This window comes from Lepisma saccharinum, chromosome 27 (genome assembly GCF_977018435.1).
Source record: "Lepisma saccharinum chromosome 27, izLepSacc3.1, whole genome shotgun sequence".
In the NCBI taxonomy this organism is placed as follows: Eukaryota; Metazoa; Arthropoda; class Insecta; order Zygentoma; family Lepismatidae; genus Lepisma; species Lepisma saccharinum.
The window spans coordinates 21577844-21722022 of NC_139255.1; the positions used below are offsets into that span (position 1 = coordinate 21577844).

The 144179-nt window shown below is 38.7% G+C and overlaps 1 protein-coding gene across 3 annotated transcripts; it reads right to left on the reverse strand.

The window, feature by feature from the left end:
- Positions 1 to 13348: 13348 nt before the first annotated feature.
- On the reverse strand, positions 13349 to 111194 carry LOC145980466 (uncharacterized). 3 transcript variants are annotated; one of them, XM_083113558.1, is made up of 5 exons: positions 111123 to 111194; positions 105402 to 105554; positions 88740 to 88935; positions 74346 to 74831; positions 13349 to 14293 (listed from the first exon to the last, which is right to left on the reverse strand). In XM_083113558.1, the coding sequence occupies exons 3-5, from the start codon at positions 88868 to 88870 to the stop codon at positions 14110 to 14112; spliced, it is 801 nt and encodes a 266-aa protein (XP_082969684.1). In that variant the 5' UTR covers positions 88871 to 88935; positions 105402 to 105554; positions 111123 to 111194; the 3' UTR covers positions 13349 to 14109. The 3 variants fall into 3 exon arrangements, with proteins under 3 accessions (XP_082969684.1, XP_082969683.1, XP_082969685.1); XM_083113557.1 differs by having other exon boundaries at positions 13350 to 14293; positions 88740 to 88914; XM_083113559.1 differs by lacking the exon at positions 13349 to 14293 and adding an exon at positions 71364 to 72245 and having other exon boundaries at positions 88740 to 88914.
- Between the last annotated feature and the right edge of the window lie 32985 nt (positions 111195 to 144179).

The following is a 144179-nucleotide window of genomic DNA, read 5'->3' on the forward strand; positions in this document are numbered from 1 at the left end:
GAACACAATGCAAACACGTGAAGAGCTTTGCTATCAAATTCTACCCAAAAATGTAAAAATTCCGACAGTAAAATTTCTACATCTCGAATTTAAAATTATCCCGATTGCGGATATTTTTGCCCATCCCTAGTGTGAATCCGTGGTGGTTAGAACAAGATCTAAGGTAGTCAAGGGACGATCGCCCTTCCACAATTACGACATACTTAATACCTGGCATTAACTGTTCAATTAACACAACAATAAAGTGTAATCTTCAATGTAGCAAAGCACTATTGGACGCTACAGTTCATAGTGAAATGTAGTTTGCATAAAGTAGTGGTTTCTGGCATGCGGGTTTTATTTTACTTTAGCAGCCCGATAAAACCTTTAATGAAATAAATTAAAACAATGCTTTCGAGTGACTGAAACAGATTAGATGTGACTATAGAGACAATGTTGCTCGCAGTATTGCAGGAGTATCCCGGTGTCAGACTGGTGCAAAATGATGTTCAACCAAGTAGACGAATAGCGGTGTTCAAGTTCAGAAGATTCAACAAATGGCTGTCTGCTGCTTTAAACGTTCATTTGATTAGCTGGCATGTACCACGTGACCATACACCAGAACGTAGTGCAAACGGTACAGACACCAAGTACACTACTCGACAAGAATTCAGTGTTGTACCGTGTAACCAACTTGTCGCGTCACTGCGGAGAGAGCCAAACAGTGAAGCGAACTGGACAGGGCTAAGTAAATAAGTGTCCAATCCTCTTTCAAGATACAGTAAAACTTCTAACGGACACCTTTGCTGAGGGCAGCCAAAATTCGAAAACACACACCATCTTTGGAACTTGCAAAATATATCCCAAATGAACACATTCCGGAAATTCAGCACCACCAAAAGTATCCCAGTATGTTTATTAAGGACAAAATTATCTGTCTTACCATTGCAAAGGAGCAGTCCAGCTCCAGTGATCCACCGCCTGAAAAAGACTCGAGAAATCAGCTTTACAATATCCATGTGGTTCCCGGGCTTATGATGTAGAGTGTTTCTTTTGACATAAAAGTACACCAAGCGACAGAACACAAGTAAAATTTTAATACAGTTTTAGGAATTGTATGCTGATGTGAAGACAAAAATTGCAGTTCCTTGAAAATGGGAAGAGGACCCAATCATCCTTTTGAATGTCCTACTTAGACATGATGGGAGATCTTGCTAGGCCTCATCCAAGCATTTACAGAGGGACATAGGATGCTACATTGATCATACCTTTGAGCAATGATACCATGCATATGGCAGACTGTGCTACTGTACAGATGTATCAGCTGGCCACTACACACCTATATGATGTACACTCAGAAATAATGCAAGGCTTTTGAGTTCAACTCAGCCTACCAGCACATTTGGTCGAATTCCTGTTGATCAAACAATTGAGGAAAGTATGAAGAAAGATACCCAGATATCAGGAGGGACAAAGGAGTTTAGTTTGAAGGATGGTGCAGCGACCAAGTAGTACTACCTTGGAACTGAGACACATGATAGGTGAAAACAGGTTCAAATTGTCCTATCAAGATCTAGAAAGTCCAAGGATCAGGAAAGGCAAAGCAGACGTGAAATCCCTCATCGATCTTACGAAAAGCTGGCTGAATCCCGTGTCTCCTCATGACAGTAACTTGGTTAGTCTGTCCACTGGCAGCATGGCTCCACCAGATGTAGACCAGGATCATCTGAGGACTCTTGAGGTCAGAAAGGAAGCCTACCAAGCATTTAAGCGAACACTGTTAGGTGAAGATCCACCTTCCGTGAAATTTTACGATGAGATGAATAAACAAAATGTGAACACCTTCTCCAATGACTGCACAAAGAAAACCAAAAGATCAAAAAGAGAAGAGGTGGTTCTAAAGGCAGACCTTTACTCATAGAATGCTAGTGACTGAACATGAAAGAGGCCCTCCATGACCCACTGGGCCTATTACCATGAGATCTGGCAAATGTTTCACTTAGCAAGACAAACAAGGCCGGATCTGCCAGAGAGCTCGAAGAGAATCTTGCCTTAGTTGCATCTATTCCAGCATCTTCAATCTACATCACTGATGGGACGAACCTTGTGCAAAAATGATGGGAAACAACAAAACCTTCGCACAACTGGCATTGTTGGCTTTGAACAGGACCCTCCATATTACCAGGAGTACAGAGTGAAAGACAGATATTTCTGATGTCTACCGCCAGCGTTCAATCAAAGGTGCTGAAAGATTAAAGAGGGGTTAAGCTGCGATGCTCAAGTATAGCATCAATGAAGGAGCACATGGCATCCAGCAGTGGAAAAGTATATAGTGTAGTTCTCTCGGTAAAATCAGGTTTTTTAGGTTCCTAATAGAAGAATGGAAATCCCTGTGATGCAGAAAGACGATGAATGACAATGTTCTGTATGTGACCTGCAAGAACATCTGCTACAAAATAAGGGAGAGTAAGTGGGAAGAAATGGGAGAGATGCAGTCCACACAAGAGGAGCTTACACTACACTGTTTCTACATGCCTTCCATGCTGCAAATTCTGGGTCATAGTCAATCGTGATTGCAGCTGAAGATACCGATGTCATGGTTCATTGTCTGGGGTTTCCTGTCTCATTTACTAGATGTATGGTCCTCAGAATAGAACACATTTTGTTCACATCAACAAGCTAGCAAATTCAATCGGTAAACCATATGTGACAGTCTAATTGGCTTAAATGCCTTTAAAGGGACAGTGCCATTGCCGGTTGTGGGAAGCTCATAGCTCTGAAGATAGATGTAGTCAGCTTGGCCAGTCAGGATGAAGTCAGTGATGAAGTCTTTCAGAAGATGGAGCAGTTTACCTCCTGCATGTATGTTGCTGTTTCCAACACTGACGAGTAATTGAACTGTGTTATTAGCTATTCTGTACACTTCTGTTCACCAAAAGTGGCACACTCGTTAGATGAAGTCCAGCTTCATAGGCGACCATGTCTGGCAGTACAGCCAAAATAAGTGTATAGAAAGCAGCAGTGTTGCTTACAATCGAACATTTTACCCACATCAGGAAACTTTTTGTTTCTCAGACTCAAAGAAAAGGGCTAATAGAAAGATTGCAGTGTAAATATTAATTAACTGGACTGTCCACGGCTACTATAAAAGTTATGTAAATGGAAAAAATCATGAAAAATATATTTAAAAAAACACATTTTTGACGTTCGTGAAGAATGCGAGGACCCCTGGTTCGAATTTGGCCTGAGCATGGGTGTTCTTTTTGAGTTTCTCTTAATCGTTGTGAGTAGCCGAAAATGGAAGAAAAGCAACACTAAATAACGAAAAGGAACAAAAACGCAATTAGAATAAGCAAGGCGGAAAAAGTGGTTGTAATTCCTGAAATTATGGGGAAAAAAAAAACAACTTATTTTGGAAAAAGTTTTATCCCAGCCCGGGAGATGGCTTGAAGTATATATAAACTCCTTCCCCATCCACTTTGGCAAACAGAATCACAACATCGGCACTGAATATGCGATGGGAAAAATAATAGAAATCTCAAAGCAAGAAGAGTTTATGTCACAGCGAGGGAGGCACATGAGAGGAGGTAACCACCCCCCCCCCCCCCACCACACACACACATCAGTCATCAAGGCTATTAACAATAAGAAAATGGTTTTTCTCTCATTTAACTTTAATACTAAACGGAATTTTTGTAAAAACACTTGCACGTTGGTTTGTAATGGAGTACATAAATAGAATGTTCACTCTCGTATAATCCATACCGGCTGAATGAATGTCTAAATAGATTCCAGAATAATGACTCTTACTTTTGAAATAAATAGTTTAAAAATAATATAATATATATGCTGTTGGTTTCCTCACCATGGTTTGTGGCTATGTCGGTTAAAGCTCGGCTTTGAAAGCTGAAATCATAGGTTCGATTCCCCACATGGTCGCTTTTTTTTTACCAACTTGTAGCACATTAATTATTTCATTGTCTATGTATTTTAGTGTTTTAGAGTGGGATGAGAACCACTATGTCCCTTGACTGAATATCAAACACAGTACCTCCTGATTCCTCAACAGTGGAAAGAATCCATAATTGTTCCTGTGTTAAAAAAAGGTGATAAAATGAACTGCAGTAATTACCGTGGAATTTCTCTACTCTCAACAACATACAAAATATTGTCTAACATTCTTTTAACAAGACTAACCCCATATGCTAATGAAATTATAGGTGATTATCAATGTGGATTTAAACGTAACCTATCAACTACAGATCAAATTTTTCATATCAGACAGACACTTGAAAAAGTGGGAATATAATCAAAATGTCCATCAGCTATTCATTGATTTCAAAAAGCATATGATTCGGTCAAAAGAGATAAATTATATAATATATTAGTAGAGTTTGGAATACCTAAGAAGCTTGTTAGTATGATAAAAATATGCACCAGTGAAACAGAAAGTAAAATTCGTGTGGGTATTAATATGTCTGAAAAATTTACAATTCATGATGGGTTAAAACAAGGAGATGCATTTTCTCCATTGCTCTTTAATTTTGCCTTAGAATATGCTGTAAGGAAGGTAAAAGAAACTAAAGGAGGACTAAAATTAAATGGTGTGACTCAGTTGTTAGCATATGCAGATGATGTAGACTTACTGGGGGATGATGTGAATAGAATTAAGAATAATGCTAAAATATTTTTCAAAACTGCTAAAGAGATAGGTTTGGAAATTAACAAAGAGAAAACTAAACATATGCTTACAGGCTGAAACCAAGTGTTAGGTAATAATCAAAATCTAATTAATGATAACAACTCGTTTGAACCAGTTTCCAAATTCAAATACTTAGGAGTAATATTAACAAATGAAAATTATATTAAAGAGGAAATAAAAAGTAGGCTTAATTCAGGAAATGCATGTTACTTCTCTCTTCATAAACTTTTGTCTTCTCATTTAATATCTAAGAAACTAAAAGTTGAAATATACAAAACAGTAATTTTGCCTGTAGTATTGTATGGGTGTGAAACTTGGTCCTTACATTGAAGGAGGAACATAAATTGAGAGTATTTGAAAATAAGATCCTTAGGAAAATATTTGGACCTAAAAGAGATGAGGAGACAGGTGAGTGGAGAAGGTTACATAATTTAGAACTACATAATTTGTACTCATGTCCAGATATTATTAGAATAATTAAATCAAGAAGACTTAGGTGGGCAGGCCATGTGGCACGAATGGGAGAGGAAAGAGGAGTTTTGAGGATTCTTGTTGGGAAACCAGATGGTAAGAGACCTGTAGGAAGGCCAAGACGAAGATGGAGGGACAACGTTGAGATGGACCTAAAGGAAATCGGTAGGGATGGAAAAGAGTATATAGATCTTGCTCAAGATAAAGACAGATGGAAGGCCAGTGTTAATGCAGCCATGAACCTTCGGGTTTAAGAAGGTTAGAGAGTTAGTTAGTTAGTACCTCCTGATTCCAAGTCGTCACACCAATTGTAGCATTATATTTTGTTATTGCTCGTGTGGCAAGATGAAAAAAAATGACACCCACAGATCTTTTGACAGTTTAGATAATTTTGAGTGTAAAGTGTGTTTTATTTGCTTCACCGTGTTGCGGCTAAAACTTCCTGCTTACAATAATAATAATCAATACTAAAAACATGTTGCGAAATACAACTGAATTTGAATTTGAATCTAAAATTTTGGGTGTGTCAGCACTAGGCTATTTTGCACCTGTCACATTATACGGGGGTCAGCCCCTTATCATTACAAATTACATCTCTAATGCTGCATAACTAAAAATCTTAAAATTTTCTGACTTCTGTTAAAAGCTGAGGCTGTAAACGGGCACTCAGCACACACAAGGACAAAAAACAGGACAACACAAAAAATTATACTGGCCATAGTGCCAGTCGCCAGAGCCTCGTTAGTCTTCAGTCCAGGGTGTACTATGTGGAAGTGAGGTTGACTTTTGGGTGCCTATGTGGAAGGTACCCCTTACACCCAGAAATACAACTGAAGATGAAGCGTTCAATAATCTTTGAAAGAAGAGTCACTGAAATTAACTGCAAAATTGTTAGTTACATAGAAATATTTTGTCATACATATGCATGTTTCTTTGAGTTTGGCGTTGAAGTCCACTTTATTCACAGCAAAGATAATCAGAACTGAACCTACAGTTTAAAATGGGATCCGAATTACATTTTCCTCCGCCAGCAGTAGAACCCAAAAGTACACACAAACATAATAATAATACTCCTTGGGACGACAGCCCTGTAAAGTCCTTGTCCTATCTCCTGACTGCCAGTCTCCCTCCCATAATCTTACCTAGAGGTGTGGAGTTCTTCAACTGCTAATGGGGTTACGTGGGGTCAGCATGTAAAAGTGCTTGAAATATTTATTCTCGTTGAGCATTTGATAATTAAGAGGATATCAAGCTCTAAAATTATTGCATTATAATTAAGGTATTTAAACTAAAATGGGACTTTCCTTTATTACTGTTAAAAAGGAAGGTGAGGAAAGAATAAAATATGTTAATTTCATGAACTAAGATTGTAAATGCAAACTTTCTATATAATGACTTCAGTATCCGAAATTTACCCTGTGTTCAAAACTATTCATGTAATGTGACATCGTTAGATCCCATTACGAATTTGCACATTTTTGGTTTTAAACAACTAGCAGGAGGCTGTTGTGTGGCACAATGATATGCATATTGTATCAACTGCATTACTTTAACTCTATTTTAAATGGTAAAAGTGAAAGTCATTTCCTATCTGCTGCAAACGTTTGGAAATGCAATCGGACAAACGTAAATTACACACACATATTGAAACTTCTAATCCAGTTTATGGCATTTCATTCTCCTGCATGAAAAAAAAAAACTGATCCTACCAGGGTTAGAACTTAGAAATGGAGTTTATCTGTTCCTTTCACAAAAGTGAAGCAGCACGACACATGCGCTCTACATAGAGACCATTGCTCGCAGTTCGGTCCCTGTTTTGCGAGGCTCGCTGATGGACATGCGTCACGTGGTTTGTGTTTATCGGCGGTCTAATAGCCAATTAATAGAGGCATGCAAATCATGATCTATTGGCTGCCTGTGGTCCGCCCGCCATAATGGGAAGAACCAATCAGTTGTTCTTCAATCAAACACATGATTTTTAACGCTGAATCTACTTATGTAGGTTTCATTGGGAACTCTGAACTGTCTCCTCAGTGATCATCAAATGATTGCCTTAGCGCTGTATCAAGAATAACCATACCGTCTGCCAGCTTAAAGTCTGGGATGAACTGCGAATACCCACTCCAGCATGGGTGTGAGTCATGAGTCCATGACCGCAGTTGGAAGCACGTGGATCTTGCCCAGCAAAGAAACAAGCAGGGATGACGTCAGCCCGTACATCGAAAGCTTGGGTAACGACATGTGGCAGGTCAGATAAGTGGGCATTCCTTGTTGCATTGAGTCATGCCTGCCCATGCACATGTCTATCAATTAGGCCTAGTGTTTGGACAAGAAGCGACAACGTTAAAAATTTTCCTTCCCAAAGCCGCGAATAGGGAAACAGGAATGTCAACAATCGTTCTACGCTGTGATTGCACACCGGTTGCTACGCTGTCCAGGTGCCGGGAATAGTTGTGATAAAAAATTTGGTTTCACAATCTGGAGCAAAGTAACACTAAAAGTGAGGTAGACACTGAAGAAAACATACATCAGCTACAAAGGGGGTAAAATTCAATTTTTACAAAAAAAAAAAAGTTTTTATGAAGTCACTAGTGTTCGAATAGGGTAATTGTAACTGGGCGTAATGTTTAAAATGGGATCCGTACATAGGAGCATTGAATCTGGAATTCCTTGATTACCAGACAACGGCATTGCCAGTAGGCCATTGGGTAAGCATGCATATACACGTTTGCAAGGCAAATCAAAATTAGTAATTAGAAGCAAAGCCAATATCTCTCCCCCATCTGCTACATCATGAAATATTATCTAGCTAGCTGCAAAATATGGCATTCAGAACAGAAACGGCAAGAGAAAGAGGCCAGCCACAACTAGCAAAAAGTCAACATTTCTGTGTCTTAAAAATAAAAAAATAAAGAAAGATGTTCACATTTTAGTTACTTGTCATAGCATGCGCACTGAAAAAAAAGGAGAAGTTGCCTTGGCAAATAACGGGAATTCATTTTATAGTGAGGAATATGTTGTTCTTACTTATTATATTGAGACAAGTAAAACCAGTCATCAGAAAATGGATCTGTTGAAGCAGTATCAAAGGCTGCAATTAAGGAATTGTAGTTTGATACCCGGTGGAGGCACATGACATAGTGGTTAGATTCTCACTTCAAACTGTAGGTCCAGTACGGATTATCCTTGCTGTGCATAAAGTGGACTTCAATGCCAAACTCAAACAAACAGCATATGTATGATGAAACAATATTTCTATTTAACTCAAAATTTTGCAGTTAATTTCAGTGGCTCTTCTTCAAGGAATATTTAACGTTTCATCTTCAGTTGCATTTCAAAATGCATTTTTAGTTTTGATTATTGTAAGCAGCAAGTTTTAGCTGCAACACAATGAAGAAAATAAAACGTGCTTTAAACACAAAAATATCTACACTGTCAGAAGATCTGTGGGTGTCCTCTCTTTCCCTCTCGCTTTCTCTCAATTTTCTTTATTTTCATCTTGCCACACGAACAATAACAAAATATAATGCTACAATTGGTGTGACGACTTGTAATCAGGAGGTCCCATGTCCGATACTTGTTCAAGTCACATAGTGGATCGCATCACATTTAAAACACATAAATACATAGGCAATGAAATAATAAATGTGTTACAGGTTGGTAAAAAAAAAAGCGACCACTAGGAGAATCGAAACTAGGATTTCAGCACTTACAAAGCTGAGCTTCAACCGACATGGCCACAAACCACAGTGAGGAAACTGAGCTATTCAGGTAGTTTCTACATAAGACATTATCTTTTCCTGTCCAGCTCGAAACTTTTGATGTCGCTTCTCATTCATTACATTCATTTGATAGCAATACGCTTCATCAGATAGTGTTTGTATGCTGTGCACATTGCTGACAGAATACAAGTCAAGCTTGTGCATGAAAATGAATAAAGATGTTGGGAAGTCATGCTTTTGTGAAAGTTAGTGTTTCGAACCCTAAATAATCATCGACATCTAACTTCCGCCAACATAGCAGATTCTGCTATGCAACGACGAATCTTATTAACCAATGGCACATATATTGTATTATTTTTAAACTATTTATTTAAAAAATAAGTGTCATTATTCTGGAATCTACGGAGACATTCATTTAGCCAGTATGGATTATACGAGAGTGAACATTCTATTTATGTGGAAAGCCCACGAATTTTACAAAAATTCCGTTTAGTGCTAAATTTAAATGAGAGGAAAACCACCGACTTATTTCTAATAGCCTTGATGACTGATGTGTGTGTGTGGGGGGGGGGGGGGGTCATCTCCTCTCATGTGCCTCCCTGGCTGTGACAAAAACTTCTTGTTTTCGGATTTCAATATTATTCACATCGCATATTCAGTCCAACTTTACAATTCTGTTTGCCAAAGTGGATGGGGAAGGAGTTTATATATATACTTCAATTCATCTCCTAGGCTAGGATAAAACTTTTTCCAAAAGAGAAAATATTTTCTTTTCTGCATCATTATCAGGAATTACAACAGCACTATTTCCACCTAGATTATTCTAATTACGTTTTGGTTTATTTTCGTTATTTAGTGTTGCATTTCTTCCATTTTCCGCTACTCGCAACGATCAAGAGAAACTCAAAAAACACCAATGCTCAGGCTAAATTCGAACCTGGGGACGACTCATTCTAACGCATTGTTATAACTACTTCTTTATGAACGTCAAAAATGCATTTTTTTAAATATATTTTTCACGAATATTTCTCATTTACATTACATTCATAGTAGACGTGGACAGTCCAGTTAATTAATATTTACGCTGCAATCTTTCCATTAACCCTTTTCTTTGAGTCTGAGATACACACAATTCAATTGATTTGGCTAAAATATTTGATAGCAAGCAACACTGCTGCTTTCCGTACACTTACTTCGGCTGTACTGCCAGACACGATCGCCTACGAAGCTGAACTTCAACTCAAATAATTGTGCCACTTTTTATGAACAGGAGAGTACCAATAAGTGAAATTTTGACCCCAATATCATGCACTATAAGGGGAGATGATTTGCAGACTTTGGCATCTTTGAGTTTGGAGTGTTTCAAACACATGTTGCAATGCTGCTGCACATAGGTGTTTGTTCTGGTAATTTCTATTACATATTGCATACAAACAAGGTTCCTGTTTGTACGCATCGATAAGACATGTTAGGTGTTCTATAGACCACCATGATTTTCTTGTAACAGCAAACAAAAAAAATAGCAAAACCAACATTCAAAATTCAAAGACAAAAATTGCTTTTCTTTTCTAAACTAAACTTACAAATTATATTCACATAAACAAATGTTTGCTCTGACAGGTTGATGGCATACATCTAGCAGAGAACAAAGTTGAAATAAAAACATGCTCTATTTGCCACATCCAGACTAGCAGCCATAATTTCTAGCCTGGTCAGTAGTTCAATGCCAGCAGACATTTCTATAAGAATCTATTTCTGTGTGATATGTAATGCTCAAAAGCATTTCATTCTCTTTTCAGTGAAAGCATTATGTATGAAGAGAATTTATATAGACGATTCCCATGTGAATTTGCACCAAAATTTTGAATAAATGTATCATTCTTTACATCGAGTACCATCACATGAGTAAATTCCTCCATGAAATTCTTAATTTTTTCTCAATGTTTCACAATCAATAATTAATTATTACTATCACGAATATCATGGTGAATGTTTCAAGAATGAGATTAGACTTAGAAGATAAAATTTTTTAAAAAAAATTAATTAGCATGGCAAATTTCCTCAAAACACTAAATGGTTCATTAAGTGCATCTATAAGGGAGTAGTAGTTTTTTACACTGCCTGCATTTATAAGTTGAACATCAAAGTAAATGTGCATATATATTTTCAAGTTACTATTAAAATATTTTCACATTTTACAACAAATTGCTTTTGTAATCTCAAATGAATTTTCCAGCTTCCCTCAATGTTTCACTTTGTGTAAATCTTTAGTTGCAATGATGGTATTAATGTGGAAGAATTCCCTCATGGATTCTCAAATGGATTTTCAAGTTTCCACTTTAAATAAATCTCTTTTAGCACTGAGGGCACTCACATGGACGAATATCATTATGGCAGTTCCAATGGCTCTCCATGCATCTACTTTGAGTAAATATTTGTTTGCATTGAGAGCATTCATCTGGACAAATTCCCTCGTGAATTCTCAAATAGGATTTTAATTTTACACTTTGTGAAAATATATTTTTGCACTAAGGGCATCCACACTGACGAACTCCATCGTGGATTCTCAAATGCCTTTTCAAGTTTCCACATGGAATAAATATCATCTTGCAGCGAGGGAACTAATTTGGACAAATTACATCATGGATTTTCAAATGTCCTTTCCCTTCTGCAATTCGAGTAAATCTCTTCATGCACTGTGGCCACTCATGTGGACGAATTCCATCATGGATTATCAAATGCATTTTCAACTTTTTACTTCGGGAAACTCTTTTGGCACTGAGGGCACTCACGTGGATGAATTCCGCCATTGATTCTCAAAAGTATTTTCAGGTGTCCACTTAGAGTAAATCTCTTCTTGCATTGAGGGCACTCATGTGGATGGATTTAATCATGGATTCTCAATTGCCTCTTAAGTGTCCACTTAAAGTGAATCTCCTTTTGCACTGAGGGCGTTCATGTGGACGATTGATTGATTGAGTTAGTTTATTTTACTTCGCATTTTGTGCCTCTTGGCTAATTTGCGAAGATGGGGATGAGTGATGAAATTGATGAATGGACATTCACAAACAACCAAGCCCGACCGGGATTCGAACCCAGGACCCTTGGCGTCGCAGCACGATGTACTAACCACTCGACCACAGGCTCATGTGGACGAATTCCGTAATTGATTCTCAAACGTATTTTCAAGTGTCCACTTAGAGTATATCTCTTCTTGCATTGAGGGCACTCATGTGGACGAATTCCATCATGGATTCTCAAATGCGTTTTCAAGCTTCCACTTAAAGTGAATCTCTTTTTACAAAGAGGCTGTTCATGTGGACGAATTCCGCCATTGATTCACAAAAGTATTTTCAAGTGTCCACTTAGAGTATATCTCTTCTTGCATTGAGGGCACTCATGTGGACGAATTCAAACATGGATTCTCAAGTGCATTTTCAAGTTTACACTACTAGTAAATCTCCTCTTGCATTGAGGGCACTCATGTGGACGAATTCAATCATGGATTCTCAAATGCCTTTTCAAGTCTCCACTACTAGTAAATCTCTTCTTGCACTGAGGGCACTCATGTGGACGAATTAGATCATGGATTCTCCTCAAGTGCCTTTTCAAGCATCCACTTTGAGTAAACCTCTTCTTGCACCGAGGGCACTCATGTGGACGAATTCCATCATGGATTCTCAAATGCCTTTTCAAGCTTCCACTACTAGTAAATCTCTTCTTGCACCGGGGGCACTCATGTGGACGAATTCCATCATGAATTCTCAAATGCCTTTTCAATTCTCCACTACTAGTAAATCTCTTCTTGCACTGAGGGCACTCATGTGGACGAATTCCATCATGAATTCTCAAATGCCTTTTCAATTCTCCACTACTAGTAAATCTCTTCTTGCACTGAGGGCACTCATGTGGACGAATTCCATCATGGATTCTCAAATGCCTTTTCAAGCTTCCACTACTAGTAAATCTCTTCTTGCACCGGGGGCACTCATGTGGACGAATTCCATCATGAATTCTCAAATGCCTTTTCAATTCTCCACTACTAGTAAATCTCTTCTTGCACTGAGGGCACTCATGTGGACGAATTCCATCATGAATTCTCAAATGCCTTTTCAAGCTTCCACTACTAGTAAATCTCTTCTTGCACCGGGGGCACTCATGTGGACGAATTCCATCATGAATTCTCAAATGCCTTTTCAATTCTCCACTACTAGTAAATCTCTTCTTGCACTGAGGGCACTCATGTGGACGAATTCCATCATGAATTCTCAAATGCCTTTTCAATTCTCCACTACTAGTAAATCTCTTCTTGCACTGAGGGCACTCATGTGGACGAATTCCATCATGAATTCTCAAATGCCTTTTCAAGCTTCCACTACTAGTAAATCTCTTCTTGCACCGGGGGCACTCATGTGGACGAATTCCATCATGAATTCTCAAATGCCTTTTCAATTCTCCACTACTAGTAAATCTCTTCTTGCACTGAGGGCACTCATGTGGACGAATTCCATCATGAATTCTCAAATGCCTTTTCAATTCTCCACTACTAGTAAATCTCTTCTTGCACTGAGGGCACTCATGTGGACGAATTCCATCATGGATTCTCCTCAAGTGCATTTTCAAGCATCCACTTTGAGTAAACCTCTTCTTGCACCGAGGGCACTCATGTGGACGAATTCCATCATGGATTCTCAAATGCCTTTTCAAGCTTCCACTACTAGTAAATCTCTTCTTGCACCGGGGGCACTCATGTGGACGAATTCCATCATGAATTCTCAAATGCCTTTTCAATTCTCCACTACTAGTAAATCTCTTCTTGCACTGAGGGCACTCATGTGGACGAATTCCATCATGAATTCTCAAATGCCTTTTCAATTCTCCACTACTAGTAAATCTCTTCTTGCACTGAGGGCACTCATGTGGACGAATTCCATCATGGATTCTCCTCAAGTGCATTTTCAAGCTTCCACTTTGAGTAAACCTCTTCTTGCACCGAGGACACTCATGTGGACGAATTCCATCATGGAATCTCAAGTGCATTTTCAAGTCTCCACTACTAGTAAATCTCTTCTTGCACTGAGAGCACTCATGTGGACGAATTCCATCATGGATTCTCAAGTGCATTTCGAAGTTTCCACTACTAGTAAATCTCTTCTTGCACCTAGGGCACTCATGTGGACATATTCCATCATGGATTCTCACATGAATTTTCAAGTCTCCACTTCTAGTATACCTCTATTTGCACTGAGGGCACTCATGTGGACGAATTCCGACTGATTTCTCGATTGAATTTTTATTACATCTTACTGATTTGGATTCAATGGTTTCATGATTTTCAATATCTTCAATACACACGATACCTGACAGTTTCCCACAATTTTTGATAAAATCAGATGACATTAAATTTCCTTCTTTGTTCCTGAAACAAAACGTTGTAATATGCTGAATTAATTACAAGAAAATATCATGTAACAAAGGCTATACCCTAAATTTTATGTTTGCACAAACATGTGTAAATGTATCTCACATTAGCATGTAAAATCATTTACACCCACAGACATTACTTTTTCTATCCTATTATGCTTCACAGCAATTACTTACTTTACCATTCCCCAGCAACAGTGTATACTCTGGGACATCTAGGTAATTTAAGGTGAACCACTAGTGAAGAATTTTTAGTTATTCCAGCACATGAATGATAAAGAAGTTCTCCAATATTGCGACTCATCTCTCAGGAAAGGAAGCCCTGGTTGCTTTGTCACAGAAAACAGGGAATATTGCTTCTCTGGGATGCTCATTCAAAGGCCTCTTTCCGAAGCGACTCAGCTGTAGAACAAAGTTTTAGCCTAGTTTTCGCCACTTTCTTTTCTTCAGAAAAACCCACAAAAGTAGTAAAAAATTGGGTTTTTGAGAACACTGAATATTATTGCTTCAAGTTCTTCTGGGGTTTTATAATAGTCAACAGTTTGAGAAAAATTGTAAAATAAAGGCTTAGCAGGGTTTAAAATACTCAAAATAATTAATGTAGTACAAGCCAGTTGATTTTTTCAAAGAACATAGTATATCCAAGAAGCATAAAAGAAAGGATAAAACGTCTGCATTGATTGTTGCAGTATAGTTGAACAGTTTATAATTTTGAAATGTAGTAGCACATTGGTTATCAGATACTTCCTATGTGGAGAAAACATAGTGACACATCATAGTTTCACCTGTGGCGATCAACTGATACAAAACATTACAAGAGAGAATCCAGTACATTTTATTGAAATATCATGAAAGGAGAATAAAGTTAATTGTGATATAATTAAAATGAAATACTTTTAAAATTAATTTTTTCATTTCCCAAAATATAGTACACCTGGCAGCAAATGTAATGGTAGGAAAAAATTTTGCGCAGCCGAAAATATGTTGGCAATGCTGCACACACCGAGGCATTCGTGGTAAGACGCATGAGGAACATCAAGCAAAGTTTTCACAATGCACAACTTAAGTACCGAAGGTCATGCTACATGTCGATTGACAACTTTCGGGAGCATGTTGTCTGTCTACACAGTTCTCCTCAAATACCTGCTTGAGAATGATTTTGTGTTCACGTTTTCTCTTTACAATGTAGTTCTGACATTGCAGTAATCTTACATTATTTTATTCTTAATTTTCTTTGCCTACACGATTAAAATTTATCGCAACTATGAGGATGGATGATAATTAGATTAAATTGATAAAGAAACACTACAGAGATAGAACTCCATGCCGAGACCAGGATTCGAACTCGGAAACAAAAGCGGGGAAGTTTAGTCACATTATCCTAACTCTCGGATACGAGATAGCTTATAATTATATGTAATTGCTAAGGAGTATTTTATCTTATATTCATGCGTAATAGCTGTTTCTGGACACTTGATTTATGGGTGGTATTAGATCAAAAATTAGTTCTTCGGGGACAATCCTCTTTCTGCTTGACAGGTACTAGGGGGAGGCACATCTCGTTCATAACAGAGAAACAATCAAAGCATACAATCGAAGCGTGACGTGCAAAACACTATTTTTATTATACTTACAGAGATGAGTTGGATATAGCAATTGTGACATGCAAGTTTCTTTTCCTCATTATATCTAAATTGTATCCTAATTGATAATCTCGAAACAACGAGATTGCGCAAATTCATAATGATTAAACTAAACAGGACATACATTTTTTAAATATTAAATCTGGGTGATGGATTTTCTGCCTCAACAGGAAACAAAAATATATATACAATACTCATTCACTACCTTGTGGCAGCTGTAAATTAGCTAAACTTGAAATAAAAAGGTAATATTCATATTCATGATAAGAGAGAGTGGTAGGAGGTGCATTAGGTAAACCAAATATGTAAGGAAAATGTGTAATTTTCTACTGTATGTGAAAATTTTCCACCTCCATAGAGGTATGGTTAGCACAGCGCAGTACGACGACAGAGATTCCGGGTTCGAATACCGGTCTGGGCTTTGTTTTTTGTTTGTTCATCTATCATATCATCACTCATCTTCATCGTCATGATTGCTCAAAGTGGCATAAAAACGACAGTAAATACCAAATATTAAAATGTATTTCAAAATTAGAAGCTCCTATTACACATCTATTATCCGGAGATTATGCAACAGGGCAACTTACGATCAGTAACTGACTATCACAAATTTTGAAGAAGTAATTATTTCAAGTCCACTTTGTGCATACATAGGTAAATCGGGTTTAGAACTACTTTTAAGTGGAATCTGAACCATTATGTGCCACCACCGGGCATCGAACCATGAACTCGTTGATTGCAATGAGGCGACGTTTTGACTGCACCATTGTGGAGGCTCTCTAATCAGTTACATCTGCATAGATTAGCACAAATTGATTTCAAACATATTTCACACACTAAATAGAATTAATTATCACCACAGACGGGAAATTAGTTTCAGGGAAAATCGGAAATACGAGTAATATCTGTAACCCTTTTCGTGTTGCTATTGCTTATAAAATAAGAAGCATTTCATATCCCTGCCACAGTCTATTGTTGCTATTGACTGAAAAAACAACAATGCTTCAAACTCGGAAACCAACACCGAAGGTTCTTTTTCTGTCATTTCAAGTTACTGTTCTACCACTCTCGGTTAATTGCCATGATAAAGGTTAAAGATGTGATAGATGGAAGTGGAATGAAGACAATGACACATCCATATTTTCTGGTCCAGGATCAACCTCTCGACTTCGAAGGGCATGCCATAACCAATTAGCCACGGGTTGGCCATTTCATGATTGTCAGTTCACCAAATTAATCTATTTGCCATTCAACATCCAGAGATAGAACAGCAGCGGAGGATAAAAAAACAAAAGAAACATTCACTTATCATCAACCAGCAATTTCATGCTGACCAAATCAACACACCAACTTCTTATGGCATTCGTATTGCAGATTGGTTCAATTCGAGGCAATTCAAAGCTCCTTGAAGCATGCAGGGTTTCCAATTGATCATAGTCAAAGATCTGCGACAATATTACTACTACTACTACTACTAATAATAATAATAAAAATTATAATAATTTGAATTGTTATTTCCATTCAGCATGGAGAAAAGCACAGCATTCCAAACACACTCGTCATTCAGAGTGAATGCCTTCAAAATAAACATGAATTCCTGATAATAAAATATTAGGGCACCTTTGATTTAAAAGAGAAAAAAGTTGTTTTGTATTTCAACTGCATCAAATGTTCAATGCACATTTTGTGTGTGTGTGTGTGTGTGTGTGTATGTGTGTGTGTGTGTGTGTGTGTGCGTGTGCGTGCGTGTGTGTGGGTGTGTGAACAATGAGCAATAACTAAAGGAAGTTCTTTGTTCATTGTAAGTGGGTAATGTATAGTTAGTAATGGCGGCAGCTAGCTAGACGGGCAAATTATACTGTCCCAGCACTTTCTATAAAGGAGAAGGAAAAAACTGCAGTCGTTTGTAGCAACTTACTGGTGTGAAACAATATCTGTAGGATCAGCATCGTGTACGAAAATAAGATTTAACTTTATATAGTGTGCTCTCTTCTATTTAACTTTCGTGTGCGTGTGAATTGGAACGCAGTGTTGTGCATTCAATATGGCACCTTCGAAGAAGCAGGCATCGGCAGGCAGCCTGCCCCTTGCCGTCAAGGAATGCTTTCCCCCGAACTTGCTGAAACAAGTGACGGAAAAGGTGAAGTCAGTGGTGCAATCCCCTGATATTGTCCCTCTTTGAGGAACAGCTAGCAGTGAAATTGGAGCCATCGGAAATATGCAGGAGCCACAGGATAGGGGCCGAATCTGAAGGTAAGATCAGACCAATCACTGTTAAATTTACAAACTATCATTCCTGGGCCAGAGTTTTTATCTCCAAGAAAAAACTCAAAGGTAGTAGAATATCCATCAAAGAAGACTTGTGCTTCTCCAGATTGCAGCTCTACAGGCAGGCAATCGAGAAATTTGGTATGAAGTGTGTTTGGACATTCGATGGCCGCATTGTGGTTAAAAGAAACAATGTCAGGCACTACGTCACAACTTTTGATGAACTTGGTCGCCTCTAACACAAATCACAGTGATCATTTGCTGGGAACATTGCTATTCAACCGCCTTTTAGTTTGTGTCATTCTCGAGTGTTTTTTTTATTTTTTTCATTTTTCATTTTTTTCTTAAATTTAAATTTTCATTGTAAAAATTGGAAGTGTCTTTAAGTAGCTATTTATTCTATCATATCATCTACCTCATATATGGAAATGTCTAAATTTCACCCTCAGATTCTCAAATTTTTAACACCGCTTACTTTTACCAACTCACCCCACAAGTCCCTACTTATCTTCCTCGGTCCCCCCAGATGCACTGAACAAATATCACGAAGACAGTTTACGAATGGCGCCATAGCTGATACTGAGTTTGCAACACTTGTAGTCACAGCCAGGTCATTCACATCTGCAACAAATGGCTGATTCTCCACACCAAGTAGCTAGCCTCGAAGGGCCCGACAGCTTTGAAGCAAGTGCTTTTGAGGTTGTATCCTACCCTGCCGAACGTCCAGCTCACGGAGGGGGAAGGCCACTTTCACGTCTGCTACCTGAACGTTCAGTCCCTCGACAACAAATTCATGGAATTCTCCGCATCCGAAATCACAAAATTCGATGTTATCGCATTGAGCAAAACGTGGCTCAGTCATCTATTCCTGACCATCTATACTGCATTCCTAATTTCCATCTCTTTAGAAACGAAAGAGACACCCGGGGAGGTGGTATCGCTATTTTCGTTAAGAACAACCTTCTTGCCTCTAACATAATTTTGGTCAATGAAACTGACCTTGAAGGACTATGGGTGCGAATCTCGTGTCCAAAAACAAATAAAAGTGTTATAGTAGGTTGCGTATATAGATCTCCTAGCGGATCGGTTGGAAAAGCATGCAAAATCTTGCAAAGGATGATCAGTAGCTTACCACCGAGCCATCTATCAATATTCCTTGGAGATATGAACGTAAATTTGCTGAAAGATGACAAAGACTCAGATACATTATTGGAAACGTTATCACTCCTAGGACACAAACAACTCGTTGCTCTGCCTACAAGAATTATGTAGACATCGGAATCGTTAATCGACCACATATATTTCTCGAACCCTCACTTACACACAGGTAAACGAACAATCTGTGAGGACATGAGTGACCATTTTCTTGTTTACACCATACTCAAAATTAATGTCACGTGCACGCCAAGGAAGCTAATTACTACCCGTAAAATAAAATACACGAACCAAATTTTTTCACGTTCACGTCCTCTCTTCTGTTCTACGCAAGTACATCTCCCGACTTAACCATAGATGACAAGGTCAGTCATCTGCAATCTCTCATTTCGACTGCACTCGACGAATTTGCTCCCTTGAAAACTCTCGGGGTGAGAGAAAGCAGGAAGCCCTGGATTACCCCTCAAATTATTAAATTAATATCACAGAAGAACTGTTTGTTCAAGAAAGTGGTGGATCCTTCCTGTGACTATACGTGGGAGCAATACAAATCTTTTAGAATTCATTGCACAACAATTACTAGGCAGGCAAAAGTAAATTACTACAGAGATATGGTGAACCAGACCACTAGTAATAACAACTGCAAATGGAAGGTTATCAATGAGATCACGGGTACAGATTCAAAAACTACAATTAATCATTTACTAGTCAACAATGTCCTCCTAACGAGCCCATCCAACATAGCTTATTATTTAAATATTTATTTTTCTAATATCTGCAAAGCATCGGGGCACGTTAATCCTCGCAATTCGAACATAAACATTCTAAAAGAAGACCCCAATTCAGCTGTTGTCCAACAAATTGAAGAATTCACATTAAAATCTGTTAAGGTCGATGAAGTTTTGGCAATTCTTAATAAATTAAATGTAAAAAAGGCAGGAGGTTCGGATGGCATTCCCAACAGTGTTCTGGTGGTGTTGGCCCCACTTATAGCAGAGTAGGAGATGGAAGCACTCTATAATAATTCCAATTCACAAATCTGGATCTCCTACACTAGTGTGTAACTACAGGCAGATTTCCTTAACCCCAACATTAAGCCGAGTTATGGAAAAAGTATTAGAGAACCAACTGACAACTTTCCTGGAAGTCAACAATCTGATGTCTGATCGACAGTATGGATTCAGGAAGGATGTATCCTCGGAATTATTATTACTTAGTGTAATTAATGAATGGCACGAGACACTGGACAAAAAAAAAAAAAACAGTTTGCTAGTTGGATTAATTTCCCTGGACGTATGCAAGCCTTCGATACTGTTGATCACAAGTTGCTAATAGAAAAATTAAAGTACAGATTTGGTTTCAATAGCAAAACAAATCTCTGGATGGAAAGTTTTCTCGCTAATAGAAAAATCTCAATGAAAGTAGGATGTTCACTTTCCACTGAGCAGTCAGTATCCTCAAGCATTCCACAAGGTTCTATACTTGGCCCAAAATTATTCAACCTATTTATTGACGATATCACACTAATAAATTCAGATTTGTCGATTACTCTGTATGCAGATGACTGCCTTCTCATCCATGTTGGAGAAACGTACCAGGATGTAAAGGAGAAAATGGAAAACTCATTCCCCAAAGTACTAAATTGGTACATAATCAACAACCTGAAGCTTAACATTGCAAAGGTGAGGGCTATGGTGCTTCACACCGGTAAGGGAATCCCAGCCAACACGATAGATATTACCCTTAATGATTCCAGAGTACCTTTGAGCAATCATTTGAAGCATCTAGGAGTCATTATAGAAGCCCAGCTAAATTTTAATCTCCAAATAAATAACTACAGAGGTTGATCGGGTTATATCCGACCGATATGTAAAGTGTACTTACCCTATTAAAAGCCATGTCGCCACCACCGGTTGTGTTCTATGGGACCACCAGCATTATGGACTATTGCCCGACATCACAATTTCCACTGCAACAAACTACGTTTGAGCACAGGCATAGGAATTGCTTGCCATTCCTCCTTACAGGTTTTCCATAGGCCTGTGAGTGTGTGGGGGTGGCGGTGGCGAAATACGCAGAAATCTATTGGACTGGCATCAGGGCTTTTCACAGAAATGTCATGAAAGGAAATAACACGGATTCCTGTTTCCTGCTCCATGTCCTGATAAAACCGGAGGGATGATCTAGCACTGTGGCTGAACCCTTTGTCCACGTGGATCCACACCTGGTTCTTGTTGTCTCTGCACAAACGAGGGATGTTTGTCGGTTAGATTGGGGCCATAATGGATTCCTGGAAGTAGGCAGCATTCACGTTTATGTTTTTCTCCACTTTACGTACCTTCAACTTCCCCTCCTAACCCTATCCGGCGACAATCATGATTCCCTGTGGAAAACTTTCTCGGCACTGGCGGTAAAACTCGGTACATTCCTTGCCAGAGGTGTCACAGTACGTAAGTGCCCTAATATTACCATTACGTGAGAGATAAATGTAGGCCTCATCCAATGTGACAACTGTCTTCCATTTTGACCCTGCCGAGTGTCTTCGTACAGTTTGCGGCAGTTGGTCTTTCGTTCTGCAATGTGGTGCGGAAAGAGGTTGTGAATCCAGCCCTTACGTACGCACCGCAGGCCAAGGCGATGACGAATGATGTCGCTGACAGTGGACTGGGCCATGTAATGTTGGGGTGGTGGATTCTCCTGGACTTCAATTCCCCGATTTCCACGAAGCACCTCTGCCGACACTTTCGCTGGTAACTTCGAACGGGCTCCTTTTTTGGCGAATGTTTCTCCATGAGCACCATTTGTGTTTGCCTGGCCACAATATCTTTAGCTGTGGTCACTCTAATGGTTAAACCATTTTCCTGACACTGTTTCACTATTCGGTTGTAAGAAAAATGTGCATGGAAAAGAGCCATGATGTACCCTTCCCAATAATGGTTAATTTTCGGCAGCATTTCACTAGCACGAACACGATGCTCTGGCAACTGCGACCTCAGACACAACAACTTGTTTCATGGCCGATTTCAAGTTTCTGGCGCAACTACACACGTGGCAGCAGCATTGCTAAATCGGTCGGATATAGCCCGATCAGCCTCTGTATATTCGTAAAATCTATCACCATGTTTACATATTTCGAAAAATTCGTAAATATCTCAATAGAAATCTTAGTAGACATTTTTGCCCGTATTCGAGTATGGTGCTAGTCTTATTTATGGCGGATACTTAACTCATATGAAGAAACTTTGAAACAATCCAAAACAATTGCTTAGGAACTATTCACATGCACCCCCAAGAACATAATTCTCAACAATTGCACAAGATTTACAACATACCCACAGTCACTTCGAGAATATATTACATCTACCTGAATAAGGTATTCATTCCATAGTATACATAACAAATCATCTCCATTGCATAATAGGATTAAGCTCCGCTCCGAGTTCAGTACCTGAAACACCAGATCGTCCTTACATAGAGACCTAGTAATCCACAAACCTAACAAAACCAGATTTGGCCAGAATCCTTCTCGTAGCTAGCAGCGGTAACCTGGAATTCACTCCCGACGAAGGTCAAACTCAGTACCAGCAAAGTTGAAGTTGTGCGTTGAGAAAACTTTGTTTGAGGCTCCTCAAGCGTCTTATCACGAATGTCTCGGTGTGCGCAGCATTGCCAACTTATTTTCGGCTGTGCAAATTCTTTTTCTACCATTACATTTGCGGTCGGGTGTACATGTGTAAATGCTTTCATGTTCTGTTTTCTTTCCAATTGGCATGGACTGAGACAGTGACCCTACCTCTCTCTACTCCTTTCCCATGGTAGATTCATTTTCATTGATTCAATATAGTGGGTTGTTTGCCTATGTAGGAAAAATATTATTTATGGTTAGGAGCTCTAAAACCACATAATTCATGGGTACATGTTGAGTCAATTTTTAAGGCTACCTGCCAAATTTGCTTCCTCGAATCATGTGATTTTAGTTCGATTCCACACCCACTTCCCATCGCGTGCTGTGCCGTATTTTCCCTGCAAAACCAAGGCTAATTCCAGTCAATCGGCCTGATTTTCAGAGCCACTCAACTCATCCCACCTCTCAAGATGAGGTTCGTAGTCCTTTACAACCAAAAAAAATGTGATTTGCTCTCTTCTACGATGCTGCTTGATGTTTGATTGCTTTTGCCTACATTATTACAAGCAAGGCAATGCATTTTATGCAAAAAATCGGCACTATTTTTGGTTGCGAAGATGGCCAAACCCAAGTAAACAAATCGCTGGGGTATATCATAGATAGGGATGTTTTGTTTCAACCCCTCTTCAACTCGGTAGCAAGAAAGGGTTTGTTTAGAAAATAGTATTCGATGGCGTATGCTAACCTTAGCCCCCAAGCTCGAAATGGTAATGCTTAGCAGAGAGAAGGCTATTTGCCCAAGTCTTATAGTTAATTCGCCTGAACTGAAGGGGTGAAGTCCTTCTGAACCCCCACCCCCACCATAATCTATTTATTCAATAAGAAATGAAAATGTTTAATTTAGCTTGCATTAGATTGTGCGAAGGCTAAAACTGACATGACGTGTTTCCTCTTCTTATTGTTGACACACATTAGATACATTTAAGATTATAGCAGTATACACATCGCCAAACAAGGACATAAATATATTTGTAAATGGTTTGGACAACATGCTAATTTATCTGACAAAAAAAAATAACAAAATATTAAGAGTTGGAGATATAAACATAGATCTTCTAAAACAAGGCACAAACAGTGCTCATTACTTGGATACCTTGAAGTCAAAAAACCTAACTCAAATAATCCAAGAACCAACTCGAATAACAGAAAGTACAGAAACCCTAATTGACCATACAATCAAATCACATTAAAGCTTGAAGTCCTACATATGCTTATCTCTGACCATCTATCTCTCAAAAAATTACAATATAAGGAAAAAGGTTAGAATATTTAAAAAGTTACACAATACAATGTCGGGATACATGTGAGCAAAATATAGAATATCTTAAATACATCTTACATCAGGAAAATTGGGGACCTTTACCAACTAACTGACACGAATGATATCTGGAAATTGCTAATACGCCACTTAACATATTATTTAAATGCAGCTTGTCCCAAAACAACAAAAATAATATACGAGTCATTCCATGTCAAATCAACACAGATACAAAGGCTGTCGCAGAGAAGGTGAGACTAATTCTTGTATAGGAAAACAGCGACCTTCATTGGCTAGCAAATGTACTAGGGTGAAAATTTAGTTCATTAGCTGCCGATTGAGACCAAAATGAGTGCAGTAGGTCAAAAAGTCGTGACTGCGTACAGGTAGCGAACTGAAGAAAACTTGCGCTCCAGTGATCAGTCATGAAATGACGACCACGTAAAGCGGCCTTAAAAAGTGGAAATAGCCAAAAGTCTCAGGGTGCAAGATCCGAGATGTATGCTGGATGCAGGAAAAATTTCTATTTTCTCCTTGTCGCGTAATCCTGAAAAGCCCGCGCGGTATGCAGGCGTGCGTTATCGTGGTGCAATCTGACGGAGTTCTTCAAATGCAGCCTCTTTTTTGCTACATGCTGGCGCAGAGTCTCAATGACTCCTTGGTAATACCGTGGCTCTACTCAGTCTGTCTTGATCGGCATATGCCTGTTGAAACATTGCATATGTTTGCGCAGCACTTTTCCCTAGACGCCAACAAAATTTTATGGCATGTCGCTGTTCATCTTGAATACTCATCGCGAAAAGCAATGTTATGCACAAAAACCTGGAGGGGTAAACGAAACACGTTCTGCATAAATCAACACAGCTGCCCACTAACGTGGTTTCGCAATATGTGACAACTTGCTACGGAAACAGAATGAGTCATCCTACACGACGCGACTAGTGCCGAAACCATAGGCAGTGTTGCCAAGCCAGGAAAAAATCTGTCTCACCTTCTCTGCGACAGCCTTTGTATGTGCAATTTCCAACTTGACCATCTCCGATTTTCATGAAATTTGGGGAGATGAAACTATGTATGGAACATAGTAACTATGAAAATTTTTAGTTTCGTTTGTCTTGTAATTGTTAAATTATTCAAGGTCAAAGTTTGCGTAAATTGCCCTTTTTCAGCCCATTTAGCTGTACTAAATGTGCTGTAACTCCGCCCCTATTTCACCTAGAATAAAGCTTATTGTAAAGGCAATTGAACAAGCTTTCCAGTTATAAATAACAAGCCTACCTTTGGATAAAAATATAATTTTGTCAAGTGACCTTGACATTTGACCTTGAATATCTCAAAACATGTCATTACCAAAAATGGTGAAAAAAATATATTTGGTACCTCGAGCCATACTCTAAAACATATCAAAAAATCATTCTGGAACTGCAATGTGATCAGAAGATACAAAATAATATGTGTAACTATGTGACTGATAAAAGCCTTATTACATGAACTATGAAGAGTCAAAAATTCCTTAACACCTCCTACAAAATGTAAAGGAGATATCCTGGTCATGAGAGAATTAGGATAGGCACAAGGAGATCCCTAGCTGTGTGTGTCTAGCGTAGGTCCGGTATATTGTTTACCACCATATTGAATTCAACGCAAAAATTTCAAAGGAAAGGAGGTGATGTGATATCTCAAATCAGGCTAGAATTTCCCGAGAAATGAAGTGACGAAGGTGTTTCCAACGTATCGTTACCCAGCAAAATGTTATTACTGCATGCTTGTAACCATTTTCTCCTTTCTGAGGTGTTAAAAACAAAGCATTAGAATGCTCCTAACGTGTTAGGAACTCATCAAGATCACACTTACATCTCGGGAGAGAAAGAAGTATACACACCATTGCATATGATTTTAATCAGCAACATTCAGTATTGGGAAAAGTACCTCAAACAATTACGTGACACTTCCTTTAAAATGAAAAATTCTTCAATGGCAAGACTAATTTTTATGTTCACGGTGAAGGTAATAAAAATAATATGCAATACCTGTGATTTGATACACTGGTCAACAAATTTGAACTTTTTTCTTGCTTCGGAAATAAAAAGTACATTTCCTTATGGAATTGAGGAAGCTGAATACGAAAATAATAATAAAAATGCTGAATTGGTTCGAGTTTATGTGTAATCGAAAGGAATATGTGTTATGTGGTGTTAATAGGAAATTAACGTGTACAAAATGGAAGTTATATGTTACATGGATATTACAAACGGTGCCTCTTTGCCTGTCGCTTGTATTGTGGTACTGATACATCTCTGGCGATTGTCCAATAATAATCAGCAAGCATAGACTTGCTCCAGTGGCCCTGATATCGTTTCTCCATTGTAGATATAACTTGGTGGAAATGTTGCCATGTTCATCGCTGACTGCTCCGCAATTTCCTGGGAAGAAGTTTATGTGGGAATGTAACATATGTATTTTTAGTGACATATGACACCCCATTGCTTGGTAGGAAGATATTAGGTGCTCCACTAGTTCCTTATAATTCTGAGTCCACACGTTTCCCAAAAAATTTGTCACCATGTTTCGGAAAGACTCAGTCCCATGGAATCTTCTCCTTATCTTCTAACAGTGCATCAAATTTAGGATCGTTGAGGAGTTCTCGAGTCTGAGGGCCAATAAATATTCCTTCCTGATTTTAGTTTTATTAATTCATGGAAATTTACGCAGAATATACTTGAATGCATCACTAGCTTGGTTAACACATTTAATGAAGTTCTTGATTAAACCTAGTTTAATATGTAAAGGAGGAAGTATAACCCTGCTGGGAGCTAACAAAGGAACATGTTGAACGTTCTTTGTTTCTGGCTTCAAAGATTTACGGAGTGGCCAGTCTTTCCTTAAGTAGTGGGAAGCCTTATCACGGCTATCCCACTCGCATAAAAAACAGCAGTATTTTGTGTAGCCGAGCTGCAGGCCAAGAAGTATGGCTAGAACTTTGAAGTCGCCACAAATATTCCAATCGTATTCGTTATAATTTATGGCTTTCAGCAGTTTTTCCATGTTGGCATATGTCTCCTGCAGGTGCACTGCATAACCGATTGGGACTGATGGCAACACATTTCCATTGTTCAATGAACAGCCGCCATTAATCGGGATTATGTTCTATGTTAAGTTTACTCATAAGACCAGTCACATTTTTACAACACTATGTCACCTTCCACTGAAAAATACTCTTCCAGGGATTTCTGACGTGTCCAAAACATGGATACTTTAACATCTTCAGCAAGAGCTTCCACTGCTTGAGTCTGGGTGCCAGTAGTTGTGGTGAATCGGGACTTGTTTATCCCATTTCGCCACATTCTTCGGCCCACCCTGTATAGAGGAATTAGACCGATCTGTGAGATTGTCAGTTCGCGGACAAACTTCGTTTGTTTTCAAAGCGACTCGCATGGGGGCCGACGAGACTGCCATCTACCGAGCTTCTCGGGTTAGAAGTTTTTTCCTTGTTCGGCAAACCAGTGTTCTCCCCGGGCCGATTTCGATAACAGCAACTCCAGCAACGGTGTTCCACGGCGTGATAGCTAGCTGAGTCAAAGTGGCGTGACTCAGCTCTTATCTTCCGGTACACCTGTGAGCCTTGACTAGAACGTGGAAACCTTGCGGATATGGAGTTAAGTATTATTACAAGAATGGTTTATTTTATCGCGTTACCTTAATAGATTTTTTTTGAATCTTCATTTTTTTTTACTTTAATTTTTGTGAAAACATCGTAACTTCATTTTTTTTTTGGTAATAATTTCCTATCCACGGGGTCTAATTCCTCCAAAGTATATATGTAGTCAAAAGAAGGGAATGATCATGGACTTAGTTTTGGTAGCATAAGTGATGCAAGATATAGTGGGAATCCAAAGTAAAAATGAATCTATGACGTGGATCGTCATTGTAAAAAATGTTTTTGTGAAAATCTGTCAAGAAGGGGGGGTAATTGGAAACTGTTTTTTCTGGCAAGAAACGACTTATTTAAATGAGAACACATTGTTAATACAGTTGTAACAAATCAAATACTCTGCACTTGTTAAGCAAAATAAAAAGAATTTTGAGAAAATATCTAACCTTACTATTCATGTAATTACGCAAAGCGCTGGGCGCTGTTTAAGATAACTTCACCCCTTCCAGTATAATTTCTTGCGTAGCAGATTTATTATATATATTTTTTTTTTTTTTGGCAAGGGCCACGAAAAGGGGAGTTGTATTTTTTTGTTGCTCATATACACGTCAGTTCGTCCGGAGTGGGACTAGACGAGCCCGCTATAAAACTCCGGACCAGCTGGCGGTATATGCAAGATCTTGGAGCGACGCACTATTTAATACCAAAAAAAAAGGTAAAACTGGGATTAGTAGTTTTGACTTGTGCCCATTTTGATTGTCAGATCCTTTTGGTTTTCTCCCTACAGCACCGCAGCCACCCGTGGTTGAGAAACTTAATATATATATATATATATATATTGTAAGTATTTTCTTTTGTGGAGGGTGTGTTATTTATTCTTTTACAGGGAGATAGCCAGGGAAAAAAAGCACGTACTTCCAAAAATAAATAATGGGTTGTGACGGATTGTTCCAAACAACATCGAAATTGAGCAAGACGTCACAAACTATATGGTAGCAGGCAAGGCCACGTTTCCCGAGGTGCTTTCGCTCCAGTGTTGGACTTCCGCCTTTGACCAACTACGTTTAGTTCTGCTAAACAGGTTTGCAGTGAAATTTTTTGGGGGATTTGAATTTATTAGTGATTTGTTGCTAACCTAATGTATTGCCTTGTCGAATTGCAGAATTTTCCTATACCCACTATCTTTGATTATTAATAGAATTTTTTTTTCAGGGTTTTAAATTGTTTAAATTTCAGTTCAGATTCCCATTAATTCCTTAAAGTTTGACCTTCTGTAATTTTTTTTCCATTATGTCACAGCTTCGAGGCAATGTCCAATTGGACCCGTCCACTACACCCAAGCGGGTGGATTATGTCAAGGTGCCCAAGGTCTTGTTTGTTAGCCCCGAAAGCGGGGGAGAACCTACAACGGACGGCAAAACGGAGCAATCTGTTTCTCAACCTTCTTCTTCATCAGATAAAGTAACCTTACGTAACCTTGATGCAGAAATTGATGAATTGCCTTTATGTGATGGGGAAAATGTTGATTTTTTGTTTGACTTTGTTTTACGTTTGCAATTACTTTTTAGTTTCAATATATATCCTGACCAACTTGTTCTCCGTAATGTTATTAGGAAAACTACGGGACTTTTGAAGACGCTTTGGCGTGAGGCACTTGCCGCCTCCGCCTCTTGGTTTGCTCTAAAATGTCACATATGGTCAACCCTGGTTCCATCAAACACTGTAGCTTTACTTATTAATTCTCATGTTTGCAGAGTACAACACGCTACAGAATCATTATCTGCTTACGTTTCTTCGGTCATTGATTGTGCCAATGCCTTGAATTTGGTCTGGGAAGAAACACTTTTGATTGATGAAATTTTTCAAAATTTGCATCCGAATACATGGGGTTTTCTTTTATTTCAAACCAAGCCAAAGAATTTAGCTGAATTGCTCAAATTGGCACGGGACATTTCTCCCATGGAGCGAAAATTTTATAGCGCTCCGCCATCGGATGAAAGGACTATGAATACAAATACACATAGGTTAATGGCGACGACTTCAAATAATCAATTGGCTTCAGGCACCAATTTTAGAGGCGGTAATTATAATGTAAATGGTATGTCTAGGCGTAATGTTCAGTGCCGTCGCTGTTCAAAATGGGGACATGTACAGGCTACCTGTAGAGTTCGTATGCCTAATGAAACCCCCCAAAATATTCGACGATAAGAGCAGTTCTGTTAACTTGTATGTCTTGCTCTGTAGAATCTTGTCACCTTTATCTGTTCAATATTGTTTTCCAGAGTGTATATGTATTTTTTCTCTATCTGTTCTATATCTTTTCTTCCTTCTTTCCTTTTCTATTTAGTAATTTTGGTTATTTTATTTTTTGCATGTATATTTCCTGAAGAATTTGATGTGTTGATGTGGCTTACCAAACCGGTTGTCAGTGACCAGTGCCACTAGATTCTGCATGCTACGCTGCGCCTTCTATTTCCCCCTGCTTCTCGTCGCTGCTATGGATTTTTGCTTCAGTACATCTGTACGCCCCTGGTTCCTGGTATACTGCATGGATATTGCATGTTTGGATCTGGACTGGATTTTTGGATCTCCGACTGCAACTATACCTTGGTGTTCATGGATTGCACCAAACAGATGAATTTTTTGGGAATTCAGGTATGTCTTAAGGAACGCCTGTGTTTTTTTGTGTGTGAATTTTGGCTCGTACACTTCTTGCAGTCACACAAGTGAATATTTAGTGCTTCGATCGTGGTGGTGATCCACCTTATCCTGTGTTTTTGGGCAGTGCTACTTATACAAAATTTGCCCTGGTTCTTGTATAAAGAATTTTCGCATCTTCGTCGTTGCGATCTTCAGTATGGTGTTTTGGAAAGTGTATTATTGTCTTGTTTCCTTCGACATGGTTTGGTCGAAGCTTGACTAGATTTCCAGCACCCTTCATGTTCTTCTGAGCATTGCTCTACGTTGTTTTGATCGCAAGATGACGCTGGACTTCCATATTTATTTACCTTTGCTGCGGGATGCGCGAAGATGATGGAAAAGTAGATCGACTCATAATTTCTTCATCCTTCGATGGATTCACCATGGTGTGGAATTTTTTGGACTTGAATGCCGACCCTGTGGGAGTGTTTGGTGGTCACCGCTGGATAGTTCTGGGATGTCATTCATGCAGAAACTTTACGGTGCACTGGACACTTATTTTCCTTTTCAGGTGGATCGTGCTACTTGGATGATATATAATATATATATGTGAACCTAGGTATTTTTTTGCCACAATTTGTTGTTCTCCCTTGGAGTTTTCCTTTTGTTATTGCTCCAGGTCTATTATTTTAATCAGAATATACATTATGCATGTAATCTTTGTTATTATCATCATGTTTTCGTCCAAGTGTCAGTTTTCAGCCTCATTATGTGTTCACAAGGCCTTGCTTCATTTTCATTCATCGTATTTATTGGCATATTATTGTGCTCATTTAGCTCTATTTCTGTCTTGGTATTTTATAGTCTCACCTACTTTATATTAATGGTTCCACTTATGCCTATTTTCATATTTATTGGATATGTATTCCATTATTTATTGTATCTTGTTTCATATTATTTTTTAATTGGGCTAATTGGGATCTAACAAAATATTGGAAAAAATCAAAAATTGAACAAGAAAAGCTTTTTTGAGGATACATGCTATGGATATGGGTTTATACGCCTTTTTTGGCTTTCCTTGGTACAAGTGTATTAATTGTTATTTGGTGCCTGAGGTTTTTTTTTTCGAAGGTGGGGGAGGTTGTGGTGAATCGGGACTTGTTTATCCCGTTTCGCCACATTCTTCGGCCCACCCTGTATAGAGGAATTAGACCGATCTGTGAGATTGTCAGTTCGCGGAGAAACTTTGTTTGTTTTCAAAGCGACTCGCATGGGGGCCGACGAGACTGCCATCTACCGAGCTTCTCGGGTTAGAAGTTTTTTCCTTGTTCGGCAAACCAGTGTTCTCCCCGGGCCGATTTCGATAACAGCAACTCCAGCAACGGTGTTCCACGGCGTGATAGCTAGCTGAGTCAAAGTGGCGTGACTCAGCTCTTATCTTCCGGTACACCTGTGAGCCTTGACTAGAACGTGGAAACCTTGCGGATATGGAGTTAAGTATTATTACAAGAATGGTTTATTTTATCGCGTTACCTTAATAGATTTTTTTTGAATCTTCATTTTTTTTTACTTTAATTTTTGTGAAAACATCGTAACTTCATTTTTTTTTTTATAATAATTTCCTATCCACGGGGTCTAATTCCTCCAAAGTATATATGTAGTCAAAAGAAGGGAATGATCATGGACTTAGTTTTGGTAGCATAAGTGATGCAAGATATAGTGGGAATCCAAAGTAAAAATGAATCTATGACGTGGATCGTCATTGTAAAAAATGTTTTTGTGAAAATCTGTCAAGAAGGGGGGGTAATTGGTAACTGTTTTTTTCTGGCAAGAAACGACTTATTTAAATGAGAACACATTGTTAATACAGTTGTAACAAATCAAATACTCTGCACTTGTTAAGCAAAATAAAAAGAATTTTGAGAAAATATCTAACCTTACTATTCATGTAATTACGCAAAGCGCTGGGCGCTGTTTAAGATAACTTCACCCCTTCCAGTATAATTTCTTGCGTAGCAGATTTATTATATTTTTTTTTTTTGGCAAGGGCCACGAAAAGGGGAGTTGTATTTTTTTGTTGCTCATATACACGTCAGTTCGTCCGGAGTGGGACTAGACGAGCCCGCTATAAAACTCCGGACCAGCTGGCGGTTTATGCAAGATCTTGGAGCGACGCACTATTTAATACCAAAAAAAAAAGGTAAAACTGGGATTAGTAGTTTTGACTTGTGCCCATTTTGATTGTCAGATCCTTTTGGTTTTCTCCCTACAGCACCGCAGCCACCCGTGGTTGAGAAACTTAATATATATATATATATATATATATATATATATTGTAAGTATTTTCTTTTGTGGAGGGTGTGTTATTTATTCTCTTACAGGGAGATAGCCAGGGAAAAAATAAATAATGGGTTGTGACGGATTGTTCCAAACAACATCGAAATTGAGCAAGACGTCACATAGTTCTGTGCCACTTTTTGACAACCCCAGGTCCCTCACAAGGTCATTTAATTCATGTTGAGTGATCAAATGGCGATTAGATGATGATATGTATTCTGTGAAGTCAGGATCGATGGATGACGAGGAATCTGCAACAGGATTTGGCATTCCTGCGTTGAGTTTAGCTGCCTCTTGCTTTTCGTCGGATGAATCACTGGAGTACGATGCGGGAGGTTGTGGAACAGGTAGTTCTTCAGAATGTGGCACAGGACGAATAGTTGAAGGAATATTGGGATAAGTGATAGTCCACTTTTTCTTTTTGGATTGGCTTTTAATTGGAGGAACCATACAAACATAGCAGTGTGAAGTATGATCTGTTGGTTCACTCCATATCATTGGAACTGCAAACGGCATGCATGGTCTTTTTCCATGTAGCCAGTCCCGCAAGTTTGTCGAACACGTATTACAACAAATGTGTGGTCCCCACTTCTTGTCCATATCTCCCACTTTACAACCAAAGTACAAGTGGTAGGTTTTCTTTATGTGTGAAATTTCTCTTTTGATCGACAAATGTTATTTCGCCGTAAACATAGCAAAACTTGTCTGCACTGTTAACACATTTACGCGACATGTTTCTGGTCAGTACAGTCATAAAACGATAAAAAGAAATAACACCACACACTCATCCAATATCTCACAACAACAACACACTTATGCGACCAGTTTCTGGTCAGTACAGTCATAAAACGATAAAAAAAATACACCACAAACATACACAAAATTTCGCCACGACTATGTCCGCGAGTTCAAATTGGAACTATGCAGAACACGTTTCCCCTGGCAAAATCTTCAATACAAACTGAAGCGTGATGGGGTTGATGATTCTCTGTCAGCGATCATGTGGTAGCGATAAGAATAATGATAAAGCTAACCATCAAACAATGGATGTTTATTGAAATACGCAGACAGCCGCTATTATCACGAACCCTTATTTTGCATGCCGGAGCACATCCGGCGATAATGAATTTCTTCGAAACTTGAACCAATCTTCAAAACCAATATCATATTCGTTATCAGCACCCTCAAATTAGTAAGAATTGGTTACTTTTATCTCCGAAGCATTTTCATTGTTTACCAGTGTAATCTACAGTAGAAAGATCCCAGCTGAATGGTTGTTGCTGTTAAGCTAGTGATGTGGTATAGTGTATGGAGAACGGGCATGGTTGGTTCATACTCAACAACAGAAACTTAAATTGTGAGGACTTCTTGGATTTGTTAAGTGAACAAGGTTTTCATCCTTGCTTACGGGATATGGCACTTTTCCAGAGTTTTTAAACAGTACAGAGTGTGACCACATTGTGTGGACATTGTGGCAATTTCTTAGCTGTAAATTTCTAGGTAGATCGATGGGCAGACAGGGGTCTATTAAAAGGCCTGCACACAGGCAAATAGCCTGTCAGGGGCCCTGCCTGGAACTGCCGTCAGCTCCCTTGACATTAGATAAAACTATTTTGTACTGTATAATTTGATTGCAGTGAAGAGTGAAAATGTAGACAGCATATATTATTTTACTCACAACTTTGGTGAAGGATAAATTCACAGAACATGAACAGCAGCTATTACATTCGTTCATCTTATTTATAAGAAGAAGTCTAAGTAGCGGCAAGTATTTAGGAGATTCACTTCTCTAGACTTCAGAAAGTTTCTTCACAGAGGAGCTTCTTTATCTGTAACTTCGTTGCTCTTGTTGTGACTTCCCATTTATACAGAAATTTGTGACTTAGACGTCATTATTCAAATTCCCTTTGCATCTGCATGAAAGAACAACAACAACTCCCAAGTTTTGGGAACGAAGGGGAGTTGCATTGCTTCGGACGGGGGATGGAATGTATGCTAGGCAGTATGATTGAATATTGTCCATGTTTTCTTGTGAGATATAAATATCTGTATCGATGGCACAGTGGTTGCGTCATCGCCTTGTAATCAAGGGGTCCTGGGTTCGATACCCGCTGGAGGCACAAATTGTTCGGATCCCGCTTTAAACTGTAGGTACAGTCCCGATTAGCCTTACCAGGGTGGCTACAAACAAGCAGAAATGAAATTCCCTGACTTTTCCAGGTTTTCAAGGACAAAATTTACATTTTTCCCTGACAATTACAAATAAACTAAATCGATGTTTTTGCAAATGGAAATAAAATACCCATACAGATCCACGTATGGTTTTGTTAAGTACCAATATTATCTTCTATGAAATTGACTTAATTTCTCTATTCTCTATGATCATTTGAATTCAAACTGCAAAATAGTGAATTTGGAAAATTATTACAATTCACAAGCTAGGGAAGGATTACGGAATTTTGTCATATGCAGTAAATTTAAAATAAAATACTTGTTTATTTTTAAAGTTACGACTAAATGAGATAAGAGTGAGGAGTGATTGATTAAGAAATACAATTTGTAATTTATCAGTCTCCTTATACATTCTCGGTATTATATGTTGATATTTCCACTGAGGTTTGGAACCCTCTGCTTGCAAGAACCATGAGTGCAGACTCATTTTTCAATGCATAAAGCTACTTCTCTCTTCTCTGTAAAGCAAACAACTTAACTCTTACATTATCAATGGGATTTCTGCTTCAGTACAGTATATCCAAGTGAAGTACTGTGAAACTGACAACATGCAGTTATACCATTAATGCTGACGAAAAGGGTATGTAGGTATTAGAAATTTAACTAAAGGAATTTATAGAATTTTATTGTATAGGTACCTGATTTAGCTAACCACACATCAAAACAGAAACACACTACTAATAAAAGCTTCTGAAAGTTCATATACGAGGGGCATCATGAAAAAGCTCCAATGGTGCCTATATGCAGCACTAGTGGTCAGAGAGTAACACACACACATGCAGGCAGGAAGAAGTGGCATGTAGCTGTATTCTGGTACAGTTGCAATGCAGCCGTTTTAGGACAGTTCTAGGTTAAAGATTGCAGCTCTCATACACTCACCCACCGACTGCCATGTAACCTACATTGCATGCTCAGAATTTGGCACAGAGCCACCAGCAATCGTGTGAGGTGTGCAGACCGGACGTCGTGAGTGATAGTATGATCAGACGATGGTGCAGACAATTCACAGAAGGCCAATCGAATGTGCACAACCCCATACAGCTGAGTACACATGGGCCCTTTGCATTACTTCAGGTGAGAGATCTTGGACCACTTCCTGTACAGCCTTCGCCTTGAATGTGCCAACTTTCATCTCTTTGTTTAACTGAAGAGGTTTCTGGTAGGGCAAGGATTTGACAGCTACACTGCAGTAGAGATAGCTCCAGCCTTTGCTGTCAGACACATATGCCATGAGAATACCAAATTTAGTGCCATGCTACGACAAATGCCAGAACAACGGTGGTGATTATGCCAAAAATTAGGTTAGGACTCACTGTTACTAATGCAATAAATTACAACTGATATTCTTGTTTTATTTATGCCTAATCGGTAGGGACCTTGATATTTTGTTATTTTTTTTTCAAATTGGTGTATTTTCTTATTTTCTATTTTTTACTATACGGTGTTATTTTTCCCAAAATTCACATTTTCATTTTAGCGCATTTTCTGGCAAATATCTGAAATTATACCTTCATGGTGTTTTTAAACTACTGTTTCAAATTGTAAGTCACATGGCTTATGCCTCTTACTGAGAGTCTGATATCTTAAAAGTTATTTTGGGAAAGTTATTTTTCCATACCCCTTTTTTAATTTTAAGGTAAGGTTTTTAGATAATGGAATTTTCCCCGTATATACTGAAGGTTGCATAATGACCATAAGTGGCGACGCACCCAAAAAATTAAAATCAATCAATCTCACGTGACAGATACCGATATATTATGGCACCAAAAATTGGCATTATCTTTTTTTGACTTGTTCGTGTTACACTTCCCAAAATTTGTATTTTGTTTTAGAACATTTATCTGCCAAATATACCAAAACTTAATACTCCATTGTGCTTTTAAACTATTAAAATTGAAGGTCACATGGTCTACATATTTTCGTGACAGTTTGATATGTTGGAACAGATTTTTGAGGAAGTAAAAGTAAAGTGCTCCCCTGCACTTTTCCATGAAGGTGTATAGGGGTGTGGAGTTAGGGCACCACACTTTCTTGATCACGGCTGAAGGTGGGTGTGATGTGACCAGCACCATGCTCCTGGCTACCTTTATCCCTCAAAGTTTCCTCAAGGTACCAGCTTCATATGATGCTGGGTGGGTGCTGGAGCAGTTTGAATAGGTGGAAAACATCCCGGTTCTCCCCTGCAGGGGATCGACCCTGGGCCTCTCGCATAGTAGTCAGATGCCCTAAAGACTGAGCTCCATTATTACTCGCTCGACAAATGCCGATGGTGTGCACTTAGCTTGGTAATTCAAAACATATCTCATGTGGCTCCCGTGTGATGGTAGATACGCACTCGATCTCCTGTTAGAACCCTGCCACTTTGCTCTGTGACGCAAATGGTTTTGATAGAAGTTGAAAAAATCGTGGGAAATACATGATTTAATGTGACTGTCGGAATTATTCCATGTACGTATAACTCTATAGTTTACTCTTGAGTAAAATGTTGGAAAACTTGCATGTTCTATGTACACAAACATGGCCTAGAAAAGACAAGAATGTTGAATTTCATGAAATTTTTTATTGTTTTAGAACATTTCTTTAAAAAAAATTGCTAAAAATGCCAACAATCCGCATTTTATGCCAAATTCGCATTATTTCAATATTTCGAACGGGTGAAAAATGTGTCCAGACATCACTGCACATTCCAAAACATAACTTCGCAGCAATTAACATTTTTCACGGTTTTGGCTTTTTTCGAAAAATCAATGTTCCTCCTACTAATCGGAAATTACTTTCTGGCCACCCCTCCTGTAAATCAGTAGATGGAAAGTGAAAATTTAGTAGGGGTGGCAGAGAAAAGTCAATTCTTGAAGAAAGTGATTTGCTTTTATGATTGAATGATTCGAGTAAATATGATATTAAAATATTTACGTATTTATTATTAGTATTCATTTCATAATATTGGACATTAACCTTACTCAGTGAGAGATTAATGACCATCTCTCACGAGTTTAAACAGACAGGACAGAGAGTAGTGTTAATTTCATTGCAATACTAGTGTTGCAGTAAATTTGAGGTTGGGAGCATGCACTTGCCAATTTTTATAACGTTCACCAATGCAGATTTATGTTTCACTTTTTCGTGATAGTATTCAATATATATCCCGTTTGGTTGGATTCTTCTTGATATCTAAGAATAGTGGAATGTCATTGTAAACGTATGTTAACTTGTGTGAAACCAGTAATACGTCAGGATGATGAAAGAAAACCTTCGTAAGCACTCCTACATTAAATAAGTGAACCAGAAGAGTAATAAAATTCTAGCAGCATATTTGCAGCTTAAACCTCTTCTTGTTTATGCATGCTATTTTTGTTGGATGTTGCAGTCCATGCAATTTCTGTCACATGTTGTAGTGAGATACTTTGTCGGGCGGCGATATTCAACAAAAATCGTATGCATCAATGGAACCTATTTGTTTCCATGTTCCTTCAGTTTGCCCAACAAAATGCCTTACTACGACATCCGACAACTATCGGACGGCGCCACCCACTCTTATCCTCTCCATCTGTTGACAAGTTCCCGTACTACTCCCATACGGACAAGAAAAATGATAATTCAATGCATTTTCCACATAATATTTAGAGGCTTTTAACCTATACTCCCCCGATGATACCATATGGTATCATCAGAGTAAGGTTGTAGTGGCCCGATGATACCATATGGTTACATGGTGCTGATTTAGAAATTAATGTGCTTTTTGGACCTTCATACTTTATGTTTGGGTGGAAACACTTGACACAAGTCTGGAGAAAGCCTGGGAAATTCATATTGATGACCAACCTCCCCCTCTAACCCCATATCCATGCCACATTTCCGAACAGAGTTTCACATTTTGGATCATTATTCAACTTGTGTGGCACCCAGGAACATGAAAATTGTTTCAATCTCTTTGGAAACGTCCATTCTTTGAAAAGAATCCTAAAGTTCGCACCTTCTTCCCAAATAGCGGGAGAAGAGGGGGTAAACTCCAGATTTTTATGTTTCTAGATTGAAATTCGGGGGTTGCGCCCCCCAAACCCCCTTCCTGGGTCCGGCATTCTGAATTGTACACGGTTGCATGCTCTGATGCTTTAGCTGCAAAACAAAAGTTATCTGAAGTAGATTGCTCCCATAGTGTTTGAGTTATAACAATTTTCCTACAAAAATGAAAATTACCTATTTTTTGTAAAAAATAATAATCAGATTTTGGCTTATTATTCAACTTGTATGGCATCCAAGAACATGAAACATGTTTCATTCTCTTGAGAAATGTCCATTCTTTGAAAAGAATACTAAAGTTTGCGCTTTCTCCCCAAATTAGCAGGAGAAGGGGGCAAACTCCAGATTTTTATGTTTATTCCATTGAAATTCGGGGGACATGCCCCCTTCCTTGGCCTGGTGTTCTGAATTGTAGACGGTTGCATGCACTGATGTTTTAGCTGCAAAACAAAAGTTATCCGAAGTAGATTGCTCCCATAGTGCCCGAGTTATAACAATTTTCCTCCAAAGAGTGTTCGAATTTAAAATTCCCACCGAGATGCCCGGGCGAGAGAAATTTCTCTCTTCTCTCTCTCTCTCTCTCTCTCTCTCTCTCTCTCTCTCTCTCTCTCTCTCTCTCTCTCTCTCTCTCTTTCTCTTTCTCCTCCTGTCATCACTGGTTGTGTTGCACATAAAAGGGGCCTAAAAGTTGAGGCCGAAACTTACGAATGAGATTCCCTGTTCCCGTGCAAAGTTCTATAACGATATATTTAAATAAATAAATAAAAAAAAGTCAATGAAGACAAAATTCCCTGACATTTCCCTGACTTTTTTTGACACCTCAAATTCCCTAACTTTTCCCGGTTTTCCAGGTCTGTTGCCACCCTGCTTACTGTGCATAAACTGGACTTAAAACACCAAATCAATCAATCAATCAAATATCTGTATCATCAAAACGGAGTATGGAGTGTGTGATTTCAGTAGCAGCCAACTAACACTTCAACACATTTTAGCAGATATAGAAAAATGTAGTATTTCTGTGATATTTCTAAACTGTATGTAACTTAATGACCCCTTCCTCCATACATAATTTGCCTTCATTTAACACTGTTAAACTTTCAAACAATGGACTTGGTTAACGAAGCCTGTCCTGATAACCCGTGAGCCCCTTCTGGAGATCAATTCTAGTTACCAGCCTGCCTGCACATTCCCCAGATCTAACATCTTAAGATAACTTTTACCTTCAGAAACATTTGAAGAGAATGATGCATGCACTAAAAGTCCGTGATATTGACCATTGCTGCTTGCGATGATGTTCCACCTGGTACACTGCCAAATGTTCTATGTGAGTGTGAGAGATGTCAATGAGTGTACTCAGAGGAATTTTGACAACATTATAATGTGCATATATCATAAGTGAAAGATATGCATATAACATTTTGCTGGCTAAAGATATGTTGGAGAAACCTTCCTCACTTCATTTCTCATGAAATTCTAGCCTGATTTGAGATATCACATCACCTTTCCATTGAAATGTTTACGTTGAATTCAATATGGCGGTCAACAAAATGCTGGACCTGCGTTAGACACACACACAGCTAGGGATCTCCTTGTTCCTATCCTATTTCTCTCATGACCAGGATACCTCCATTACATTTTGTAGGTGTTAAGGGACTTTCGACTTGTCATAGTTCATGTAATGAGGCTTTTATCAGTCACATAGTTACACATATTGTTTTGTATCTTCTGATTCCATTGCAGTCCCAGAATGATTTTTTGATATGTTTTAGAGTATGGCTCGAGGGACCAAATATATTTTTTTCACGATATTTGGTGATGACATGTTTTAAGATATTCAGGGTCAAAGGTCAAGGTCACATGACAAAATTATATTTTTATCCAAAGGTAGGCTTGTTATACCTATATCACAGGAAAGCTTGTTCAACTGCCTGTACAATAAGCTTTATTTGAGCTTCCTAGGTGAAATAGGGGCAGTGTTACAGCACATTTAGTACAGATAAACAGGCTCAAAAAGGGCAATTTATGCGAACTTTGACCTTGAATAATTTAACAATTACAAGACAAACGAAACTAAAAATTTTCATAGTTACTAAGTTCCATGCATAGTTTGAACTCCCCAAATTTCATGAAAATCGGAGGTGGTCAGGTTGTGGGCTGTGTTGATTTCATATGGTATGACTCATACCCTAATAAGAAGAAATTATACTTTTGAAAAGTAATATGAAAATAGAATATGGAAAATTTAGAATTACAAGACACTAAGCACCAAGAAAAGTACAAAAATGTAAAAATACTATTAGAGAAAGCCATAAAGAAACAAAAATCAAATATTTTCAGTAAACAAATAAATAAGTATGTTAATAAACAAAAATCAATTTGGAAAATTGTAAACAATCACCATGTATCAAATACAAACAATGATAAAGCAAACATAGAAGTCATTAAGGATGACACTGAAGTAATTGACCCAAATATCATATGTAACTTATTCAAAAAATATTTTATAAACTTTTTTAAACACAAACGGAGAGATGAATATAAATGACAAAACACTAAAGATCCCAAAGCACAAAGATCAGCCAAATAGTATATACAGGGTGAAGAGAAACTATAGGGATAAACTTCAGGAGGTGATTCCTGACAGGTAAAGGAACACATAAGTTCATATCAACGTATGTCCGGAAACGCATATTTGCCACGGTAGATGGCACTGAAGAATGACATCATCCTCTCATAACAACACTCAAGTGTGCTTTTTTGTGTTGGAGATTGTGTGATTGGAGCTACCTCGAAGCCCCATGGTCTGTTATTCATACCAGGAACAAGCCGAGATGGTCTTCGTATACGGTCAAGCAGATGGAAATGGTCGAGAGGCCCACCAGCATGCATGATGTAAGTCAAGCGATGGTGTTGTGTATCCTGTACGAAAACCGCTACTATCCCCATCACCTGCAACGTGTGCAGGGATTATCCAGCGGATTTTCCACCAAGGGAACGGTTTTGTCACTGGTTTTTGCAACAGGCCACCACCATATTGGAATTTCTGTCGTCAGTCCTCTTCAACGACGAAGCGACTTTTGATAGAGATGGCATCGTCAACCTACATCGTCATCTGCGGGCTACAGCCAATCCTTGGGAAATGGTTGAATCGTCTCATCAGCAATGGTTCAGCATCAATGTATGGGCAGGGTTTATTGGCGACCACCTACTTTGACCCTTTGTTCTTCCACAACGCCTTAACGGACAGACGTATCTGGATTTCCTGCAGAACACTCTGCCTCATTTGCTTCAGAATGTGCCTCTGTCAATACAACAATTAATGTGGCTGATGCATGATGGAGCACCAGCCCACTTTCGAATTATTGTTCATCAACACATTAACATCACCTTCTCCAGAAGATGAATCGGACGACGAGGCCCAGTGGCATGGCCCACTCGATCACAGGACTTAAACACCCTTGACTTTTACTTGTGGGGGCATGTGAAAAGTGTTGTGTATGGTGAGCCACTTCCTCATGTGCAGACCCTTGAACAGTGTGTCAGTGTAGACTGTGACGCTATTCGGGTACAGGCTGGATATTCTGAGTTGGTGTTTTAAGTCCACTTTATGCACAGTAAGGCTAATCGGGACTGGACCTACAGTTTAAAGTGGGATCCGAACCACTTGTGCCTCCACCGGGTATCGAACCTGGGATTCCTTGATTACAAGGCAATGACGCTACCACTGCGCCATCGGGGAGGCCCAGGGTACAGGCTGGAACATTCGAACAAGTGATGCAATCTAAGATGCGACGTGTGGACACTTGCATTGGATCCCATCGAGGCCACTTTGAGCACTTGTTCTAACATGGATGAAAGTCATGCCATGTAATGTGTACCAGTACCAATTGCTTTTTTGGAGACTCACCGTTCATTTCTGGAAATATGTTGATATGAACTTTTTTGTTCCTTTACCTGTCAGGAATCACCTCCTGAAGTTTGTCCCTATAGTTTCTGTTCACCCTGTATATCCCAGAAGTAAGTGCTGATGAACTAAAAAAAATCATACAAGGTTTAAAAAAAAAAGCTCATGGACCTGATGAATGGTCAGCTGAACTTATTAAATCCTGTTCAGAATATATTATAGAAGCCCTGCTGTGGCAGTCAACAATTCAATAAAAAATGGTGCATTCCCCAAAGTTCTAAAAAATAGCACAGTGATACCCATATTAAAAAAAGGAGCTGAAACAGACATTGAAAACTACAGTCCTATCTCCCTAACATCTATCTTTTCCAAGATACTGGAAAATATTGTATAAAGTTTTGTAACAAATGTAACATAAACAGAAACCAGCATGGATTCCAGAAAGGGAAATCAATCAACACAGCTCTACTGCAGTTAATAAGATTATATAACGGAAACATTAGAGAAACACGAAGCTGCAAACACTATATATCTAGATCGTTCCAAGGCATTAGACAGGGTAAAACATGACTTGCTTATGGTCAAACTGAGCAACATAGGAATAAGAGGGACAGCTTATGAACTTATCCAATCTTATCTACAGGACAGAATGCAATTTACCCAAATAAGCTACAACATACATGGTATAGTCACTAACTTTAAATCACAAAGTAGGAAAGTGTTAATGGGGATACACCAAGGATCAATCCTGGGGCCCTTGCTCTTTATTCTGTACATAAACAATGTACCAGAATACCCAACCAACAAAATTATCACCTATGCAGATGACACAACAATGTTTACAAAGCTTCAAATGAACACTTTTATCACCATAAACCAACTGACACAATACCTAACTTCACACGGATTAATAATAAACAACAACAAAATAAAATTTATGATATTCAATAAAATCCGAAACATGGTTTTTGAGTCACAAACACTATGCATAGACAAAGTGCTCTTAGAAACTCTATCTTCAGTAAAGTTTTTGGTAATAAAACTAGATCAAAAATTAATGTGGGAAGAACAAATTTACAACATCTGCAGTAAACTATCATCTAATCTATACCTGCTAAAACAAGTGGCTGAATATAATTTAACAGAAATTAACAAATGCATATATTATGGACTAATTTACCCAATGTTGAACATGGCATAATAATACTTATAATACATCTTATAATAATACTGTCAGAATACTGAGACTTCAAAGGAGAGCACTTAGAATAATGTACAAACTAAGCTGTAGGGAATCTTGCAAAAAGTTATTCAAGGAGGAACAAATAATGACAATATACTCCCTATACATCTATAAAGATATAACGTTTGTTCTATATACTAAAAGCATGACTAAAATTAACCAATTACACAACCACAATACAAGAAGGAAAGATAATTATTACCAGAACCAACACAGACTCAATATCTTAAAACAATCACCAATGAATGCCGGGAAGATATCCTACAACCAGCTGCATCATAACATAAAACTTTTATCTCGATTCAAATCCCGCCCAAGACATGGATGTTATATTTTCCCATAAGCTATCCTTATCTTCACGATTAGCCAATGACAGCAAAGTAAAAATATATCAAGTATATCAGAAGTAATGAGCAAATGAGATCACAAAATGCACAAGTAATTTAGTGATGTCTGCCATTTTTTTTTGCTAGTCATGATGTACTGTCACACGTACATGATGTTCGTACATATCCCCTCCCATTCACCTGTGCTGTTTATGTTATTGTGGTCTCTACCACCACTACAATCTATGCTTTACACACTAATATTTTTGAATAGAATAGAAGTGAATCCCTGCTGTGACAGTAATTTAAATATTTCTGATATTCTGTCTGTTAAAAATCACAGAGAACCATTGCGAGCTGCTGTATCCTTACAACATAATGATTGAAACCTTCATAACCACAGAGGCCAGAAAGGAGGGGAGGGGCATGTTGACTCTGCCCCTATATCTACCTGGAAATCTGCTATATTACATGCAAGATCCAAGGATATGAGAGACTGAGAATATGACCATAGTTCAGTATAGAAAGCATGTATTTGTGGAAACCACACAAACCAGAACTGTTGACAATGTAAAGGGAATGCTTATATACATTACACCTGACAGCTATGAAAGAAGTGAAGTGTCGCCCTATACTGTAGACATACAGGTGATAACTGTCTTCATTCCTCTTTCACCGCCATCTTCAGGTCCTGAATATTTTCAGGTATGCTTCGATTTTCGATGTAGGGGCCATTCGATCTGATAATGCTTTCCAATAACATGTCTACAGCAACAGTATGGTGTGGCCAAACATTATCGACCATGAACACAAACTTGGGACCTCTTAATACACGTTTGTGGGGAGCACCTCTCTATAGTCTTCAGGCTAAGGTAAACCTATGCACCTGATGGGCAATGTTACTTGTCTCTCTCTCTTGGCTTTTAGGAGCATGTGGTTGTGAAGCAGTCTGTTGCACAGCTGAAGCTGTTTTCTGAATGCCTTCCATACTCACATAGGTGAAATTTCCTTCTCTGTCCCTGTATATTTCCCTCAGCATTTGTAAGAAAATCTCCCCCTCCCTTCCACACATGCCTGGTGATATGCAACCACTCACTACACAAAATTCCACTCACTCCTTTTCCGTTCCCTCCAACTATATCACCTCACCTGTTCTCACACTGAAATGCCCCTCTTTCACCTGATGTACAATATGCTTCACTCTTTCCCATGAAATGAGAACGATCACTGAGAATTGTATTAACGTGCACGACTAGATCCATCTCCTGGCAGCCATGGTTGCTGCTGAACATACATCAACCACCTTCATGCTACACTCTGCCCTGAGAGTGTTGCAAGAAGACTCTCACCTCCATCCCTTCATGAAAGTTAAAAGGTAGGCACATCACAAGTTTCATTTTTCGCCCGCTCTTGAATAAGACGCAACACCAACTTCACCTCCACATAAGTGAGATAAAATACTAAAAAAGAAAAAGCAGCCTTATGGCACATCTCCCTTCAGAGAAAATGAATAAGTCAGCACATGCATGTTCTTCATACAGCTAGAGGGATGTTGTTTGAATACTGATAGCAATGAGATAGAAACGGGCAAAGCTTGGTGTGATCATATTATCTCCAAAATAGCACAGATTAAGAATATTTCGTTCCACTCCTACTCCACATCTCCTAAATTTGCCTGAATGGCATGGAGCTATACGGCTGGGAAACTGTAATTTTTACTACACCTAATACGGAATGTTTATTTGCCCCCATGTGATGTTCTTGTTTCACTTTTTTTGTTTCTGAAAGACCGAGATAGTCCTAAGCCCCCTCCCCCTCCCAAGTCTTCCTATATCTAAAGATTGCTAGTAGTCCCTAAAATTGTCTCAAAACATTTTCCTTTCCAACCCCATTACATTCGACCCCATTATGACTCTTGCCTTAAGGCCTCCTACACCAGCGAAGGTTTGAGCATTTTCCACGCAAGCTTACGGGGTCAACTTTGATCACAATTATCTAGAGAATCAGTGGATGAAAAAAATCAAAATTTTAACTAAATACTGAGAAAGGATGCTTCTAGAGAACCACTTATTAATATTTTCATTTGTTGTGTTAATGTCCCGAGAATTAATTCATTAATTGTACTCTTTTTTTCACTTTTCCTGACACTGTAACCCTGCAGAGAGCCCAGTCAGCTCTTCACGGAACCTCGTTCATGACTAATGAGCTGGGAGGAGAGGGAAGAAGAACCGAGGAGAGCTCACAAGATCTTTTCGAGCTGCATAAAGTGATTTTGGGTATAAATATCCAGGGAGGAAAGCTCTGTGAAGATTGAACTGGTATTTTTTGAAATTATAGGGCTAGATCGAAAATGGGCAGAAGAAAGTGTTCAGGAATGCAAATAGAATTAGCACAGATATATATATATATATATATATATATATATATATATATAATGGATAAAAGCAAGGAGGGCCAAAAGGGCTAAGTAAAAATCAAATAAGGTAAAAGGAAACACTCACCGGACAGTAGAAAAATTCAAAATTTTCGCTAATTTATAGCATCATCGGTGTGAGAAGAAACAGAAGACGGAACCGTCTTCTGTTTCTTCTCACACCGATGATGCTATAAATTAGCGAAAATTTTGAATTTTTCTACTGTCCGGTGAGTGTTTCCTTTTACCTTATTTGATTTTTATATATATATATATATATATATATATATATATATATATATATTCACTTAGTCTGGAGTATGAAAATTCTCGAAGTACCGCGATAGGGAAAATATGCTGTAAAGCATTGCCGTTCTCGAGGAGGGGTTGAAGGTGACATATTCCCCAGTATCTCAGATGTCAAGAAGAGAGATGAATTACATAATGTCCATTTCAAAAAAACTATTTCGGTAATGGATTAAAATATTGATATTCTGTGGTGACAAGAAAGTAAAACATTTGTCTTATCACTGGCGTATGCAGGGGGAACTGAACGGCTAAAGCCTTCCCGAAATTTTGAGAAAAATAAATAGTTAAATAGTTCATGAAAATCTGGATAATGAATTTCTAACAATGGCCAATGGTGCATTCCCCCAGACCATGCCACAATTCCCATAAAGTAATATACTATTATGACTGCATGTATAATACTGTCCTATTACTGGAAGTATTTTTGTTGACTTTAATGAACAATTTACTTGATCTGCCCCTTCTCCAAATTATTCCTTTTCTTCATCAAGCAGATGAAATATGGTGCATTTAGGAGCAAAAGAGACTTCAAACCAATTAAAGTGAATTAATTAGAAATCATGTGTTCCTCTCCACTTCATCACACACATGGGAGCATGATGTCCTTCTTGTAAAGATATTTTAGAAAAATATGTTGAATTTTATGATATTGAAAGGAGAAAAATATCCCTCCCAAGAATTTTGATGGCGCGGTCGTCGTCATTATCCCCCTGTAGGCAGCCCTGGTTCAGATTGATGCTCTATAAGATGCAAACATCTGTTCATCTTGGTTCTCAAATGAAGCGGCTTAAGGTGTGAAATGAACAAATATTTTTAGCGATCCCTTTATGTCCATTGCATGTGCCCAGTGTGCATTTTCTGTAGCTATAACATTGTGTCTTGTTCTGTACTCTTCTGCTGAACATGTCAAGTTCTATTTTTTACTTTCATTTTTGTATTGTGGCTGGTAGCAGTGACACATTTTCTTCCACCACCTCTACATCTTAAATTACATTCCAAACCAGGGAAGAAATTTTTCCCCTTCCATGTTTCTTGTAATTTTTGTGCTTATTAATCAATTTTTTTAGTTTATTCCACACTAGTAAGTTGGTATTAATTGTCTGATTTTATAATAAAATTTCAATTAAATTGGTGGTTTGCAAGGAAATTTTGCAAAATTTTCTTGCTTGCAAATGTAACGTTATGGTACAAGTTATGTGAAGTTTTTATTTGATAGTTAGTAGATTTGCCAAATTAAATTATTGTTTGGTTTCAATATACAGTATATCTAAAAAGAAATGATTATGCTCTCAAATTTTTCCTTGTAGAAATCTCTATCACCTGTTCTGAGTGCGTACAAATATCATTCAATGTTCTATTTGACGCTAAAAATAATGCATTTTATACGTTTGCACGTAATAATAACAATAACAACAACAATAATAATAATATGGTGATGAACGTTATTTGAATATTTGCATTTTGGTATCCTTTATTTTGAGCTAGGTCAGTAGCCAGGCAGGGGTCAGGGAGGCTGAGCCCCTTGGCACTGCCATCAGCCCCCTTGATCTTCACAACTTAGTGAAGTATTAGGCTGTCAAGAAATAACGAGGCAGAGGATATTACACCAAAACTATGGTAGTTAGAAATGGGTCGACGGGCCTGAAATGGAGGTGCAGGTGTGACGAAACTGATTCGCGCACGTTTTCCTGCTAGATTGCGTTATGTGTCTGGCAAGGTATGTGCAAGATCTGCTAACCAAGCAGCAACCATTGTGTCCAGTCATTCCCTGTTTGACTGTGACACGTAATGGAGGCATCCAAAGAAGAGCAGTGGGGTGCTTTGCGCTTCTTGACAGCAGAAGGTGTAGGGGGTCATGAAATCCATCGACGAATGGAAAGGATATGTGGGGGCACTGTATGTCCAGGCAAGAGTGCAGGAGTGGAACAAACGCTTTTGCGAAGGATGCATGTCACTCAGGGATGACACACGGAGTGGAGCACCAAAGCATGCCACAGACCAGCATGTTGTGCAGGTGGATGAGCTCATCAAGACAGACCATCATGTAACAGTGGACCAAGACAGACCATCGTATAACAGTGGACGACATTTCGGCACCAGTGGGGCTTAGTCACGGTACGGTCCACACAATCACATGTTGAAGTTCCTTAAAGTGTGCGCTCAATGGGTCCCGCATCAGTTGACACCGGAACAAGAGGCCAGTCCCATGGATATGTCTCTTCAATCACTGCAGTGTTACGACGACGGTGGGGATGACCTCTCAGCAATTGTTACCAACAACGAAAGGTGGTGCCACCACTTTGAGCCCGAGACGAAACAGCAAAGTCGTCAGTGGAAGCACACAGATTCCCATACACCAAAAAAGTTCCAAGACCCTACAAATTAGTGCCGGCAAGGTAATGCTTTCTTTCTTCTTCGATCACAAGGGACCACTCCTCATCGACTTCCTGGAGCATGGTGCTACGGTCAGTGCCCAGCAGTATTGCGAAATGTTAACAAAGCTCGGAAGGCAATCAAATCGAAATGTCCCATTCACCTTTCTCGTGGTGTCATCCTATTGCACGACAACGCTAAATGACACACAGCCAACGCAACAAAGGAATGTGTAAAGTCATGAGCCAACCCCCTTATAGTCCAGATCTGTCATGTGACTTCCACATCTTCGGTGAGCTCAAAAAGCACTGCGGGGACAACGGTTTCAATCGGATGATGACGTCAAGGAGTACGTGCGCAATTGATTCCAACAGCAGCTAATGGAGTTCTATGAGAACGCCATATTGCGACTGGTGTCACATAGGAATAAATGCTTAAACAGTGGGGGACAATTCGTTACGTAAGTACTGTAAAATATTCCCTGCTTCATTATTTATTGACTGAGCCTCATATAACCCAGGGTAGGCCTCAGCCACTGGGTGGGTCCACAGGGTGGTGGATAACAGAATGGTCTCTAGATATGCGGTGGTGGATAACAGAATGGTCTCTAGATATGCAGACTAGGGACAATGATGGCAAGACCAGAGTCGCTCTAAACCGAGACGGCTAGGTCATCAGAGTGTGGGAGTGTGGTTCATGGCAGAACTACACTCATCAAATACCACAATGCTTGTCAATTACCTGGTGACATGGCAAATAAGCACCGCCAGTAAATAAGTGCTGCCCCCGCTGTGTTGCGGGTAGGGATTTGCCCAAAGGCTAAAGGAAGGAAAACACTGATAGAAAAACATGGGTAGAGAGAGCTCTGTAAAGTGTGGTGAAGCCAATACCTCTAGAGGAGTAAACCCAACACAAATCCTGGTCCTCCAGGTTGGGGGTTGAGGAATTGGGCTGACAACCCAATCCTTGGAAAATTGCCTGATGTATACAAACCCAACAATAAGCCTCAGTTAAGGTATGAAACTAGACGAACACAGCTACGAATTAAGGCAAATGATCTCAGGATGTGACATGGAATGTACAAACAATGCTACAGGCTGGCAAATTGTCAGAAATTGTTGAATTCATAAAGTATAAATTGCATGTTATGGTACTGCAAGACATAAAATGGCCTGCAAGTGGGCAGATAGACAAGAAAAACTGCACAGTTTTGTTTAGTGGTGTCAAAACTAGAGGGCACAGGGGTACAGGCTTTATATTAAGTAAAGAAGTTAGGATATCATTGATGGAATTTACACCAGTAAATGATTAACTGAGTAAAATCAGACTTAAAGGTAAGTTTTACAACATCTCCATCTTTTCCGCTTATGCACCTACCAAGGATGCAGAAGAGCTGGACAAGGAAAAATTCTATGATGAGTTACTCATTAAATGAAGGCACAAATAGATATAATATGCTACTTGTCATGAGTGACTTTAAGGGGAGGAGGAACAGTTACGCACCAATTGTGCATTTATTTAAATATTGCTCGAATGGGCACTGCTACTAAAAAAAAAAAAAAAAATTGGGTGTATCAAGAGAATGAATTTCTCTCCATGTTGTAAGTGGAAGCGTTTTCTTATGTTGATTATTAAGCTGGACACGATATTTGAAAAATATGATGAATAAGAATTTTCGGAATCCCATGTATTCCTTATGGCGAATCAACTTCAAAATCAAGTTACTGGTAATCAAATGGAAGTTTCAACTTTTCCGCTTGTCAAACACATCTTTAAACAGCCCTCATTCCGTTGATACGATTTTCTATTCCATCGGAAGTTTAATATTCCCAAGAGAACAAATAAAAAAATACTCCCATAAGCCACATGCATGTCTTCTTGCCTGTCTCACGGCCCTCCTGACAGTGTTGCCAAACCTGATGTGCATAAAAGAGCTAAATTTCACCTTAAATAGAGTTAAAACGGACTTTCAAGGAGCTAGATTTATGAAGGGCTTCCTAGAGTAATGTTGGTTGTCAAAGGGGTGGGGTGCTGCTATTTCCATTACCTCTAAATTGATGACAATTTCTTCTTAGTTTTCACCATCTAGATCTGGCAGCATTACCAATCTCATGGTCCTATGAAATCGAAAATAAAGGATTCCCTGATAACAATATTATGACAATTTCACATCAACACGGCACTATAAAAGAGTTGCTGGGGATATAAGAGTTGGTGGGGAGAGACAGCCAATATAACAATATCTTGTCACATGCAAAATGTATAATCATGGCAAAAGTTGGTCTATGTGGGCCGGAACCAGTGATGGCATTATAGTGGGGCACGGGGGCAGGTGTCCCAGTTTACAGTCAAACGAGTGCTCGAAAGAGCCAGATCTGGTTCCAAGAGAGCTAAGTTGGCAACACTGCCATGGAGGAAAGAGACCCGTGGAGACTGTCCCGCAAACCCTTAATGCAAAAATTGGCAGAGAAGCAGAGGTCAAAGAGGTGGCAGGGAAGAACTGTCTGCATTTAGTCACCAGCGAGAATGGCTGGAGATAAGTACAGCACTGTATACAAAATAAGATGCTTGTGAGAAGTACCCATTTCCCCAGAAAGGATATCCACAGAGGCACCTGAAAAGCTCCTTGTGGAACACATACGAATGAGATAGACCATGTTCTGGTGAACATCGGTCATGCTACATCAGTAATGGATGTTAAAACATGCAGAGGAGCTAACTGCAATAGTGACCATTTCCTAGTCAAATTTGTTATTCGACAACGATTATCCAATGTAGGTAAAATCAAAGGAAAACAGAGGTTTGGATGGGATGTAGAAAAGCTAAAGGACAGATATAAGAGAACCTTTCAGGATCTGAAACATCGGAAATTACGGAAAATGCTGCTCCAAAGGGAAACAAGAGCATCCATGGATCCATACAAAAATGCTAGGAAAGAAGCCACCAAACTCTGTAGGAAGAAAAAGAAGCAATGGATGGAGGAAAGAGTAAGGAAAATTGAGGAATATCAGACAGAGGGTAATATGATACACATGTACAAGGCTGTTAGAAATCTTAGTACTGGATATCAACCAAGATTACACATATGTAAAAATAAAGATGGGGAGATGCTTATGGATCAAAGTAAATGCCTGAAAAAATGGACAGAATATTTTCAGGAGCTCTATAAATGTAACTTCACAGATATTGTGGATGAAGACCAGCCCCAAGTCACAGAATGTGAGTTAGAAAGAACATTGTTTGACAAAGTGAAAGGTGCAATATTGAAATTAAATAAAACTAAAGCACCTGGAGAAGATTTGCTTAAATACCACTCACAGGTATTTAAGAATGGTGGAGATGCACTCTGGAAGGAAGTCCACCAGTTAGTTTGCATGATATGGGACCAAGAGAAAATACCCAGTAGCTGGAGATATGGAGTTATCTTTGCCATACATAAAAATGGCAATAAAATGAATTGTGGAAATTACAGAGGAATAACCTTGCTAAATATTGAATACAAAATATTCTCTAATATTCTGTACATGAGAGTATCTAAAATAGCAGAAGAAATGCTAGGGGAATATTAATGTGGATTCCGTTCAAATACATAGGTCTACTATAGATCACATCTTCACCATATCAAAATTATGGAAAAGTTCTCTGAACATAATATTGATCTGCACCTTCTATTTATAGACTACCAGCAGGCATTTGATAGCTTGCACAGAACAGGGATCACTAAGGTATTAAAGGAAGTATGATTCCCTGAGAAATTAATAAGACTGATTAAAATTATTACAAAAGCTGGAGTTATGGTGCAGGGTGAAAACTCACAAACTATTAAAATTGAAACAGGGGTGAGACAAGGGGATGTGCTTTCCACTTTAATTTTTATTATTGTGCTACATGATATTATTGGTCCACTGTAAAAACGGGGGAGTATATTCTACAAAAAGAATTCAGATACTCGCTTATGCTGATGATATTGTGATAATATCACAGATCCCTTAAAATCTTGAAGGCAGATTCTTAAAGATAGATAGCAAATCCAGAGGAAATGGACTAATAATTAATGAAACCAAAACAAGATATATATATATATATATATATATATATATATATATATATATATATATATATATATATATATATATATATATATATATATATATATATATAAAACACAGGAATAGGATCAGAAAAGGTGCCAGAAGGGCGGATAAACACTAATGATGAAGGAGACAGTAAACACTTACCACACGAAGAGAAATTATTCAATATTTCGCGATCTATGTCGCATTTTCAAGTTGAAGAAGAAAGATCGGCGTTACTAAGAGAAGAGGCACAGAATACTGACCGTAGCGTCTCTACGATCAGTGTTGCCAGAAACAGTTGATAGATCACGAGAAGTACTTTCAGCAGTGTTTACTGTAAGATGGGTGGGTAATTGGTGGGTAAAAAAGTGGGGGTGCGGGGGTTGTCAGGTATGAGTGAGGAGATGGTGGAATTGGATAGGCCTTCAGGGGGTCCTCGGGAGAGGACAAAATCCCGAATTTTGTCAAGGTGTGTGGTAGATGAATCAACCATGGTGGGCTTGTAGGTTGATGAATCAGAGAGTTGACGGGAGGCTTCCGCCACGTAGTCAGAGGAGTTCATGACTACTGTGATGGACCCTTTGTCGGCGGGGAGGATTTTGATGTCCGGGTTGTTGCGGAGGGACCGGAGGGCTTGGTGCTGGGCTGGGGTTAGATTGTGGTGGGAAGAGGAGTTTTGGAGGTATGTACTGTCAGAAACATTGTTGATAACAGAGGTGATGTATCTTTCAAGAGGGTGGTTGTTGGGAAGGAAGGGGGGGGGGCAGAATTGGAGGAGACTGGGATGTGTGTCTGAGGGATTAGCATTGGAGGGGGGATTCTTGGCCCAAAAATACGTCCACCTAAGTCTGCGGGCGAAGGTTTGTATGTCAAATAGTAGCCGGAAATTGTTAGGGGTGGCGGCTGGGGAGAAGGTAAGACCTTTGGAAAGAACGTCAATTTCAGTGGTTGTGAGGTTGTGGTTGGAAAGGTTCAAGACGGAGGTGCAGTCAGTGGGTGGTGGGGGGTGAAGAATGTCAGTGTGCTCTAACCATGCCCCCCCCCCCTCCCACCACACCACAGAAGAGCACCAGTCCTCGGACAAAAGATGCCCCCAGCACACTGACATTCCTCACCCCCCACCACCCACTGACTGCACCTCCATCTTGAACCTTTCCAACCACAACCTCACAACCACCGAAATTGACGTTCTTTCCAAAGGTCTTACCTTCTCCCCAGCCGCCACCCCTAACAATTTCCGGCTACTATTTGACATACAAACCTTCGCCCGCAGACTTAGGTGGACGTATTTTTGGGCCAAGAATCCCCTCTCCAATGCTAATCCCTCAGACACACATCCCAGTCTCCTCCAATTCTACCCCCCCTCCCCCCATGATCCCCCTCCCTTCCCAACAACCACCCTCTTGAAAGATACATCACCTCTGTTATCAACAATGTTTCTGACAGTACATACCTCCAAAACTCCTCTTCCCACCACAATCTAACCCCAGCCCAGCACCAAGCCCTCCGGTCCCTCCGCAACAACCCGGACATCAAAATCCTCCCCGCCGACAAAGGGTCCACCACAGTAGTCATGAACTCCTCTGACTACGTGGCGGAAGCCTCCCGTCAACTCTCTGATTCATCAACCTACAAGCCCACCTCGGTTGATTCATCTACCACACACCTTGACAAAATTCGGGATTTTGTCCTCTCCCGAGGACCCCCTGAAGGCCTATCCAATTCCACCATCTCCTCACTCATACCTGACAACCCCCGCATCCCCACTTTCTACTTCCTCCCGAAAATTCACAAACCGAACAACCCCGGAGACCCATTGTGTCCAGCTACAATTCACCCACTGAACGCATTTCAGCCTTTCTAGACTCTCACCTCCAACCCCTCGTCCAAGCCCTGCCCTCCTACCTCCGTGACACCAACCTCTTCCTTAACATCATCCATAACTTACCACCCCTACCACCTAACACCATCCTCACAACTGTTGATGTCACATCCCTTTACACTAATATTCGACACGCCCATGGCCTCCGTGCCACAGAATCATTCCTTAACTGATGACCTAAACCCCACAATCCCAGCACTCACTTCCTGATACAACTAGCCAATCTTGTACTTACCTGCAACAACTTCTGCTTCGGTGATCAACATTACCTGCAGATACGTGGCACAGCCATGGGTACCCGCATGGCCCTCTCTTATGCCAACCTGTTCATGGGCAGGCTGGAACAGGAATTCCTTGACTCCCAGCAACTGAAACCACTCCTCTGGCTCAGATTCATAGATGACATTTTTCTCCTCTGGACACATGGCGAACCCTCCCTCACTACATTCCTAAACCAACTTAACGACTTCACCACCCTCAAATTCACCTGGTTCCATTCAAAAGACCAAGTGACCTTCCTAGATGTGGACATCCACATTGCGGGAGATCACTTGGAAACTTCCATACATATTAAACCGACCAACCACCTCCAGTATCTCCACTACTCCAGCTCACACCCCTACCACACCAAAAAAGCCATCCCATTCTCCCTTGCCCTCAGAGGCCAGCGCCTCAACTCATCCCCCTCATCCCGCCAAAACTACAACCTACGCCTGCACCAAGCCCTAACCAACCGTGGCTATCCCTCCACCCTCATCAACAAACAAATCACCAGAGCCAACTCCCACAACCGCACCAAACAACCTAAAACCAACCCTCCAACCCTGATCACCCAATACCACCCCCATATTATGAAAATCAGACATACCCTCCACTCCCTCCTCCCCATCCTGCAGAGTGATCCTGATACCAGGGACATCTTTCGGGATAAACCCAGGGTCGTCTTCCGTCGCCCCCCCCCCCCAACCTCAAAAACATCTTGGTCGGGAACACTCCACCCCATCCACACCACTCCCCCCAGCTCACAGGTGCAACAAACCCAGATGCAAGACCTGCCCCATACTCATCACCTCCCCCACCCTCCCGATCCCCACAGCAGCAGGCGAGTTCACCCTTCACCCTAAGGGCACCTGCCACTCATCCAACCTAATTTACACCCTTATCTGTCAAATCTGCGGCAACTTCTACATAGGCGAAACCTCCACCCCCTTGAACCTAAGGATTAATAATCACCGTTCCTCCAGCCAAAACTCCGATTTCACTGTCGCCATCCACACCAACAGCCATAACACCACCTTCAATAACTGCTTCCGTGTTGCCATCATCCATCTTTTACCCCCCCCCCCCCCCGCTCTGACACATCTTTCCGCAGGCGCTGGGAAAGGGCCTACATAACAGGCATGCACGCCACTATACCCCCCGGACTCAACCTAGCCAACCAGAACCCTTTCCTCTCCTCCCCAAAATTACCCACCAATTACCCACCCACCTTACAGTAAACACTGGTGAAAGTACTTCTCGTGATCTATCAACTGTTTCTGGCAACACTGATCGTAGAGACGCTACGGTCAGTATTCTGTGCCTCTTCTCTTAGTAACGCCGATCTTTCTTCTTCAACTTGAAAATGCGACATAGATCGCGAAATATTGAATAATTTCTCTTCGTGTGGTAAGTGTTTACTGTCTCCTTCATCATTAGTGTGTGTGTGTATATATATATATATATATATATATATATATATATATATTTATTAGAATGTCCAAGTCGCTGACCAGATGAAATTCCGTGCTTCTGAACGTAGACACATACTGTTCTAAAGAAGGTGTTTCCAATTTTACCTACCTTGAAGCCCTTCTACATAGCAATATAGAAGAAGAGTTAACCACAGGATCCAGGCTGAAAACAGACAATATTATGCACATGTAGAATTGTTCAAGTCCAAAAGCCTCTCCAAGAAGACAAAATTAAGACTATATAAGACACTCGTCAGACCGGTGATAGCTTATGGTGGAGAATCCTGGAAACTTGCATACAAAGCAGAAAGCAAGGTAATGTGCTTTGAAAGAGAATTCTTACGAAAGATTTTTGGCGCCATTAAGAATGAAGATGGATCCTATAGAAGTAGGTATAACATGGAGCTTGAAGAGCTGTTCCAACATGAACATGTGGGGAGATACATCAAATCACGTTTACCAGGTGTAGAAGTATGAAACTGGAATTGGCCGATAGATGGTGCTAGCCGGCAGTGGAGGGCACGGAAGATCGCGTAAGCAGCGCTATCTGCTGCCTGCCACTCCCGAGGACGTTATATCGGAACACAGTAACCCGAGTGCCAGACAGAGGAAGGTGTTGCACACCCGGAACATGTCGAGTTTTGTGCCTACGAACTACGATTTGCGGACAGCATTGGTGTTCTGTTATCATTTGAAGAAAACCACCGCAGAATCGCATCGAATGCTCGTCGAAGCTTACGGCGAACATGCTCTCAGGAAAACACAGTGTTTCGAGTGGTTCAAGAAATTCAAAAGTGGCGATTTTGATTTGCGAAACGAGGAATGTGGGAAACCTCCGAAAAAGTTCGAAGACAACGAATTGCAAACCTTATTGGATGAAGATGATACCCAAATGCAGCAGGAGCTCGCGGAACAATTGAATGTGACGCAGAAAGCCGTTTCTCGTCGGTTGAAAGCCATGGGAAAGGTGCAGAAAGCGGGCAAATGGATTCCGCATGAACTGAATGAAAGACAGCAAGGATCCCGCAAGACCACTTGTCAAATGCTGCTCGCCAGATACAAAAGTAAGTCGTTTCTCCATCGCATAGTGACCGGCGATGAGAAATGGATATATTTGGAGAATCCTAAGCGTCGTAAATCGTGGGTGAATCCAGGCGAACCATCGGCATCCACTGCAAGACCAAATTGCTTTGGAAAAAAGACACTGCTCTGTTTGGTGGGATCAGCGGGGCGTCATCTATTATGAGCTGCTAAAACCTGGTGAAACCGTTAACGCAGATCGCTACCAACAGCAAGTGATCAATTTACATCGAGCATTATGTGACAAACGGCCAGAACATCAAGGCAACACAAGGTCATCCTGCTCCATGACAATGCCTCACCACACACAGCAAAACGGGTCCGGGAAACGATCGAGGCGTTCAAATGGGCATGCGGCGTATTCTCCCGACTTGGCTCCTTCAGATTATCATCTATTTGCCTCACTGGGACACGCTCTTGCAGAACAGTCCTTCAATTCGTATGAAGATGTACGAACATGGCTCGCGGACTGGTTCGCTTCAAAAGAAGAACGTTTTTTTTTTGGCATGGCATTCATAACCTGCCGGAAAGGTGGGAGAAACATTCATAACCTGCCGGAAAGGTGGGAGAAATGTGTAACTCGCAATGGAGCTTACTGTGAATAAAATATTTTTGAATTTGAATTTGAATTTAAAATTTTGGGAGCGTCAGCACTCAGGCTATTTTGCTCCCTTCTCATTATACGGGGGCCAGCCCCTTATCATTACAAATAACAACTCTAGCGTTGCATAACTAAAAATGTTAAAATATTCTGACTTCTGTTAAAAGCTGAGGCCGTAAATGGGCACTCAGCACACACAAGGACAACAAACAGGACAACACACACAAAATTATACTGGCCATATTGCCAGTCGCCAGAGCCTCGTTAGTCTTTAGTCCAGGGTGCACTACGTGGAAGTGAGGTTGACTTTTGGGCGCCTACGTGGAAGGTCACCCCTTACACCCCGTGAATAAAATATTGTTTCTCAGTTGCAAACACCAGCCGTTTACTTCTTGCAAACAAATTCCGGTTTCATACTTCTACACCTGGTAAGATGGGCAGGACATCTGATGAGAATGGAGGACAGGTTACTACGCTTGGTATTAAACCAGAAACTATGGGGAACAAGACCAAAAGGAAGACCGAGGGGAAGATGGATGGATGTGGTTGAGAATGATTTAAAAAGGATGAATGTACTTAATTGGAAGAATGAAGCTCAAGACAGAACTAGGTGGACGAAGATTATTTGGGATGCCAGAGCCTACCAAGGGCTGTAGTGCAATAGAAGTAGAAAAACGAAGTGAAGGATAAATTCACAGAACATCAACAGCACTGTTACACTCGTTCATCTCGTTTATTTGCAGAAATCTAAGTAGATGCAAGTATTTAGAAGATTTTCTAGACTTTCTAAAGTTCTTTCACAGGGAAGCTTCTATATCTGTACAGGGTCAATGAAGTTAGCAATAAGTTGTGTTATATACAGCATATATGTATTGATGCACTTGTAACTTGAATTGTATCTTCTCCAAATATGCTGTATAAAGAAACAAACTGCTGGAGTACTAATTGAGGTGCCACTGGTGTGGCCTCCATTTACACAAACATCTGTGACTTTGACATCATCATTCACATTCCTTCCACATCGGCACTATTATTGAATACTATGTATTTTGCTTGCATTATATAAATATCTGTATCATCAAAAGTAGTATGGAATGTGTAGTAAGGGACAGTGCCAATAGCAGTCAATTAACACTTCAAAAGATATCTTAGAAGATATCGAAAAAACCTGTAGTATTTGTATGGTATTTCTAAATGTTATGTTTTATAATAACTTAATGACATCCCTCCCCTCACACACATAATTGAATTTAAATTCATTACGGTTAAACTTTAGAAAATGGATTTGGTTTATAAAGCTCCCCTAATAACCTGTCAGCCCCTGCGACTTCCCCACCCTGTTCTTCATTTTCTTCAATTCAAACACTACTAGGTAGCTCTATCTCTTTCTCTTTTATTTAATATCGATAGATGGTCTACCTGACAATAATGCTCGTCAGTAACACAGTACACTAGAAATTACAGTGTGTATAAATATATATATATACACACACACACACACACACACCAGAATATTCATGCCATTTTTAAAAGTTTCATTCGCCAAATGGAGAAGAAACAAGAATTTATTTTCTCTCCCTGTTGATTCTCAAGATGTCCAGTGACTGACATCACTCATCGAGGTTCATGAATGGTTACGAATTTATCCGAATGCCAGACTACCCCCTGAGAATTCCAAATGTTTGGAAAGGACCCGGGGAAACATGATATTTTGGAGGGTGGTTCTTGGAATTTGACAGTGATCAGAACGCTACATTTTAAAAGTAGCTTCGCTACAGCTACAGCTATTCTTCCAAAATGTAGCTTCGCTACAGCTTCAGCTACATTTACCAAAAAGTAGCTAGCTACGCTACTCCTATTCGCTACTCGCTTTTTTGCTACTTTTTGCGCTACTTCTGGATAAAAAACTTAAAGTAACCATGTGGATATTAAAAAAAATTCCCTACTACTGGTAAATAGATTCTGTTCACGATTATCACGATTCCCGTCATTCGATAATTTTGATAGCAGTGTTACTTCAGTTACTTATTTTTACTATATTTTCTGAGAATAACATACTTATACAAGTGGCATTTCAATTCAAATTTGATTTATGAATATTGCAATTAGGGTGTTACCCAAATTAATGATTACAACTATACACAGATGAAATTTGGTAGGATTACGTATTTATGTTCACATCAACATATTTTTCTTGAGAATAAATATTTCATTTTTTAATAGACTGATATGAAGGCAGCATTTTGAATGAAAAGTACCTGGAGTCCTTTGTTTACAAAAGGGCTCCAGGTTCGATACCCAGCAGAGGCACATAGTGGCTCAGATCCAGTCTCGATCAGCTTATCTATGATAAAATGGACTCAAAACAAAAACTAGGAAAGACGCCAAGTTGGGAGGATGGGATCCTCCTGCTCCTCCATTCCCCACATTGCTCATTATTCATCATTCTTCCTCATTCTCACAATTAGCCAAAAGTGGCAGAAAGCGACTATAGATAAGAGAATAATTAAATAAACCATTCATTCTCATTGTCATGATTGAGAAGAGTTGAAGAATAGATGAGGAGGTAAACAGAAGAGGACACATGAGTGGTGGACTATATCAAAGCGTTCGAAAATTAATATGGAACAGGGATGTACCTATGAAATGCAAGAAGGTAATATATAACACATACTATGTGCCAATAATTACATGACATAGAGAGACAAGAAAAAGATGCAGGCAGTGGAGATGAAATTTTAAGGAGGCTATGGGAGAAGACTAGAGGGGATAGAATAAGGAATGAGGAGATCCGACAGACAGTGGGTGTGGTGAAGCTTCAGGACAGGATAGGTCAGGCACGGATGAGATGGTTCGGGCAGTGAAAGCGAGTGGACGTGTTTTCGTTTGTCTCCAGCGGCCAGTCAAGTGGAACGAGATGGGGATCTCAGTGATGCAGTGGCGGCAGGCGATCGGCCTCTTCCGAGCTGCTTGGCGATCAGCCTCCCAAGGCAAAGTAGGAAGTGATTTACGGAGAAATACGTGCTACGTCGCATATGGATTGGTAGTGTTAACGCTATTGCTTATAGGCGGAATTGAGCAGAATCCAGGCCCACGTAACAACGTTGATGTCCAGAGCGAACTTTCCGAACTGAAGCAAGTTATGCTCCAGGTAAAAAGCTCGAATGAAGCTATTATGTGCGAAGTGAAGCAACTCTCTGTCACTGTGAGCAGACTGGTAGGAAGAATGGAAAAAATCGAGGCCGAAACAGACCAACTCAAGTTAGATTTAAGTGAAGTGCAGTCTTATGTTCGATCTCTGGAGGATCATATAGATGACCTTGAGAACAGGTCACGGCGGCAGAACCTTGTTTTTCATGGTGTTCCGAAAAAAGAACGCGAAACGTGGGATGAATCAGCAAACGCGGTGCGAGACTTAATAACAAACAGACTCCATCTCTCCTTACCGTCGGACTCCATCCAAAGAGCCCATCGTACAGGGAGAGCGCACTCGGGAAAACCCCGGCCCGTCGTGTGTAAGTTTCTGCGGGATACAACCAAGGAGGAAGTTCTGAAACATAGCAACAAACTCAAAGGCACCAACATTTATATCGAACAGGACTACTCCTTTGCTGTTCGTCAACAGAGGCAGCGACTGAAGAAGCATCTCTTCGAAGCCAGGCAACAAGGATGCAAAGCCCATCTCACGTACAAGTACCTCAATGTAAACGGTAAAAAGTATTCCATATGGGACCTGGAAGACAACCAGAGCGATTATGTAGGAGTTCCTGAGACACAAATTTCTTCGGACACTTCGTTTTCCAAGAACCAGGCTCTCCCCTCCCCCCTCGACATTGGAAATCTGACAACATCGGAGGAAGCGAGAGCGACAGCGTCCACGCTTCCGTCTGCAAACCAGTGCAAGCAACAGGCTCCCCCCTCCACTAATCACCCACCTGTGACAAGAAAGGAAGAGGACAATGGCCATCTTCGACAAATAGGTCAAGATTCCACCTCTCCTCTAGTTCAACGGTACCCCAGGCGCCAAGGCAACAACCTACAGAGAATTTGAAGGGAGGAACGCGGACTCGGGAAATGTAAACAAGCAAGTGCATGTGCCAGTTTGGACCAGATATCTGAAAGTGGTCACTTTCATCTTGGGCTTGGAAATCCCCACCCCCTCCCAAATCCCACCCCTCCCCCAAGTGACGTGGTAGCAGTGACAGCAACGGAGGAAGAATGTCAGCCCGGGGGCAACTCCCACAAACATAAACACGTAAGTTCTCAGACTAAAATATTTAGCATAGTGTACCAAAATGTTCGCGGGTTGCGTACCAAAATGCAAGTGTTCTCTCAGAACATATTATCTAACAATTACAGCATCGTAGCAATTACAGAGACTTGGCTTAATGAAAACCATCTAAGCACGGAACTTTTTGATGATCGCTATAACGTGTTCCGATCTGACAGGAACCCGACTGACTCTGGGAAAAATCTGGGCGGGGGTGCTCTTCTGGCAATTCATAACAAATACGCAGCGACGCTCGTAGGCAAATTTAACGACGACCCTAACGTCGACTCATTGCTTGTGAAAATTGTAATTCATGGACTGCCTACCTTATACATCTGTATTGTTTACTTTACTCCATGCTGTAATGACATGTCCTACAACTTATTTTATAATTTTCTTGAAAGGCATTGTAGACCCGCACATAACATTCTCCTCATAGGGGATTTCAATATCCCTTGCATAACAAGCAACAAATACAACCTCGTTAACGCCACTCCTGTATGTCGCGAATTATACAATCAAATGTGCTTTTTTCAATTACGCAGCGTAAATAACATTCAAAATAGTAACGGCAAAACTCTCGATCTTGTGCTAAGTAACGTTTTTGGCATGCAGTTGACACGAGAAACTCGGCCACTCGTGCCTGAGGACAAGCATCATCCTTGTCTCGTAATCGAAATAAAGCACAGAAAAAGGACACAGAGTAACCATCCACCAAACAACCTCTCGTACAATTTAAAAAAAGCTGACTTTAACAAACTATACAACAAACTATCGGTTGTTAACTGGGATACACTAAAACTCTGTGATAACGTAAACGAAATGACAGATATGTTTTACAACATAATATACGAAGCATTTGACGCGTGCATCCCCTTAAGACGCCTAACCCCTCCTAAATATCCATGCTGGTTTACCGCCAATATAATTAAAAAAATAAAAGCAAAGGCTCACCACCACCAAAAATGGAAGCAAAACGTAGGCAACCCAGTTCACCATGCCAACAAATTTAAAGAACTCAGAAAAGCAATCAAAAAAGAAATATCAGCCGCCCATAATAATTACTTGTTCGACATCGAAAGCAATATTCAAAGTGACCCGTCACTTTTCTGGTCATACATAAATCGCAACAGGCAAAACAAACAGTTTCCAGTTTCTTCAGACAATGAACCCATATTAAACCTGAATACCGTCGTTGATGAATTTGCGAAATACTTTCAATCTGTGTATGCAAACAATACGGCAAAGTATAACCTCGAGATCATGGCGGGGCACACAGAGTGCAAAACGCTAGATTCACTCAACATTCAGATGATCAGTATGTCTGAAATTGAAGCAGCTGTAAAAAAATTAAAGCCAAAGAAGTCAGCAGGGCCAGACAAAATCCCACCCTACATCTTCAAAGGATGTGTAGACATTTTAAAAATTCCACTCTTTATTATCTTCAATGCGATATTATCTTCTATGCAGTTTCCAGAACGGTGGAAAGTTACTGCTGTATGTCCAGTACCGAAATCCTCGGAGAACAGAAACATACAAAACCATCATCGTCCTATAGCTCTTTTATCTGCCCCTGCTAAAATATTTGAGCAAATCTTATATTGCCACATATATAACCATGTCAGAGAAACTTTTTCTGAATACCAGCATGGCTTTCTGCCCAACTGCTCAATAGAAACAAACCTTGGCGAGAAACTGCATTATATAAGCACGGTGCTAGATGATGGGGGGCAGGTGGATGTAATATACACTGATTTTTCCAAAGCCTTTGACACTGTAAATCATGATGTACTACTAAGTAAATTGGGCACTTTCAACTTTTCCCTTCCCCTCAGGAAACTTATGGCATCATATTTAATGAATAGAAAACAATATATTTCGTATAAAGGCCACACATCCAGCAAATTTCTAGTACGTTCCGGAGTACCTCAAGGGTCGAACATAGGACCTCTTCTCTTTCTTCTATTAATCAACGATTTACCAGAGCATTTGATTAATTCTAGAAAACTGTTATTTGCAGACGACCTGAAATTCTTTCAAAGAATAAAAAATATTGAAGACTGTGTCTGTCTACAACAAGACATAAATAGGTTGAGTGCGTGGTGCTTGTGCAACGGTCTTTCTCTTAATGCAGCAAAATGCTATTCTGTTACTTACTCTAAACAAAAAAGGATCTTAAATTTTCAATATAAACTTAATAATACCAATCTAAAAAAATCTGAAACAGCAAAGGACCTAGGAATATATTTTGACTCTAAGCTAACTTTCACTCACCATATTAACAAAGTAATAGGCAACGCTTACAAACTTATCGGGTTCATTATTAGAATGGGCAGAGACTTTCGAGACACCCAAACACTTAAGGTATTATATTACTCATTAGTGCGTTCAAAACTTGAATTCGGGTCTGTTGTATGGAACACTGACAGTATAGTACAGACTACAAAAATAGAGCGAGTACAATCAAAGATGTTACGTTATATGAAGTATAAACTTGAAGGTACTTATCCCAAATTTGATTCGTACAGTAATCTAATAGAGGAGCTCCGAATGCACAGGCTTGACGATCGAAGGACAGTGCGCGACCTGCTGCTGCTCTGGAAAATATATAATGGAAAACTTCGCTCTCCTCTTTGGATCTCACAATTTAAATTACGCGTTCCTAACAATAAGACGCGACCCAATCATCAAACCTTTTTTGTGAATAGAGCGCGAACAAACATTGTCAAGAAATCCCCTATCTGGAGAATGAGTATTCTCTACAATGCCTTGGAAAAGCGTAACAAAAATATTGATTTGTTCTCTATGCCATATATACAATTTAAAAACTGTGTAATGAAAACAATATCAAATAACAGTCACTAAAGCATGTATAAAAACCTGTATCTCTGAACTCTCTAACTGGGCGCCAGCCTGTTGAGTTCATTATTGAAAATAAATAAATAAATAAATAAGACTACCAGTAAGAGATTATAATGCACAAGGAGTGGGAATAAGGACAAGGGGGAGACCAAGATGTCTGTGGAAATAGCAGATAGTGGAGAGTGTTAGGAGAAAAGGACAAGATTGGAACACCTTGGAAAGAGAGAAGTGGTGGAAGACCAGGAAATAATGGAGAGGCTGGACTTCTATGTCGACCCAGTCAGAGGCAGGAAATGGCGAAGGATAATGATGATGATGTCATGATTAGCAATGGTTACAGAAAAGTGACACAAAAGTAGGAAAAATACATAAATTTGAAAACTATGTATATATTAACTAAAGAAAACTGCAGGAAAGTCAATAACTCGTACGTACTTTTTACAATATGATACAATATATTGAGGAAACTGTAGTGTAAACCCGAGTGTTCTAAACATATTGTAATTTTAAAATTTGTGAACAAATATTATCGTGAAAATAATTGTAATTCCAGAAACTCTATCATTTTTGTAACAATAATTTCTTGCTGGTGAGATCCTATATACTGACAATGATCAATGCTGTTAACGTACTGAACCATTTATTGCTGGCACTATTCCTTTGTCAGTGCAGTGGAAAATCCATTGCTCGTTTTTGCACTGCAAGTCGTGTCTTACACAGCAATTAATGACATTTTGGTGTCTCTTACACCATGGATATCCACAGGATTTGTTCCGGGGGTGATGGAAACGAGGCTCTTTTTCCAGCGGTGCAGCGAAGGAGGCATGTTTCTCCCCAAAATAGTGATACAGCTCAAAAAAAAAAGCTGTTAGCTGGAATATATTCATATATGTCAGTTAGTTATCTGGATATCTGAATTATTCAGATACTAATTAAATAAGATGCAGATATCTATAATCTACAATCTAGATAATCTGTATTTCCATGTAATAGACTTTGTCTTTATGAACCTCCTGCAAAATTAAAGGTTATTGTCGATTTTTTCTGATGCTGTTGCCACATTCAAAATTCACCTCAAAATGCTGAGAGAAAATGTAGCTGTAGCGAAATTTTCGCTACAACTACAGGAACTTTGTAGCTTAGCTACAGCTACAACTTCAATTTTCAAAATGTAGCATTGCTACAAGTAGCGCACTACTTCTGACCACTGGAATTTGATCACAGCTGCAGACCCAACCCACTTCCAGTTTCTTCCTACACGGTTGGAAACGGGCCTAGTGGCAGGAGGGAAAATGTCAGAAATAAAGAATAATATCTGCGGAAAACAGATGGCATTGATACTTTATTTCTAATGTTTTATAGTGTTCGCAAGAGCCGCCGTGGTCTAGTTTGTTGAACCCCATGGCAAGTGGTGAGTGCAGCACATTAAGATGCCAGGGAACTCGGGTTCGAATCCCAGTTCAGACATGGATATTTGTCTGTCCTCAATGAACAAGTCGAGATTTGACATTAATTGAGATGAGGTCCGTGTGGGGAAATCTGCTGCTTAAAAGATTCCCTTTGGAGAAAAAAAAGTCAGCAGGGTGTCTGATTGGCACGCAGGAGACCTGGGTTTAATTCCCGTGGTGGGTGATCTAAGGTTGGAATTTTCCTGGCCTTGTCCCCGCATAAATGGGTTCTCCTAGCCTCAAATCAATGGGCACCTAGGGGCTAAAGATGGCTGGAGTGTGGTACTGATCATATCACCTCCAAAAGAGTCGAAATCAAGAATGTGTAGAGCCCTACCCTCATGTTCTCTAACTGTGCCTTCATGGCATGATGGTGCTACATGCACGGGAATTTTACCTTTTTATAGTGTTTGAAATGGAACTGAAATATTATATTGGCATAAACACTTGTATTTTGTGCCTGAAATGTTTCATTGCATTAGTATATGTGAATAGAATAGAATAGTATCGCCTTTAAAGAGAGGGCATGTTTCGGCCTCACGGGCTGATGTTACAACAAACCCTTGTAAAATACATATTGCAATTGATATTTTACACAACACTTTCTGAAAATCAGTTTCACAGTAGAAAATTTAAAATATAGAAAAATAATAAACATATGCATATAGTGATAATAGCTGTCGAAATGATAGGTATAATAGTTAATTGGTATAAATTGCATACATCCACAACCCGAAATCTGGAAACGTGGGCCAACCTGCATGTGAAGTGGTTAGCATAGTGTGCTAAAACACTGCGAGCCATTGGTTCAAAACCAGACCAGAGCATAGGAGTTCCTTGTGAGTGGCCATTCAACAATTTCATCTAATCCCCATTCTTTATCATTGCCGCAATTATCCAAACGTAGCAGAAAGGGACAAATAATAACCAAGTTAATCAGTCAATCAACGGATACTCTGATTTAGAATACAGATCCAGGTAACCGGTCTTGGTTACTCCGAACTTTACATTGTTGACAATCCCTAGTATATATGTGCGTAATCATGTATTTATACGCAGACCTTCCCAATGACATAGTGGTGATGTTGTCGCCTTGTAATCAAGGAGCCCCGAGGTCAATCGTGGTGGAGACACATTGTGGTTCAGATCCCATTTTAAACGGTATGCTGGCTAGCCTTTCTGTGCATAAAATGAATTAACAAACAAACTCAACATGTTCTTTACATATAAAGAATGGTCCGTATCTACATTCAGAATGGAAGAATCGGCAATAATGTATTTAACATCAACAACCAGCCCTGTTACGGAAACACCACTGCTTCAGAAACAAAATTTACCCTTGTGATAAGTTGACTCATACTCTTGCACCACATTCCAGCTTCATATTTTTGTGGGATCAGAACACATTTTACCAATTTCATTCCACCATTTCAAGTCTAAAATTTAAAAGGTACCCAGCTAGAAGTTCAAAAGACATGTTGCTTTCTGTTCGTCTTCTAAATCTGTTGTATGTTGGGTCGAAACTACCCGCCATATTCTTTATTCTTTCTACAAGGTCATTAGGCCACTGCAACCGGGAGCACTTGCAGTGACCGTGCCGGCCGAAGCAGAGTTGGAGAAAATTGGGGGAAAAATGTGATAAAAAATCATTGATTTTTGGGACGTTGATGCAGAAAATGAAAATATTAGTCAGTGGTTTTCTAGAAACATCCTTTCTCAATGTTCAGTTAAAATTTGAAAATTTTCTGTCAACTGGTTCTTGAGATAATCGTGACCAAAGTTTCCCCCATAAGCTTGCATCGAAAATGCTCAAACTTTTCGCCGGGGTAGGAGATCGCCTTAATTTCCATTCTTCTCCCAGGTGAGTTCTGGTAGTTAAATGTCCTCTTGCTGAGCGTAATGTACTACAAAGTCAGGAATTATATGTTCGAACCATGATTAAGGCATCTGTCATCATTCATTCATCCTCATCAACATGATTAATCGAAGAGGCAAACAGTGATAGAGAGAGAAAAGTGTCCATATCATGGATATGATGAATTATTTCTATCATGAACCATTGGCAGACACAACATATGTCAGGAGAAATGTCACCGGTGCAGCTGTGGCATCCCAGGGTGACAGCACTCTAACAGTGAAGAACTGAAGTGAAGCATAAGACAGGCCATGAAAAACATTTAAGGGTACTTCAATGTCAACTAGATACCTCATGAGCAAACAATAGAGCCCATGTTGAATTACAATGAAAACAACCTAAAGTTGTTCTTCAACATTTATTTCTGCCATTATGACTTAAATGTATCAGAGAATTCTCGAATACAAAAAAACTCATTAATATGGTATTGGTTAATACGAAGTACACTCTAATCCCATTTCTCAAACAAAAAGATAGGATTTATAATGTATTTCACTATGGATAAATCGAAATACAGATAAATTTTAATAGAAAGTTGTTTACAAGACCCTTCCGCAAAACTGGTTTCGATTAATTCGAAGTAGACACGTGTGTAAGTCGACAAGAGAAGATCGAATGTGGAGAGAGCTTGGACGCTATTTTAACTTGACCTTGACATGTTACCTTGTCCTAAGAGCTGCTGACAACTCGAGGGAAGCAGCCCAAAATGCCTGCTGGACTTGCATTCTTTGTCAATGTGCATGGCACGTTAAGCTCTTTCACCACTGAATGCGCCACCTTGGAAATATTCACCAGTACCAGATGAGAAATGCGAAATAAGATCGCAGGAATGTTCCAAAATACAAGATGCGTGGCACCTGCTAGTCTTGTCTATCTGTCTACCTTTGAGCTTGAGATTCAGCAGTTTCCCGTGAGCGAGCAACTCTTAGCCTGGCAGTTGACAACTTCCGGTAACCACATTCATTAAAAACGTGTTCTTTGTGACCTGAAGAACTTCATAAAAAAGCGAAACTGTTACAGATAATCAAAGCCACATATGCCAACTAAAGATAGTCAACCCACTAAATGGGTTGTCATCTAGGTCTCTGCAAAAGTTTACCTCAATCTTACGTATGTTGTAACTCCCGTTTCCTGCTTCATACGTTTCCCAACTGTGTCGGTCATGAAATTTGCCAAAAGAGTGTTCTGTTGGCTGAGTGACATCTTCCTCTTTTCCTATTAGGGGAGGGGGGGGGGTCAATGCTAATTGTTTCAGCCACGATTTTCTTGCTCATGTGCGCACATGAGCTGATTCCGGGCAAGGGTGGTTCCCTCTTCCTTTCCTTTGGCATCTAAAAAAAAGCAACCACAGGGTGGCCACTCCAGGACCATTATAAAATTCAAGTATAATTACTGGTTTTCAAGGCAACTTTCCAAAATTCAAGGCTACAAGAAGATGCTCTTACTGCTTCAGCCTTACCGCCTCTCACCACCACCTGCCCCCACCCCCTCATAAATACAGTATATTAATAATATATAGGGTCTTTGTGATTCCAATGTATCCCTAAATTCTGATTCAATTCCATTTAATTTAAGGTGTAGAGTTTACATTTGCCATTTCACATACTGGGACTCGAAATACATCAACAGACACAAGTCACAAATGTTACGGGATATACTAATCTACGAAAAATCGTTAGTTATACAAGAATTTCAAACTCTAATTTACCTAATTAAAATTCAAGATATCTCAATAAACTTCCGTCTGTCAGATAGATTGTTTTGCAAAGGGATCTAACAAAGTAAACAGATTGAGAGAATTCAGTTTTATTTTCCAAGCAGCTTTCTTTTCCTTTCTTCACAAACACAGAAGCTGAACTGTGAAATACTTGCCTCAGGGAATTTATAAATAGGCTATGTATAAACTCAATTGGATTTGTAATAATAAAAGTTGCAATTTTTCACATCTACGGAGGAAATTCAAGCAGAATTCACGCATAATTCCCAGAGCCAAAATTTCACATATAATTCGCAGAATTCAAGGAATTCCAGGTGAGTAGCCACCCTGAACCAGTTCTGAATGTGTTCTTCAAAATGAACAAAAACCTTAGGATAAGAAGAAAAAAGTGACCCCCTTGCTTCTCCTACAACAGCTCATTCTCCGCCACTGCCCACTGCTGTGCATATAATTTCAGAATTCAGGTCCCTCTTTCTTGTTTGAATGCAGCTGTGTGGATAGGAAATATTGCCCCTTTTATTGTCTGTTGCATGGTAAAACATAAAGCAAGAATCATTTCTTTCTTTTTCACACAGCTGATAAAAGTTCGGTCTTCGACAATTGTATTATCTTTAAAATGCAGAGGATTTCCCTTCTTCCACCTGCTGCTCTAACTTCAAGCTGGTCTCATTGTCTTTACACTCCAGCTGGTGCCAGTGTTTCATCTATCAAAGATCTCGCTTGTCGATAATGGCAATGACTCATCCAGCACGAAGGAAAAAGCATCATTGTTTTGAATCTCGCAAAGCTATTTTGATTTGACGATAACAAAATTTGATCCCCAGAAATAAAAACAAGAGTTAAAACAACTTCATGATGCATAAAAAGTTCGTATAATCGCCGCTTTCTTCAGAACCATTTGCATACTGAAAAAAAAATGCAATGCTCAATACAGGAATGGATGCCAAGCCTGATAAAAAAAAAAGTAGTTATACAAGAGTAAATGTTCTGGAGCAAGTGTTTGACGTCCACAATGCTATTAAATCCAACAATAAATTGTCATTTAACATGAGAGTAAATAACAGTCCCCCATTTTGATATCTGAAAATACACAAGTTTTCTAAAGCTTGTTTTGAGTTCATTTTATGCTGATGGACTAATCGTGACTAAATATACAGTTTAAAGTGGAATCCAAACCAGAGTGATTATCCAGTGCAGCGCTGTTTAATGTGTCATAGAATACACATTTGGTGCAAACAGATCGCAAGTTTCGTGTTTCCATTTTCAGGGTGGATTACATTGCAAGTTGAAGAGTTTGGACTGCTCCCTGGAAAGGGGGAAAGGGGGGATATGAAGTTGACTGAAGCAAAGAAAACATCACTTTTTTTTACGATGTGTTTTAGACAGACAAACCAGAACAAAATTTAAAGCCCATTTTTTTTTCTGGTGCCGAGAAAGGTTGTGTTGTCTCCCAAGAGAATCTTATCTTACCAGTTAATCCTGTAACGGACAATGTTGTAGTGAACCCACACACAATCCAATATTCATTCTATCCAATTATCTCCAGTCTCTTGCTCGCACCAGTGTGACCGCTGTCAAGGTTCTTCTGAGTTTTGCTTCTTCAAATAAATGAGAAATTGTTTTCCTTTCCGTAGGTCTGTGTGCAAACGGGTTTCTTATGAACTAGAATGTAAGAATTTCGTGGAAGAGCAACGACTGTGTACAATTGTGTAACGTGCAAGTTTCTGTACGTTCATGACTTCTAAACTTGGAAATGGGTGTGGTTCACAACAGATTCACTGAAGGTGCTGTGGATCTTATCTTCGCCTGTCTTCAGTCCACATGTACTTGCTACCCTTCAGTGAAGTAAGGTCAGCAACAACAGGAAAGTTGTGGTTACCGTGAAGGTTACTAAGAACCAGATACGATCAGCTACTCCATGTGCAGAAAGCCCCACATTAGAGGACACCACATGCGAACGACCGATAACACAATGCAAGGACAGTCAGTCCTCTGTCCATGCCTCTCTGACCTTCTACACTTCCTAACGATGACACGAGGCAACAGAAATAACCCTGCCTAAGGTTGTTTCGGCCACACCCAAAGTATATAAGCCCTAGTCACAAGACTAGAGGTGTGGTAGTCAACCAACAGATCTGAGGTACGGCCGGAGGCTCTGTCCAGTCTCCGACCCAAGATGGCTATCCACCCAGCCAAGTCCAGGCTGTCTTCAGGCACTCAGAAGATGGACAAGGATCTTCACTTCAAAATTACTAAGTATCGCTAATCTACCCTTCTTTCATTTCCTTAACACATAGGTTGGGATATTCTACATATATCACCATTAACACTTCTCTATAATAAACCTTGTTATTGTTAATCACTACTTATGCGCTTAAGTATGTCTAAATCTTACAGGTTCTCCTATTTAGTATTAAGACTCTACCTAGATAATAATGCATTCTCTTTCAGCTGTAAGCCCAGATGTCTGAGTTACATAACCCCTAAAGGTAGTGCTTGGGGACTTGGCTTGAGTAATCCATACAATTGAAAGAAAATACAGTTTTTTAAAAGACTTTTTGGTGAAAACGATTTCATGTTCTATTTTCCTTACCACAACATGCATCCTGTGCATAACAGGTTGTATAGCTATTCAAGATAAATGGTGTTACGGTCTCCTTGCAATCTTTGTGTCTGCATAAGCTCCGTGTCCTCATTTTGTGTAACATTTTTACACTTTCTTTAAAACTTACAATATTATTATATAGTACATATAAAGCTTATTATCTAAGCTACTACCAAGTATAAAACATCCGTTGTGGGGGTAATTTATACTCTATTTTATTTATACCTGAAAAGCAGGTATCATCTTGAAATGTTTGGATAACTCGAAGTAGACATTTTTTTTGGTCCCTTGAACTTCATATTAATGAGGTTTTCCTGATCCTCTTTTACTAACATTGTAAAAGGTTTATTGACACTACTTAAGTAAATATAATGTAGATATTCTTGGATATTGTTATTACCTGGATTTAGTATCTTCATCCTTTACTGGGTAATTCATATCCACATCTCTCCGATTTATTATGTATCTTTCTTCTCTTTCAATAGTTGGGATTTCTTCATCATTATATTTCACAATTTCCTCCTTTTTTACATATTCTCTTTTCACAAATGAAATTTTGTTTTCTTCACTCATGTCAAATGTATTTTCCTCTTCCTTGATTTCTGATTTGCAGACAACTGACTGCTCTGCAATACTTACATTTTTAATTTCAACAGGTTTTGTATCTGATAATGGCACATAACTAACATTATCCAATTCATTCTCACAGATATCCTCCACTTCACATGTACCATATTTAAGCACTGATGTTTTCTCATAGTTTGTATCTTCTGCTTTTAAGGGAGAGCTGGAATTTGGGAGTTCTTTAATACATTTTCTTTGTGAAGTGGTAAAATTGACTTCCTTGTAACATTCCAATTCTGTGCAGCCGGATGATATATTTTCACTGAAATCATCAGACATAAGAATATAAACAGTAAAAATAGTGAGTATATCAATAAAACAAAGACAACAAACTTTTACTCTCAAACTTACTGAGATTACGTTGCAATGAAAGTGTGATATCAAGAAAATGAGGTTAGGTAGTAAAAATTAAGAGCCAATATAGAATAATGAATCACAAGACAAGTTATGTTTGCACAAGTAATAAATGTGCCATTATTCATGATGCACACAAACACACACACACACACTCATACACAACACAAACTCTCTTTGCTAATGAAAATGGAAATATAGAATTTTCTATTCCTATTTTTAAATTTAAAGTTTCCATTTGAATACATCTGTTCAGTGTTAACATTTTTCAGATGAAAATCTTCAAAGCAACATAGCAGACATAGTAAAATAAATTTTCAATTCATGCACACAAGTTATATTCAAGCTATGCTCATGTATGATTCCTTGGCAATATACCATACATTTAATGCCATTTGTAACATGTAAATATCAAATTTAATTTATTACATGAATCATCCTGCAAAATATTACACACAGGAATATTCAAGAACATATTTGCTCATCATAATACTTATAGATGAAATTATAATATTATCAATAATGTGAGTGTTTAGATAGTAATTACATTTGTTAGTAAATGTAAAGATTTTTACATTAAAACTAACAGAGATTAATGAATGTCAGCAGTGGCAGTACCAGGAATAATCATCTAGGGGTGTTAAGTGGGTGTGGAAAGAAATTTAGGGGGATACAATGTTGAGAATAAAGAAAACACAAAACATGGATGCATGCATTAGTCACTATATCAAATACCAATCAACTTTTGGCAGGTTTCTATGAAAATAAGCCAATTAAAGTGAAGAATACTAGCGACTTGCTTCATTTTTGCTTGCTTTAACAACAAGAGCCACATTTTTTGTAATTTGAAATGAACAAAGCTTGTTTGAGACAGGCTAATGACATATATACTGTATCTTATCTCGTAAGAATGTGGTCATGTTGTGACGGTTGATATACATTATATAAATATCATCCCGTCACAGCTTCACTTTTCTCTTGACATACGAGAGTGAAATGTCTCGCGCTAAATAAGTCACTGATGGTTACGTAATGTATCAAGTTGCGCAGCTTCTGGATAGAGGGCGCTCGCTCCCTCAGCACGTCACTCGCGCATGCGTAAAATATACTTGTCGACCGAGCGTTGGGAACTGGGTGAAAAGAGAAACAGATACAGTACAGTTCCGATACACTCGATACCAAGGAGAGTCCAGCATTAGACGTCAGCCGGAGCGGAGAGACTACAGGTATATCAAGTAGTGCGCGCAACAGGTGCCCGACCTTTTACCTCCCCTTCGTTGCGTATTTGGCATGGCATTTTAACTGACGTTATACGTTTGAGTTGCCATATCTTCCAAGCCATCTGGATTCTGCCATGTTGCGTAACGGGGAAGGAAGGAGGTCAGTATGGGGCTTTTGTCTAATTCATTTTTTGTAACTCGGGTACATGACTTTTTAGTAACGGAGATTAATAGTTCTAAATTGATGAGCAACTTGTATTGAATTCCTTATTACAAAAAGAAATTAAGTAGTGTTAATTTTTTTTTTGTCTCTCCACTCCGCAAACGGCTGGATTATTACGTGTACTTTTTTTTTTATAAAAATTATTCTATCAGTGACTTGTTTCGGCACCACCTCAAATAGTGTATGCACGATTGTTGGGACGTGTTTCAAACGGGTATATCTATTTATATTTATGGGGTTTTAATATTTGAATGAAGAATTGGGAAGGGGATTGAATGCGTGTATATAGAAATTAAATTTGGGAAGACTTCATTGCTGTTTATTGTAGGTTGTTTGAATGGGAACTAAAATAAGTAAATGACAAAGTAAGGGATAAGTGAATAAAAAAAAATAGTATTTGAGGTCCGCTTAACTTTAAATTGTGAACATTATTGACTCCCTATATTTTCATTGAATTGTTATATTCCTGGAAATTAAGATATTGCACCTATTGTACTGATCAAGTCGGTGTTCTTATTTTTTGTTTACAAAGCTAAACTGTTCTTGAATAAAACCTTGTTAAAATTGAGTACAATTTTGAATCAATCAAAGAGTAGAGTAAATTATTATTGTTTTGCAAAATAGCCGTTGACGTAGAATAATCTAGGGCGAAAGTGATAATTTATCTGGGTTGTTTTGGGCCTACGTAATTTTCTTGGGAGGGGGAACTAGACGATTCCCCCACTTCTCAATAAGATTGCGTTAACCTGGATTGATGCACTCGACGATTTGAGTTCTTTGTCTTCTGAAGCAAGCCAAAAAATCGATCCACGTAGTTCAGGGTAGTATATTGGGCTGGGCGAAATAATAATACTAATGTAGCAGCTTCCAAACCATCGTGCACTTCAATATTGTATTTAGAGAATTTTGCTATTGGGTAGCAGTAGTATATGCAAAATTGAAGCGTAACAAATAATATGATAGTATTCACCACAATACAGTGTGAATATAATATCAGGTCATTGCATGTGAAAAGTCTTATTTGGTACTGAAACTTCAAACAACAGTAACTTGCCGGAAAGGAACTTTTATTAATCAACATAGGAACAATTCAATGCCAAACAATTTGTTCAATGATAGTAGTCCATTAAAGCCAATTTTGTAGAAATTTGATGGTCTGGACAGAAGAAACTTTTCAAAGGTATATTTGACAGCTGCTTTATTGGGGAACTTTTTCCGGTTAAATAAGTGATAGTTGGTTTGTGAAACATCTGATGTGGTGGAAGTGGGAGAGTTTCATAGTAACAGTCTCATAATGCAAGCTCTGTGTAGTTTTTGCACTCTTTTTCTTGCCACATGGGCCCTCATGTTGTCCTGAAGTACTAAACTTCATTTCTGTTGGCCAATCTAGACTGCTTAACTCACAATTTATTTATGCATTAATTATCTTCCTCGGATAAAGGATCGGTTTTGGCATGTGTTTTGGGACCTCATCAGCATTTAACTATTGTATATCGATTTTACGTCACATGTCACTACTGTGTCAAAAACGGAAGGTTTCGGTTCTGGGAGAGCAGAGAAAGGTACATTTCCAAGCAACATGTTTTGTGTTGTTCAAGTGGGACCCACTTACCCAGCTTCTTGCCTTCTCCAAGTTCTTGCAAGTGTCAGAAAAACTGTGGAAATATGGTTACGCAGCACTCTACTGTTTCCTTGCTAATGTGCAGGGATACATATGCATCACTTTCAATACACTGGCACCATCTAGTGGAATTTAGGAATATCCAACATTTCAACCACATTAACCTGATACCATAAATTACAACCATGTGTTCCCCACCATGGCCGTGCAGTCTAAAGCATCATGCATTGGGCTCCAGCTAAGGGCCGCATGCAGGTTCGAGTATCCTGGGGGAATAGGATGCCACCTACCATCATGAGGAAATTGGGGAGCTACGAATGGGTAGCAGAACACGGTCACGAAAACCTGCTGACCACATGTCACCAGGTAAATGGTTGGATGATCTCCGACCTGAACAGTTGGGAGGGAGGCCAGCTGTTGGTAGATAAGACTCTGGCCCTCACAGGCTGTTGCACCATGGGTTATTGTTTATTTATAATTGAACCATGTAGTGAAATGCATAGAGAAAAGAGAAGAAGAAAGATAGATAGATATCTCCTTGCATTTATCAGCAATTCTCAAGAAAAGAACAACACACACTAAAAAGCCAGAATGGTTAGCAGAGCATGCAACATCTCCAGGGGTTGCGGGTTTGATTCCTGGGTGTTTTTGGGTAGTGTCCCTACATCATATTGTGGCAGAAAAGCAACAATAAATAACTAAAATTGAATCAAATTCAACTCACACTAAGCTGTAGGTAATTATCGAAATCCACAAACAGGGCAGTTGAATAAACAAAAGAAGAAACAATTCTTAACAACAATGCAAAAGAAAGAAAGACAACAGTGGATATTTGAGACACCAGTAGAGAAAACTAAGTTGGCTTCACATTCAATGGCTTGCCTCTTGTATACACTAACAGCAGTCTCACTTCAACACAAGTTGCAATGTAATGTGATTCTATAATAGTTAGAAGTGTTTTCAGTTTATAATAGGTTTTGAAAAAGGGTGTCAAGTAAAATTAAGGGGTTTCCACACCCACCATTCCCCCCTGAATGTCAGTGGCAACAAAAAAGGGATATATGCAACAAAATATGAAGTAGATGATATCACAGTGAAAATACCTAGGCATATCCCACACAAATGAATGAATGAATGATTTAAAATTTTTGGGTGCATCGGCACTTCTGGCAATTCTACACCCTTCAATATATTTGGGGAAATATCCCCTTACCTAAAATTCTGGCTTGAGTGCAGAACAAGGGGTGTAAAAAGTCCCTTGGGAAAATTAAAAGTGCAAGGTTGTAAACAGACCTGCACAAGACAAACACGACACATTAAAAAGTCAGAAAAGAACTAAAAGCCTCCTTACAGATGGTGGAAGAGTCCAGCTCTCTGCAAAAAACAAAAAACATTTGATAACATACAGTAGCATGCAAATTTATCCGAACAAGGTAAACATTTTGTCATTTAATAAAATTGCTGCAATATACATGTATTTAGAAATACCCTTAGTACTTTATGTGACCTCCCTTGTTTCTAATCACATCATTGACACATTTAGTCATGGATGACACTAAATTTGCACAAATGTTTTTAATTTCTTCATCAGGTACCACACGTTAACAAGGGCAGAAAGCATTTTTCTCCTTGGTTGAACAATCCACTTTTGACATCCTTCTTTTTCAGATAGACCATAAATTTTCAATTGTATTTAAATCAGGTGAATTTCCTGGCCAGGAGAGTACTTGTACATTGTTATTATCAAAGAACTCATTGATTTTTCGAGGTGTATGACATTTTGCTAGGTCCTGTTGGAAAACACCATCACCAGCAGGAAAAGATTTCTTGAGATGAGGTATGACTTTTCGTCGCAGTATGTCAACATATTTATCACGCACTTCAGATGTGAAACAACCCCAGAACATTATTTTCGGGGGTGTTTTGGAGTTTGATGCATGTGTTCTGGTGAAAGTTTTTGACATTATCCTTTATGAACGAAAGAAACCTTGTGACCATGCACTTCAAAATGGCATTCGTCAAAAAAAAAAGCACTTTCTTCCAGTCACTCATGGTCCAGTCCCAATGACATTTTGCCCACTTTACATGCTTTTTACACATTCAATTTGGAAGAAACTGTTCTTCAATGGCCTACAAGCTTTTCCTCCAGATTTAAGCAGTCTGCGACGCACTGTTGTAACATGGACGTTCACTCTACTAGACAATAAATCACGTGTTAAATCAACAGCAGTCAGTCTGGAGTTCTGTTTGCTTTTTCTAATAAGAATTCGGTCATCCTGCAACAAAGTCTTCCCTTTGTGACCACATTTTCCCTTTCTTTGAGGCTCGATGGATACAGTCTCTCAGAATTTTTTCAAAATTGAATTAACCGTACCCCATTCAACACCACATTCTGTAGTAATTTGTATCTGTGTCATTGAAGTATGCTGTGATAACGTAACAATTTTTGACAGTTTGCATGGCATTGTATCCATTTGGATAGCAAATCAAATGAGAACCACTCACACAAAAAACTTACCTTCCGCTTGGCACATAAATTGCACCACAACTGGCTCTTCGTCTGTCGAAGATAACAAAATACTTCAACAATAGAATCCACTTCGGGTCTTCAACAATGAACTATTGAGTAAAAATGGATCCTTGTTCATAGCACAGGGCATTATCGAGAGAGAAGGTGCAGTTATTTTAAAAAAAAAAAAAGTGAAACTAAAGCTTAAAACTGCAACGTATTTTAAGATTATTGTATACCTGGAAAAGTATGCATCTTGTTCGGCTTAATTTGCATGCTACTGTACTATTGTCATCACCCAACAGGGATGACAAACAGCTGGAAAGGTTAAAAGTCTGCCAGAGATAAGCAAGATCGGCACATTCAACGAGAACATGCCAAATACTTACAAAAAAATTTACAAACACAACACAAAAAAGGGTCCTGCCCCTGCAGCAAATGACCATGGGTTGGATGGCTATGTCCAATATGCATTCTGGTCAGAAGAACTTCTTCTCGGCGAGAGGGACAGGACAAGGAATCCCACTTGGCCTGCCAAGTGACAAGGGAACAACAAAGCAAATTCTGCAGGTTGCTAGTTGGAAAAAGGTGGACGAGAACATTGCCATCTGCATCAGCAGACTATGCGGCAGCTTCAGCTGCTTCGTTCCACTGAATGCCTGCCCACGTGGCTAGGGACCCAACAGAAGCGTACATCGGCACTGGCAGATGAAGACACAAGCCATCTAAAACTCCATCGGTCTACCGGATACCAGGAATATGGTGAATACAGAGTCTGTAACATGCTGGTCGAATCACTGCACACAAGGACTTTCATAAGACCATTGACGTCTGCAAAGTCCAGTGCCTTTAGAATGGCATACAACTCTGCCATATAGATGGAACAGGCAGGATGTAGAGAGTAACTGGAATTTTGAGAATCCAGGATGAAGGCGCAACCCACTGATTCGAATGTCTTGGAAGCATACATATAAAATACATTAAAATTGGGGTGCTACGTGCTAAGCTCTAAAACCTACTGCTGGTGTTTGTGCCATTTGAAGGGCAGTCAGAGAATAATCGATGGAATGTGCAGGAAACTTCCAGGTCAGGAGAGGAATGAATGGAGAGATGCCAGGAAGATCACTGTCAACACGACAGGATCTCGTCTGCACAAACACCAAATGGTGTAGTAACACTATTATGGAGTCAGTACCTTGCCAGCCTACTATTGTCTGAGACAGTGTAATATGGATGAAATAGCTCACTATCGCTGTCTTCGCAGAGACAGTGACGGCTCAGATGCCTCTACACACAAACTGGCGACTGAACTGGTAAGGAAAGCACCAGAACACACAAGAATACCAGCATGGTGGACAGGGTCTAGGATGCGTAGCCCTGAGAGCGGGTGGACAAATACACAAAGCACCCATAATCCAGCTTCGATCTGATAAGTGAATGGTACAGGCATAGCAGTATGGTCCTATCAGCATCCCAAGAAGTATGAGACAAAACGTATAGAAGGTTGAGAACACTCAGACAATATAACTTTAACTGACGAAGGTGAGGTTGCCACGTTAATTTCTTGTCAAAAAGGAGGCCGAAAAATCGGACCTCATTCACGAAACGTAGGGGCACTTTCCCCATGTACAGGTCAGGGTGAAAATGGCATGTACGTTGACGACAGAAATGGACGCACACAGATTTCTCAGAGGAAAAGCTGAAACCAGTTTGGGAGGACAACTCAACGAAACAGTTTATCGTCAGTTTGAGTTGACGAGAAGCTGACGCAAGATTCCGTGAGCGACAAAAGATCATGAGGTCGTCTACATTTGCCATAACACTGTTCAATGCTTTGGCAAACAGATTTGAATTTAAATTGGAATTTAAAATTTTGGGTGCGTCAGCACTAAGGCTATTTTGCACCTGCCACACTATACGGGGTCCAGCCCCTTACCATAGCTCAAGTGGCATAATGGTAATGCATTATAACTAAAATGTTAAAATTTTCTGAGTTAGGTTAAAAGCTGAGGCTGTAAAGGGGCAACGCCAAAATACAGGCCAACACACAGAATTATACTGACCATAGGGGCAGTTGCCAGAGCCTTGTTAGTCTGCAAAATGCAGTCCAGGGTGTATTATGTGGAAGTGAGGTTCACAATTGGGTGTACTATGTGGAAGGTCACCCATATGGCAAACAGAGTCACACTAAGTATGCTGTCCTGTGGGACACAGGAGCTTCTTGATTATACCAGAGCGCCACGTTGTGTCATAGGCCTAGAGGTCGAAGAAAACTGCTACTAAATGTTCCTTCTTCAACAAAGCACTCTGAATGTCAGTTTCCAGCTGAACCAGATGGTTCACCATGGAACAGTTGGAGCGAAAACCACATTGAAAATTGCTTACCAAAACGTTTTCCTCCAAAAACCAGGTGTGATGCTTGTTGACCATGTGCTCCATCAACTTGCACACACACCTAGTTAAGGCAATAGGCCTGTAACTCAAGGATGTGGTGCAATCTTTACCTGGTTCTAGGATGGGAACAATAATAGACTCTTTCCAGGAGGAGGGGAAAGAGTCCTCCACTCAAAGCCTGTTGAACACCGTGATAAGGAAAATTTTAGCTCTAACTGGCAAATGACAAAGCATATCATAGCGGATCTTGTCCAATCCAGGAGCTGTATTCTTTGAATCTCAAAGTGCCTGATCAAACTCCTATTCGGTGAATGGAGAGTTGTATGGCTCAGTGTCATGACTTCAAAAAAATAGAGGAAGTCGTTCCTGACTGTCCTTCTCGTGGCGGAAATGTGGTTCATAATTTTCCTAGCTCGAATCATCAGAAAACTGCATAGCCAAGATATTTGCTGTACAATGTCCAGTAGCACTCTACTGCACTCTGCACTCTACATTCCCCTGGATGTGTCATACTTTTGTCCAAACGGCTTTCGACGAAGCCTGCTTCATCAGAGAAGACACATATTGGACCCAGCACACCTTCTTACTGGCTCGAATGAGCTGGCAGGCACGAGTACACTTAATGTGGAACTGCTCGAGGTTTGCAGCAGTGTGGTTGCTGTTGAATCGATCTATTGGATGATTGCAGTCCTTGATGGCTGCAATGATCTCCGAAGTCCACCATGGGACTCGGCGTCGCTACACAGGTCCACTGGGATGTGGAATCGAGGCGTGTGCAGCATCAAGGACTCGTGACAGAAAGATATTTAGTGCATCGATTGCTGACAAAGTCAATGCAAGATCGATTTGAAAATCCATTGCATGCTCGAACGAACCCCAGTCAGCCCGACTGAGATGACAGTGAGGGGGTTGTTTACGTGACTGCTGAAGATGTTTGAAAGTGAGAAGGAGTGGGAAGGGATCACTACCACAGAGATCAGTTTGAAAGCTCCAAGAGGTGGCAGGTTTGGTTTGAGTTGGTGTTATAAGTCCACTTGATGCACAGTAAGGCTAATCAGGACTGGACCTACATTTAAAGTGGGATCCGAACCACTGTGTCATGTGCCTCCACTGGGTATCTAACCCGGGACCTCTTGACTACAAGGCGACAATGCTACCACTGCACCAAATGGGAGGACCAAGAGGTGGTAGGAACAAGGGTGGGAGTGCAAAAGGACAAGTCCAATGCAGAGGATGTGCCTGAGGATGGACTGAAATATGTGGAAGTTCCATCATTCAGCAACGTTAAACCTGATGCCTCATGGAATTGATCTACAATTTGACCCTGGAGATCTGTACGAATGGAGCCCCACAATAGGTGGGAAGAATTAAAATCGCCCAAAGAACTACAGGAGATGGAAGTTGTTTGAATACATAAAGAAGGTCCTCAAGAGAGAAGCGCTCTTTCCTTGTGATACATACACAACACACAGATATTGACTGTGGTAGATGAACTTAACTGGCGATAGCTTGGAGGAGGGGGGGTGGGGATGGTGAGAAAGAGTGACATCGAGTGGATGGAATCTCGAACACCAATTTCTACAACACCGCGTACATGACGACCCTCAGGAAGCTTGCCGGTGCGTTTGTATCCGTTGAGAATGACTGATTCATTTTTGAGAATGACTGATTCATTTGGGCGAAAGTGTCTCTCTTGGAGACAAATGATGGCAGGATCAAATTTCGATATTAAAATCTGCAGTTCCTCGAGATCCATGTGGAAACCGTTAAGGTTCCACTGGAGACAAGATACCATGGTGTAAGGTCTAGCGTGGCCTTCTAAGGTGTACTCTATTTGATATCCCTGTCACCGTGGTAAATTCCTCATAAGCAGCATCGTCCTCTATCATGTCATCAGGTAGGGACACAGAGTGCAAAGGGGATGGGGTCAGGGGAGTGGCGACAGGCACTTTCAGCGGCAGCTGGGTGGCTTTCACTAGCTCTCTAGTTAGGGCAGCATCCACCACCCTGAAACTTATAGTGGACTTGAGAAAGTATTCTTTGGTACAAACCTGTTTGAACTTCTTATCTGTGGAGCGAGTAGTGGTTGTTGGCTTCCTCGAAGCGGGGCAAGCCACTTTGGGAAGTGGCATTGTTTGTGTTGAAGTGTTGCTGGTTCGGACACCTACACTGCGACGGGTGAGAGCAGCAGCAGCAAAAGGCACAGTAAGTGGTGTGTGAATGCTATCTCGGAGGCAACATTTAGCTTCTCCAACGAAGATCTTTTCGGCCACGACCAACTCTCGTACTTCTTTCTCCTCCTGGTAGGTGGGACAGTCTCGATGCCAAACAGGATGATCTCCATTGCAATTAATGCACTTTGGCCCTGAAGGACATGGCTCTTGGCCAAGATCAGGCTAACTGCATTTGCCACAGACAGCAGATGTGGCCTTGCAAGATATTTGTGTGTGACCAAAGTAAAAGCATCACATAGGGTACAGTATGTACGGACGGACATTAGGTGACCTTACTTGTCTTTTCCATCATACTAGGCTGGCTCTGAGGCCTCGCACGTTTTTGAAGGTAATTTTCTACCCTTATAAAGTAATATTTTTAAAGGAGGGTCCATAAATTGTCGCCTTGACATGCCCTCTATGCCGAGGAAGGCCTACGCACAAAACTGAAGGCTACTCAAGGACCAAGCATAAATCCCTGAGACCACGTTCGCGACTGCAACTACCCCTGCAGCCAACACTGTCCCATCGGCATGTGCAACCAACACCTTGGGATAGGGTTTTTCTTTCGAGGTTGTCTCTTCTAGAAGGACCCTTAGTTATAGGGAGGTCAACAGGATGGAGATGAATGATGTGATGGAATGGTGAAAACGTGAGATATGATGAGATGATAATAGCCTCCCTACTAAGCCCCCTTGCCTCGTCAAGGCAGTCCTACATGGAGGGGCGAAAATATATATATCCCACAAATTTGTTTGTTATTTATAGTCTTCATCCAAACTTTACACTAACTAAATGAACCCTATATGGTTATAAATATGTAATACATTTCCTTACAAATCCTTTACAGTATGACAACAGAAGAAGCCTGCATGGCAACTGTGAGCCAAGGATGCAACCAACTCAAAAGTTATGGTTTCTCTGCAAACTTTATACCAGAGGCTGTTCTGTAGAGGGTGTCTCACTCTCTCCAGGGTAATATGGGTCCGTTTACAGTGAAGCCAGCACCATCAAATTTGAACCCTGCATGAAGGGAGGGCTGTGCTCCTTACAGATGAGTCATGATTCAGTTCATAAACTGATTCCCTAAGGACAACGGTTTGGAAAAAATATGCAGCCGGTGCAATCTCAGGAACATTGTGAAATCAGACCAGCTTGGTTGCATGCTGGTTGAGGCTAACATGCTGTTCAGGGGAGGGGGATTAAGCTGCATGATTATGCTGATGATTTCCTTAATGTCCACAAGTACTGAGGTGAGGTTCTCTAACAGCATTTGCAACTTTTCAGAATTGTAGCAAGTCCAGACTTCACATTCATGGACGACAATGCCTGTCCGCATTGAGCCAACCTGGTGGATGATTTTCTTGACAGGCCAGCGAGGTCAACAAATATGAATGAAACCTATTATGCATGCCTGATAAGCATTAGAAAGACAAGTTGCAGCCCATCAGCTGCCACCAAAGGCCTTCCAGAACTCCACACTGTTATTTGTGAGGAAAGGGACCAAGCTGCCTGCAGAACTTTTGAATTACCTCATAGAGAGCATGTTATGTTGCTGAAGGCATGTGTGCCCATTAGGGTCACCACACTCCATATTAACTGACCTGTTGTTGTGGAACCCACACACTGCCTTTGTTCATTTTTTCAATGTGTCTTTGGCAAAAACATATAGTTGTTTCCTTATGAAGGTTGGGGTATAAGTAATGGCAAAGGTAAAGCTCACTGTGTATACAGCATAAAAATTTGAAATAAACAAATGGAAGAGGACACTGTATGGACAATGCAGGCCATATCTACCAGAGGTTGGAAGATAAGTGCCACAAAAAATCATGAAGAAAAAGTATTGTTCTACATGTGTGTAGTAGACACAAGGCTACAGGCAGTACAAAAATGAAAGTAACTACAATACAAGTAAGATCTTGCATCCCCTGTAGTAGAACATTTCATCACTAGATGACAGTGTGAAGTATGGTTATCGCACATAGGGTATGAGAACGTAAGTGTTGATTAAACTTTCATGCAGGATGGAAATTACTCTGAGTGAAGAGCTTTCTTATGTGAAAATAGCCGTTCTCCACAAGCAAACTGTCAGAGAATGCCACAGGAGTTGGATTAAAAATGACATTGTCATCTACATGAAAAGTGAGATGTCCTGACTCACATGAGGATGGTATTGGTAATCGATGCCTCCCACATCATTGGCAGCATGTTGTGAACACTCTGGGGAACTAGTTTAACTAATTTGAGCATTCATAGGGCAATTTGTGTACATTTGCTTTTATACTGCCTGTGTAACCTTGTGGGTAAAACACATTTTCTCTTATTTTTTATGGCACAATTCCACCAACCCTTGGTAGAGATGATTTGCATTGTTTATACAGTGTCCTGTTTTATCTGGAATTATTGTGCCAGTCTTGCATTCTTGCAAGAAAAATAGTTGTCATGATTTATGCCCAAGCACTCATACTTTGATGTATACCAGTTTCATTTTTACAGAAATGGCACTTCAGTTAATCAGACAGTTCAATTTATAGCAGTAGGAGATTTTCAAGTGTGTGCCATTCTGTAAAGGTAAAAAAAAAGGTAAAGTGTTCCCCTGTGCATAGCACCACGCCATGAAGGCGTATAGGGGGTGTGGGGGTAACGCCCCACACTTTCTTGATCCGGTCGTGAGTGGGGTGATGTGATCAGCATCACACCCCTGACCACCTTTACCCCCCAGGGTTTCCCCCAGGTACCCATGTTATTCGACGCTGGGTGGGCGCCGGGGCCGCTTCCATCGTTAGAAAAGTTCCCGGATTTGAACCGGCCGGGGATCGAACCCGGGACCTTTAGCATGGTAGTCAGACGCGTTACCGACTGAGCCACCGCAGCCATTCTGACCTTTTAGAAATTATGGGACATGGGTGTACAATGAACAGGCCTCAAATTTAAATATTTATACCCCAAACGGAACATGAAAGATCATAAGTACATTATTCAATATATGAAGACACCTAAACACATGGTCATGAAATTAGGTGGGTGACAGAAGTTTATGCAGAGCACAACCCCATGTATTTGGAGGTTTAAGAGAATGAAAGGTCTCATGGTAGAGTTTTTTTTTTTTTTTTTAATCCTAGTGATACAAACTGACAGTATTTGCTTGAAACGTCAGGGATGATGACTGTATGTCCAAAGCAGAGGTCATTCTGACACTCAAACTAGGCAATGCAGCCCCAGGATGTTGCCACACAGTGAGTGGGAACCAGTGAGTTTTGTGCTACTCTTTTATTACTATTCCCACATGTGGCACCAGTGCAATTCTGCCCAGCAACCACTTTTCATGGCTGTGCATTTAGATGATTTACATGTGTGTCTTGCTCACTAGACCTGGTTCAGATTCTAGCAGTATTGAAAGGAGAGCCTGCACACAAACACAGTATTCAAATGCAAAATAATATTTAATAATATTTGCCTTGTACGGTGACAACCTGACTAAATTTGTAAGAACGCTGTTCATCAACCATCTAATTACAATGATCAGAATGTAAGAATGTAATAAGTGCAATAACATATACATGTGGAAGAGATCAAAGAAGTATATACTAAAAATTGCATTGTGAAATTTCAAATACATTTAGCAATGCAACTCACCTTATATTCGAATGAACAGCTTCATTTTGAATTGATTCAGGCAATTTAGAAAGCTCTGCCATTAGCTCCTTTCTCAAACTCTCAAATGTCTCCAATATTTCCACATCTGTAAGTTTCTGGTAATCATCCATTTTTGTTCACAATTTACAGTTGTATCTTCAATGCATGCAAATATCTGTCAAGAACAAAGAAATAACTGCATAAAATTAAAAATGCATTTAAGTATTATTCATACAACATTTTCTTATTAGTCTCATTTCAGTTACTCAGAGGGTTTAACCCTTAACAGCCAAGTTTTGAATGAACAGTGCTGAAAAAAGAAATTATAAAAAAACGAAATTATTTACTCTAGCCAGTTGTTCTCTTTTCTCAAAGAATTTGGACCTTGGGTGAATTCAAATTTGTACCATTTAGTTAAAATAACAATCTGCGTATCTGTATGCCTCGCACTTGAGGTCTTGCCGTCATTGGTAGAGACATGCGTATTGTGTTGTGAAATAATTTACTTATCACTAGAGCCCGGATTTATAAGTGAAATGCATATTCTTTTCCAGACTTCTAATGGTAAGAAGAAAGGTTATACTTCATATTACATACCTTGATGAGCTATTTAACTACAGTTGAAAGTGCTTATAAATGCTTATTTCTGCAGGAAATGGTTATGCTTGCTTATTTTATGATTTTGGTTTAAAATAGCATATTTTACTAAATCTGTCATATTTCAATCCTATTTCAATCACACTACGGCATTGGGATGACGAGATCAATGCTTCTAAATAGCCACGTGAGAGAAACGGCATCCTAGAAAAGATACAGTGCATCCATAATCATTTTTCCAAATTACCTGATATTATAACACAGTTGAAAGCTCGAAATAATACATTGCAACATTCACTTTCTCTTATTGATGAAATTTCAGTAACATTGTCTTCAGAAACTAAGGGTGTTGGCAAAATTGTGTCCAACAAGCTGAGTCAGGAATTACTGAAAAATCCCGGTTACAAAACACTGTGCCAAATTTATAAAAATATTTCTGGTGAAGAAACAGACATTGAAGATGAATTCACCGAAGAAGAACTGTGGTGTTTTTCACATGCACCTGTGATGTCATGCTACGTGGAAAGAACATTTTCACTGTACAAATCATTCTTCACTGACAGACGCAGGAGCTTCACACAAGAAAATCCCAGGATGACATACCTTCCTTACATACTTTAACAGCTTTGAATAAGGTAAGAGATCTAATAAACAAATATTTTTTCAGATTTTCCTGTATTTGTTTATGCTTATTTTGGTGCTTACTTTTTAAATTTTTTGTGCTTATTAACTTGCTTATTTTCCTGTTTGATTGTGCTTATAAATCCGGGCTCTACTTATCACTGTCTACAAGTGGGCAGGATTCAACACAATAAGATTTTTATTTGTGTGAATAAGTATGTAATGTGATTGAATCGGCCTTAAAGTATTGGACATTTTAATTTAAACATCATTGAATTTTACTAGGAATGACATGTACAGTTCGCAACATCTTATTTGACCGCCCTGAAAAATTTCAAAGTCCGCAATTCGTAAATTTGACAGCATAGCGCTTCAGAGCCAACTAAGAGTAGCCAACTTTGCAACATTTCCTCTTCCTGAATGAAAATGCTTGTGATGTTTTTTCATTCTTTCACATTCCATAAAGATAAAGACCCTAAAGCAGTAATCAAATATATGAGTAGACAAAAAAATGTTAAGTAGAAATACGAATGTTGAAAATATTTCAAGATTCTTCGTTCTGAATTTGTAAATAGGAAAATGTATGTGCATTGTGAAACACTGAACAGGTTCTCATCCACCTGGAAATAATTGCGGTCACATTTGAATGCAAGAAAGCAAATTTATGATGATTTTATGCGAAATGTTTAGTAAAGCTACCTTGCACAACACCAAACGATTCTGCAAAGTGTGTCTTTTCCTTGTTTCTTGGCGAAAAATGGTTTGAAACTCCGACACAATGTTGCTTCAACTGAGATTAACGTGTTTTACTGAGCTTTCTGTTAGCAATCTCCTGGAGTAGTTGGTTAGATAACAGCACTTTCATTTTTTTACTGTTTTCGTCAAGATCGAAACATCGTAGGTTCAAATCCCACCCTTTCCTTATTAGTTTTTTTCCTTTTTATTTAACGAGTACGAAGTGTTCTAATAACGTAATATAATATTAAATGATATTACTGTAAATATTTATGCAATGCATGCTCAGTGGCGGTGATTGGGTTTCAAAACTGATGGAGCAAGTTGGGGGAGGGGGAGGGCAAGGACAGTTTCTTTCCCTTGGTAGATAATGTTTAGCATAGTGCTGGGTCATCTGCCCCTCCACACTCCATAATCGTCGCCACTGTGCATGCCTCATGTAACGCTTCTACTAATGTTTTTAATCTTTCAGTGATTGGCACGATTTTAGGAAATACTTTTCCTTTCATTCAGCTGTTATAAGTGAAAACATATTAAGAACTTACATGTCAACTTTCTGCATCCGGAAATGCTGGACATAAATCGCATAAATATCAACGGAAATATCCAAGAAACGTAGATAAGCATTCTCATACAAAGCCAATGATCTTCCATTCCATAAGCAAACGATCCCCCTACACCACACGGTTCACGTTATTTTATGCACTCGGTTCGGATCCCACTTTAAACTGTAGGTCCAGTCCCGATTAGCCTTACTATGTATAAAGTTGACTTAAAACACCAAATCAACCAATTCATCACCTTTCAGAGTGGGCCTTCTATGATACAATAGTCGGTCATCACCCGAAAACACAGTTCTGCTTCGCGTATACCAGAGTGTAATTGCATTTAATATTGTGACTAATTTTACTTTAAAACTACAGATTAAAGCGATAATAGTGTCCAGAAAAAGAACCTCAAAGTAGATCTTCACAAAAAGCATTTTAATCCATTGCCAAACATTTCAGTTAAGAATAATATTATGCTTGTCCATTGACCGTATTTTCGATTCATGATGAATTTGCTAAAAGGACCATGTCAAGAAATCTAAATATGTAGTTTTACTAGTAAATGCATTTAAAATGCACGAAACAGGAAACAACAGGGGAGGAGAAAAATAAACTTCAAAAATAAGTAAAAATGTAACAAAAACTGTTAAAAATACTGACAAATAAACTAAAAGTCAAAAAAGGCCGAAAATTTTTAAAAAAATGTAAAATAGGAAGTGTTTTCCGGCTCTAACTGAAGGGAAACGGACATGATATCAGGTATAGCATTGTTTTTAAGGGTCAGAAAAAAAGTTTATTTTTCATCAACTTCCGGATCCTAATTAGTAATTAGGACCATTGAAAATTTGGAGGTAGCTTACTTAAAAGTTTCTTGATGAGGGATCATATGTCCCATATCTCCACTTCATAATAAAGAAAAACATCAAATTCATATTTCGAAAATGACTTGGAGTTTTCTACCACAAAAATATGTTTTTCATAGTTTGAAGTTCATTAGTATTATCTTTCATGGTTTCCATTGTATTAAATTCACACATATTTTATATTTCATACGTTCCTCTCTCTTTTCATACAGTCTTTGGAAAAAAGCTGAAGTTTCTTGTCAAACGGGGACTCCTTTTCGCTCTCCTGTTCTTACTTTAAACAAACAACAAAATACTTCGAAACTAAACGATTGCTTGTTCAAAACAAGGAACTTTTACACAATTTACAAAATATGACAAAACGCCAATAGACATGTTCACTATTTTTCCCTTTCAGCATTTCTCGATTTTATCTGAATTCCTTTCCTCATGAAAATTGCCATGAGGCAATTATAGATATGGCATTAGGGGGAATTAGTTTCTTCAAAGTGGTAGCAAATTTTAACATGAGCTACCTGTAGAAGAGGTAGCATGCTTGATTCGTACGAGGGAGGTTGTAGGTTCGATTCTCCACCTAAGCAGGATTTTTTTCAGGAGTATATCGTTGGGTGTAAAGTTTATCCACCATGCTAAGAAGTTAACATTGGTCTCTATATTTCACGAGAGGAAAGGAAATAGTAAGATAAAGTTATTTCGATGATAGGAGGAAGTCACATGCCACGTGGAATGCACAGAATCAAGTTACATAGAGCTAAGTCAGTAATGGTGGTATCGAATATTGCAAAGTTAGTGCGAAAAGTTTGTTATATCTGATACTCGTACTTTCTGTTCAAGGAAGACGAACATTTTAGATACAAAGCAATGAGGAATTAACGATCATTATGAAGTTTTGAATTTTTTGTTTGTCACTCACTATATAAATACTTATTAGTAGTTTCTTATCGAATCGGCCTTCGTTACAATAACAATTTATTTATGTTAATTAGCAATTTACTATTATTTTTAGACGCATGGTAAGATGGTGGTGAGGGGATTGACAATAGTCATTACGAAGGAACAGACATAAAGTTACCAATCTTAGAAACTTGAACTCATTAAACGCTCTCCTTCGTTAAAGCACTGCACTACATCACTACTTAACATAACTGTATATCTTTTTTTAGTATATCAAATTCAAATAATCAATAATTAAGGTGTCAGTGAAGAACAAACAATACATAACTTAAATAACATTACATTTTGCATCCTGAATACATATATGTGATTTATGAATTAATCATGATGTGTGTGTTAACACAATATATGAACAATAACTAAAAATAAGTTTTAACTTTAAATCCTGGAAATCTTCAACTTCTAGGGGGAAATATGCGCAGAAGGGACATCCCTCAAGTGTGCATCTAATTCATTTTTTTTTAAACATTCTAATATCAACAGTATCTGTTCATCAAACAAAGAAAAAGAAAAAGGAGAGGGTGGGATTTGAACCCGCGACCTTTCACGCTTGATGAAAAATAAGGATAGCAGCGCCTAACCAACTGCTCTAAGTTAACTTAATGATGCTATACCCTTAAAAACATGTTGACGTATATGAAGACTCCCACCTTCCTGTGTTTCAAGCACATTTTCTCGACAAGTCATGTAAAATATATGTTATATAGGTGTTGTAAATAAAATGTCGCATAAACTCCTCACAAATTTGCTTCTTTCTGCACAAACTTGATGGCAATTTCCTCCATGTGGAGAAAAACTCTATTCAGTGTTTCAAACGCCCCAAATTTCAAGTCGAGCAAGCAGAATCGTAAATATCCTTCAAGGTTCTTTTTCCAATTTATTATTTCTGTTTGATTGCGTATTATAATAGCGGTTTATAGTTTCTAAGTTCATGGAAAGTGTTAAATTGAAAACCTATCACCGGACCGATTTTCGTCTAGTGGAAGGACCTACTCACAGTTGGCTACTCTCACCTGTAGCTGAAGTGCAATGTTGCTAAGTTTACGATTTCGGGACTTAGAATTCTTTCGGGGCGGTCAAATAAGATGTTGCGAAGTGTACAATTTGGTGTCTGCTTGCTTTCACTTCTGAAGGAATGCAGATCATCTTAACCCATTCACCTACAAATTTTCGGAATTGAAATTTGCTCTGGAACCACATTTAAATGGTCGCTGCTTGCCATTTTTGAACTCTTTTTAATATATACATTTACTGAAATATATAAATGTACTGTTTCCATTGACGTAAAAATGTTGTATTTATGAAGTAAAATAGCAAAAAAATGTTTTTATTTCATCTTTATTCACATTAAACCATTTTGACACACTGTTCCTTTGAAGCTGCATTGCTTATATTCTTGGTTGCTTAACTGTTTGTTTCTTTCATGAAAACGCCAAAGAGAGAGGGCCCATGAATTCCAATAATATGTCAAGTTCACTGGGGCCGCTATCTTGAAATTTCTGCCGGCTCTTGTGGCGAAGTGGTAAGCTCATCATGCTGCAATGCCAGGAGTCCCAGGTTTGAATCCCGGCCTGGGCATGGATGTTTGTGAGTGTCCATTCATTAATTTCATCATATCATCACTCATTCCCATCTCTGCATTTAGCCAAAAGTGGCACAAAAGCAAAATAAAATAAAACAAATCAAATCATGAGAAACCCCACTATCAGCTATAAAGTATATTTTAGGCACATTATTTGAGGATGTCCACTTCCAGTCACTTACATATTTTGACGTCTCCTTGCATTTTGCCAGGACTGTTTAGAATAGAATAGAAGAGAATGGTCTTTATTTAAGCAGGCGTGTTTCGGCCTCGTGGGCTGTTCTTACAACCAACCCTTGTCAAAGATACAATAAATGAACAAAAACAGAAAAAAAAACATTGATCATGAATTCATGATAATACAATAAAGATAATATAAAGATTATACAATAATAAAATGATACATTGAATTGATAAGTATAAAAGATAAGTAATAAGTCTTCAGTAGTTCATTGTGTGTGTGCAGGGGGCAGGGGGGTGTTAGGTATGCATTGTGTGATGTGTAAGTGCAGGTGCAATTGTTTACATATGAAGGTTAATGAAGTTGTTGGGACAATAGTAAGTTCTTTAGATGTTTCTTAAAACTTTGATGGCAAATAATGTTAGTCAATGGTGCAGGCAGTTTGTTCCATTCCCTTATCCCTGTAACAATGAAGGACTTGTTATAGGTGGCGGTTTTATGTTTGGGGATTTTTAGATTGTGTTTCTTGTGGATATTATGTTCGGCCGAAGTTCTACGAGAGTAGATCGTATCAAATAAGTATTTTGTGCATCAAGGCGAGTGTTAAGTATTTTCTACTATTGTTAATGTTTAGCCAAGAAAGTTTCTTTAAGTAGGATGATACATGTTCTTAGGTTAAATATGAAATGTATACAACAGTTCTGAATTTTTTGAAGTTTATAGTTCAGGCCCTGGGAGATATTATTGTACACTGGAGCGCAATAGTCTAGTGTACATAGAATGAGTGCTTGCATAAGGCGATCTTTAATATTAGCATCCAGAGTATGTTTTAAATAATACAAAGATTTAAGTTTCCCCATACAACCTTTCACAATACATTCTACTTGTGCCTCCCAATTTAAGTGTCTATCAAACACAATCCCCAAGTTTTTGCATGTATCCACTTCGCTTAGCGATATACTGCCGAGAGTTGGAGAAGAAGGTGCTTTTTTGTGAAGTTTTTTAAGTGTACCATGAGTTCCTATGATCATGAAGCAAGTTTCCTTGGATTTAATTGAAGGGAGTTCCTCCGTGACCAATTTGTTATAGCATCAAGGTCGAATTGGAGTTTGGTCATGGCATTATCGTAGTTTTCTGTATTACACTGAATATAGATTTGAGAATCGTCAGCACACTGATGGTAGTGGCAATTTTGGACAACACGATCGAAATCAGCTATGTAAATCATAGATAGTAGTGGACCTAATATACGAGGGGCCTATCATAAAGAATTACACTTTATTGTATTCGATACATACAGACATAGATACATTTAATCGGCTATATGCACTTTCTCGACATAGTCCCCCTGGAGCTGTAGACACTTACGCCACCGGTGTGGAAGTCGTTCGAGACCATTTTGAAACCAGTTCTTTGGAGTTGTGTGCACCCATTGCTGGACAGCCTCATGGAGTTCCTCACAATTGTTGAAATGGTGACCACACAGGGGCTTCTTCATGGCGCCAAACAAGTGAAAATCGGACGGTGCCAAATCGGGAGAGTATGCTGGATGTGGTAACACCTTGACACCCAGTCAGTCAATAGCAGCTGTTGTTTCACGACTGGTGTGCGGCCGGGCATTGTCATGTTGGAGAAGCACACCTTTGCCCCATTTGCCTTGCCTCTTCTTTTGAATTGCACGATGCAACCGTGTCAGTGTTGCCACGTAGACTGCACTGTTAATGGTGGTTCCCCTCAGTAGCCAATCAATGAGGATGATGCCATCACTATCCCAAAACACAGTGGCCATTTGTTTCCCAGCCGTGGGCGTTGTTTTGAATTTCTTGGGTGGGGGGCTACCCTTATGTTTCCACTGCATGGATTGGGATTTGGTTTCCGGTTCGTGGTAATGCATCCACACTTCATGACCTGTCACAAGCTTCCCCATGAAATCAGCTGGATTCTGGTCGTAAAGTTCCAAAAGCTCCCTGGAAATGTCTATGCGTTGTTGTTTGTGGCATGCGTTAAGACATTTCGGTACCACCGAGCTCACACTTTACCCATTTTCAAGTCACTGTGCACAATGCATTGCAGGGTTCATCTGCTTAATCCCGTAATCCTCTCCAGTTCCGTAAACGTCACACGCCTGTTCTCCAGTATGACATTTTCCACACGTGCAATGTTTGCGTCTGTTTTCACACTCACATGTCGCCCTGGACTCTTTCCCTTCTCCGTCGACGTTTGAACTTCTAAGCAAAAGTGGATGCAATGTTGTAAAACAGTTAGGTTTATGCCATCATAACCGCACGCATTTGATTTCATTTTGTTTACTATTTTACATACTTGTTCGCTACTTACTGGGGTAAAAATTAACGGGTCATTGTTGGGTTGCTGGAGATAAGTGTTAATTTCATCAATCACCGCTGCATTGCTATCTGAGGGTGCATTTGGGTTAACAAAAAACTTGTTCACTGAATCAGGCTGAAATGTATATGAGGAGAGCGCATTAATCTTTCTATTTGGTAAAAGTCCCTGGCTTCTGAGGTTAGACCATAAGTTCTAACCTTTTTTTATATTCATATTTACAGTTTTGTAATAGTGCTTAAATTTTGTGTTTCTCACTGCTTTTTTGGCTCTGTTTCTAAAGAAATTGTATGATAGGAGAGCATCTGGGTCTCCTGTATTTACGTACCTCAGATGAAAGTAGTCGCGCAACTTCCAGAATTCCCTTACTAGATTTGAAATCCAGGGGGCGGGAGGTTTGGTTACACGATTTTTTTGCTGGGGGGCATGCTTACCTATTAACCTGATAACGTTATCATTCAAGGCCTCCACCGCTGCGTCTACATCGTAGTTTCTTTCGATTTTACACCATTCCACATTTTCCACGTCTTTTTGAAACTTGTCCAAGTCAATGGTTTAAATTTCTAATTTTCATAAATTTTTGAAACTGTTTTGGTGCATACAGGTTAAATATGGAGTATGTTATATGGTGATCTGTAATTCCAGGGAACTCGCTCTGCCCAATTTGCTTTACAATTAAATCTTGTGAACAAACGATTAAATCAATTAATGACTTTTACCTTGCTGTCACTCTGGTTAGTTTGGTAATTAATTGCTTCCCGTGAACTTCCTTGATTATACTCTGAAGGAGTCGAGTGCTGCTTTCATTATTTCTTAACATGTTGATATTCCAGTCGCATAACGCAATGAAGTAATCGTAATTTAAGTATAGGTGTTGGAGAATATCAGCTACGTGGCAGATGTGAGTATATGTGGGTTTATATGCTACCAAAATTCCAATCTTTTTCCTATCGATAGTTAATTCGATTAGAAGGGTCTCTACTCCGATATCATTATTAACAAACCCGTCTAAAAATTTCCATTTAAGCGATTTGGATATGTATAGGCATACACCACCTGTAGATTTGTTTAATCTATCTTGTCGAACTAATGTGTAATTTTCGATGTCTATCATATTATTACTAATGTTCGGTTTTAACCAGCTTTCTGTAATTGCAATCAGGTGAAAGTTTAAGTCCGATATTATTTGTCTAAATTCGTCTATGGAATTTAGTAAAACTTGAATATTTAGATGACATAATTTAAAGCCATTTTCAGATTTATTTATTTCAGCTTCTTTATGTTGTAATTACTGTGGTGGATATTAATGGGAGACTCTTCAAAGTAACTGGAGTGAATTTTGATTGGGAGTGGCGTTACTGCACCATTGACTACATTGGTAGGGTCATTTATATTTATTGTTTCCTCCACTGTTGGTCATGGAGTATATATAGTCCCGAGTGTGAATTACATAAGGCAATAGCAATGGAAATGTGCATACGAATAACACTTAATTTTAAAAAACAGGTGCTAGTTTTCATAGTGACTTAATACCTACAATAAAACAAATTAAAATATTTAAAATAAAATGTAAAGAATAAAAAAATTAAAAATAATAAAAATGGAAAAAGAGTATAAAATGAGAGTACTAGCACAAAAGAAAAAAAATGAAATTATTTGTTGATAACTAAAAATGGGAGAACTAAAAATTGGTGAGCCTGCATATATGCTGGCGTGAATTGGAATAGTAGCTGAGGGCTGAGGGTTGTAGGTTGTTTACATTTTACAGTCTATTATGTTACAGGTTCTTGCCCTTCTTTTGCCACCGTTGAGGAATGCAGAGTCTTGCATGCTTTGTGAGGTTCCGCACGGAGTATTCTCCTTCGCTCCCCTCCCCTCTACCTTTGACCAGCCACAGACAGCTGCCCGTATGTCCTTGACGGGGGAAGCGGTTCCAAAAATAGACACACCACCATTAGGAGGGGAGTTTGGCGAAGCAGGGCAGCGTTACTTTCTGCTGAACTTTGCAATGTCCTCCGAGTCACTAATCCTAACCACGTTTCCGTTGTGTAGGGCAAGTACATTCCCATCGGTTGTCCACACTCTTTCGAATATTTTACTTAGTCTTACCTTGTGCAAAAGATTCAGATTTGTTTTCGTGAGGTTTTCAGTGATGAAGATGCCTGTCCCTGTAGCCTTGAGGTTCTTTTTGTTTTGTAGACCAAGTCTCTCTGGGCGTAGGTGACAAAGCATGCAATGTCGGCCGCGGTTTTCCATCATGTCGCAGCACTTCCAGTCAGTGAACATGAAAGAACACATCTTGAGGCACTTTCACTTTCAACTGCTCATTGATTACCTTTGACACCATCACTTCACACTTTTCACACTCATTTTCACTGATGCCTTGGAAAACAAGGTTCAGGCGACAATCATACTGCTCCAGGGAATTTAAATCCTTCCGCACCTTCTTCACCTGTTTAAGTTGGGAGATTTTCATGTCGAGATCGCTTTTTACTTCATGGATCGCATCCTCCACAGCAGTTTTGATGATGGTGGTCAGCACTGGTTTGATTCCTTTCAGCACTACATCCTTGCAAAAGCCAGGGCGATGCGTCTGTCGAGCTCTCCGAACTGCTGGTTCAGTTCCTTCGCTATTGCTGTGGAGATGGAGTTTTCAATGCACTGCCACTCAGCTTTGCTGATTCCCATTTTCCAGGCAATACTGCTCTTAACACTGACAATTTTTACGAGAAAGTAAGTACTGTGACTGCAGTATTCCCTCCTTCGTGCAAGCTCGAGTTGGTTAGACGGACCCTCTTACATGCGGTTCACAGCGGGCGACTCAAGCTGAAAGAGAGAGCTCTTCAGCACGTCCGAACCCTTCCAAGGTTCAGAAGGTCTTTTATTTCACGTGTATTTTCTTCATGTTCAGAATGCAAATTTTCATCGTCACTTTTCTTTTCATTTCCCCATCACTTTAAGAAAAAGAATTCACGCCTAGCAACAAAAGAGTCAGTCATTCCATGCGAAATCAACACAGATATGTGCAATTTTGAACCCAACCATTTCAGATTTTCATGAAATTGGGTGAACTGAAACTATGCATGGAACTCAGTAACTGAAAAGTTTTGAGTCTCATGCATCTTGTATTTGTCAAATTATTTAAGGCCAAAGTTTGAACAAATTGCACTTTCTGAGCTCATTTAGCTATCCTAAATGTGATGTAACTCTGCTCCTATCTGGCCTAGGAAGCTCAAATAAAGTTTATTGTGTAGAGAATGGAAGAAGCTTTCAAATCATATGTAACAAGCCTACCATTAGACAAGAATAAAATATTGTCCCATGACCTTGAAAATCTAAAAACATGCCATCGCCAAAAAATGCGAAAAAAATATATATTTGGCACACTATGCTATACTCTAAAACATATGAAAAATCAAGCTGGGACTGCGATGGGATCAGATGATACAAAATAATATGTAAAACTATGTGAGTTATAAAAGCTACTAGTGTGAGTCAAAAGTCCCTTAACACCCCCTATAAACGTAAAGGAGTTATGCTGGGTCCAATTGATTATAATAGAAATATGTTGGCCCAAGGGGGAACCATAGTTGTGGATGTCAAACGGAGGTCCGCCATATTGTTGGCTGCTATATTGAATTCAACTCAAGCATTTTCAATGGAAAGGTGGTGATGTAATATATCAAATCAGGCTAGAATTTCACGATAAATGCAGTGGCAAAGGTTTCTCCAATGTATCTTTAACCAGAAAGAAAGTAATGAATACATATTCTTCTTTCCGAAACAAAGCATTAGAATGCCTCTAACGTGTTAGGAACGCATTAAGATCACATTGGCGTCTAGGGAGATCAGTTTACATTCCATTGCACATGATTTTAATGAGCCACATTCTCCAAAGAGTTGAATATTGTGGATGTTTAGCCTTGTAATCAATACCCGGTGGAGGCTCATAGTGGTTCGGATCCCACTTTAAACTGTAGGTCCAGTCCCGATTAGCCTTACTGTGAAAAAAGTGGACTTAAAACACCAACTGAAAAAACAACGAAGAAGAACATAGTGAATGGTGTCTCAAACAATTGCAATGTGTTGCTTTGTTTGAAATGAAAAGTCCTTCACAGTGACGAGGATAATTTTATGTTCACATTGAAATTAATGAGAATAATATGCAATACATGTGACCTGATATTCTACATTATACAGATTCCAGCCAAATTTCTGGTGCTGGTAATGGTATGGTATGGTGCATGTAGAATGGGATTGGTTGGTTCATTTTCAATGAGGGATCCTTAAATGGTGAGGGCTACTTGGATTTGTTAAGTCATCATGTTCTTTATCCTTGCTTATGGAATATGGTACTTTTCCAGCATTTTTCAAAAGAACAGTGATATGGTCCAAGTATTAAGCATATGACTACAAGGTTTGTTCTTCACGTCTCGAAGAAGAGAAACCATACACAGATACATACTGTGTATAATCTTTCTGTATCATGATTCATTGTACATGAATATTCCAGACATAAGTCCAGTTTCAATTAAATATGTTGTTTGTTCACGGTCTGGTTTTTATCTTGTGCAACTTACACTAACCTGTATTATAATATATCCTTCACTCGAATCTATCAATTTGGACAGGATTTGAAGGATTCTAATCATATCGTCAGGATGATTTTATGACTTTATCCGCATGTGATAGTGACAAGTAAGATTGCTAGTGGCAAATCAACAAGATGGTGTCTTACAGGTAAAATTTAAGTTTGCTAATTTTATTCATGCTTATTCAAAAGCAAGTCAGTTACACATCGTAAATTTCATACATTTGAGTAAAGCAAGTTTCAGTTACACATCGTAAATTTCATACTTTTGAGTAATTTATATCAGTTACTGTAATTTGAAACTTCAACAGAATGGCTCTCAACATTACATTCAGGGAATTTGTTGAAGTAAATGAAGATGTAGAGAATTATTTCATGCATTTGGCATGAATGTGGCAAATGAAAGAAAAGCTGCAATTCTATTAGCAGTTATTGGTCCTAAGTATTTCCAAATACTTCGCAATATTACGGCTACTGAAATGCCACATAATCTATCATATGCTGTCATTCTCAACAAAATGCTTCAGCACTCCAAGCCCAAAACCAACAAGTTTACAGAGAGGTTCCAGTTTCAAAAATGCATTCAATCTCAAGGAGAATCAGTTACTCAATTCGCAGTGAGAATCAAACAACAAGCAGCCAAATGTGTGTACGAGCAGTATTTAGATGAGGCACTTGTTGAACAATTCCTCGATGGTGTACAGTCAGGCAGTACTTGAAAAAGATTTTATCTGAAAGTCATCTTTCGTTTGCTAAATGTCAAGAGATTGCTTTGCATCGTGAGTTATTAGAACGAAAAGTTAAATTATTCTCGATTGACTGTTTTGTTGTGTTTTAGTTCACTTTCAGTGCCACTTTTGGCTAATTTGCGAAGATGGAGATGAGTGATGACATGATGAAATTGATGAATACACACTCACAAACATCCATGCCCATGCTGGGATTCGAACCAGGGACCCCTAAATTATTCTCGAATAAGTACAATGCAGATTCTGTGACTTTGGCACCAACTCAAGAAATTTGAAGTGGATCAATCCAGATCGTCACACAGGCCCTTTGACAAGTTCACGCTTTGGCAAAATCAGACAGAACAGCAACTCTGAAACTAAGAAATCAAAAGATACCAGGCAAAATTCTCACTTCCAGTGGAACAACTGCACCAAGAATCACCTACAAGATCTTTGTCCGGCAAGAAACGCAACTTGCAGCTACTGCAAACGACAAGGCCATTGGAATATATGATGTAGAAAGAAGCAGAAAGGAGAGCTTGTTAATAGAACGTCCAATTCAACCTCGCACAACACAACTTGAAATAATGGTTTAGATCATGACTTGCCTACGCTCAGCTTCAACCATTTCAACACTGATACTCTCAGTCATCATTCCACACTGGTTACTTCTACTCAACATGTTTTGGAGCAGCAATTCAGTATGGATAGCATCAATATAATTCTCCAAATCAATAAAAGTACTGTTAAATGTGAAGTAGATACTGCTTCTCAATTCCAGCCTATGATTATGAGGTGTAAACAAAGGATACGTACGTGTTACAGCACAAGCATCTGTCAAACTACACTTAGAGAATAGGGATTATACTTTACCTGTTTTTCTCTGTCAGGAGAAACTTTTATATCCATTGATCGATTGTACATGGTTGGACATTATTCAACCGTCTTGGAGAAGATTATTGGTTACTGCTAGTGTTCTTTCAACTAGCACCTTCAATTATACAGGAGGATTTAGGCATGCACATTGGTATTATTTATAAAAAGTGACTGGCAACAGTGATTACATTGCACCTGCACAGTAACATCAATTAGTCCATTGGTGACCCAACAATCATATTTTCACTGTCAATTGTTGATTATCTTGTGAGTTAGAGAGTGTTAAAATTGCTGCGTGATTACACAATTCCACCAGTTGAGACGTACATCTGTGATTCGATTTCTTAACGTAAAAGGTCATAATGCTGCTGAAATTCACCGAAAACTGTCTGAAGTGTAGGGTCCGAGTTGTAATGAGTGAAGGAAAAGTATGGCAAATGAGAAAAAGTTCAAGCAAAACTAAGATGTGCAAAACACAACCAATGACATGGTATTTTGCACTCAGGAGCTCTTCTTATCCATGACAACCCTAGACCATACACCGTGTCACTCACTATCCAGACGATTGAGATATTCGAATGGGAACTTTTTGATCACTCCTCGTATAATCAGGACCTTGTACCTAGTGACTATCGTTTCTTTCAGCACCTCAACAATTTGAAGAAACCCAAGTGTTGAAAATGGCAATGTTAGATTGGCTGGTCTCCCAGGTAGTGAACTTCTATACAGAGGGCGTAAAAAGTTTGTTGTGCGGTAACAAAGGTGCTCGGCAAACGATAGTGAATATGTTGAGAAATGAAGTAGATATGTATGTGTTTGTAACCACTAAAGCAGTGTTACTACACTTCTTTTCTCGTTTCACATAATCAATCAGCCATATCTTTTGAAATGTGCCTTGTACATTGAAGACCCCAAAACATAATTGTTCCTTTTCCATCTCCAGCTCTTTCATCAGAACAGTCAGATTGCACATATGCTCACTTCAGTAACACCATTCCCAACCTACAACAGAAGAGAGTTTTAAGGAGAAGATGACGAAAACAGCAAAGTGAAGTCTTGATATGCAATCCTTACAAGCAAGAACTAGCGGCAAAATAGAAACTGGGTGTAGAGAAGAAAATGAAAACACAGAAGAGACGAAATGAACAAGACATGCAGGATGTTGGAATGATGAAACAAGGAAACACATCAGGCACTTCTACAATGGCAGCAAAGGAGGATGAAGATTACATACCACCTATGGAGAACACAAAACAGCTGCACTTCATTTTTGATCAGAAAAAAACAACAGAATTCATAACTTGTAGCAATGCATTCAATGAAGAATGGGGTGCAATGTTTCTCTAGCAATGGTTGGGCGTACGTCCGATGTGCACATGAGGAAAACATTTTGTACTTTATTTGTGAACATTGCAAGAACATGCTAAACTGTAGGTAAATGCTACTGCATTTTAGGTTCTCGGCATAATTACTTTATGTTTACGACTCATTTATACGCTAACACATAGCCTGTCCAGTACTGGATGACAATTTTTGTTTTTCTTGAAATATTACTCTTTTTTCCTTTCTTATTTGTACTTTCGTTTCCATTTTTCCACAATCATTCCCTGTTCTTAATAAAGGATCTTGAAGTACAAAACTCTTATTTTCAACTTATATTCCGCCTACTCATTTTCTAATTATTGTCAATGAACTTAAGGTGTCTGGTACTGCACGACTTTCATCTATAGCCTACAAAATATAGAAAATGAAGTTAAAAACAATCTTTGATTCATTTAGCTTATTTTACTTCACTTTTCTGTTACTTTTGGCTAATTGTGAAGATGGTGATGAGTGATGACATGATGAATGGACACTGACAAACACCCATGCCCAGGCTGCGATTTGAACCTGGAACCCCTGACATCGTAGCTAACCACTCCACCAAGGGGGCAGGGTTAAAAGCAATGGATTCCAAAACATAAAAATAAGTAAAAGAACTAACATAAACCTACAAAATATCTCTCAAAAATAAAACAATTAATATATGACAGAGGTACTTACTAAATATTAAAATGGTCTGCGACCTCTCGCATCCATAGAGCTGACGCAACATCTCCCAGTCATGTTGAAACATGAGGAACAGGCACCACTCAGGAAGACCATCACTAGGACAGGCAACTTATGCTGAAACTTCTGCATCAGTTAAACATTCACCTGCAAAATACCTTCATTATCAAAACATACAAATTTTGATTTACACACCCAACATTAAAAAGACATGGCTCAAGATTAACATTTACAACCAATTAAGTCTAATTTTATTCTGAGGACTGAACCTCATGATACTATTTCTATGTTGACATGATTTATTGTTATTGTGCTTGATGGTACAGCATACCTCTTCAGGCAGGCCCAGTCATTACATATCGCTTATGAACATAAAAATCACATTTCTTAACTGACGAGAAGGATACATGCATTGTGGCATTTGAAAGTTGGCAGTACATTGGTATCTTAACTGTAATAAAAAACTACCCATTGTTTTACACAAAGACATACATATTTTGTTTTTTTAATTGAAACACAGAATTTCAAATAACACATTTTAATTTTCACTTTTCTGACTACCATACGAGAGACCCGGGTTCGATCCTCAGCGGAGGAGAACCAGGATATTTTCCACCTGTTCAAGCAGCTCCGGTGCTCACAAAGCATCATATAAAAGTGGGTACCTGGAGAAAACTCTGGTGAGTGAAGGTGGCCAGGGGCATGCTGCTGATCACATCAGCCCCACCTTCAGCCATGATCAAGAGAGTGTGGGGCCCTAACTCCACATCCCCTATATACCTTCATGGCATGGTATAAAGCACAGGGGAGCACTGTACTTCTTTACCACTTATACATTCGGTTACCAATGACTTGAGTCATAATGGCACGGAGAAATTATACGAAAATTTTATTTTAAACAATTCCTACACATAACAATGGATTTCTTTTTTCTTTTCAGATGAATGAACACTTTACCATATTGTAAAGAAAAGAAACTTTTATTTCTGGAGAAACAACCATTTCTTTGAACAACTGGAAAAATAACCCACATGTGATAATATGAGTCTATATTTAATTGTAGATACAGTGAATCATATTACGTGACTAGTTTTTTCCTCGACAGGAGGACTGCCCAGTGAAGTCTGATTCAAGGAAGATATAACAACAGCATGGTATTAAATTCTGGAAGTATATCTCAATCAGGAGTTCAGAGTTAAACAGACTGGATTTTAATAATCTGGACTAAATTAATAGCCTGCCCCAAACTGTGGCCATATCAGGTTTTGGGCTTTGGCCAAGGGACGCTTGCAGGTTCAAGTCTCCTGGGAGAAGTATATCAAGTATATATCAACATCTCTCCTGCGATTTCGGGCAGTGCATGAGACTAGTGGCCACCCACCATGATGAGGAAATTTGTGAGCTACGAATGAGTAGCATAACTTGGTCATGGAAACCTACAACAACGACTGGGTTCGTCATGTTGACCACATATCACTCTGCAACTGGTTGGACTGTCTTGCACCTTAATAGGTTGGAGTCAGGCTGACAGTTGGTAGGAAAGACCTGTAGGAAGGGCAAGAGGAAGATTATGGGGGGATGGGGAATGTTGAGATGGACCTAACAGAAATTGGCAAGGATGGAAAAGATTAGATTGATGTTGCCCAGGATAGGGACAGATGCAAGATTTGGCCCAAGTTCCTTTTGTTTTATTGCGATTTGTGGTGTTTGCTTATAGCGATTATCATTTTTCCTTTATTTAAAATTTACTATTTGTATTATTGTTTATTCGCTTTTATATAACTTGGGGCAATCAGCGACGGTTTGCAGAGAATGATGGGCGCTAGCAGATGGGATTCATTTTGAGTTCTTCCATTTCTTTTATTTTATTTTATAAAATTTACTATTTGTACTATTGTATTCGCCTTTATATTAATTGGACAATCAGCGACTAGTGGCGGTTTGCCCAGATCGATGGATGCTAGCGGATGGGAGCTAGCCAAATTTTGAAAAAAAAAAAAAATCGAAAGGGTTAAAGCAGTTTTGCTGCATAATGGTAATGTTCTAACTTCAATTTCAGTTGTCCATGTAGTTGACGTTAAGAAAACTTGAGAAAAAATGCAAGAAATTTTTCGGTGATGATGAGAGAACTGCATGGAATACATTTCGACAAGTGTGTCATAGTTTTCTGGGGAACAGGACAGCAATGATCTTTGAACAACTTGTGGAGAATCTTCTGACGTCATACCAGAAGATTGATTGGGAATTCATAGTATTACTTAATTGCTTTTTTTTTCTTAGTGCTTTGCTGTTAGTGGTTCTTACTGTTCAAGGGATTTATTTCAGTAAAGAAAGGGTACTTGATCCTATACAACAGAAAAACATTCTTGTGGAGGATTCAGTAACCCTTTATTTCAACGCTGCCTGTAGGATTTGTGTGTGTGGTGGGGGAATTGTTTAAAGTAGAGGAAATATAACCTCCAGGCGTAGGGCAGAAAGTTGAAGCATAGAGTTATGATTTCCCCAGTTAAGTGAATTGTCATAAAGCATCACCAGTACTAAGTAAATTTGCATAGATGCTCAATCTGTCTTTCCCGCTATAATTTCAAAATTTGAACTGTATTAGCTAATTCTTCCCAGATATCTCGGGGGAGGGGGGAGGGCAAGTGACCCCTTGCCTCCATTTGCGGGTTCTCTTAATATATTTATCGGTAAATATTTACTATCACACAAACAGATTTCTTCATTTTTAAAGAAGAAACTACTTACGGTAATAAGTTTCTGTAGCATTGTCTAACATCTGGAACGTGTTTTCTGTCACGTGGGAATGTATCATAGCGGAAATTCATGTTTTTGTTGAAAATTAATTCTCCGACGCACAATAGCCTTTGGCACGTATACCTACGTAGATCATCGCGTGTCCTGCTTGTTTTTTGTCGATGTTCATTGGGTATGCAGTGTTTCCAACCAAAAATACAAACATAGTTAAAATCCATTGAACCATTCACGATAGCCCCAAGAAACATTACGTAGTTACACAAATTTTAACTATGTTTGCCTAACCTAACCTTACATAATGTGTCTTGGGGCTATTGTCAATGGTTTAACAGATTTTAACTATGTTTGTATTTTTTGGGTTAAGAAGGTTGGAAACACTGCATACCCAAAGGGTAAAAATTTACTATTCCTCAAACACATGTAACTTAATTGTTTCATCATTTTTAACATTCGTACTTGCCTATCTGCTTTGCGGAACATTCTTTAAGGTGTATTTACATTTTTTTTATGAAAGTAATTTCAATTTTTCTCATTATGAATACTTCTTTCTTTTCGCTTTTTGGTAACACTTTACTATATGTGAGACATTTTTCTTCAAATTTACAGGAGAAAGTACTTAAGCGAATCATTTTCTGTAGCGTTGTTGATGTTCGGGAATGTAGTTTTGAACCATTTTAATGCAAATGCATGTGGTTTTCTACGAAAATCTCTTTCCGACGTGCTATTGCTGCTGCCGCCATTTGCTTTCTGCACGAGAGTACAATGTTCCGTGCGTTAGATACGTAAACACTGTAGTCAGTGTTTCAACCCACACCGTGTTTTCGCTATAACATGATGTGTCGTGAAGTTGTTGCCCGGGTGTGGAAGATGCCATGGAATTTGTAATTCAACACGGAATCTTGAAAAAAAGAAGTGGAATGCAGGACGTGGAAAGTTAAAATTAAAAGAATTCCGTGTAATTTCTTTAATCGAGAAAAAACGATGTTGTCCGTATGTGCTAAATTGAACGAAAGGAGTGCTAATGGAACCAAACCTAACAGGCCTAACCTAACCTAGTAGGCATACCTCGTCCCCGTAATGGTTTGTGGGGATATCGTGAATTTTTGGGCTAACGTCAATGGTTTTTTGGGGCTATCCGTGGATGGGTTTTGGGGCTAACATCAATGGTTTAATAATTACTCTTTATGTCAAAAATTGAACTTTTTTTGGTGAAAACATTTTGTGAAGTGTTTTTAATGGGTTTTCTTAAAAAATTTAGTTATTTTTCGGTGAACAAGCTTGCAACACTGCATGCACACTCCAAATCGACAAAACACTGGCACAACACGCGATCAACGGTAAGCTATCGCCATATTGTGTGTGGAAATAAGTAAGAACAGTAAGTACTCGTAAATATAAGAAATATGCATTTTTTTTCATTAGAAATTCATTATTTCACCTAAATAAATGTTCAGCAATGCAGAATAGTACGTTAGCAATGTAAAAAACTGCAAAATAAATCATTGATAGGTGTCTCATGTATAGTAAAGTAGTACCGTCGATTTTCATTGAGTGGTAAAAATTTACTATAGTTCGGACACCTATAATTTCTGTCTGAACTATAGTAAATTAGGACAATGATTTCCAAAATTCTACGATAATTAGTCTTTGTGCTAGGATAAATCATGGTAATGATTAGATAACCGGAGACACATTTCTTGAAATTTACAGGAGAAAAGACGAGAAAGTACTTATGCAATTGAGTTCTTGTGGACTTTCTGAAGCTGCTGAAATTGTTTTTTCGAATCGTGCAACTTATTTGGCCTGTAAGTAAGGTATTTTTCGTCATTCATTCATCTCCGTTGCACTATAGCTCGTGCTACCATTACCGTCGACTACGTGAATCAAATGTTCCGTGCGTTAGATTACGTACCTCCTGTCAGTGCAGCAATGACGTGTGAGCGGGATTTTTTATTTCAATTTAATTTTCTATGTTTGCCTAACCTAACCTTCCGTGAATGGTTTGTGGATTAATAACAATCATTTTTCGGTTAACAACTGTTAGTGTAACAACCACGCGGTAGTTTTACAAGATGACGTGTGAGCGGTTTTTTTTTCCAATTCAATTTTCTGTTTGCCTAACCTAACCTTCCGTGAATGGTTTGTGGATCAATTTTCGCTTAAAAACCTTTTGTGAATACTTTGTGTGGCATTTATCGGTTCATAAGTTTGGAAACACTGCACATCAGCTGACGATACTGCATATCAGCTGACGATAGACAACGTGAGTCAAGATTTGCCTGCCGAATTAGCAACGAGCAATAAATAATTATAATGTTAAAAATAACGCTTTTTTCATGGAAAAAAAAGTTATCCAAAGTTGAAAAATGTTCCGCTATGCATATGAGGTAAGTAGAAATGAATTTTATTTGAAAATAAACGAGTTAAATGTGTCTCGGGCTTATCTAACTGGTACCGAAATCACAAGACAATCGAAACCGTTACCTACGGTAAGTAGTTTCTTCTGAAAAAATGAAGAAATCTATCTGAACTATAATAAATTAGTCCCGAAATTTATTCCATAAACAAACTGTATTTGCTGGATTTTGAGGGCGATAAATATCGAATGTTTACAAATCTGAGGATATGAACAACTCAACGCCATTAATACACTTAAAGCATCTGTAATTTAAAAAAAAATTGTGTAATTGCTATGGATAGTGTACGTGAGAGCTCTAAATATTGCATAGCTTTCTGTAGTAAAATTAGAAGTATCAGATGGTAGACAGACTTGTTTGTTTATGAATGAAATAAGCACAGCCTACACCTTGGTGGTTTTTAGATTCATCTGAATACATAATAATGTGAGATGGCCACATCTCCTTTATACATGACATGTCGTCCTAGGTCCGTGAAATGAATGATACATTGAGTATGTAAAGGATTATCTATATCTAGTTGAAAAATCACATTACTTACCATTGCTACTTGATTGAATCAGAAACCATGTCACAGATTAATAATAAACCAAACCAACGGCCGTTTCCAAACGTAAAGCGTTGTCATAGCAACCTCTCCGCCAATCATATCTTACTCTTGGCAGTGACAGTTGAATGCGTCTCAGCGCAATAATCCGCTCACCCCACCCTTCCATTCCTGCTTTTATTTTCTGCTAATAAATCGGGACATATCTCGTTAGGTCGTATTAATTATTTTATTTAAGTGCATAAAAATGTTCTACAAGGAAAAATACCATTGTTCAGTTAATGCATGTTACGTTTGAATGATTTCTACATCTAAGTTACGAGATATACAGAATTAGTAGCCATAGGCGCCGACTCCATGGGGCTTGGGGGGGGGGGGGCTCGAGCCCCCCCCCCCATATTAACGATGTGGGGGCAGAGCCCCCCAAATAATTTTGCTTAAGATGATCTAATGTATTATTTTGCTTCTCTTGTAAAGTTTACTCTGAATTGTGCCACATGAACTTAACTTTAAATACACATTTAAAATTTTCTAGACCATCAACTTTGGGGGGCTGAGACCGCTAAACCATCAACTTTTGGCGGGCTATGATCAGAGACAGCAAAACACTTGACTCATTACTATATACTAGTATATAATTATAAGTATTGTTAACATTTTTACTAAAAAAGAGTTTCAAAAGACGATGTGCATGAAGTAGGGTAGTGGATGGGACGTTCGGGCTACAAATGGCTCTCACATGACATTCAGAACGAGGTCATTGATATATTAGGGAGATCTGTTTTGCGCTCCTTGGTAGCAGCATAAAATAGTTAGGGTATAGAAGATTACCCCACATTTAAACCTCGCTGCGCTTTGAAATTGCATTTCCATCGGTGGCCAGTAGATGGCGCGGCCGTCTTCATTTGCTGCTCGCAGTAAATAGGGGGGGAGATTCATTGTCCCACTGGAGTGTCCTTCACAACAGAAAGGACAGGGGTGGGTTGTGAAACAGGTTTTCTGAAAACGAGGGGGGAATATATGTCTTTTTCTGATTTCATGCAGTTCGTGAATTTACGGAATGAGGACTTTGCCAGGCAGCTACATACCCTACCAGGGCGCGAAATCATTGAAGATTGATTTTTGGGGGGAGCAAGAAGATTGTGGTCTACACAGACATACACAAACTATACATATATATTATGTATGTGCATGAAACTTTTCAAATTTTCTACCAAGCAACTGAGAAGAAAGAGCCTATATGATTAATATTTATAATGGGCCCGTTCCGAAAGTCGCACGAGTTTAACGCGTTAAACGAGTTATGGTAACTGACCGTTCCATAAGTGCTTCCGTGCGTTTCGTGAGTTTCATTATGCTGTCCCAAAAGTCGCATTCCGTGCGTTTCGTGCAAGAACGAGATTCACCAAACGCACGGGCCAGGATGCTGGTTTGTTCCGTGAAAATCGTCTGCTCCTTGCAGACAAAGCGCGTGCTGATGGATTCAAACTGCACTAGTTCGGAAAATGTATTATAATTTTAACAGATAGCGATATGAAGCAACATGCACAAGATAAGCATGCCTTGACCGTTCTTTGAATGTGATTAAAATGAGTAACAGTGGCCATAATAGAGTTTATTTTTGCCATAAGGACATTCCTTCCGCTGACGCCATACGGAAACTTTCTCTAAACAAAACGCTGCGCCTGCGCTTTCGCCTAGTGTGTCCCATAAGTCCGTAAAATAACTGGTTTCACCAGATTCACGAGCCCAGTTATTTTCGTTGAATGCGTTCGTTTCGTTAAGACTTTCGGAACGCACCCAATGTTATTAAATATAAAAGTAAATTACTAAACATGTAAAAATACATTATTAATAGATATAAGGGAATTTATTTGATATTTTTTATGTATCAGATATTTATAACTGCCTTCTCGATTGCGCCGTGAATACGTTTTCGCCTTGCAATCAAGGAGTCCCGGGTTCGATACCTGGTGGAGGCACATAGTGGATCGGATCCCACTTTAAACTATTGTTTGATTGACTTGTTATTGATTTTTAGTTTTGGTTATTATGTATAGGTTTTCTACCTACCTGTGGGTGATCGCGGCGATAGGGTTGAAATAAAACATTATCTCTTATGCCTTTAGAATCGGTTTGGATGGAAGGGGGAAGCGTGCGTGGTATTCGCATTAACACAAGGTTAGTCGAGCAACTGTGCAGAATAAGGTTGACTAACAATGGCAGTGAGCCTAAAGTATCCAAAGTAAACATATATTGCTTAAATATGTCTGCATTATACAGTGACTCAACTACAGGGGGGACAGGGGCTAATGCGAGCAATTACCCCTTCGATTTCAAATTTTATGCAAATAAAAATTCATTTTGTAAAATTTTCTTGCTTGTTTCGCTCGCATTATCTGCTATTCTTGTTTTCATCAAGTTCAGAGGGGCGGCGGGAGCCAGCCACTGGGCACGAATGATCTAAAAAAAAGTTGTAAAAGAGAGAATGCCATGGCGTCCAGGGAAATTAATTGCGCACTAATAAATCAATATTGTTTCCAATTGCACAAATTGGATCTAAAAATTTTTGAGGTATCTATCTGCATTTTTCCGGACCTTCTCATCGGACTAAAATGTATGATATAAAGTAATTCCCTCACATTAGCCTTCTAATCAGGCACGTATCCAGAGGGGGGCTTAGGGGGCTCGAGCCCCCCCCGAACGTTTTAGGTTTACACTAGATAAAATGAGGTTTTTGCTTTCTTGTGGTGTGAAATAAAATAATGTGACAATAATTTAAGGAGAGAAATAATTATCGAGGCAAGACGGAGAATGTTCCGTAACCCTGTTATTGATAATAGCACGTATCCAAGATGGGGCACAGGGGGCTCGACCCTCTCCCCAGAAAATATTTCAGTTAACGTTAGATAAAATTAGGTTTTTGGCTTCTTGAATAATGTGAAAATAATGTAAGGAGAGAAATAATTATCGAGGCAAGATGGAGCATGTTTTATACCCCTGTTATTGTTAATAGCACATATACAAGGTGGGGATGAGGTGGCTCGAGCCCCCCTCAGGAAAGTTTTCAATTTACACTAGATAAAATTAGATTTTTGGCATCTTGAATAATGTGAAGATAATAAATTTATAAATCTGAGGGAAATAATTATCGAAACAAAACGTAGAGTGTTCTATAACCTTATTATTGTCAATAGCACGTATCCAAGGTGAGAATCAGGAGGATAGAGCCCCCTTCAGGATTTTTTTCTTTTACACTAGGTAAAATTATGAATTTGGCTTCTTGAATAATGTCTTGATAATTTGGGAGAAATAATTATCGAGACAATACGGAGAATGTTCTATCATCCTGTTATTGTTAATAGCACGTATCCAAGGTGGGGTTGAGGTGGCTCGAGCCCCTCCCCAGGATTTTTTTTATTTTATACTAGATAAAGTTAGGTTTTTGGCTTTAAATAATGTGACGATGATTTAAGGAGATAGACAATTATCGAGGAAAGACCTGTTGTTATAACCCTGTTGTTGATAATATTGCACGTAAACTTTTCTTGCTCTTTCGGTGTTGCCGCAGAGCAATTGAGCACTATGTAGACTTGTCAGCATTTGGAAGCTGCACAACAAAGGTAGCGCCACACGGAGGGCGTTTCGTTGTAATTTCTAATCTCTGGAAGGCGGGCGGGAGAGGGTACGTTCTTGAATGAGCGAATGAGTCAACTACTGGCAATATTAACGAATCGTTTTATCTGCGGAACGTTCTAGAATATAATGAGGATATAAATACGCGGGTTTAATTTTTCTGTTGATCTGTACAAAGAATCGGTTAATGAGATTTCAGAGGTAAGTGTGACAATTCATACAGTCGATTGGTGATCAGATCAGTCAATGTCCTCTGGTTGCTTTATAAGATATAGCGATTCGAAAATGAAGACATTGACTACAGCAGAACTTCTGGGGCCTCAGTGTAGTGCTAGTTCGGTTTGAGGGCCAAAGAGATCAAGGTCTGTCTGTCTTTCTGTGTGTCTGTCTGTCTCTCTCTCTCTCTCTCTCTCTCTCTCAAGTGAATATTTCAGCAGTACCGGATATTGGAGTGGTTTATTAAAACAGAAATAAGCTGCATAGATCAACTGAAAATCAAAGTTTTAAGTGATGATTTAGTTTTGCCAGAACTAAATTTCGTATATGCAGTCCGAGAATTTCATGGTATAAAAAAATACTTTTGTTTAAGCCTACTGGGTTCGAAACACATTCAAACACTTAACTACCGTAAAGAGACAGCCGAAAATTTTATGAATGTCGAGAAGAGAAAGTTAAATTATTCCATATGTAGACATTTTAGGTGGAAATTGCAGGCTCTACCAACTGAGCCACCTAATCCTTGACTTCAACTGATTTTTCGTTAAAATGTCTACATAGTACATGTCCTGTGTATATCAAATCGTAAGGTGTTGCCTGTATAGTGAACAAGCACAGAACATGTAGGAGAGAGAAGAAAACTGAGGAGCATTCCCACCGGTTGAAAATAATTTTTTTCTGTGGTCAACAAGAGCTACTACTTCGAGGTGACAATGACAGTGGCCTAATAAGGGAGATTTCACACCGTGTCGCCTGAAGATTAGGTTTGTGCGGCCTTTTGTGTCGCTACGGTGTGAAACGTTGCTGTTGATTGGCCCATTCCAATCGACATGTACTATCGTGTGTCCCTTCGGTCTGGAACCTTCCTAAGTCTTGAAAATCCAAGTCACAAGGTTGGAAAATTAGGGCCTTGTTAAGGTTAGGTGTGAAGGCAGGCAGACGACAGCACCCTAAAGGCCAAACCTGCAGGAACCAAACCGTATCTCCAATACGGAATGATAAAAACTTCTGTTGAGCTGATTTTAAAAAATGTGTCCGAGATAGAGAGAGGCGTGCCCAGGATTCTCGGAAGGTAGAGGGGTTACGCATACTATTTTTGGTGGTCAGTCCTGATTTTGCCATTTTTTTCCTGTCTTTCACGTTTCTCTTCTTTTTTTTTTAAAAAAAAAAAAAAGAAATACTGGGTCAAATGGGATTATGACCTCAGCAACCCTCCCTTGGGCACGTCACTGGAGATAAATGAGTAAGCATTTGATCATACTGGAAGACGAAACATTAGATGTGTTGGGAATGGAAGGGTTTTCACTGTGCATTAATTGTTTCGTGATCCACCTGTATTCGAGAAGACTTCCTTTATTTCGTGCCGATAGATGACAAGACAGCGGAAGCTGTGACATGCATTTTTGAACACTTGTGAGTGCTAAGGCCTGAATCTGAACAATTTGGTGGGTTTCGGCTTTTATAAGAGCTGCAAACATGGGAGGACAAGACACGTTAGTGGTGTTCAGGCTCGAATCAGAGAGAAATATTCGAGAGCTGTCTGCATCCAGTTCGCAGCCCACAATTTGAATCTCGCGTTGTCGAGTGGATTGTCCATCCCGTGCATGTGTAACAGCTTCGTAAAAACACTCAAAGACACCATAGATGTTTTTATGCCTGATGAGAAGAAATGGACAAACACACATACTGAGATGGTTCTGGTATACAATGTTAATGCATGGAAACAGAGGAGTCGAGTGGTAAAAAATGTTCCGATTTCACGTTCTGATTAAAATGACAGCCTTACAGTGGCGACGATTTAAGGGATAGTTGCTCCCCATTTTTTATTTTCTTGCCTCAACATTATGTCCTCTTAATGTTAAGCCTTGTCTACCAAGAGAAAGTTAACTTTCCTTGCAACGCCCTCCGCACCCCCCCCCCCCTTTTAGAACCCAATTGCCACCACTGGTCTTGAACATTTGTGAGGTTCTTACTATACCCCTTAAAAAAAATGGTGTTGAGCCCCCCCGAAAGGAATTCCTGGATACGTGCCTGCTTCTAATACTAATAGTAACTAATGTATTCAACAATGTGCTCATTTCTGTTTTGGCGGTTGAACTGGACCTCTAGATTTCCAGTGTTAACCCAGCATCACAAGTTCAATTGAAATCTAGTAGAAGGAAATATGGAGGAACTCCAGCCTTGAAAGACGGGTAATAGGGCGGTGATGGGAATTCATTCACTGAAAATTCGTCACTCAATGAAAGTCGATCGGAAAGACTGAATTCCGAAAAGGATTTCAATTTTAATAATAGTGGACATTACTAATAATAATTTCAACAATAGCATTTCTTTTCGATATATTTCATGAAACAAGACCTTTTTATATTAATAATAGATCGGGGTGTAAGGGGTGACTTTCCACGTAGTACACCCAAATGTCAACCTCACTTCCACGTTAGTACACCCTGGACTGAAGACTAACGAGGCTCTGGCGACTGGCCCCACGGCCAGTATAATTTTGTTTGTATTGTCCTGTTGTCCTTATGTGTGCTGAGTGCCGCTTTACAGCCTCAGCTTTTAACAGAAGTCAGAACATTTTAAGATTTTTAATTATGCAACGTTAAGAGTTGTTCTTTGTAATGATAAGGGGCTGGCCCCCGTATAATTTGACGGGAGCAAAATAGCCTAAGTGCTGACGCTCCCACAATTTTAAAATCAAATTCAAATTCAAATAATAATAGATCATCAGTGCTGGAGTTGCGGGTGTGGAGAAGGAGTGCAGAGGGGTGCTTTTCCCCCCGTTATGTACATTTCCATTAACCATCCCCTCCTGCTAGGATAATTTGCATAAGCATCCCCCACTTCTTCGTTGTCTCCATGCTGATCTACACAAAGATCCTCCTCGACCAAGAGGCCTCCCCGATGGCGCAGTGGTAGCGTCGTCGCCTTGTAATCAAGGGGTCCCGGGTTCGATACCCGGTGGAGGCACAAGTGGTTCGGATCCCACTTAAAACTGTAGGTCCAGTCCCGATTAGCCTTACTGTGCATAAAGTGGACTTAAAACACCAAATCAATCCAATCCTCCTCGACCAAGCATACCAGCTATAGGAGTATCCACTTCGAGCACTGTAGATCATAAAATAAAAACACACTGGAAAGAAGGAAATGTCCACAGAATTTCAATATGGAAGAAAAATGAACTTCACAAAATGCCCCCAAATAATGGTAACATTTAACCCATACGCTGTGAACCCTTAGGGCAAAGGGATAATTCGACTCCACATCAAACTGAGTTTTGGGACCACTTTGAAGTAACATGGAACAGGTGTAAACTATTTTAGAGTTTTTTTCAGCTCTTATTTGAATATAAAAAGGCTTAGAGCCATCTTGAAAATATTTGATGTGAAGTTACATTCAAATACCACACGTAAAATTAAAATTAGTGATAAAAGTTCATGATTTATCAAATTTAATTCTTTATATTGTGCAGCAACAAAGCAACGACTGGTTGAGTAACTGGATCTTTCTATACTGGATTCATGCAAGAAATAATAAGTTATGTCAGCGTTTCGTTAAAATACGCAACAAAAGTTTTTTAGTGCCTAAAAACCTATTTTGCTTGTTAGAACCTATTTTAGGTTCCACTGTTACCTGTGCAATACAAAGTGGTCTGATCTGTGTGGTCTTGCTCACTTTCGCGTCACTTCCATGCTTTGTGGCATTCACGCCTTGCAAACTAACATTTCAGCATTGAAGTTTGCACCACTCACTATATTTTTGTTGTAAGATTTTCAGAATATAAGATGATCCTCACAGACAAAATTGCGGAGTTTTACTGTGGATAACATGAAAACAGATTGGTGCCTAACTATACGGCGATGAGTGGATTTTAATAGCAAATTTCCAATGTTGAGTTCTGCCATCGCCATAGGGTTAGGCAACACACATAACGTTATGCAAGATAGTGCATATTTCAGGATATATGTGTCCAATTTTCATTGCCGGTGACTATACCTAATCAGCAGTATTCAGAAATTTTGAACTATTTTAAGTTTTTTTTAACCTACTTCAGGATTTTTCGAATCTAACTTAAGATTTTTAGGACCTATTTCAGGATTTTTAGGACCTATTTCAGGATTTTTAGAACCTATTTTAGGGTTTTTCGAACCTATTGTAGGATTTTTCGAGAATAACTTAAGATTTTTAGGACATATTTCAGGATTTTTAGAATCTAAAAATCCGAGATCTAGTTATGAGATACGGGATTTTTCCTATAGATGTCCACCTGCGAGCAAGGAAGTTAATTCTGCATTTCGGAGGGGACACATATGTTAAGTTAGCCGGGCCCCTCTGGCCGAACCAGAACGCCCCTGCTTATTATCGAAGATGTCGTATCATATGTTACTGGAAACCAGATTTCTGTCTTGTAAATTAAATTATTTCATAAGCGACACTTCCTGTTGAATTTCTAAGCTATATAAAATTTCAGAAGCAGAGAGAGAGAAAGAATATTGCGGGGCTGGTTCTACACCTCGCCACACCCTGCATTGCCGGGCGGCCACTACGTCACTGTCTCTAATTATCATGATCAATTGAGCTTTCGTGGCTCCCTTCAGTAGCTGTTATGTCAATCTTCGCAGGTTTCAGTTTCAAATCTTCTGTGGAAAAATAGCGACGCATTGGCTTCGAGGAGCAGGGGGGGGGGGGGGTAACCTTGAGTTAGGACTCACTCACTGTCGTAATGTTCCCAAGTTTACGACCGCAACCAATACCCCGATACCCAAACTACTCGCGGATCTGATTCAGGTTTGGCCCACTTTTGAAGGTCTTACAGGCATTTTCTTCCCCCAACTCTCGTGTTTACAATCCCGCCAGAGCCAGTTTCTCTGTGACGCAGGCCCGTAGCCAGGAATTTTTAGTAGGTGGGCGAAGTCAATCCTAGTAGTGGGGTTTGTGGTATTACTAGGACGAGAAATGATGAGCCCCTCTCAGGCAGATTTGGTTACACTTAAAACTAGCTCAAGATGTCTATATGAGCTTATTGCTCAAGTGTGCTACTCTGTCTAACCCAAGATTTTTGTAAAAATGCCCTCGGGAATTTCACGTGAAATGATGAGCCCCCTCAGATTGATTTGGCTACACTTACAAAAGTTGCATCTGCCAAATTGTTGTCCATAAGCTTGTTAAAAATATGCCCCTCTTGATATTGTTATGGCTACACTTAAAACTAAGCCAAAAATGCTCATAAAACCCACACCCACACCCACCCACACCCACACATATTTACTTCCGGTCCACTTCCGGTTTAAGTTCAGAGTCAAACCCTGTCAGAGTGAACAGCAGTCAGACCCTGTCAGAGTAAACAGCAGTCAGACCCTGTCAGAGTGAACAGCAGTCAAACCCTGTCAAGGTATGTATTAAATATTTTACCTTGTAAAAATTAACAAAATTTTATATACAAGCATTACATATGTATTTTTGTTTAACAGGTATAACAAGCAACAGCTCCCCCGAGCATCTGATCAGTTTCTAAGAACATACAAGGCAGAAACAGCAAGCAAGGTAATATGAGATTATTTTTGTTGAAACAGAGCTTTGTGACTGTCAAATATTTATATGCTAAGCTATAAACAATATTAGCCTATAATAAATAACATATGTATCCTGTTTTGTTCTATCTAATGCTATATGCTTGGGTGATAATTAGAATTGTATGGAATTACCTGATACAGGATTTTTTGAGAGAAGATGTATTTCAAAATATATAAAATCCAAGTCACTTGTTGATGATTTTAAGCTTAGATTCTCTGGCCTGTCTGAGTATAACTTGTTTACTGTTCAGAATGAAACTGAAATGCAGTGGGTGCTTATCAGTGACAGGCCATTCCAATACCTGTGCCTCAAGTTTATTAACAAGTTTGAAAAATTTGTGTACAACAGGTGCAGGAGAATTGTTGGATTTTTTGTTAATTTTTACACAGACAGTTATTATTATTACTGCATGCTGAAATTGTTTGACAATCACTGGTTCAACAATTGCTATGAATTGCCTGCAGAGTACAGGATGTACATAATTGCAGATCAGAGTTCAAATTGGAAGCATTACAAATTTTTGAATAAAATTATTAACGGGGGGTTTATAGTTAAGAATATTGAATTTGTTACAACAGATAATGGGTATCTGTACAGTGGTGAAGATTTTAATCCAGATCTTGTCTGGTACTCCAAGTATACATATTTGAATGAAGTTATTATGTATTTCATAAGACAAAAATTTAGAGATTGCACTTATGATTGTATTGTTGAATCACTTGAGGAGAACAGCCTGAATGACACATGCAACTGTGGAAAACAATTATCCAGGCTCTCAGTGTAATTTCATGTATTTCAGACAAGATATCAACCTGCAGCAGCCCTGATTATTTCAACACAGAGAGAACAGGTAATTTTCAAACATTGTTAAAGCAATCTCAACCTAGGGCAGGCAAGCGTGTTTTGCACATGTATCCTGTTTTGTTCTATCTAGTGTTATATATCTGAGTTGCAATTGTGTATTTCAAAATCCAAGTTTCTTGTTGATGATTTCAAGCTTAGGATTTTTGGCCTGTACGAGTATGAACTGTTTGCTGTGCAGAATGAAACTACAGTGAATACAGCAATACCAGGCAGCTTGCAGACACCCAGCAAAATATTGTTAGCAGTGGGTGCTTATAAGTGACAGAATTTTTTAATACCTGTCACTTAACAACAGATACAGAGGATTGTTGGGTTATTTGTTAATTTTTACAAAGATAAGTTTTATCATGTTTATTGTATGTTGAGATTGTATGTGGTTCAACAATTGCTATGAATTGCCTGCAGAGTATAGGATGTACATAATTGCAGATCAGAGTTCAAATTGTATATATTACAAATTTTTAAATAAAATTATTAACAGGGAATCTATAGATAAGAAAATTAACAGATGACAGTTGTGAAGATTTTAATCCAGATCTTGTCAGGTGCCCAGAGCATATACATATAAGTGAGATTGTTCTGTATTTTTTAAAACAAAAATATAAATTGTATATTAGATTTTAACAACTACACATGCAACTGTAAGAAACAATTATATCTGCCTATGTGATAATACAATCCAATTTCAGATACAAGAATCTAGGGATAGGCAGTGAGCAATAGCCCTTGGATTATTTTTGTTGAAGACAGAGCCATGTAATTTGCTAGAAACAATTGATGGAATTACCTGTAGCAGGATTTTTTGAAAGAAGATGTATTTCAAAATACATAAAATCCAAGTCACTTGTTGATGATTTCAAGCTTAGATTCTCTGGTTTATCTGAGTATGACCTGTTTGCTGTACAGAATGAAACTGAAATTCAGTGGGTGCTTATCAGTGACAGGATTTTTCAATACTTGTCCCTTAAGATGCTTAGCAAGTTTGAAAGGATTGTCTACAACAGGTGCAGGAGGGTTGTTGTGTTATTTGTTAATTTTCACAAAGATAAGTGTTATCACAATTATTGCATGTTGAGATTGTATTACAATTATTGGTTCAACAATTGCCAGAAATTTCCTGCAGAGTAAAGAATATACATGATTGCAGATCAGAGTTCAAACTGGACACATTATAAATTTTTAAATAAAATTCTTGGGAAATTGATAGATAAGAATATTGAATTTGTTACCATAGATGATGGGCACTTGTACAGTGGGGAGGAAGATTTTAATCCAGACATTGTTCAATACTCAAAGCCTACACATCTAAATGAGCTTGTTATGTATTTTCTGAGACAAAGATTTAGGGATTGCAATTATAAGTGTATTATTGAATCACTGAATAAGAACAGCTTGAATAACATATGCAATTGTGGTATACAATTATACAGTCTGCCTGTGTAATAATATAAGCCAAATATGTAAGAAACAGCGCCAAATAAGAAAAACATCAGGTAATTAGAATATTTTTGTTGAAATATAGCTATGTAGCTGTTAAATATTTGCATGTATGGAATTACCTGATACAGGATTTTTTGAAAGAAGATATATTTCAAAATACATAAAATCCAAGTCACTTGTTGATGATTTTAAGATTAGGTTCTCTGGCCTGTCTGAGTATGACCTGTTTACTGTACAGAATGAAACTGAAATACAGTGGGTGCTTAACAGTGAGAGGATTTTTAAATATCTGTGTCTTAAAATGCTTAGCAAGTTTGAAAGAATTGTATACAACAGGGGCAGGAGGATTGTTGGATTTTTTGTTAATTTTTACACAGACAACTGTTATTACTATTGTGTGTTAAAATTGTTTGACAATCACTGGTTCAACAATTGCTATAAATTGCATGCAGAGTATAATATGTACATGATTGCAGATCAGAGTTCAAATTGGATATATTATAAATTTTTAAATAAAATTAACAGAAAATTGATAGATAGGAGTGTTGAATTTGTAACAACAGATGATGGGAAATTGTACAGTGGTGAAGATTTTAGTCTAGATCTTGTTGAGTGCTCTGAGCATACACACATAAGTGAGATTATTCTGTATTTTCTGAGACAAAGATTTAGGGATTGTAATCATAAGTGTATTATTGAATCACTAGAGGATAACAACTACACATGCAACTGTGGCAAACAATTATACAATCTGCCTGTGTGATTTTTCAGATATAAGAATCTGGGAATAGGCAGTGAGAATCAATCTGCAACAGCCCTAGGAGACAGAAAACATCAATCACGGTAATTGAGATTATTTTTGTATGTAACTGTCAAATATTTGCTAGAAACAATCTTACAGGGGTGATGCATGACCTAATGCAGGATTTTTTTGAAAGAAGATGCATTTCAAAATACATAAAATCCAAGTCACTTGTTGATGATTTTAAGCTTAGGTTCTCTGGCCTGTCTGAGTATAACCTGTTTACTGTACAGAATGAAACTGAAATGCAGTGGGTTCTTAACAGTGAGAGGATTTTTCAATACCTGTGTCTTAAGCTGCTTAGCAAATTTGAAAGGACTGTCTACAACAGGTGCAGGAGGGTTGTTGGATTCTTTGTTAATTTTTACACAGACAGATCTCATTATTATTGCAGGTTGAAATTGTTTGATAATTATTGGTTCAACAATTGCTATAAGTGGTGTTTTGAGTATAGGATGCACATGATTGCATCTCAGAGTTCAAATTGGATACATTATAAATTTTTAAACAGAATGATTAATATAAACTTGGAGCACAGTGAATTCATAACCACAGATGAGGGGAAATTTGTATAGTAGGGTGGATTTTGATCCTGACCGGGTTGAGTATTCAAAGCATACATACCTGAATGAGCTTGTTATGTATCTACTAAGGCAAAAATTTAGGAATTGTGATCATGTGTGTCTCACCCTATCACTGGAGGAGAACAATTGGAATGATGTATGCAACTGTGGGAAACAATTATACAACCTGCCGGTAATACATACATAGGGTAGAATAATTAAATTTTTGAAAGCCAAACATCATGTATTTCAGGCACAAAGGTCTGGCAGTAGTCAGTGAAGAGCATCATCAGCCTAGGGCCGAGGTGCTCAAGCTGAATATCCAACATGCTCTTAAAAAATTGCAAAATTGTATTTTTGAGTGTGTTGTTGTGCTAGAGGGCTAGCATATGTGCTTGAAACACACAACAATTGTGATAATTATTATCTAGTCATGCACCTGTTCCTATCCATATTTATTGCCAATTAATTGTATATACAGCACTGTTTGCACTGCATCAGGTTATACAATAATGTTTTTTGACAGAAGAAATCTTTCAAGATACATAAAATCAGAGTCAGTTTTGAGGGATTTCAGGCTTGTATTCTATGAATTATCAGAATATGATCTGTTTGCTGTGAGAAATGAAACCGAGTTCAGATGGGTGCTCAACAGTGAGCATGAGTTTAGATATATGAACCTGGGATGTCTAGGCAAGGTTGAAAAAATTGTATATCTTCTAGGCAGAAGAATTGTTGGATTCTTTGTCAGTTTCTATGATTCCTTCAGGAATAATTACTGGTTCACAAACACAAATTTTATAGCACTGTACAATTTTTCATGCCTTTTGACCAGACTTCAAACTGGAAACATTTAAATTGTGACATTTGTTTGTGATGCATTTGAGTTTATAACTACAAACACAGGCATGGTGTATTCTGGGGTGGATTTTGCTCACAAAGAAAATTTTCACAACAGGAGAATTATTGATATGAGTGAGGTTGTGATGTATCTGTGGGGTCAAAAAATTAAAACTAGTCCTGATTATGTTATGAGACCTGTTGTGTGCAATTTTCTACATAGGAGCAATGTGCATATATTCTTAGATATATCACCCGATCACCCTGTACAATAGGCACATAAATGTTATTTTTTGAGAGAAGAAATATTGCAAAGTATATTAGATCTGAATCTCTTGTTGAGGATTTCAAAATTAGATTCTCAACACTGTCAGAGCATGATGTGTTTGCCATCAACACTGAGACAGAGTTTCACTGGGTACTTGACAGCACACACAGTTTCAAATATCTGAACTTGAGATGCATCACAGATTTTGAGTGCCACAAGTATAACACCTACAGGAGAATTGTAGGGTATTTTGTTGTTTTTATGATTGTGTTAATCTTGCCTATTATGGGCGATGGTTCACAAATCATGCAAATCCAAGGGGATTCTATGATTTTGAGATATTTTTTAATCAGAGCTCAAATTGGAAACATTTTCGATTTTTTTCAGCTACATATGAAACCTGTTTCAGTTTCATTCTATACAGTAAACAGGTCATACTCAGACAGGCCAGAGAACCTAAGCTTAAAATCATCAACAAGTGACTTGGATTTTATGTATTTTGAAATATATCTTCTTTCAAAAAATCCTGTATCAGGTAATTCCATACATGCAAATATTTAACAGCTACATAGCTATATTTCAACAAAAATATTCTAATTACCTGATGTTTTTCTTATTTGGCGCTGTTTCTTACATATTTGGCTTATATTATTACACAGGCAGACTGTATAATCACAGATTAATAAGATCGCTTACTTCCTATCTCTCCTTTGTAATCTGTGCGTATACCAAACCGGTCATGTGGAGCCACCCTACGGTTGTTTCGAAACGTAAAGCGTTGTCATAGCAACCTCTCCGCCAATCATATCTTACTCTTGGCAGTGACAGTTGAATGCGTCTCAGCACAATGATCCGCTCACACCACCCTTCCATTCCTGCTTTTATTTTCTGCTAATAATTCGGGACATATCTCGTAAGGTCGAATTAATTATTTTATTTAAGTGCATAAAAATGTTCTACAAGGATAAATACCATTGTTCAATTAATGCATGTTATGTATGAATGATTTCTACATCTAAGTTACGAGATATACAGAATTAGTAGCCCAGAAGCACAACATAGGAAAATACTTTCAAGTTCCTGAAATTCCAACACGTAAATCATTCCGTTGTGCATGAAAAATGGTCCGTGTATTATCTGTGGTAATAAGTATTTTTATTTCGTATTCTCCCTATTATGCGTTACTTTTCTGACATTTTGGGCAAATCGCGATTTTATCTACGGCGATTACTTTGTTCGTAGATCAATGCGTTTTACCCCTCCCTCGTCGATGTTTTTTTTATTTAGCGTCGCATTTTTAAAATTTTAGGCTAATCGCGACGATGCTATGAAAAATTGATGACACAAAGAAAGCTCTAACAGGGATTCGAACCCAGGACCCCTGCATTAACTGAACAATGGTATTTATCCTTGTAGAACATTTATATGCACTTAAATAAAATAATTACTACGACCTTACGAGATATGTCCGAATTATTAGCAGAAAATAAAAGCAGGAATGGAAGGTTGGGGTGAGCGGATCATTGCGCTACCAAAAGTGTTCTAAAGGGCGCTCGAGCCATGTTGCAACATTTCCCAAATTGTATTTTTCTCTTCATAACAATTGCTGCACAGTTTAACGTGGGTGGCAATGTGCAGGATACGGCACACTTAATATCAGCAACTGTTTCTGGTGCCGTCACTGTAATTTTCTCTCTTGTGTAGGCCTACCATATTCAATCGCAAGATGTAGACACTTCTGATTTACCAACGTAGAAAATTCCATTCATCTGTCTATGGCCTCATAAAACGAAAGACAAATGCATCCACTTTCTCTGCAATTGATATCAGTGGAGTACCCTGAGAGGGGGGAGATTTGATGCTGAAAATGCCAGGGATACAAAAGACAGGATTCGAAGGTTTTGTCTCAGGAAATAAGAATAAATCATAAAACGTATATTAAAAACTACTGATGGAACATTAGCGCTATTCATCTAACGAAACCATTACAAATCGGCTGGCGGCTTGTAGGTATGAAATATACTGGAATAAAAGATATATACATATAGTCAGTACTTGTTTTCCAAACTTAACCACCATCCTAAGAAAATTGGGGACCTACAAGTGAGTAGCGTAACCCAGTCTGGGAAATCTCCTATAACAGCTGAGGGTTCGATGTGCTGACCCCACGTCACCCCATTACTGGTTGCAGATCTCCACACCTCTAGGTAGGGTTGTGGGAGGCAGACTGGCAGTCAGTTGATAGGCCAAGGCCCTTCCAGGGCTGTAGAGCAGTGGATCTCAACCTTTTTCAGTTGGGGACCCACCTTGAAGGTTATTACACTTCATGGGACCATAAGATGGGAACCAGCGGAATTACTTTGTAGGAGTGTGCACCTAGTCTATAATCATATATTTGCTATTTTACAACAACACGGCCTGAATTTAAATTGTTAAAACAATATATCTAAGTAATTTAAGGCAATAGGTTTTTAAGACCTAGTTAACAAAGTTTTGAGCCCAACTTCCCGACCCACCAAATGTCCCCTCAGGACCCAGGAGTGGGTCGCACTGTGTATATCCTTTGCAAGTCTTTATAACATTTCACTTTCAACCTTTCTCAAGGGGCTCTTCACACCCATTTTTTTAACTCAGGTATGGGTTCGATACCTGGTGGAGACCCATAGTGTTTCGGATCCCACTTTAAACTGTAGGCTCAACCCAATTAGCCTTTCTGTGCATAAAGTAGACCTAAAAGAACAGTTCAAACTCAAGTAAGGGTATTAGATAAGAGGATTCTTCCTCACATACATTGAATGGCCCAATATGGTCATTATGCCTACAAGTCCCAAAATCTATTTCAAGCATCTTACTTCCAATTACATATATAAAATATATTGTTAGCATTAAACGTATGGAATATAGAGTAAAAGACTATAAGAAATCCTTAAAACCCTACTTCAATTAATTTCTACTGTATTGAATATTATCATAATGTTGTTAATGAAATTCCATTAGACAAACCATTGATAGTCATGCTGATAGGTTCCTTGGTCGGACACCTACTATGGTGACATGTTATACTTCACAAAGAATGAATTTACATGTTGAAATACTCCAGAAGAAGAGAACAGTTTCAGAGTAAGTACATTACTCTTAATGATTTAGTACTCATATTGTGGAAATGTAAAACATTATATTCTACTGCTAATAACAAATGTAAGGGAAAATAAACACATTGTTATTCAGGTATATATATATATATTTATTGAATCACTAGTAATTAATATATTTTGCATAAGGTATGATAATCTCTTTGAGGTCACTTTCACTGGAATAAAAAAAAAGTTACTGAAATTATTAAAGCATCAAAAACACACTCAACAAACATTTCCATAGTAGGTTCACATATGTACAGTCTCAAACAGAAAAATGTGTGCATTTTTTTCCCTTTAATCAAACTGTTCAAATATTTTACAGGACTGTTTAGCTGAAAATCATATATTTTTTATCCAGCCTGCTTGGAATATTTAGTGAAACATTAAATACATTTGTTTCTAACATCCTCAAGTAATGTATTGTGTTGTTAAGTGTTATGTACTTTAAGCAAAATTTATCTCTAAAGCATATTTTGTTTTAATGCAGAAAAGGGAAAATACAATTTCTTATGCATGAGCCACATAACTGATGACAATGTTATTCCATAAGAAATGCAATATACTTACTTGGTTCTACATCTGGGTATGCATCATGCACTAACTTATTTCTATTAGAATTCATAAACAGTTTTTCTGAAAAAATGTCTTCAGAAACTCTGTAACTTTTGTATGTTTTGTGCCTCAAGTTCTTTCGCCATATTTTCTCCAACCATATCTCAGCTCTACGAGCAAAATAAAAGATGAAAAATTAATTTAGAAACATATAACTATGCAAGACAAAGCATTCTGCATTTTATGTCACTCAAAAAACATAAATTCCATGATGCAAGGGTTGTTTGTGAGCTAAGGTCAAAGCGTGTCAACACAAAGAAAAGTTACTGAAAATGAATATGCACTATCTGTATCTGTTGAATAAAGTAGTGTCAAATGTATAAGGGTCCATTCTATGATAGCTCCTTCAACTATTGCGGAAAATCTTATGAGCTTGTCACTATTCAATTGATTTATTTTTACTCAATTTTCACATTATTTCTCATCGTAACTAATTCTTTTGGCACCATACAATGTGTGGCAATGCAAATTAAAAAAATTATCGATATTGCACTAAACTTCCTAACATATGAAGCAAAGTTTTACCACATTATCTTTTAGAAAGAGTCCCTGAAGCTTACTGCCTAACCTACAACTGGCTAACAACGCAATTTTTCTCATTGAATGGATCATGGAATCTACTCCCGGGAGTGCTTCCAAGAAAAATGTTATGACACAAAATATTTCTGAAGAAGATACCAGGACAGGAAATATGTCAACAAATCAAAATCACCCATACCATCTAGTAGATCAAAGCCCATGACCAGCAACAAGAGCTATTAATGCAATAATATTAACTACAGGTATAATTAGATGATTCCATCAACATAATATATTATTATTAATAATAGGAGTAACATCCATAATTCTGTAGGGTTGGATTAAAGCACATAGATTAAAATGCGATTTGAAACACAAAATCTTCCTCCCGTGGCACCAGTGAGAAAGGATTGTTCTTTACAGTAACATGTGTAAGTATTTGTAAAATATTTTGCATATATTGCACATGTAGGTTAGTTACACTCATTTCGTTTCCAAAACTAGTGATTACTTATGATTTGGTTCAATGTATGCTTTCGTAGTTAGGTTAGGTAGGCCAGGTTTGGTTCTCTTAGCATAATAAATAAATTCCCTAAATTCATTTTACTTAGGTTCGAATTTACTTCTACATTAATTCCCACTAGTCTACGATACTTACAGTCCCTTGTCAATGGAAAATACATTGTCCTTGGGAAGCGTGCAAGCTTGCGTAAGGTAATTTTTAAGTTGTTTTTTCAACATAAATATTTTTTTAAAAAAAATCCAGAGAGTGCTAATTACTTTAAGAAAGGTTCAAATTTCGTGTGACAATGATTGCTAAAATTCTACGATAATTAGTCTTCTTGCTAATAGAATTTTTAAAAAAAATCATAGAACGATACGAACCGTTACCTTAGGTTTCATCGCTTTAATATTTACATGCTTTTTTTCATCTCCTGTACATGTTGACAAAGTTTTATATGCTAGAAGAAATAAACTTCATGCAGAAGCAAATAGGAGCGCGATAACTTGCAACTTTCTGCATTATAACATGCACAAATTAGCTTTTCTGAACTTCAAACAAACTTCAAGTCATTCCTACTATTCTCGTTGGCTTCCTATCCTCCTGTGTAACTTATAAATAGCATTAAGTTACAAAATCGAACCTTTACCCTTTCAGACTTTTTTTTTTTTAACACATGGCCTTTTACTTAAATGAAGCAAAATACAGAATACGAAGACATGCTAGGAATTATTCTCCTGAAAACTAACTTTATGGAAATTATTTTTACATAAAGAGCGAACAGAATTCATAAATAACTAACCTTTCAGGATATGACAGAACATGAAAAAAAAGACAGCTCTGGATTCCTCTTCTGACAGTTTTTACAATAAAAATCTGCACAATAAGCCGTTGTTTTTATTTTTTGTTCTTCTACATCCTTATTAAAATAGTTAGTGTACGTCCATGACAGATCATATGGAACGATGTTACGTCATGTAGAAGTATTGACTTTAAAAATACGATTTTTCTTATACATGTTTAAGAAGGGAAAGGCATTTAATAAAATATAAAATCACGTACAAGTGATCATCATTGATTAATAGATACATAAACTTAATTTTTAATGAGAAAATTAGGATTTAGCATCGATGGTGGTGCCGACTGGTAGCTGGTTAATTCATGTACGAACAAATTAATTCTGAAATTAACCTTGTTCGGATTTTTGCATCAGTGCGGGAGGCCTGGAATAATTGTTTACCACAATTGCATATGTTATTCAAGCTGTTCTTATTCAGTGATTCAATAATACACTTATAATTGCAATCCCTAAATCTTTGTCTCAGAAAATACATAACAAGCTCATTTAGATGTGTAGGCTTTGAGTATTGAACAATGTCTGGATTAAAATCTTCCTCCCCACTGTACAAGTGCCCATCATCTATGGTAACAAATTCAATATTCTTATCTATCAATTTCCCAAGAATTTTATTTAAAAATTTATAATGTGTCCAGTTTGAACTCTGATCTGCAATCATGTATATTCTTTACTCTGCAGGAAATTTCTGGCAATTGTTGAACCAATAATTGTAATACAATCTCAACATGCAATAATTGTGATAACACTTATCTTTGTGAAAATTAACAAATAACACAACAACCCTCCTGCACCTGTTGTAGACAATCCTTTCAAACTTGCTAAGCATCTTAAGGGACAAGTATTGAAAAATCCTGTCACTGATAAGCACCCACTGAATCTCAGTTTCATTCTGTACAGCAAACAGGTCATACTCAGATAAACCAGAGAATCTAAGCTTGAAATCATCAACAAGTGACTTGGATTTTATGTATTTTGAAATACATCTTCTTTCAAAAAATCCTGCTACAGGTAATTCCATCAATTGTTTCTAGCAAATTACATGGCTCTGTCTTCAACAAAAATAATCCAAGGGCTATTGCTCACTGCCTATCCCTAGATTCTTGTATCTGAAATTGGATTGTATTATCACATAGGCAGATATAATTGTTTCTTACAGTTGCATGTGTAGTTGTTAAAATCTAATATACAATTTATATTTTTGTTTTAAAAAATACAGAACAATCTCACTTATATGTATATGCTCTGGGCACCTGACAAGATCTGGATTAAAATCTTCACAACTGTCATCTGTTAATTTTCTTATCTATAGATTCCCTGTTAATAATTTTATTTAAAAATTTGTAATATATACAATTTGAACTCTGATCTGCAATTATGTACATCCTATACTCTGCAGGCAATTCATAGCAATTGTTGAACCACATACAATCTCAACATACAATAAACATGATAAAACTTATCTTTGTAAAAATTAACAAATAACCCAACAATCCTCTGTATCTGTTGTTAAGTGACAGGTATTAAAAAATTCTGTCACTTATAAGCACCCACTGCTAACAATATTTTGCTGGGTGTCTGCAAGCTGCCTGGTATTGCTGTATTCACTGTAGTTTCATTCTGCACAGCAAACAGATCATACTCGTACAGGCCAAAAATCCTAAGCTTGAAATCATCAACAAGAAACTTGGATTTTGAAATACACAATTGCAACTCAGATATATAACACTAGATAGAACAAAACAGGATACATGTGCAAAACACGCTTGCCTGCCCTAGGTTGAGATTGCTTTAACAATGTTTGAAAATTACCTGTTCTCTCTGTGTTGAAATAATCAGGGCTGCTGCAGGTTGATATCTTGTCTGAAATACATGAAATTACACTGAGAGCCTGGATAATTGTTTTCCACAGTTGCATGTGTCATTCAGGTTGTTCTCCTCAAGTGATTCAACAATACAATCATAAGTGCAATCTCTAAATTTTTGTCTTATGAAATACATACAGGGAGGTTATTGCAGCATGACACCGCAAGAGCGTCGGCCGCTTGCCGGCCCAGTCATGCAACAGCTGCCGGCAAATTGCGTAACAGATAGCCCGTTACACAAACCGCTTGTTTTGTAATGTTTCCACTTTTCACAATTATAGTTACAATTACAACTTAAATAAGCACGTACCTTGTCGTAAGGATGCTGGAAAAGGTGTCCTCTAAAATACAAATATTTCTGGCACTTTATTTTTGACATGTAATATTTCTTAGACACCGCGAGAGCGTCGGCCGCTTACCGGCCTTGTCATGCATCAGGTGCCGCCAAATTGCGTAACAGATAGTCCGTAACAGAAACAGCATCGCGGCGCATAAAGCAAACCGAAAGTGTAAAATTATATTTAAAACTAATAATAATGATGATCACTAACCTTCTGTGTTATAAATGATGTTGAAAATGACCTCCTTCAACACCAATACATTTCCGGCATCTGCGTATGAAATTCCTCTGAACATCCATAAGCTCCTCAGGTGTGATTCTGGCAATTTCTCTTCTTATATTTTCTTTTAAATCCTCTATCGTACGCGGGTTATTCTGATACACTTTGTTTTTTAATGTTCCCCATAAATAATAATCACAAGGAGTAAGATCGGGGCTACGAGAGGGCCACAACTCAGTACTGATAATTCTGTCCTCAAAAATCTCGGCAATAAAATTAAGTGATTCATAAGCAGTGTGAGCAGTAGCAGAGTCCTGCTGAAAAAATGACTGCTGGCATTCAATGTCCGTTAATTGTTCAAAAATAGGTTGTAGTATGTCTCTTCGATACCTTTCACCATTGATAGTACCTTCATAAAAAATAGGCCCTATTATTCTGTGCGCATTCAAACCACACCACACACCAATTTTTGCAGGATGGAGCGGAACTTCATGCACAAGGTCAGGTTTTTCTGCGCTCCAATAGCGATTGTTTTGTGAAATAACTCGGCCATTCAATTCGAACCAAGCTTCGTCTGAAAATATGATTAATTCTGGATTTACTCTGCCAGCAACAATATTATCCAGCATCCAGTTACAGAATCGAACTCTAGTCGCGTGATCGCGCGGTAGCAATTCATGAACCACTGTAATTTTGTAGGGTTTTAATCTAAGTAATTTAGTGGCATTTCGTGCTGAGGATTTTGAAATGCCTGTTTCCTGAGCAAGCCGACGGAGGGATTTTTTTGGAGTATGTTCAAGTCGTTCACCAATTTCGTCTAGCTTTTCTTCCGTAAGAACACGTCGTCTGGAAACACGTTTCTTAGGTTCAAGAGATCCTGTCTCTCGTAATCTTTTAACGAGGTTGTAAACAGTATGTCTGTCCGGAACAGGATTGCCAGGAAATTTTCTTGCGAATCGCCTGACTACTTTTCTGCAAGAGTTCGTTTTCACGTAAGTATCGTACATAAAAACTCTTTGTTCAAGACTATATTTGTTTGGCGGCATAACTAATGAATGAATAACAATTAACACACGATAAAGCACTAGCACTGAACAACACGAGTACTGATAAACGCAAACCGAAGTGAACACGTCTAAACAACTGGTAGCCGACAGCTGTCGCATTCGCGTAGTATCGAGAGGCTTCTCGCGGCTTACCACTACTCCGATAAGCCGCTGACGCTCTTGCGACATCTGAGGAATTTCGCTTCTAGCGTCGGCTCTATAGACACTGGATGGACCAAATTTTGAGGGAAGCACAACAAAAGACTACTCTATGAGGATATGTAATGCTCCTGCCGCAACTTTGAAAAAAAAAAAATATGGAAATTACGACGTTCAGAAATTTTGCGTAATTACGGGGAAAATAGAACTTTGGGATTTGGCCCCCGTTTCCCCCTGGACTCACAATTGTCGGAATTTACATAAAATGTTGCTTTTTGTTCATTCTTACATTTAGAATTTAAATTTCTTAAAAAGATGCAGTTGTTGAGCAGTTATAGCCTTTTATATTCAGTTTATCCCATAGTAGCAAAAGGGGAAAAGTGCTTATTTCAAATGGCGCTCTCAGAAAGAAAAACGCACACAGTGTATGATCGCTACTTTACTTCAAAAATATTCACACGTTAAAATTAAGTGACACTGTTAAATAATTCGTTTATCTGCGCTTTCGTTTTGCATAATAATGTATACGTAACCTCCCCCCTCGAAAATCTTGGGCACGCCACTGACTCTAGTGTTCAAAAGGATTAATCATCATTATTATTAGTTTTAAATATAATTTTACACTTTCGGTTTGCTTTATGCGCCGCGATGCTGTTTCTGTTACGGACTATCTGTTACGCAATTTGGCGGCACCTGATGCATGACAAGGCCGGTAAGCGGCCGACGCTCTCGCGGTGTCTAAGAAATATTACATGTCAAAAATAAAGTGCCAGAAATATTTGTATTTTAGAGGACACCTTTTCCAGCATCCTTACGACAAGGTACGTGCTTATTTAAGTTGTAATTGTAACTATAATTGTGAAAAGTGGAAACATTACAAAACAAGCGGTTTGTGTAACGGGCTATCTGTTACGCAATTTGCCGGCAGCTGTTGCATGACTGGGCCGGCAAGCGGCCGACGCTCTTGCGGTGTCATGCTGCAATAACCTCCCTGTAATAACCTCATTCAAATATGTATACTTGGAGTACCAGACAAGATCTGGATTAAAATCTTCACCACTGTACAGATACCCATTATCTGTTGTAACAAATTCAATATTCTTATCTATAAACCCCCCCGTTAATAATTTTATTCAAAAATTTGTAATGCTTCCAATTTGAACTCTGATCTGCAATTATGTACATCCTGTACTCTGCAGGAAATTCATAGCAATTGTTGAACCAGTGATTGTCAAACAATTTCAGCATGCAGTAATAATAATAACTGTCTGTGTAAAAATTAACAAAAAATCCAACAATTCTCCTGCACCTGTTGTATACAAATTTTTCAAACTTGTTAATAAACTTGAGGCACAGGTATTGGAATGGCCTGTCACTGATAAGCACCCACTGTATTTCAGTTTCATTCTGAACAGTAAACAAGTTATACTCAGACAGGCCAGAGAATCTAAGCTTAAAATCATCAACAAGTGACTTGGATTTTATATATTTTGAAATACATCTTCTCTCAAAAAATCCTGTATCAGGTAATTCCATACAATTCTAATTATCACCCAAGCATATAGCATTAGATAGAACAAAACAGGATACATATGTTATTTATTATAGGCTAATATTGTTTATAGCTTAGCATATAAATATTTGACAGTCACAAAGCTCTGTTTCAACAAAAATAATCTCATATTACCTTGCTTGCTGTTTCTGCCTTGTATGTTCTTAGAAACTGATCAGATGCTCGGGGGAGCTGTTGCTTGTTATACCTGTTAAACAAAAATACATATGTAATGCTTGTATATAAAATTTTGTTAATTTTTACAAGGTAAAATATTTAATACATACCTTGACAGGGTTTGACTGCTGTTCACTCTGACAGGGTCTGACTGCTGTTTACTCTGACAGGGTCTGACTGCTGTTCACTCTGACAGGGTTTGACTCTGAACTTAAACCGGAAGTGGACCGGAAGTAAATATGTGTGGGTGTGGGTGGGTGTGGGTGTGGGTTTTATGAGCATTTTTGGCTTAGTTTTAAGTGTAACCATAACAATATCAAGAGGGTTCCCGAGGGCCTTTTTTACAAAAGTCTTGGATTAGACAGAGTAGCACACTTGAGCAATAAGCTCAAATGCACATCTTGAGCTAGTTTTAAGTGTAACCAAATCTGCCTGAGAGGGGCTCATCATTTCTCGTCCTAGTAATACCACAAACCCCACTACTAATCCTAGAGGGGGCAAATTTTTAATATATTGTGTTGCATTGGAAGATGCCCCCCTCCCCCTCCTCCAAAAGTGATAAGTAACAGGAAAGGGATGATATCTTGAAACTCCAACGAACAAAAAAAGTTCGAGCAACATCAAATAACAATATTTCGATGATGACCTTTTCGGACTACCAAAGAATACAAAGATAAAGTTTAACATAAATAGGCTAATCGGGACTGTATCTACGTTATATTTTCAGGTCAATAATGTTAATAGACGATTAATATGTACAAACAGCTTTGGGCTTCTCTGCAGAACTGATTAAGGAAAACGTTTATAAATCGTGCTTCATAATGTTTTCCTCTAGTTTCCAGTATGCAAGATTTTTACACACAAAGGAATCTAACGAGAATCAAGAACAGGGAGGGAGCAATTTGCACTCTATGGAATTGAAAGTGACTTAACAGGAAGTGATATTGTTCATTTCAAGTAAGCTACTCTTGTGTAGGTGGAAGTCGAGAAAAAAAAATTTCCGTGTACAAGGCTCTCTTGTCCAAAAACCGACAATCATTCGTTGTGTACTGCAACTCAGTACTTAAAGTGTAAAAGATGACAAAAAGTGAACTTTCTTACTTGTACTACCACCATACTCAATGAGCATGTGATAGATACTGTAACGTTGATTTGTAATTTGAATTTCTCTTGGTAGTTTATAAATTTGTTTTAAAAATCTTTCAGAATTTTTAGGTCATTTTTCTAAGTTTATAGGGCATTTTCTTGCATGTATTAGGTCATAAATGCATTTACAATGTACTTAAACCTGAGTTGAAGAAATAAAGATGAATAAAAAATAATAGAAAAATTGGTATTTTAGGCAATATTATATAATATGGGCAGGCCCGTACTAAGGGTAGGGCCACAGGCGGCATGCCCCTCCTCGAACTATGAAATATTTAAATGTGAACTTACAATAAGCTACGAAAATAACATCGACGATTTTTCAAATTTGTAAAATTCCAATTTTCTTCTTGCAAAAATGAATGTGTTTGTTGTGTAGAGAGGCAGACATCAGAAGTTTGCAGTCTGCAATATTGTGTATTTTTAGTTCTATTTTACAATCATTGATGCAAGGGGGGATTCTCTTCGAGATTCAGACTTCGGGAAATGATTTCGCAATTTTCAATATCTAGAACAGTTGTGGCATTTTGAGTAGTGTTGTATTAAAGTTCCCTAATGTGTTCGGATGTTTTTCTTTGATGTGTTGGTATGAACTTCGAACTGCTTAAATGTTTGATTCCCAAGTCTACCTTTTGGTAACATTGATTCATATCATATGAATCATATGGTAGAGAGAGGGATTGGATATTTAATTTTTGTTACTTAGCTGTGCTTTTGTGCAACTTCTAGCTAATCGCAAAAATGAGTGATAACGTGAAATTGATAAAGAGACACTCACAAACAGTGCCACAACTACAGTGGCGAAGGGGGCATTGTCCATCCCCCCTCTCCCTGACCTTGGATTGAGTTCATTCTAGGGGAAGCAAACATTGAGGAAGAAAGAAAAACAAGGACAAATGGATACTCAGTATGGAATTAGTTTTCACGTGTTCCATGCATTTATCTTTCAGACGGCCGAGGGCACTTGCAGGAGCGCACAGAGTGAAAATTGCCCCCTGGATTTCAAATATTATACAAATAAGAATACATTTCGTAAAATTTTCTTCATCGCTTCGCTTGCAATATCTTCGCACTTATAGTCCAAATTCAGAGCCATACCATGGGGCGGCGGGAGTCGGCCTTGGGAGCCAAATGATCTATGTGGGGGAAAAATGTTAAAGAGAATGCCATGGAGCCCCGTAAAATTATTTGCACCCTTTTAATTAAATTTATCTCTATGAAACTTCATATGAAATATTAATGATGCCACTGTAATCCAAGAAGTAACTGATCAATCAAGGGATTCCAATTTGTTTGTTGGGTGTCAAACACATGTATTTCAACAATAAAATAACAAAATTCACACAACATTTTGCAAAATGATTAACGTAACCAGGAGGCAAACATTGTGTGTTGTGATGCAAGAGTCTCTGCCCTTTGAAGGAAATAGAAACCGTTGGTGGACTAAGGGACCCATGTTTTAGCAAGTAGAAAAAAAATATTACAAAGTTTTACATAATTTATCATCAAAGTGTAGATAATATGTAACCATTATTATTTAATTAATTCGATTTTTCTTGCATAACACAACACAATGGTGTTGTTGGTTTCTCGTTAGATTCCTTTGTGAGTAAAAATCTTGCATACTGGAAACTAGTGGGAAACATTATGAATCACGATTTATAAAGGACTCCGTTAATCAGCTCTGCAGAGAGGCCCAAAGCTGGTATTTTTCTGGCTTTGATTCTCGGGATGGGTTATCTAAGGTTGGAACTTTTCCGGCCTTGTGCCTCCAAGGTTCACCCACCCTTATATCAATGGGTACCCGAGAGTAAATCAACGTGGTAAAGGCTGCCGGAGCGTAGTGATCACATCACCTCCAAAATGGTCGAGATCGAGAATGTGTGGGCCCCACCCTTGCAAATGCCATCATGGCACGGTCATAGGAGCCGACTCCATGGGCCTTGGGGGGGGCTCGAGCCCCCCCCAATGTTAATGATATGGGCGAAGAGACCCTCAAATAATTTTGCTTAAGAGAATCTAATGTATTATTTTGCTTCTCTTGTAAAGTTTACTCTGAATTGTGCAACATGAACTTAACTTAAAATACACATTTGAAATGTTCTAGACCATTAAATTTGGGGGCTGAGACCGTTAACCATCAACTTTGGGGGGGGGGCTATAAACGGAGACAGCAAAACACATGACTTATTACTATATACTAAGTATATAATTATCAGTATTGATAACATTTTTACTAAAAAGAGTTTCAAAATAACGAGGTGATATGACAATTATACCAGTATGTTTCTTGTTTAGTAAATTCCAAACAATTTGAGGTAGTAAACACGACTTTCAGGCAATATTGATATGTACGATATTTAGGTATACTCGAAATCTCTTCCTCTAGTCCAAAGAATAAGGGGAAAATAATTCTAAAGTCTTTGAGTTTATTTAACACTGGCTTGCAGTAAATTACGCAAGGAAAGCTTATGCAAAGTCTGTATTGCGAAAGCGGGAACGGCTATGATCAAAGGCATTATTGCTAAAGCACGGCGTGCTATGTGTTTATTTATTATTGCAAAATTAAATTTAAAAAGTAAAATATTGTAGCAAGAAAAAAAAAGTAAAACTATTTGCCTGCGATTTGTGTTAGCATTTATGTAAATAATTAAATAAAACTGTTAAATATTGTAAATATTCGCTATTTTTATGGGTACGTCAACACTAAGGTTCTTTGCACCCGTCACATGTCCTTTCTTTACAAGTCTGTTGCGGACATTAAAACACACCCATGCCCTCGCCGGGACTCGAATCCGACACCTCAGGATCAAAGCGAGTTGAGCCGACCACCCAACACGCTCGGCTACCGAGGCCGGCATGAAACTGTTATGTTGGCCTCTTAATGTAAATACATAGCCTACTTTTAAATAAAAATGTTAATTGTTATCTAAAAAACAAATGAGCAGACACACGTTTTTCATGTTACATTTCATTTGCATGAGGAATATAATAGCTGCTTAAATCTGCTATACGAAGACGTAATTTTTATTTTTAAAAAAGGGAGGGAGTGAGTCATTCATTCATTTATTTCAGTGATCAGAACCCCCCAATAATTTTGACAAATCGGCGCCCCTTGGCACGGTGTTATATGCACGGGAAAATTTACATTACCTTTACCTATGGAACTCACCAGAATACATGTTGCTAAATTCCACATAGTCAATTTTTGCGTTCAAAAGTAAATTTTAAAAAATTGCAACGCATTAACCACTTCTAGGCTATTCAGAAAGCACTTCATCAACATTATTTACTGATGTAGATGTAGATTCAGTACCACTTGAGAGTTCATAAGGGGATACGAAATCAATACCGGGAAGAACGTTCGCAATAACGACGACCCAATGCGACGAGGCAAGGAATTTTCACAATTCCGGCAAGAGTCACCGCGTAACTTTTTTTTTGGGGGGCGGGGAGCGGGAATACAAAATTGAATTTTGCGGTGGCGGTAGCTTACATGGTTTAGACATATCGAAAGTTCTCAAACGACACTGTAAAGATTCGTGATAAACCTCCAATACCGCTCTCCAAATTTTCCATTATATAATCAAAGCTCAAGAATGGGTTTAAACTCGGTACACTCAGTACACTCCACTGATGTTCCTATCAGTGGCGTAGCGTTATAGTACGCCCGTACGCCCGGCGTTCCCAGATTTAAAATTTCAAAAATGCTTAAATGCTGTGATTATAAAGTAAAACGTGACTAATTTCATATATGTTTGACCTTCATGGCATTATAATGGCTATTTTTCGCTATCCGCTTGCAACGCTCCACTCTCAACACTCGTTCTAGCATCTCTTTTCAGGTTCGGCGTACAGGACTCCTATATTCCTTGCTGCCTTTATGGTGGGAAAGCTTCCATTTCTACAGCACGCGCGTAAATGGGCTCTCTTACGCCAGCGTACGGGAGGTGTACCGTGATTGGTTCATGTGACCCTTCCTGCCTTCTGAAGCAGACGACAGCGGCAGAATTCCTACCCGGTTCTTCGCTCTTCGCGCTCATGCAACTCGTGGTGTGTGATGCTACAATACGTAATATTGACTGAGGTAACTTTACCAATCTCAAATATACTGCTTCTTAATGGCCACTGCATTGTATAATTTATCGCACGAACAGCGATGTGTATTAGAAACTAAAAGATCAACACAGTTTTTGTCAAATAAGTTGGTGAAGTCCTCGTGATAGAAATTCAGCCTGTGGCTGCTCTACCACTTAACCCGCAAAACTATTATTTTTTTATTGTATTTTTTCGTTATTATCTAACTACTTAATATTGTGTGAATGGAAATGTTTAGCATTCATTTGAAAACTCTTAACATCGAATGGTCTCTGGAGAAAATTATTTTAAAATGTTTATCAGCATTCTCAAGATGTAATAAACAGTGGCCTGAATTACTAATCGGCACTGTTACGTCAGTAGAGTGTACGATATTTGGATCATCCACTCTGCTTTTCACAGTGCGCCAAGACGACAGAGGTCCCTGGTTCGAATCCCGGCGTGAGCACGGGTGTTCTTTGTCAGTGTCCCTTCATCAATATCATCACTCATATTCATATTCGCAATTAACCAAAAGTGGTAGAAAAGCGAAGTAAAATAAACCAAATCAATCAGTAGTTGAATCGCCCACAACAATGACGTCTACTGTTGTGCAGAGGCGCTTGTGATTCAGGTAGGTTTTTAATGACTTGCGTCATGCAGAAAGATATAAAAAAGGGTATAGAACACCAGAGTTCAAAACATCTGTGGCATAGTGAGGCATCTAATTTTCTAGCTAAAACATGCAATGATGATGTTTTATTGAGAACCCAGCTTACTTCAGGCAAATAATACCTGTGGCGACTAATACCATAAGTAAATTATTAAGCAAGAAAGGGCCGACTCTTCCTTAGGACTTGGCGTTCCCTCCCGAAATGTCCATGCTACGCCACTGGTTCCTATTTCTATACGCTTCCACGTGAACACATCACAGGAAGGCAAGTTCTTCGAGCCGATGTGACGATGACGTCACAGAATTTTCAGACCGCGAGGGTTGACAAAATCCCATGCATTCTCTTTGCAAAAGGGGATGAGGCCTTACTCGGAAAAGGTTTTATATCCCTGCAAAAGGGGACCTTCAGGCAGTGGGCAGAGAACACAACGTAACTTGACTGCAAGACAGAAGGGATGCCTTCTTGCGAGGAATAGAGGAACAGTCGTCCTTGAGCGAGGGAAGGTTGGGGGAGAGACGGATCCATTGACCATAGTTTCATGTCGTGCGTCAACGATTTCTTTAAAAACAACCCGCAAACTCCGTCCTGTGACTTCCTGCGTGATGTAGGCTTTGTCTTGGTTGGGACCAGAGGCGCAAACACGAATTTTTGTCTGGGGGGGGAGGCAAGTACCAGGATAATCGTACCAATAATAATAATAATAATAATGTTAATAAAATAATGTTAATAATAATGTTTCTAATAATGTTATTGTAACATTATTATTATTATTGTTATTATTGATTTACTTTATTTTACTTCTCTTCTTGTGCCGATCACCACTACTAGTTTGCAGTCTTAAAAATATTCCCGAATCAAACGATAGTATTATATATATTGTAATATTGGGCAATGTTTGTTAGAAGTTTTAATTTAAATTTTAGATTAACTGAATACTTAAGAAGAAATGATGCCTCTCGCTCGAGCGCGTTCGTCTCCCGAGTTTTCCCCGTTTACTTCTGAAAGAAGTAATCAATTCCACTTCTCCGTAACTATTGGACTTACGACCTTCAAATTTTTATGGGACACTTTTCAAAGGTTTATTTCATAATCTATTCATTCAAATTTTCATTCTCACATATGGTTTGATATTTGGTTTTATTTACATTAAATTTGGCAATGTTCATTCTAAATGCCATAAACAGGCGAAGTCAAAATCGACCCTTTACACGGAACGGGTCTTTCCCGGCGGTTGGAGATTTTTCCCCTCATTTCGGCAGGACCGCGAAGGAAGGGAGGGGTGCTGTAAATGGCCCGCCTGCTTTTGACCACGGAATGCTTGAATCTCATTTCAGTGTGTTTTACGAAGCAACGGGAGTTTGTGTTATTTGTAACAAGTGCCAAACCTTCGTTGGAAGAGTAAACCTTCAAGAAATGGAAGATCGAAGAAAGAAAAGGCGCAGAATACCACATTCCAAAGGTTCCAAAGAAGAAATCTCGGCAGGGTGCTCTTCTTCGGAATTAATGGAAAAACCACCATTCATCTCTTTTCATTTAGATCGTTCGGCGCCCAAGGCCGCCTCTCGCCACCCCCAGCTACGGTTCGGAACTTGATAATACTAAGAAAATCAGGTACTGCTAGCGAAGCGAGGAAGAAAATTTTACGAAAAGTATTTTTATTTACATAAAATTTCACAATATTTTTTATTAGCTTTATTTTTACTTCAACTTTTGTTCACTTTTTGGCTAATTTGCGAAGACAGGGATGAGTGATTATATGATGAAATTGATGAATGGACACTCACAAACATCCATGCCGAGACCGGGAACCCGAGACCCCTGGCGTTGGAGCGCAATGTGCTAACCACTCCGCCACGGGAGCCGGCTGAGTTCACAATGAAAATTGTTTGCATGTCCGGGTAAAAACAAATATTTAATTTCGATTTTGTGGTTTGATTGAATTGGTTTATTTTATTTGCTTTTCTGC

Bases quoted from the DNA above. Each gene is read 5' to 3' on its own strand.
- LOC145980466 (XM_083113558.1), bottom strand. From the start codon at position 88,870: ATGGATGATTACCAGAAACTTACAGATGTGGAAATATTGGAGACATTT. The intron at 74,832-88,739 runs GTGAGTTGCATT...TGATGATTTCAG, and splicing joins GCTGTTCATTCGAATATAAG to TGAAAATATATCATCCGGCT. The intron at 14,294-74,345 runs GTAATAACAATA...GTTTTGTTTCAG, and splicing joins GATGAAGATACTAAATCCAG to GAACAAAGAAGGAAATTTAA.